Source organism: Dermacentor andersoni, chromosome 7 (assembly GCF_023375885.2).
Source record: "Dermacentor andersoni chromosome 7, qqDerAnde1_hic_scaffold, whole genome shotgun sequence".
Classification (NCBI taxonomy): Eukaryota; Metazoa; Arthropoda; class Arachnida; order Ixodida; family Ixodidae; genus Dermacentor; species Dermacentor andersoni.
Genome location: NC_092820.1, coordinates 71941026 through 72085204, shown reverse-complemented (window position 1 = coordinate 72085204; position 144179 = coordinate 71941026). Strand labels below are relative to the sequence as shown.

At 46.7% G+C, this 144179-nt stretch overlaps 1 protein-coding gene across 1 annotated transcript; it reads right to left on the bottom strand.

Annotated features, from left to right (window-relative positions):
* Positions 1-27828: 27828 nt before the first annotated feature.
* Positions 27829-124949, bottom strand: LOC129385852 (putative phospholipase B-like 2). Its single transcript, XM_055073011.2, has 10 exons — positions 124720-124949; positions 112142-112388; positions 99266-99363; positions 94989-95218; positions 80956-81047; positions 73238-73377; positions 69553-69603; positions 42576-42647; positions 41313-41465; positions 27829-28045 (listed from the first exon to the last, which is right to left on the bottom strand). Exons 1-10 carry the CDS (start codon positions 124947-124949, stop codon positions 27829-27831), a joined length of 1530 nt encoding a protein of 509 aa, XP_054928986.2.
* Between the last annotated feature and the right edge of the window lie 19230 nt (positions 124950-144179).

Sequence of the window (144179 nt, the reverse complement as noted above, 5' to 3'; positions counted from 1 at the left end):
CCTGTTTTTGAGCATTTCCAGATGTATCTCGATGGTAAACAAGTACTAGTTTTCTAGGGAGACTTCAATTCTGTTTGTCGTTCAGAAGACCATATAAAAGTTATGCCAGTGTGAGATCCGGAGCTCTTGAACGTAGTAGTTCAGGACCACTACTTAGCAGATATTGGAAGTATCACAAATAGTAGGCGTCCGCAATTCACACATTTTCAAGGGTATAGCGAAGCACGATTGGACAGGCTGTACGTATCGCTTGAACTTGTACCACTATGCACATCGTACGAGGTTAAACCGGTGTCCATCAATGACCACTCTGTAGTTATTGCAACCTGTGGTAAAATAAAAAAAACGACTTTCAGTAGGAACATTGCAAACTTAATGCGGAATTCATCGAGGATCAGGGTTTCGTTATAAAGGAGCTACCCGCAGTGCAATGTTTAAGTGTCGGTCTAGAGTGGGAGGATATTAAGCAGGTAGTAAAAACAAAGCCATAGACAGAAGTACAGTAAACTCTCAGTTGTACGAACGTCGGTTTAGCGAATATTTCAGAATAACGAACTTTTGAATATCCCCGGCAGTTTTATTATAGATTCTAAACAAAAATGTTTCACTTAAACGAATTTTGGAACAGTCAATATTTCAGTTTAACGAACTCGCTAGGAGGATCAAGGCTTATTTTTACGATCAGAACCGATGCCCGCCCTCATCAAACCGCCCCTCCAGCGGCAATGTAACGTCGCTGGCGCTACAGCGCCCCAGGGGCAAAGTGGCGGCGCGGAAAACCAACGGCAACGAGGCATGGCCTCCGAGATAGCCCGCACAAAACAAGCAAGCATGTAATCTCGGAGGCCATGAACAAAGTAACATCGCTGGCGCTTACAACGCCACCAGAGCAAAGCGGCGATCTGTCACACCACAAACCACGTGGTGTGTGTTTTTTTCCGACCGGCTAGTCGTGGCATGGTCGTTGTCTCTTTCTTTTGAAGAAGAGGTGAAGAAGACGAAGAAGAGGCGAAGAGGCAACTGCCGAGCCACTTTCAAGCCCTATAATCTAGCTGAGGTTGTAGGGTACATTGGAAAGTTGAGAGACTTTGTGTCTCAACAGCAAGCTGTGTCAGAATAAGTGTACAATAACATTGACTCTTTGGACAGTTTTGTTACTTCCTGTGCTTTAAAAGTACAAGTGCAGAAGAAGAGATTTTTTTTCTAAGTGAGAAAGGCAGCATTATAACTGTTATGAACCTTGTACTTGTTGACATGTACGAATTCTATTTTACACATTTCTAACACTATGGATGCCATGTATTTTGCTCCATGAATTGCACTTCAAACTTTTGACTCTGTATGCCATGTCTTATGTTGGTCTAGTGAATATTCAGTTTAGTGAACTTTCATTTAAGCGAACTATTTCCTTCGGTCCCTTGAAGTTCACTCAAGTGAGAGTTCACTGCAACACATTGCGGTATGAAGACAAATGAAACAAAACACTGCTTCGTGAGTAACTTGAATTTCTTACGGGTATAGAATGTTCCCAACCAGGAACTGACACCAATGAATTAGGAACCCTAAAAAGTCAGTTGGCGAAAATTGATGCAGAAAACTGCAGAGCGGTGGTTATTCGGGCACTGGACGAGAAGCTGTGGGGCAGTGAAAGGCCCACAAAGCATGCGTTATCGGGTGAAGATAGATACGCCAGCAATAAGGAAATACGGCAAATAAGAAGCCGGAATGACGTTACGGGGCAAGGCAAAGTTATCAAACGCGTCGTCGCTGATCATTTCAAATAATTGCTAGGTCAACCGCGCGCCGTTATAGGGGGCTTTAAAGCAGAATTTCCGTCGTTAGTGCCAAAGCTGGATGACGAAGAAAGAACACCTCTGGAACAGCCGATTTTCGTGAAAGAAATGTAGGATGCAATAGATGGACTACTTTTTTGGCTAGGCACCCGGCCTTGACGGCCTAGGAGTAGCATTTTATAAAACATTCAAACCAATTTTTGCACAGATTCTGCTCAACGTTATCGCCGAAATGTATCAGCAAAAAACATATACCACTGTCTTTCCCGACTTCGTACATGGTTTTCTTCACAAAAACTGAGGCACCTAAAAAACGTCAGCTGGTGGGGTCTTATCGCCCGATAAGTCTAACCATCGTCTACTATAATATATTTGTGAAGGTATTGGCGATACGATGGCAGGGTGTCATAACGAGGCTGGTTGATACGCGTCATCATCATCATTATCAGCCTGGTTACGCCCACTGCAGGGCAAAGGCCTCTCCCATACTTCTCCAACTACCCCGGTCATGTACTAATTGTGGCCATGTCGTCCCTGCAAACTTCTCAATCTAATCCGCCCACCTAATTTTATGCCGCCCCTTGCTACGCTTCCCTTCCCTTGGAATCAGGTCCGTAACCCTTAATGACCATCGGTTATCTTCCCTCCTCATTACATGTCCTGACCATGCCTATTTCATTTTCTTGATTTCAACTAAGGTGTCATTAACTCGCGTTTGTTCCCTCACCCAATCTGCACTTTTCTTATCCCTTAACGTTACACCCATCATTCTTTCCACAGCTCGTTGCGTCGTCCTCAATTTAAGTAGAACCCTTTTCGTAAGCCTCCAGGTTTCTGCCCCGTAGGTGAGTATTTGTAAGACACAGCTATTATACACTTTTCTCTTGAGGGATAATGGCAACCTGCTGTTCATGATCTGAGAATGCCTACCAAACGCACCCCAGCCCATTCTTACTTTTCTGATTATTTGCGTCTTATGGTCCCGCTCCGCGGTCACTACATGCCCTAAGTAGATGTATTCCCTTACCACTTCCAGTGCCTCGCTACCTATCGTAAACTGCTGTTCTGCTCCGAGGCTGTTAAACATTAGTTCTCTGCAGAATAATTTTTAGACCCACCCTTCTGCTTTGCCTCTCCAGGTCAGTGAGCACGCATTCCAATTGGTCTTCTGAGTTATTAAGCAAGGCGATATCATCAGCGAATGGTTAGTTACTAAGGTATTCTCCATTAACTCTTATCCCCAATTATTCCCAATTCAGGTCTCAGAATACCTCTTGTAAACACGCTGTGAGAATACCTCCTGTAAACACGCTGAGAATAGCATTGAAGAGATCGTATCTCCCGGCCTGACGCCCTTCTTTATTGGGATTTTGTTGCTTTCTTTATGGAGGACAGCACTGGCTGTGGAGCCACTATAGATATATTTCATTATGTTTACATACGGCTAGTCTACACCCTGATTCCGTAATGCCTCCATGATTGCTGAGGTTTTGACTGAATCAAACGCTTTCTCGTAAACAATGAAAGCTATATAGAAGGGTTGGTTATATTCCGCCCATTTCTCTATCACCTGATTGATAGTGTGAATATGGTCTATACCTGAGTAGCCTTTACCAAATTCTGCCGGGTATTCTGGTTGACAGAAGACTAAGGTGTCCTTTATTCTATTTGTAATTACCTTTGTAAATACTGTGTAGGCAATGGACAGTAAGCTGAGCGGTGTATAATTTTTAAAGTCATTGGCGTCCCCTTTCTTAAGGATCCAGATTATGTTGGCGTCCTTACAAGATTCCGGAACGCTCGAGGACATGAGGCATTGCGTATATAGGATAGCAAGTTTATCTAGAACAATCTGCCGACCATTGAAAAAATGTGCCGTTACCTGATCCTTCCCAGCTGCCTTCCCCCTTTGCCTAGCTCCGAAGGCTTTCTTTACTTCAGAAGGGCAGCGGATTGGGCGAGTTGATGTTGCATGGTAAGAATAAAATTCAAACAGCTCAGTTTGAAACAGCTCAGCTCAGTTTTAAACAGCTCAGAAATAAAATTCAATAAAATTCTTTTCTTCTTCCGGCGTTAGTTGTGGGGTGTCAAATGCCTCTAGACTATTTCCTCTTCCATTATCTTCCTGGGTGCCACTGGTTGTCTGTAAATCTCTATAGAACTGCTCAGCTACTTTAACTTCTTATGTATATTAGGAATGATATTGCCGGCTTTGTCTCCTAACGCATACATCTGATCCTTGCGTATTCTTTGCTTTTTCTTCACTGCTTTTAGGCTTCCTGCGTCCCTGAGAGAATGCTCAATTCTATCCACATTATACATCATTATGTCAGCTATCTTACGCTTGTAGGTCTAACGTATGTCAAACCGTGGAGCACGGGAGAGGTCGTCAAAAGGGTTAAATGAATGTCAGTACACTCGTCGGTAATTTTTTCCCTTTCACTGCACGCTAATCCATTATCAGTTAAAACATGCATACATAACAAAGGTATTTTTGTCCCGTGGTCCATTAACAGCTTCTTATGCAAGAAACTTGAAACGATAGAGCATGCGTTTCTAGATTGCTGGGATCCCATGTTTTTCTGTGATGTGCTACAAAGGACGTCAAAGAAACAGTTACCTTTAGATCCACATGGAATAATGTTCCTACCGGTAGCAACAGAGGATTTTCTGTATAACGCAATAATGCTCCTGGTCCTCAACTGTTTGTGGAATGCTAGAACGCAGTTTAACAATGCTGATGTCAATTCGCGACCTGCACGCGAGTACTTCATTGAAGCTGTAGTATGGTTTAGGGTTGTCCATCGGGCACTCCCTGAACAGCCAATATGGATTGACATGTCAGATAAATTGGCAGCATTGATAAAATTTTAATATGTCGTGCCAGCAAGATACTTGTTGACGTGTTTTATATTTATGTGTTGTTTGTGTATGTCAAAGGCGGCAATAAAGAAAAAAAAGCATCCTTGGCGAAATGGTTTGAATATGGGGCTTCTGTGCTAGAAGTCCTGTTTTCGAATGATGCCGCCGGACAATTTTCAATTATTTATTACGCAGTACATTGCTGAAAATTACAAGCTTAGAAAGTCACGAAGTGGCTTCAAGCCAGAAGGACGAAGTTTAGGCCAATCCATGTAGTTGCCTTAACTTCCACGCTGGCGCAACCGCTCCGACTGCAGCTTCCGTAGACACTAGTGCCAGAGTTTCTTCTAGTAATAAATATTTTATGAAAGCCTGTGATAAAAGTAGACGTACTGGACAACCTCACTCATCAGATTTTCGACGACCGTTGACTGTACTCGCCGCTATTGTTGTGCTATGAATTACCACTTGGTTTTGCGGGGAACATGTTCGCCCACTAAAGAGTTTGCTTTTATACACTGTGTTAGCTGCTGTGTTGGTCACCGTCGCTTCGACGCGACAATCTACATGCATATATATATATATATATATATATATATATATATATATATATATATATATATATATATATATATATATATATATATATATATATATATATGGTAAGCTTGTCTTATGTCCACTGCAGGATGAAGGCGTGTTCCTGCGATCCCCAAATACCCCTTTCCTGCACCTACCGATTCCAACAAGCGCTCGCGAATTTCCTAATTTCATCGCTCCACCTAGTCTTCTGCCATCCTCGACTGCGTTTCCCTTCTCTTGGTATCCATTCTGTAACACTAATGTTCCAACGTTTATCTAACCGGCGCATTACATGACCTGCCCAGCTCCATTTATTTCTGTTGATGTCGATTAGAATATCGTGTATACCCGTTTGCTCTGTGATCCAAACCACTCTCTTTATGTCTCTGAACGTTATGCCTAGAAATCTTCGTTCGATCGCTCCTTGCGCGCTTATATCCATATATGAATGAATGTATGCGAAGAAAGCAAACCAACGAGGGGCCCAAATATTACATCACAACAAGTTAACAAACATGACACGACGGACAGCGTCGAAGAAATTATTTGTAGTTCTGATTCGGAAAAAGAAACTGATAAGTAAATGGACATTAAATATGATGAAAAACAACTGGCCTTAAGTGGAATACGAACCCACGTCTTCGCGCTATGCGTGCAATGCTGTTACCAACCGAGCTTCAGCGGCGCACTTCAGGGGTATTCATGTTCATCTGCTAGAACTAACGCTGGGAGTTTAGCCCACGCCACCACTCACGGCTTTAGGGGCGGATCTGGAAGATTCACTCTGTCATAGGCGCCACGTCTGTTACAACAATACATTACGTGATACCTACTCACAATTAACGCTGTCATGTGTACTACGGACAGACTACTGTGTACTCGTACGTGTCGTGGTGACTCAACGAGCAAGGTGTTGCGCTACTGTTCACGAGGCCGCTGGAATTGCGCTCAGCAGTCTTTACCTGCACTAACTTACCGTGGAGAGAAGAATCGATAGGGTATATCAGGTGAAATAATTTCAAAGCGAAGGTTTCTTTGCCTACCATCCCAGGTTTGGCATGACTGCTGCGGCTGCGATCCGCTATTAGGCCGACAAAGTAGTACCAGTAAGCAAACCACTGTTCTACGTAGTAAAAAATAAGTTCGAGCACAAATCCGTTAGAATGCAATCAGCTGATGGGCGTCTTACAACACACCGAACTTTTAACTCCATTGGGGTGTATGTTGAACCTATTATTCATTTTGCCGAATTTTCTTTCAGTAAGTCATTCAGAATGATGCAGTGAGGCTTTGTCTGTTCTTGGCGAATCCTGCAAAATCGGCATGTGCCGCTGTAACACAGGAGGTAGAGAATCCTATAACGTAGCTTGTTACGTGTCGTACTGCCCTCTGAATATGGCTGTCATCGCCATTCTTTCATCTGCAAACATCATACATCGCCTTTCTTCACATGACATCACTGTGCACGTGACTCGTTTACAAAACAGGTGAAGCAGCGCGCTTGGAAAGAAGACATTCACACAAGCATGAATCATTTCGGCCTAACGGTAAACCATGTAGTGCTTCCCCGTGCAAATTCAATAAGAATATAGCTGGGACTTTTGTAGTGAATACATATATATTCAATAGGTTTGTACGGTGCACAGGGATGAAAATAAGCACAGCTGGATGCGTCGCGGTTAATTAGACACGATTGTAGTTACTCGCTCTCTTAACCTTTCGTTGACGTAGAGCCGAACAGGATCGCTGGGTATACACATGGTTTACCTTTTTATTCATAATTTCAATTAGCATATTATGGTTTACGGAAGAAGTCGTGTTCTTCGAAGATTTCCTCAGAAATATCGCACGGCATGTCCGATTGAGTACGTAGATCATGTCAATTAGCGATAACTGCTGTAACAAGTGGGATAGCTGCACGGACGTACTTTAAAAAAAATATCTGATCTAGGTTGCTTTGTACACGCCTTTGGTTTTTTTTTTTTTTGTTGACAGACAGTGTATGTTAGTACCATAAAAATAAATCATTTTTCATCTTCTTCAATCATTAATCACGGGCAAGTAATGCTGCATTCTTTAAGCGCTGATCAAATTATAAATGGTAGCAACATAACTACTAAGGTCTGTAAATTTGTACATGAAATTGAGAACCATTATTTTGTCCTGAAAACAACTTCCTTGCCCGTGCGGCGCTTCTATCGATTGACATCGTCTGAATTATATCTTGGCAAATTAGGTGTACTGCAGAATCACGGAGGAACATTGTGGGACTAAATCATGCTTTTAAAAGCGTTTGCGATGCGTTAAACAGGTGAACAGCCTTTAATAGATTGCTACTTCTTCAGCACTTGGCGTTGCAAAACGTTTGCGCCGTGCCACTGTTTGACGTCCCAGGAATTGACCGCGATGATCAGCTGTGCAGTAAAAGATGTATTTACAGAGTGAAGCCAGCTACCATAGGCGTTTCCAATACATGCGGAAAAAATTATCTTTATTACGCTGAATGTGGTTTTAAGTGCGACAAAATCCAGAAAGTCATAATACAAGCGCTCCACTCGCAAGTGAATTTTGAGAAGAATCGCTCATGCGTGGAATATTGGTAATCATAATCATAATATTGTTACGGAAAGATGAAAGAAGACAGAGGCAGAAGAAGATCGCGAGACGCTGGCTGCTGCGTGTTGTTGGTGGTCAGCCGTCTTGTCTACGCTTACTCATCCTGTATTAATATTGTAAATGCAGTCTTTATATGGGCCTAACATCTCCGTAACATATCGAATAAAAATAAAGATAAAAGCTGCATGAAAGGACATGTGAAAAAAAAATGCGCTTAGCAGAAAAATTACATTCGCTCACGTTATGTGACGCACCATGTACAGATGGTGACGATTCCATAATGCAAGAGCTTTAAGAAGAGATAACGCCGCCACATTTTAACCAAAAGAGCGGTAATTTGTCCTGAATATGCCACACCGGGGAGCTTAAAGAGTCCTTATTTAGCAACACGTAGGGACAGGTTGGTCAAAAACTGAATAGAAGACACGCCGTCATCTTTCAAGAGTGTGTTGTACAGTTAAAAAGTTTTTAGTATTGCTGCTAGATGTGTCGCGGAAATTCGTATTGCCATTAAAAACGTAACTTGTCTTGTAAAACATCACAAAGCAGTTTTAAAGGCCATCATGCTACTAGCAAAATGTCCTACATGCCAATTTGGCAGTCCTTACCCGGCCTTCATCACCACTCGAAGACGTTTTAGCACGTCCGGCAAAGTTATCACAAGACAGGCAGAATATGTGTTAGAAATATTGTGCAAAGAACTAGAAGGCGTCTGTTACATGTTATTAGGTAATGGCCAAGGTTTCTCGCACATCTTGTCAATGTATATTGTAGATGACAGCCAGACGATTGTGTGTTGAGTGGGTAATTCTGTGCCGGTATGCTCTTTGCTTCCGCTCCGACAGTTTTGAGATGCAATAGACGTTCGAATGCACAACATTTTCACAGAACACACAGAAGAGAAACAAACACAACGGAGCGCTCCTTGCAACTATCGATTTATTCCCTTATCAGAGGACGATATACATGAATATATTCAAAGGGGAAGAAAAAAAAACAAGAAACATTTTCATGCAAAGGACCATCCCCAAGTACCAAGCCGGCTCTGTCACTAATCCGTCTGCTGAGCTCGACAACCCAATAAGAACGCAAAACGAGGGTACCACATTTCATATTAGGGTGCAAGCAAATCAATTTATTTGCCACTGAGGGAAACAGACGGTAGGCTTACGCATATAATTCCCATGCGCGCAATTTCGGTGACATCGATAATGCTATACGAACACAATGCTATACCAACACTCGCAACCTTCAACCTTAGCAAGCTTACAATGAAAACAGGCTTTCAGCTGTCGAGTTTATACGTCATGGCAGGACCAGACTAATCGAACAACCCTTCTTTTGGGCTCAGTTTATCGAAGGCATTTCACTCGGGGTGCCTCTCGCAGGTGTCCACTTGTGCAGAATCGGTTTGAACTGCCATCTATCGGGATGACCAACGTGGCTCTCCGGCAGTCCGCTCGTACTCCACTGGAACGTCGGTACGTTTCCCCAGGTAGGTCCACTTATTGCGGCGTACTCTAATGACGCCACTAGCTCTTGGTTTGCAACCTGCGTGAACAAAAGCGGTAAGCTCAAACAAAATCCGCTTAAGAACTTGTGATAATGCAGGCTGGCACCGAGAAAGGCACACGCGGATGATAAAATGCACGCAGACGAACAGGGAGAGTGTAGTGGTGGAAGGGGGGAGGGGGGTCCTGTTCCTGAGAACCGTAAAGCGACGGGTGCTCACAATATCGGTAGGCGCTATGAAGAATAGAAAAAAAAAACATTAGAATGTCACACGAGCACTCTTTTTCAACCATCCGAGCAAGGTCGGCCTTTTTTTGGGAGCTCGAAAGCGGTCGAAAACGACCATCCAAAACTAACGCTACATTCCACATAAAATTGTCATTTTCCACTGAAGGGCGAAGCACTGACTGCGACAGCAAGGTTAACCCTTGCGCGCGAATTTTTCGGACGCTGTTCTAAGAATACGCGGGTCCCACTGACGCGAACGCGATCACATGAGTGCGCCAAACGGAAGCGAAGCTGACAACAAAACACGTCTCAGTGTAAACTATGGATACGTTGCTGCTCGAAACGAATCAGCGGTAAACATAGCGCTAGTTACAGGTGCAATAATCTTGCCAGCGTGATTCGAAATGGCATCCAACATTAAATTGAAGAGCTTTTCAACAAAGCCTACGCAATTGCTCTGAAGAGTTATAAGCACCTCTTCACATGTAGGATATACGAACTTCCTTTCAGAAAAAAAATTCAGCTTCGCCAAATCATGAACACTTTACTGGCCAGACGGTAACACTATGCCAAAAATAAGTATTATGGGAACTCCGGCATCGGATCCAGCAGTCGAAGAAGTGGAGGAGAAAGTGACTCGTGAGCACGTGCTGCGGTTCCACATTTGACTGGCCGCTTTCGGGCGCGGCCGGCCAGGACCGGGGCCTGCTACCATGGCCTGAGGGAAGCACCGTTCCCACATAGGCGCCAACGTGGAGCCCCGGCTTCCTTTTGGTGTGGACCACGATCGTCGGGAAGGCAGGCGGCGCCGTTTCCAGGGCCAGTAGCAACACCTGCCTGGCCTGGTGTGTGACGATCTTCGCGGTGCGAGCTGCAGCTCTGGCGTTCGCTGAAGAGCGATTCCGCCGGCTCCTCCTCTGTCAACGTCATCGGGTCTGGCATGGCACATGGGCCAGGAGCTGTCTTCAGCGCGCCGCCGAAACTCCCGGGGCCACTGTTGGAGGAGGGACCTACCGGCGTGGTTACTTCACGACCGCGATAAGTTCTCTTAGCATGGGGACCACACGGGGCTGCTCCAAATCCGGCGACAAGGCCGCGTCCAGCGACTCGGAGACGTGTGAGAGGGACGACGACTGCACTGTTGACGTTGAGGGAGGCTGCTAACGCACGCAAATGCAAGTTGTCGAAGAAAACAGCTCGGAAGAACTGCTCGTCGGATGGCGAAGCCGCGAACAAGAGTGGCGCGTCGTCCTCGTCCGATCTCGGGAGGGCGAAGTCAGGGACTCTGGCGGCGATTCCTCGGCGCAAGCCGACGGCAGCGGCAGCGAAAACGACAATGGCGGTGATTTCGAAGAAGTGGAGTTAAACTACGGCTACGACGACAAACTCATCTGCACTTGAGGTCAATTGCGAATGGTAGTGGAGTTGGCAGCGTTCGAGCGACGATCATCTGCGATCGCTGCCTCCTGTTGACTGCGTGGTGTGGTGCCATCTGGTCTTTGTGCGGCTGCTTCTTCCTGCGACCTGCTGCGTGCACTTCTAAGAACGAAGTCGAGGAAGAAGACCCGATCAGGTGTGTATCCGGGAATGGTTTACGGCCTTCCGGTTCCTGGAAGACCTCGAAGTTTCGGAGGCTCCACCACCTGGTCTGCCGCATCTTCGCAAAGCGCGCGTCCGGTAAGCAAGACAGGTTTAGGGTGTTCGGTTTGCTGGAAGACCTTGGCGACTCAGACCTTGCCTGCTCCACCTATCCTCGTTGGGTGCAGCAGTCTGCAAGGTTTGCCCGCCACCAGGATCGGTGCCGTCACTGCAAGCCGCTGTTGGCCAGTGCAGATGGAGGGGCAGTATGTGAACTCTGGCATCGGAGGCAGCAGTCGAAAAATTGGAGGACAAAGCGACTAGTTGGCACGTGCGGTGGTTCAAGGCCTTGCTGGGCGCTCTTGGACGCCGCCGGTCAGGACCGGGGCCTGTTGGCGTGGACTGAGAGACGAGCGGTTCCCACATCCCACATTATTTATATTCTGCATTTTTACGTGCAAAAACACTATATGATTACAAGGCATTCCATAGCTCGGGACATTGGAATAAATTGAACCACCTGAGTTTTGATGTAAAAGTATCGAATTGGCCATTATGCGAAAACAACCGGCGTCTGTAGCAGCTAAACGGCGCCTAAATTCCCAATTGGCTGCGAAGCCAGGTCACCTGTGCCTCTCGACGGAGCAGAGTGGGCGAGAAGGAATACGTCCTGCAGCACTTGAGAGCCAGGTGTTCCAGGGTAGGAGAGGGCACAGTTGCGACGCCAGGTCAACGTCGCTCTCCGAACCCTTTGTTATACTCACGTTTGTTGTCAGCGCGAGCTCACGCCTGTGTTATAACTACCCCTCGTTATACGCTATAAAGCATTGAATGTATAAACAACAGAATAAATTCGAAAGGATAACGTTGGCTGTTGTGAGCTTCGAACCTACGACCGTATGCTCAGAAGCAGATTGGTTTTACAGCGGCATACCGGTGCCTTCTTTATAGTAGGCCTATGTACTCTATTTTATGACGTCATCCTATCTGGGCCGAAATGGCTATCGTTAAGTACGGCGTGACGAAAGCGGTGAAGTCAAAATCACTGCGGCTTACTCGGGAGCGTCCCTGTTGACACACGTGTAGTCATCTGTGTTCTTTTGTTGTGTTTGTGTAGTTCTTTTGGTTATATCGTGAATTGAGATACTCTAGATGCTCAGGCATAAGAATGGAACGGCACTTCCCTCAGCCGATAGCTCCCTGGTACTCCGAGATTCTCCGAGGCGGGGCTGTGGGAAGCTGGGGAAGCGGACGGAGGCAGAACGACTCAGAGGAGATGGTGCCCAACGTCTGCTGCTCGAACGTGAAATTTGTGTCGCAACAGGGATCGCTCGACCGCACGGAGGAAAAAGGAAAGTGTTGCTGACAAACTTCAGCCAGGTGCTAAAGCACGTCAACAACGGCACGACGATCGCATACTTCGAGGAAATTCTGGAAAGCAGCAATGCGTTTATTCTCTCGGATTCTGCCGCATCTATCCCAACGCCCGTAGTTCCCGAACCAGGCTTCGACATAAGTCCAAGTCTTCCCATGTTTAAGCGGCAACAGCTCAAAAGTCTGCTCCGAAGATACGAAGACTGCTTTTCGACGTCATCGAGGATTCAACAAATACCAGTCGCAAATCATCGCATAATAACCGAAGAGTGCGCTCGACCACTCCACCAGAGCCCTTGCTTAGTTTCGACGCGAGAACGTGAAGCTATTAGGCAACAAGTCGACGAAATTCTTCGCGACAACATCATCCAGCAGTCGAAAAGCCCGTGGGCATCTCCTGTAGTTCTCGTGAAGAAAGAGGACGGAACCCTACGTGTCTGCATCGATTATCGTCGACTGAACAAGATCACGAAGAAGGACGTATACCCCCTTCTACGGACAGACGACGCATTGCATCGGCTCTGTAACGTTAAATACTTGTCTTCTATGGACCTCAAGTCTGGCTACTGGCAAATAGAAGTCTACGAGAGAGATCGCGAAAAGACCACATTCATAACGCCAGATGGCCTCTACGAGTCCAAGGGCATGCCGTTCGGACTGCGCTCGGCGCCTGCATCGTTCCAGCGCGTCATGTACACGGTGTTAGCAGGATTGAAGTGGTAGACCTGTCTTGTTTACTTGGATGACGTCGGCGTCTTCGCCGGAAATGTCGACGATCACCTTAGGGGGCTTGCGACAGTACTAAAGGCCATCGAGTCACCAGAGCTCACTCTGAAGCCGGATAAATGCCACTTCGTTTACGATGAGCTTCTGTTCCTGGGCCACGTCATCAGCAAATCTGGAGTCCGCCACGCGCCACAGAAGGCAGCCGCCATTGCAATGTTCCAGTAGCCCATCGACTACAGGCGCTTTGTCAAGGACATTTCACGCATCGCTGTGCCACTGACACATCTAACGAAATGTGATGTCGAGTTCAAGTGGGAAACGGCGCAGGCCGACGCCTTTCAAGAACTCAAACGACGCATGCAGTAGCCAGCGGTACTTGCGCACTTCGACGAGGACGCCGGTACAGAAATACGCACGGACGCCAGTTGCCTAGGCATCGGTTCCGTCCTAGTGCAGAGAAAAGACGGATGGCAATTATTGTACAACCGAAAAATAATGCCTCGTCATCGTTTGGGCTACAGCAAAGTTTAGCCCTTACCTATATGGCAGGCCATGGAAACTCGCCAGCGACCATCACGCGTTGTATTGAAGGGCATTTAAAGGACCATTAAGAACGGCTGCTGCGGTGGAGCCTAAGATTGCAAGATTGTGATATGACTGTAACCTACAAGTGCGGACGAAAATACCTTGATGACGGTTGCCTACCATGCGCCCCCACTGACTCGCCGCTGCAAGATGAAGAGGCTGACGACGCATTCCTTGGAATGTTAAGCGCGGAAGACTTCGCTGAACGGCAACGAGCAGACACGGAACTGAGAAGCCTTGTTGAGTACTTGGAAGCGCACACAGACGTTGTGCCTAGGGCATTTAAGCGAGGATTGTCTTCGTTCTCGCGTGAAAACAACCTACTCGTAAAGAAAAACTTCTCACCAATCCACGCCAACTACCTTCTTGTTGTTCCCTCGGCGTTGCGTCCGGAAGCACCGCACGCCCTCACGGCGACCAGTGCCAGCCCTTTGAATGCACTCTGGTGACTTCCGCTAGAAAGCTACATGACGATTCGAGCGATGGACACTTCGGAATCTCCTGGACACTATCGACGATGCAATAAAAGTATTACTTGCCGCGCCTGACCGCCGACTTCGCCCGTTACATCAAGACATGCCCAGACTGTCAGCTCCGCCAGACACCACCGACAAGGCCGGCGGGATTACTGCAGCCGATGCAGCCTCCTTGCCGACCATTTCAGCAGATCGGGATGGACTTGTTGGGACCCTTTCCGACGCCAACAACCGTAAATAAGTGGATCGTTGTGGCAACGGACTACTTCCCCCGTTTCACTGAAACGGAGCTCTGCCGAGCGGTAGCGCAGCCCAACTGGCGAAATTCTTCATCGGAAACATCCTGCTGTGGCATGGCGCACCGGAAGTCCTCATCGCCGACAGAGGAACGTCATTTACAGCGGAGCTCACCCAAGCCATTCGGCAGTACAGTCAGACAAGCCACAGGAGGACAACTGCCTACCAGCCACACACGAATGGTCTTACGGAGCGCCTGAATAAGACCCCCGCCGACATGCTAGCAATGTACGTCGACGTTGAACACAGGACCTGGGATGCCGTCCTGTCGTACGTAACCTTCGCTTACAACACTGCGGTGCAAGAAACAACACAGATCACGCCGTTTAAGCTGGTTTATGGCAGGAACCAACGACGACGCTCGACGCTATGCTGCCGCACCGCACTGACGAGGAGAATCATGACGTCGCTACCTATCTCCAGCGCGCCGAAGAGGCCTGACAGCTCGTCCGCCTGCGGATCAAAAACCAGCAGCGTACCGACAGCCGGCCCTACAACCGCCGACGACGCTACGTCGAGTACAAGCCCGGTGACCGTGTGTGGGTTTGGACCCCGATACGCTGACGACCACTCAGCGAGAAACTATTGGGACGCTATTTGGCCCCACATGATCATCCAACGTATTGGCGAACTGGACTATGAGGTCGTGTCAGATGGCATTTCGCATTTACAGTGGCACCGCGGACGATCTGAAGTGGTCCACGTGGTGCGCCTTAAGCCCTTTTACGCACGCTGACGAACTTCGTTATTTTGTTGTTTCTCTGCTGCGGGTGTTTTTTGTTTATGACTTCCGTTTGTTTGCCGCATTGGGTCGAGGATTTTTACGAGGGGGGTATTGAAACGTGTCCTTCTTTACCGGGCGACCACCTTTCACCGCCTAAGAAATGTTATCGCACAGCGCAACCCGCGCCTGCATGTATCGGAAGTTTGTGGAATGTTATAGATGGTTCTATCCGTTGTTGGTCACAGAACCTTGTGTAATCTGACATCATGTATGCGCGACGCGAATAGTATAGAACTTTGTGGAAGAGACGCGGGTCCCAGCGATTACTCTGGAACATTCGACGACTGATGTATAAAAGCCAACGCGCTTGACCCGCTGATCAGATTTCCGACCGTCGCTGACTGTATTCGCCGCTATCGTTGTGCTTTAAGTGTAACTTGCTTTGGAGGCACAAGTTCGCCCAATAACCATTTAGTTTCGGCATTTACAATTCTGCCGATGTATTATCTAACGTCACTACTACGTGAGATTATGTATTGCTACGCCGCAAGAAGCATGGATACGATGGTTTACATAGTAAACCATCGCAGCCAAGTGCCTTAGTGGCCTCATGGCGACCAGTGCCAGCACTGTAAATGCGCTCTGGTGACTTCCGCTAGAAAGCGTAAGTTTATCGTCTGCTAGGCCGCTGTTGACACACCTGGGTTTTCATTCATTTGCTCGTGCTCTAAACGCGTATTTGTGCAGCACCATGCTCTGCAGTTACTACCTATATTTTTATGTAACAGCATTGTATGCCCCAATAGGTGAAAATTCATCGTCGTGACGGAAAAACGGTACCAAAATGGCCAACGCCGTAAAGAGTAAAAGCACACGAGAAATGTTCTGGTTTACGTAAAATTTATCAGGAAGATTCGTGCTAACCAAGTAAGTGATTGGCTTCGAAAATAAAATTAGGTAAATTTCCGTATGGGTGGAAACCGAGCCTGGGCCTCCAGATTGTGAAACGAGAAGGCTTCTGTGACGCCACGGCGATTGCACGTTTCTGGTTTACTAAAGTTCTGCCTAGTGCGTCATTGCACAAGTCAAGTTTATGAAGTCCTCGCGGGCAAGCGAGCGCGAAGAGACGCTTAACGTATTTTCGTTAGGCTGTACCGAGGCGCACTTAGACTGCAAGCGAGAGCTTGCGCGAGCGGGGAAACACATTAAGAAAATATTATGTCGTTTTACGTGCTAAAACCATTACCTGGTTATGAGGCACCGCATAGTGGGGGACTCTTGAAAATTTAACCACGTGTGGTTCTTTAAGATGCACCTAAATTTAAGTACACGGGTGTTTGCGCATTTCGCCCCTGTCGAAATCAGGCCGCCGTGGCATCCCGCGACGTCGTGCTTAGCAGCCCAAGAACTTAGCCACTAAGCAACCACGACGAAAGGCACTACAACGCTTTCGAATTCCCACACGTGAGCTATCTTAAGCGGGTCTGACGAGTTCTTTTCCTTTACAACGAAGATGAATATGACAAGAATCGCGCGATTTTTTTCGTCTCCGCAGTCGAAAACGCAAACAATCGCAGCGGAAGGCACGGGCCATGTGCGTCGCTGGGTGCCTTGCAGCTTTACCAGATGGCGCTCGTCGCCGCGCATCCGCGGAAGCGGTGGCGCTGGATGTGCGGGGAGAAGAACAAACGACAGCAACCAGAAATCTCTAGCGTGCATAGCGTGCGCCGCAAGTGCCGCCTATTATGTATTACGAACGCGTAAGCTGCAGTAGCCGGGAAGCGGCAATTCTAGCATACGAAGCAGGGAGTGATGTCACTACCTTTTTGTTATGTAAAAGAACCCACCTATCAACTAATTCCGTTTTTGTTGTGATCGCGCCATGGAAAGGCCACGCATAGTTAGGACTGTAAAAGGGCAGCGCGAGCACGATAAGCGGCGACAGCAACAGCTACATCAATAAGGACAACGTCGTCGTGCTCAGGCTAGGCAGGACGCAGCGGTTCCTGCCCAAAGCAAGCCACGCAGTTAGGGAGCCTGAAAAGCAGTGCGAATACGATGAGCGACGAAAGGAACAGCAACGTTAATATGCATAACAAGATCGGGCTCAGGCTCGACAGAACGTTCTAGGTTACGTCAGGTTCATCTAGCGGAGGAGGTGTCAATTGCCACAGCTTAGCTGGCCAACCACTTTCGCAGCGTGGCATGGAGTTAATTGTTTTCTGCTGATGATTTCACCGAGGCAAAGATTAGAAAAACAAAACGCGATGCAGGATTATATCAATACTGCATACAGGGCGCCCCAGCTAAATGTAGCCAATGTTTTAGGAAATGCGTATTATGCTATGGGGCTGAAATCAACTCAGTGTTCAGAATCGGGCGGCGTAGTCTGCGGTATATTTTTCGTTTTGCAAAGTCAAATAATTAGGATAACTCAACACCTAACTTTTTTTAATGTTGGCTTCACCAATAAAATGCGATACGAATGTTGTAAATCACACTTAAATATGTCCGACTGTAGTGTTTCCAAGTAAGTGCCATTGATGGAGCTTGTTTATTGTTTTAAAAGAATAGCCGCAAAGTATAAAAACAAGAGCATAATGGCGCCACTATTTCATCACTGCCAGACGACCGATCAAGTACCAAAAGCCGCTTGTCTCTGCAGTGCTGTCCTGGACGGGCTTGGCGTAACCGGTGGCCAGCAACTCTGGCTAGTAAAATATGATCACGAACGAATTGAAATGCATGACAATTACATTTTCCTTCTCGATGAAACAGTTCTGCGGTCAAAGTTTACTCAAGCCCTAAGCTTTTTTTTTTTTGTTACATTCTGCGGTACTGTTTCAATCCACAAGTGGAGCGAATGATATCTTCATGCCACGTGACGTGAAAGCGCGAGACACCTTCAGCAGCGCTACTCGTTCTCTGCGCTCGATTGCGACGTGGCTCGCGAGTGAATCTCGAAACAAGGCATGCCAACAATAGATGGACCTATTGACACAATGGCATTTGTTCATTTTTTTTCTTTCCGAAGCGGGAAGAACTCCGCCTTGCAAATAATCGCAAGGTAACTGTGGTGCTGGCCTTGGAAGCGGCCAGCTGCAATCGGATAATGCCTCAAAGTTATGCAAGTCGTGGTGCTGGTGGAGGGCGACAACCTACATCAACTATAATGAAGACTTACCAAACACTAAGGCAGACGGGTACGTTCAAGAATACGAGGCACAGGACTTCGGCTATAATTGACTACATGGAGGTGGACACCCTGGAATTCATGGCTGCGGACCCACGGCCTTGGTTAGTGCTTCCGTACATAATCAATTGTCCGAGGAATCACGAAGAATGGGAAGCTTCATCTCTATCGTCTTCAACTCTGCCAGAATTTATAGAAGAATAATTTACAAAGCAGACTGGACTTTAGGAATTGGATTTCGATCTACAGCGACGAAGAACCTGTCGTTCTCAACAACGTTCTGTGGGCGGAAGAAGCAAACTTTTGCAAAAACGTTCACGTCTATTTGCACAATGCGCAATATTTGAGCGAGAAGAAGCCACACTGGTTGGCCCAATTCAAACACAAGTACCAGTGGTCGTTTAATTTCTGTTGTACAATTTTCGACGGTAGGATTATTGGTCCCGTATTCTAGAACCAATCGCTCAACGGACAGCGCTACATCGACGGAATTTTCAGTGGTCCAGCGGACAGTTACTGCAATTATCTTCCCATGAGGGTTCCTCAGGACGCATGGTTCCAGCATCATGGTGTGCTCCCCCTTCCCCCAGCAGTAGTCAAACTCGAGGCTGGCTGGACATGGCTTTTCTAAGACAGTGTATCGGGCGGCATGGACCAGTGCCATGACCTGCAAGGTCACTGGAGACGACTGCACTCGACTTCTTGCGGAGATACGTAAAATAACGCTTATCTCAAATCGAAACCAGCACACCAGATGCACTCAGAAAGTAGAGTTATCCAAGTTTGCAGTAAAACTCCTGAAGATGTCGTCAGGAGTGCCGAGGGAGACATTTTGAAGTGGTATCAGTGCTACGTCACTTCAGAGGGACACTTTTTGAGAACCGTCTTGTAATGCGGAAGACCGTAGGTGCCCGTGGGGCCTCATTTCGAAGAGCGTATACGCACACAGCGTGTGTCCTTCATGACGCGTGCTACGCTTCTGTCGTGAACTTGTTGCTCCAAGACAGCGGCGAACCCGTAAATTGGAATGCCGTTGCCCCTTCGGGTTTTGTTTTAGGCTAATTACGATAACGCATGGCTCGCATTTGATGTTTTATTTCATGTTACGTTTTGTAGCCTCATGTCTAGGCTGTTATCGTTGCAATCGAGAAATAAAGTCATGTTATTCTATTCTTTGCCCAAACAATTTAATCCTGGCCCGCATGGAGCATACTTCCACGAGAAATGTTTTTTTTTCTCTTTTTTTTGCAAAGGGGACCGCAGAGTTGTTGCGGAAAAAGGAGGCGTGGACAGGAAAGACGCTCACTTGCAACTAAGTATATATTCAGAGAGAAACCACCAGGAACGTTATTGCGCATGCGCCGCCATCGAGAATTGTAAACACACGATTGTCAACATTTTTTTATATTAAAATTAGCCGAGCAACGGGCCATGCATCACCGCACCAATAATGACAGCTATAGTGTAGGTGCCAGCAACGTAGGCACGTGCAAGTGGCCTGACAGAAATCACTACAAAAAAAAAAGCCTGCGGGGGGAGGGAGACAAAAAGTCATCTCAAACCAACTAGCCAAGCAGCTTACAGTTCTATTCCACGACAATGTCGCGCGGCGGTGACGCCCAAATGGTGCTGTCGTAGCCACTTCTCGCGCGTTCATCTTCCGCCAACGACGGTGCTATTGGGAGGCACGCTCACGCGGGTGCGATCCGAGGTGCGTTTCTGCGTGCAAGAAGGCTCCACGTGGGCCGGGCTTTGCCTCCTAAAGAAGCGGCCCCCGCTTGCTGTTCATGACACGTCAGCAATTGCTGGCTCATTCCTTGCGGCCACCGGAAACAGCAAGCCCGTCTCGGATAACGGTGCAGAGACAAGCGGATGCCGTTTTCTGATCGGTAGCCTCGGGGCGCTGAACTAGTGGCGCTATCACGCGGCTGTGTTTGTATTCCGCGGCATTTCATTAGTTGCAAACACTTCAGACAGGTATTTTTAAATGTAACCGACAACTTTCGTAGCGGTAGTTTCTTGCTGCAGCCTATATTTAAAAAGTTAGGCAAATATTTTCATACGAATTGACTTTGCAAAACGACAAAAAGAAATACTGCAGAGTAGGTTGCCCGATCCTCAACAACCATGAGTTCGTTTAAGACGACTGGTACACTGCGTCGTTTCAAACCTTCGTTACCTTTAGCTGGAACACCCTTTATATAAGCGCCACCTTTGCGATAAGGAACACAATCTCGTGTCTCCTCCAAGAAATGAAACTTCCAGTGTGTAATACCCTCGTCACACTGCAAATATATTGCCGTCTTCAACGAAAGAAATTGGATAGAAAGGTAATTTTCTACGACACGGGAAAATGTAACCATATTAGTCTCAAACTACCTTTTCAAACTAGTGAGTTTGCGAAACTCAATCCCATTAGTTGTTCGACTGAACGTGTATCCGCGTCTACTGGGGCCTACCGTTCAGCTTGGCAAAGAGGGTATGCTTCTTCACTGTTTAAACAGAAAATCGGCAGTTTTGTCCAGGCGTTTGAAGCCCATATCGCAGTAGAAAGATTTAGGTCGCACTTGTATATCTTGGGCAGTGTTCTAACTATACGCGGATCCAACCTAAGTACCTAAATAGGTTTTCTGTTCTCGTTTTCTGCACAAAAGCAGAAAAGAAACATCTAGGAATAAACTAAGACGAAGACGACGTACGCGGGTGCGCCAATATGTCTGCCACCCTTGAAAGGTTTAACAAGCCGTGAAGGGCCTGTAATTAGATGACACAGGCGGAAATACGCTGCCCGTAAAAAGCCACACCAAATAATAATAAATTTGTTTCAAGCGTTAGCAATCGGCTTACGCAAGAGGCCCTGTTTCTACCAGAATACTCGCCTTCGTGCATAGCGTTCGGCGCCAGCGTTTCCCGGTAAACATTCCGGCTACGTAAGCTGCCTAGCCGGGAAGCGTGAGAGGCAGCCAGGGAGGTTTTAATGCTATCGCTTTCCACCCTTAAAGGGACACTAAAGGTTACTATTAAGTCAACGTGGACTGTTGAAATACCATCCCAAAAACCTCGAAACGCTTGTTTCGTGCCAAGGAGAGACTTATTTTAAGAGAAAATGCGTTCTGAAGCGTCCGCGTACCTCTAGCGCAGTTGAAATCGCCCGCCCTCCGATCGAGGAGTACTGACATCATGGTCTCATAGTGACGTTGCGCCATCGGTGAGTAGAATGGCGTCCGCAGACGGCGCTACGGCCTTTCTGCGCAAAACGCAAACGCGCGGCCAGAAACAGAGCCAAGACAGAGCCGACAGCAGGGCGAAAGCGGGACTATGGTGGCTAGCGGAAGGAGAAACGCGCGACCATGAGCTGGTACTTCATTCTATGGCGCAAACTTCGACGCTCGTCGCAATGGACCCTGACAACGACAGATTGACTCGCGATGCTGCGCTCAACTTCAGCGATTTGAGCACCGACGAGCGCGACCTGCTGCTGAGGGCTCGCGCTGCCGGCGTCGTTGCGTACTACGACGGCGGCCTCGACACCGGCTCTCCGGAGCGGGAAAGCAACGAGGACTTCCCACGACATCACATGGACGTGACATTCTCGCTGCTTGTTCCAAATGAAAGTTTCGCGAGCCAGCAGAACCTGCACAGCATGACGCGATAACGAAACTATTGAAACTCCAAAGCGTGGGCGGCGCAGAGTCGACCGTGCAGTGTCGAGCGAAAACGAAACCTTTCGACCACCCATACAACTGAAGGGTAACGTCAAACTGTTATTTTTTCTTAGAATCGAATAGACGTAGACAAGTAGCATTTTCTTCCGTCTTATAATCGAATGAAATTATATTTTTAATACGAGTAGTTGAGTATTACTAACACAAATTATGAGGAGTGCTTTCGTCATCGGGCTAGTACCGGAATGTCGCTGGGGGGTCTCAAATCGTGTCATGCATTTACCTCAATTTCTCGTTTACTAAAGCTCTGTTCACGATTATATTGACGCCTTAGACGTTCTAGAACATTGCTCTACCACTTTAACTTGAATTTCTGGTAACCTTTAGTGTCCCTTTAAAGGCGAAGCTTAAGGGTTGTCCAATTTTGTCGCTTGGAAACGAAGCTCATTGCTATTTTTGATTGTCAATATTTTTTTATTTCATTAGCATCAGTAGACCGCACCTTCAAGTGAGCGGGAACCATTAGGAAAACATCACTTTGTAATGGTGCAACTAAAAATTTTCTGCAATAAAACAAAATAATAATGTACTACACTTTTGTTAGAGAATCTCGTCGTACCTAAAACATGTTGTTGGCCCTGTGTGCATCCTGTCTTTTGGCTTCGAAAGTCGAGGGCCCCAATTATGTATTACCCGTCACGAACCATGCAAACCCACACAGCTCAATTTTTGTCTTCGATTTAGATACGTGTGTAGCGCTTAGAGAAAAGAAATTATATTGAAAACAATTATATAAGTATGTTTGACGATGTTTGTCCAATCCTTGAATTACGTGATAGCACTAATTCACACCACTGGACGAATCTCGCCAGCGTCCTGTCACTGCTACATTGGGCAGGGGCAAAGAAAGGAGTGTCTGGCTATTCTGAGAAGACCAGCGCACACAGGCCTAGCTGAGTCAAGAAAGAAGTAATGTATAATCACTGTGCAGGTCAGCACTGCTGCACAAGACTAAACTTTCTTTATTATTCGCTTCGAGCTTTCTTTCTTTATTCGTTTATTGAAGACATAAACATGATGGGATGTGACATGATGTGACATGATCGCATGTGACAAAAGACAGTGAACGTGTCTTTCTGTCGCGCTAATTTTGTCCGCCCTTTTATAATATGTTCCAGAAATTTTATAACCGGCCTGAGCCTTAAACATAGAACCCATATCGGCTCTAAAACGTCAATTAACCGTTTGCTTGGCTAATGACCAGAAGCCTGTTTGATGTTTCTAAACCCCGGGGACGGGTGGTTGGCGGTAGGCAGACGAGAAGACTTCGGCAGACGAGTTTGGTAAATTTTATGATATTGTAACTAACACTACAAGTCCAGTGAAGTGATAACTTACTGACCTTCTGTATCAATTACTTTCGATAAACAATGGGGAAGCTTCCTATTGTAAATTGAAGTTGCGAGGGAGAGAGGGGAGTAAAAATAGAAAGGCAGATGTGTTACGTAGATATTTAATTAAATTCAGATTAATTTCTCGACTTCGATAAGAAGTGGTTCAGGGCCCATTTAAATGAAGAGAGCGCTTATACCGTACTTGTCGCGTCTACGTCCTCGTTGTACCTTCACGCTGTAGACTCACGATAAAAGAGACTGACGCACATTCATATTAAAAAACATGAGCTCATGTACTTCTGCACAAAATTGTACATCCCACGTCGATAAAAGCACCGGTGGATCTCGCGTAAGTTTTGAAAAGGCCAGCGTGGGCGCATTTTGGGTGCGAACGGAAACATGATCCTAGATACTCATGAATGTAGCGAGAGGCGACGAACAACCGTTTACGGCCGTTGCAAAAGTTGTTCCGGTCATCTCGTACCTAAAAATGACAATATGGACTGCTTGAACGTGCCGTTTGAAAAGAATGAGCGAGAGAGTACATCCAAGTTGGTGTGTTTAAGTCCACACCAACAGATAACGCGCATGTCGAAGACCTGTAACCGGAGAGACCAGTGGGCAAGGCACACAGATGTATCCTCCAAAGCTGATAGACAACATAGGGCGTGGTGGTAGATAAAGATGTCGAAGCAATGACCGTAAAGGTATGGTCGAATTTTTCAAGTGTATAAATTATAGCCAAGCACTCCTTTTCTGTGTCTGAGCAATTCTATTTGGCGTTGTTTAGTGCCCTGCTTGAGTTGGCGACTACGTATTTGTCATACCTATGTTTTCGCGGACCGCAGACTGCACCAAGTACTGCGCCGTTGTGGGCCGTGTGAACTTTTGTGACAGCCGCAACATAGATATGGCGCGCAGCAAGGTGGCAAAGCGAGGTGACGACGCAATCTTGCAAATGCATTGCCACAACTTGTGACCAGGTAGAATAGCCGAATCAACGGAGCAATAACATAAGCGAAATTCCAATAGTATGAGGAGAGTCCGATGGAGCTTCTGATTTCCTTCAGTGACATCGGTTTCGAAACTTCAGTGAATACGCAAGGTTTGGAACCGTCAGATAAAATGTGGACTTTCAATAGCACGCACCTTAGTGTTATTAGTTGCGTGGCTCCAAAGAGACATTTCTTCAGGTTGAGCTGGAGGCCTATGTTAGTTAAGCACCACAAGACGTGTTTAAAATGGGACAACTGTGTGGCGAAGCAAGTAGAAAAGACGACTACGCTGTCAAGGTAACATGAGCAAGTCTTCCTGTTCAGCCTATGGAGGAGATTTTCCATCATCCGTTAAAAAGTAGCACTAGCATTGCCAAGGCCTAGAAGGATCCTCTCTCTGGTATCACCAAAAGAGTTATTAGGTCATTATTAGGACATAGTTTCCTATAGCCCGATCATAAATCGATTGAAGAAAAGCACTATGGCCTTGCAAATAATCGATAGGATCGTCTATATGTGACGAGGGTAAATGTCGTTACGCGTTACCCGATTTCGATGGTGGGTGTTGACGCAAAACGGAATCAATCCATATTTGTTTTAAAGAATGCATATTGTGCTCAAGGAATGTAGCAGGATCGAATAAGGCCGCGCTGAAGCATATCACTTACTTCATCTTATAAAACACCGTTGTATGCCGTCGATACGGGATACGGCCTCAGGCACTCTGGATCGTAGGTGGCACTGTCCACCTCCTCTTGCACCAGCAAGGTGCGGCTCAAAGGGACTTCTTAACAATTAAACGTAGCAGAGTAGTTCTTAAGCAGGTAGCGGAACTCGTAACATTGCGTGCAGCTCTATAGCCTACGATGGAGCTGTCGAATAAGTTTGTTGAAGACCGGGAACTTCTAGCTAGACAACAGACTAACGTGTTGACCATGGAGCAGGTGCCATGAATGGTTGCGTCGAAGATGGTCACTGAGTCAGCCTGCTGAAGACGACCAAGGCCCTTTAACCGAGTCTGTCGACTGCTATTGTTACCATCAAACCTTGCGCGCCACTGCCGTTTTGGTGTTGCCCCCGATGCTCCAGCATTGCATCCATTGGAAAGGCATAAGCCTGTTCAGCGCAAGCATGATGGGTGTATAGGAGCGTTGTACGCGTTTACAAACTGCTTTAGTTGCTCTGTTAAATGTTATGTGGAAACCTGCCCTCCTCTTGTGGCTCGTCACGTTATTGATGAACAAATATTTTCGAATGGTGTAAAAGGCGCAGTGGCGTTGGCCACACCGTCGGAGCAGGCAGCCGCTATCACGGAAGAGTGCGCAGGTATAGTCGTGTTTATTGAAAATAATAGTTTGTCGCCGGAATTGCCAGCACTATCTCACACCGCATGTACAAGCGGAGAAGATTCGATATCTGTGCAAGAACAGACAATGGCGGCCTCATGATTAGAACAGAACTCCCGCCCCAACATGGTGTCAGGAAAATCTTTTTATGGTTATGCAATCAGTATGTCGCACTGTTAAGGTAATGTGATGTGTACTTGCTACATGGGGAGAAAGTGTAGTAGAGGCCGTGTTAACATTCCTCAAAGCGCGACACAGTGCTTCGCCAATTACTGGCATGGTAGCTCCTGTGGCGACTAGGGAAAATGTGACGATTCCGTCCACAGATGCTACGATTACGCTTCTCGGAGAAGAGCAAGGCGCTTTGCTCTTCGACAGAGATTGTTGTAGAAGAAGCCCACTGCAGAGTTCCTCATAACTATAACAAACGTTAGGAACTTAACGATGAATTGTGGGTTTTTCGAAAGGAGCAGTTTAAAATCATCGTCTTCATGACACGGCGGGTCTCATCGAATTAGGTCATTCATACGTTGCCTCGTTTACAAAATGTGACAACGTTTTCTATGCAATTGATAAAATTCTCGACAGGCTGTCGGGGAATCGATACACAAGCGTTCCTAGGCAAGAAGCTGCCGTTGTGGAGGGCAACCGAATACTTTACATAAAGCTAGTATTGAAGTCGGAACACGCGCGAAGGCCAGCTCCTTGGTTACAGAACTACACGTTGACGACACCAGTTAGTTGGAAGATGGCGTTGTTTAACTTCAGAGCATTGTCCTACTTCTTGCGGGCATTCACGAAATTGTTTGATGAGTTCTAATATTCAAAGGCGTTTTTGTCAAAGTCGCTAAAGAATGTAGAGTTCCGTTGACGCGTCAAACTAAAGGAAATGAAGCTATGCGAAGCCGGTGGCGCCGTTTGACTGGCGTCTTCAGGCAGGGTGGATGCCAGCTTCCCATTGTGGAGTTCCATGCTTAGTGAAAAGCCAACATCTCCGCGAGAAATGTAGAACTGTTTAATTACCCTACAAGAGTAATACGCAGCAGAGGCGTCGGTTCATCGAGCGTCTCGAACTGAGAGCGCAAGCTCTTTCAACAAGCAAGACAGTTTTGAATGTAGGGCTATATAATTGATGTAAGGCATCCCTGTGATAATGTTCACATCATTAAAGCAAATTCCACAGTAGCTTCACAAAAATATAGTTTAATTGACGCTATATCATTCACATAATGTGATTGTCCCAGCTTCAGCATTAGTATACTTACTACCCGACCCACTTGCAATGATGAAGAACAATACTTGGTAGTGGAATCGCTGTGCATAGCTAATGTGGAACCTTAGCAAACCCGCACTAAATTCAGTAAGCGTTATCGGCATTGTGGGCGGAGAGACAACACGAAGGGATAAAACAGACCACTGTATCTCTCGTACTATTGCGCTCTCTCTTGTTTCGCGAGCCAGCTGACAGTTCACCGCATTAGGCAATGCTTGAAAACGGCGCAGATTGTATTCTATCACCTGTTGTATCGCACACTGGTAGCACAAGTGCTCACAATATGCACGAAAAATGTATTCCATTGACAGGGACTCCATGAACTGAAAGCGAAGCGTGGTGTTTTTTAACAACGTCATTTTTTTTCATCATCTGCCGCTCGGGTATCTGGTATTGGTGATAATGGTTACGGGGCGGCATTTTAGCTATAAAATCGCACGAAAAAAATCAGGGAAGTCAACCATGACAAATTTGGGATCTGGGATAGCAGTGGAGCGAACACCGCATTATAGCTGCAGAACAAGAAAGAAATGCTGAAGGTATTTCTTTTTACAATATATTCCAGAAAACATCATTATTGTTATTATCATTATTATTACCTAGCATGGCTTAGGAGACTAGTGCGTATGCAGTCTCGTTACCCATGCGGAACACATTGCTAGATACCTTGACATCAATGCCGCCCATGCCGTGATGGTACATTCCTGGGAGATCGTATTTTCCGTATGGGCAGAGCAGGTCATAGCGGGCGGCTATCGCATAAGCCGGGTTTTGCGGCGGGGTGCAGTTGCAGCGGGAGAGCGGGTCGTTCTTGTAGTCGTTGTACCTGCAAGGAAGCGGTGATCCTTTCTCAGAAGAGACTGTGTAAACGACAATTCCCTGTAAATTTTATTTTCAGTAGGCTGCATGTTTCAAACTCTTCCATGGCACCAGTGAAGAAAGAACGACCATTTGTGCCGTCATTGCATGCTACGACAGCAGATGAGCTCAATGATTCAAATCGCCGACAGGGCATGGCGTGGGTCAGTGCCACAGTATCACAAAATATGGAACTCATGTCTATGCGTTTACGGGAAGCAATTCACAAAGCTTAAATAGGTTCATGGAAGTTACCTTTCGGTGTTTGTGGTGAGCATCAACATAATAATAAAAGAACCACAATGGTTTACCTGGGCATTGTTTAGACTTAGCGTTATGTCGATAGAAATGATGTATAAATTAGAGACCAAGTGCAAGTGGCCGTAGCCCTGGAAATACTCTAGGATAAGCGAAAGATAATATTCACCGACTCGAGACTGGCCATTGAAGCATTCGAGAGAGGAGTCGTCTCCGACTAGGCACTACGCGTTCTCCGTAGCGCTGATACGAGCACCCTCAAGCACCACACAGGTATCCGGTTTCCCGCCCACCTGGGTCGGATGCCGGGCGCCCCGCCCAACCTCAGCGAGACAGCCCACGACGCTCTTCGCGTGCTTACCGACCGCGCCGTCACCACCGGGCAACCGCGTCTCGACGAGTTGGAGGCGAACAGGGACGCCCCAGTAACGTAAAATGAAATCACTAAACATTTTTACTTGGGAAGACGTCTGTTTCCGCCCCCGCACCTCAAATTAAAGAGGCCGCAAGCGGTAGCACTACGTTTGTTACAAACACATCTCTAACCTCACCTAACCTATCCTATCCTAACCTAACCTATGCCAACCCCGCCACGTTACACAACATCTACCCGGACGTCTACCCCGACCTTGCGTGCCCCTGGTGCAGGGTCACGGTGACACCCACACACGTCCTCTGGGAGTGTAGAAACGCTCCGTCCAACTCTGCCTCGGACACGTGGGAGAAGACCCTACGAAGACCCTACGAAGCCTGTCCTACAAGACAAGCAATGGGCCGTCCAGCAGGCTCGCCCAGCTGCCGTTAGGTACTCCCTTTCGGTCTCTGGGTGGGCGACACCCTATACGCGCTGACGTGCGTCCTGCAGGACCTTTATTAAAGTTCGTCCAATCCAACCTAGTGCTGAATGCTAGCACCGGTTGCTGCGTGAAGTTAAACTGAACGACTTTATCGGCGATGAATGCGAATTGCTCGTCTAAAATAGAACTGACAGCGACAAAATAAAAGCCATTGCACAAGATCGTAGGTTTAACCACGACTTATTCATTCCAGTGAGCCACACATATTAGTAAATGTGATAATGCAAAGGAAGTGAGTAAGCACAATTGCAAAGTCGCATTTACCTCGAACAAATATTTTTATGTAACAAGAAATTCTTTGCGAGCATTGACATGGACGAACGTGAGGGAAATTTAACACTTCTTGCTAGTTTTACGAAACGTGTTTGTGATATACCTCGTTGCCAGGTGGCTGAGCGCATCAATGATGACTCTCAGCAAACACAGCTGCCCAGGCCTTCTTACTGTAGTGCGAACCTACTTGACAAACAAGGTTGCTATGTACTGACCTTATCTGTTTCCTCATACACACATACGACACACTCAGCCAAAGTTATGCAGGCACAAACCACTATAACAGATCAGAAACAGCGGCTTAGAAAATGTCCTGCAAAAGCTTGTTTTGCCCCGTAACTTGCCTTTTCTATAACAGGAAGTAGAACGTGGGACGCTAAGCTTGGCACCAGTACAGAATGCGCGTCGTCGCAAGCGCTTTACTGCGGTTTTGTAACGCTGTTCATTCTAAAATCAGCGCAACCAGAGTCGTGGGTGGGTCACCCCTGAAAACTTTATCGCATCACAGTCGCCCTGGTGTAGAAGCTGGGCCTAGCTTTCTTGAGTCTTGCTCCGAGTTTGGCGTCCGTGTTTCAACGAGCAGACGCAGCGTAGGTGTGGTCTTTTGGCATACTCCGTGTTGAGGCGAAATTGATAGGCTAACTCTCGCGTTGAAATATCTTCATAGATGGGGAACTTCGTACGTTCGTGTACTGTACTTTCGTTTGCTTTTCCTCTATATTTTTCTATTGTGGTTCAGAATCTGAAGGCTGTTAGTTTTTAAAGCATTGGATAATTTATACGCTGAAGGCGAAATAAAAATTCGCTTTCGTATCCACACATGTACGCAACGAATTGCGCGTATTTAGCTATTTATAATCAATTACGTTTTATTGCGAGAGCAATTATATGCACATTCCAGGTGCACTTTTGCCGTCGCTGTTATGCTCCGTATATAAAGTGCAAGGGCGATAATATCGTCCACACGCAGCGTTTGCTGTATGCGCGAGTGAAAGCGTGCGAGGGTGAGCTGACAATCGCGACTATATCTCCCGCGCGCAACGGAGGAAAGCAGAGAGGAAGCGCGCCGCCTTCCGTCTGGCGCAAGTAGCCAGGTAGAGAAGAGGTGGGGCGGTCGTTGTTCTTCGGCACCAACTTCAGAATGATGTCGTCTTGCAGGCTTTATCTTGAAAGCGATCTGCCTTGGGACCAGATTCCAGGTGGGCCGAAGGCTCGTAGCCTAGAGTGTGCTGTGTTCTCGCCTCTCAGTTTACGTTGAAGCGATTGACAGCACCAAGGTTTCTTCGCTCGCTTTTGCTGGCCTGCTTCCTCACGCCAGCGCTTCGACGCGAGTGACCACGGTTATTGAGTGTGCTGTGCCTGTATGCATGTTCGCGCTGACACCGTGGTTGGTAATTTAGTTAGTGAGCGAGTGTTTACAGGTTTGTAGGGCCGGTGAAATCATTCTCCTTACTTTTTATGGCTCTTGTTACATGTACCACTTGCTTTAATGGCGAGACAATATTTAGAGTAACGCAGCTGGAGAAATTTAATATCGCGAGAACTACAGTGAGAAGGGCCGGCCATGCAGCAGCGTGCGCACATCTAGACCGGCCAACCAGAACGCTCAGTATGCGTTTCTTCTTCTTATTCATCCAACCTATGCTGTTCCACGATTTCACCAGGTGCTGCTAGGGCTATGACCATTTCGGAAGGTGACCCCAGGAAATCCCCTATGGTCAAATTTCAGCGTTCTATAGGCCCTACGGGAAGCGCCTTGTCCAAGAAAAAGGCACAGGGCTCCGCGGCACACACAGCACAGTCACAACGTAAGCCGGAGGAACGGCTCTATAGGCGCTCCATTTCCGGCAGCATGTACTGGAGGGTTTTCGCGGTTATGTCTCTTTCCTTCGTTTTAACGAGAACGAGCTGAACGGTCCGTCCGCCGTTGACGGCGAGCTGCGGCTTGTACTACTCGCTGCACTGTGGTCTGCTCAGCCTCAAGCTGCCTGGTTGCAGCCGCGCGCGCGGCTCTATAATTCTACTTCGCGAGGAGGCGTCATCACGTATACGGAGGAGTAAACACAGGTACCGAGACCACGTGGCGCAGATGTAAGATCCCTTGAAACGTGAAACGATACGGTGAAACTTCTGCATGTCGTGACACCTGGTTTAATACAACGCAACTGCAAAGCAAAGTTTGCATCTATCCATGCTACCCGGTGCGTTTGATATCGCGTTACAAGTGCCACGAAACCATGCTGGTCCGGCGGCTGATGATGATGATTTATTGGCATCCCCTTTGAAACGGTATGGGGACAAAAAGTCACCTAGCCTGCTTGATTGAACGAAGTTGCAATATTTGTATTTGTTCTTTGTTTTTTCATATTACCATTCCAGTGTACATCCCCTAATCTTCTTCCTCAACACTACTCCATCTTGTACGGCTACCTATGCAACTGCCAGGTGGCATGCCACAGGCAAAATATTATGTAAATGCAATTCAACATCTGCAGGTCTCGATGCTACACGGTGCGGCGGCTGTGATATCGCGTGCCTCCTCGCGCGGTTAGACTCCTGCATAGGCCATGTTTCCACAGCTGCGATAAAGCACTGCGGAAATGTGCTGCGGCCACCTATGATTCTAATTAGTTACTTGAATCCCCTATGAAATGAGGCGGTGACAAAGAGTCACCTATCCTTCTTGATTTAATCAGGTTGCCATACTTTTTTATATTTTAGCATTTCCTTATACATCGTCTTAATCTTCTTCCGCAAAGCTTTTCTATCTACCTTGCACTGCTACCTATTGGACTGCCACATGGTGTGCCACCTGGCAGAATATTATTCAAGTGCAATGCAAAATGTGCACGCAATGACGCTACGCGGCGCGCATGTCACATCACGTGATTCCTCGCGCGCTTGGACGCCTGTATAGGGCAAGCTTACATTTCAGTTAGCAAGTGCTGTGGAAACGTCCTGCTGCTGCGGCTGCTGCCTATGATTATTTATTTGCATCCCCTTTGGAAAGGGGCGGTGACACATAGTTGCCTGGCCTTTTTGACTTATTCAGGTGTGTTATACATGATTTCATTCCAGCATTTGATACACATCTCCTTAATCTTCTGTTTCTGCTTCAAAACTTCTCAATCTGCCTTGTACAGCTTGCCTATTGAAGTACTACGTGGCATGCTACCTGGTACAATAATATGCAACTGCAATGCACACTGTGCACGTATCGACCTTACGCGGCAAGCATCCCACAACGCCTCACTCATCGAGCGCTAGCCCATCGGCTCACGGTCGAGAATGCCAGCGACCGTCAACTGCTGAGTTCGGTAATTATAAAGCCGTTCTACCTCGTCTACTAACTGGCAATACACTTCTCGGTTCAAATTTCCTGCCTGCTCACCTTGGTAGGCAGCCGTATCGGGCTCCGGACTGTAGCGATGCACTACGGTCAGTGCTAAACGCAACCGATATCCTCGGCGTTAGACAATACCAGTTGAGCCATTTGTGATTAGTGATATGCGTTAACAGCATCGCGAAACAGAAACTTGTCGATAAAGGGGAGTTGTTTGTGGATGGCCTCAGGTTGCTTGTCATAGACTCAAAATGCAAAACAATCAAGCTGAACCTTCTTTCGCTTCCATCACACTTCGAACAGCGATGCATTGTTGAAGCACTAGAACAATATGGCACACTACAGACTATCACGAGTGAGATCTGGCGTTGTGATGTTATGAACAGTTGGCGAATGACAAATCGTCACGTGGCGTTGGTATTGAAGGATGTAGTCAGCTGCCAGTAATCTACCTCACTTATTGAGCAAAATATGTGCACCAGTGACTCATCTTGGTTCCTGGCCGACCACCACTTTGTCTATGGTGTGACAGGCTCGGGACAACAAAGTTGGATACCACAGTGTTGAAACTGTCACCACTACGGGCACATTGCGGATACATGCATCTGAACTTGTGCTGATAAGCTACGTGAAACTATAACTGCTGAGGATGAAACCGTCATCGATCTTTTAATGGATGTGAGTGAGCTTGTTAATGCAAGTGATGAAACACTTACTGAGGCTCATCGACAGTAGGAGACAAAGCCTTCATCATCTGACAATAGCCTTAGCCCAAAGCCTGCCAGTCAGGATGACACTAAGTTGCCTGATAATGGATCAACTGTGCCATGGGTAGAATAGCGACCAGTTCTGGATTTCCCACCGTCAGTGGCATCTGGATCCATGTGCAACGCAGCTAAGAAGCGTACATCACCGTCTGACAACACATAGACCTCGAGAAAGGAGACCCGTGTTCCTAGAGTGTCAAATTTGATAAAAGTGCTCCGGAGAACGCATACTCCATCAGATGTAACTGGTCTTAAATCACCTCATCAAGAAGGGAGTGTGCTGCATCTATGGAGCAGCGTTTAAACGCTGCACCAAAGTAGGCCATCATGGCAGCGCTCTTCCCTTCTATTTTGGTACTTTACATGTCCATGGCTTACGCAGTAAGCGACGAGAAATACAGCTTCTCCTTGTGTTACGCAATCGGAAATTAGATATCGCTGATATTTAAGACACAGAGATTGAATCCGATAAAGGCACAATCTAGATCTAATTCCATTCCTACCTGACTAAAGCTGTATTAGCCACACAATAGGTATTATCGCTGGTTGTATGTTATTTATTAAAAAAAAACATTCACAATATGATGCGCTGCATTTCTTCACAAATAGGGAAGGACGGCTAGTATGGAGTGATATTGAGATCACTGTTGCGAGCTTTAGATCTACGTTTTTTTTTATGCCCGAAGAAGTTACACGCACGCGAATGTTTACTCTGATCTCTAGAACACTATTCCTTTACTGATTGCGAGTTGATACATTTTGAAGATTTGTTTTGTGTATGTGTCACGCCAAATTGTAGTGCATTGGAGCTCAAACGGAATTCAAGTGGTGATGTCCTGCAACGCCTGAGGTGGGATTATCAGCTTGTGGATATTGGGGAAAATAATAGCGGAATCTATGCTGCACTAGAGGACTCAATTTTCCCGGCCACTTTGTATCGTGCACCTTATTTATGCCAGCCTTATCGGTATGTACTTAGGCGGGTTCATAAAATGTGTAGACGCCCTGGCATTAAAACATTTTTCTTTGAATTGCACTACGAAACACTTCCTGTTAAACCTTGGTTAAATTCGAGGGGCTGCTTTGTGTCGCGGCCCACGAAATGTTGATTCCGTACATGAGCTCATAACGCAGACCACTGTTTCAAAGATAGTAGAGATGCGATATTTTTTGGACATTCTCTAGCGGACGTTTAGAAGGGACATTGATATCACGTCATACTCCATTACGTTTCTACGGTATAAGAATACTGGTGGCCCTCCTTATGAAATGTTCATAGCACTGCGTTTATGCTGTCTCTGTATATATATATATTATGAGTGCCATGCGGAAAGCCCGTGATCAGCAAGATCCTTCCATCATGAAAGGCAGCTTGTGTGAAAAGTCTGATAAGTGACGCTGAGCAGGAACCTCCGCCTGACTGGATGCACTTCTTGGACGCACGTATGTGTTTACCCAAGCTTTGGTTGTGTAGCAATGTTCTCTCTGTGATATATGTTCTGTTTTGTTTTCTACCTACACTGTAAAAAATTGCATTTCTTTTACGGCAGATATGCCGTAAAATATGCCAAAGCTATACCGTAAATTAGAAAGCAGCGCCACCGCCCTTAAAATGCTTCGAGAGCCTGGAGAGGGACGAAGAGAGAGGAGTTTAGAGACAAGAAGGACGAGCTGCGCGGATGCTCATTCGCGCGCCGGCCGTTCCCGGTGCGCGAAACGCGCATGCGCTAAGTTATTAGCGCGCGCTGTAGAAGTCAAGACGCACGCTACAGCAACTTCGGCCGTCTCGGCGCCACGGCTTTGGAGCCTCCAAGTGGAAATCGTACAAGTGCACACAAAGAAGAACGGTTGGTCGCCTCGTAAATGCAGGTAGGTCGAGTCATTATGCACGGGTCAATGGCGTTCTGCGAAGCGTATGCGATCTCGTTTGAGTGTTGAGCTAGCGGTTGAGCTTGCCAAGTCCGCGGTGTCGCCTGCGGAACGCTTCCGCGCCATTCTTCGGCTTCGCCATGTTTGCTTTCTCCCGCTTTTGATTTAAACGGGCTTGGCACATTCATTGACGAGCGCACGTGGTAGTGCTGTTGCGAACTGTTCGCTATCCAGTCTGAGCACTACGCGTGATGCAGTGCTCTTCGTCACTTTTGCATGCTTTCGTGCGCCCGCTGCCGCCTTTGTTTGTTGTGAGCGTTGTGGCCTTGTTCGCAGATCGCGGCGCGGCGGCGGCAGCGGGGGTGGCAGCGCCATTGGGGAAGCCGAGGTGGTTCACGTTGCGGCTTCCTCAACTATGTTTCTCTTCACCGCAGGAACTCAGCACGTTCTCTCTTTGGTGTGCTCGCATGCCACAGACTGTGTGCGACACATTTACAGCCATGTCTCATTGTAAAACAGGTTGATTTGATTTGAGGACACACCGCTTTCTCCCTGCATAATCGCAGCAGGTACGTGCATTCAAAGTATATTTGGCATCTCGTTGACTATAAATGGTGCCAAAAAGCTTCAATTTTTATTGGATAAGTACTTAAAGAAGTTGTAATATAGCAGCCGTATAGCTCAGAGTGTTTTGATGATTTACCTTAAGTAATTAGATGAGGCACTTGCAGTTATGGGCTGTCCTATTACACTGCCATGCTACAGAAAGCAGGCAGTAGTGATGATTGCATCGTTGTACAGGCCTCTTTTATTTACGAAACGGCACAGCATTAAAATTTGGTGTTTACAGTCTAATTATTGAGAAAAGAGGTCAATATAATGCGACATGAACGTTCAGACGGTGTAATAAGCTAAAATACGTAACTTTATTTCTCTGTGTTACACCAAGTATAGTGATCGGAGAATTGGGGCTAGTTATTGTTTTAGGGTGGCGCATTTTTGGAAGTATCTAACGCAAGCACCTAGTTCAAAATATTTGGCTGGAAATGTTGGTGCCAAGTACATTACCAGTCCATATGGTTCTACAACTGAGACCTCCATATGCAAGGGTTTACCAACCAATATGGAATGTTGGTATACTTGAAGCCGATATTTCAGGACAAGTGTTTTAAACCGCATGCTCTCTCTCTTCAATTTTACAAATATTGACTTGCAATAAACATTCACTGGCACCATTTCTATAATTTCCTCATAAGCCATGAAACCTGTGATTAAAAATACAACTAATGACTTCCTGTGAATATCCTATGCTGAAAGTATATTAGTGTCTCATTATGTTAACGACAGAGCTTACTACTCAACAGCGAAAATTAACATTTAGTACTCAGTTTTCTCAGGACAGTTCAGCAACAAAATGCACCAAATATGTGGTATTATTCTCTTTAAACTGTGATCTTCGTACGCACCATGTAGGGAAGTACGAGCATGCTATATAGTTAATTTGACTGAAAACAAGTGAAAGAGCATTTGATCGCTGAGCCTGTTGCTTTTGCAATATGCAAATTTTTTTTCCAGAATTGCAGTTTTAATGTTCTTCCATATATTTTCTATAGCAGTTCCATGGTTACGCAGTCTACCAACTACATGGACATATCCTTAATATTCAGTTCATTTTCTGGTTGCTTTCTGCTATTCAGTATGCTGCCAGAGAACCAGTATCTGTATTTTTATGGGCCAGCAGTAACTGCATAGCAATGGCTTGTAAACAGCTAACTGTATGAAAATGAGTCATAGTCAAGTTTAAAAGCACAGATATACAGGAATGGTTAAAAAAATCGGGTCAAGTTTGTCGCAAATTTATGTCTTTGAATGGGTATGCACATGGTACACGCTATTTTTGTTCGGAGGTGCCTATAGTTTCACTTCTATTTATTTAAATACTCTTCACAACTTTGCCCAAAATAGTTTTCAAAAGCCATTTATAGTTTCTTTGCTGCAACACTATTTTGTGGTTGAAAGAAAGCTAAAGACCTGTTGGTTTAGGAACAAGTGGCACACAACACTCAGTGAAAATTAGAAAGTGCCCTAGAACGTAACTTTTGGAATGCATATAGTTTGCATACGACTGGTACAGAACGGTTGATGCAGTAGTCAGCCCTATCATGTAAAAGTGACAAGTACTCTTTTCATTTTGTTTAGGTGATGACATCTGAATGCCTGAAGAGTACTTATTGCTTGTTGATGGCCATGTTGTGGCAGCAGCAAAGACGTTCAAGCAAGCATTCTGCATGCTGTTTGCAGCTTATTTCTGCTTCCACATTTGTTATGCAGAGAAGGCGTCATGCACACTTGAATTCATACAAAGGTATACTTTATTTTCTGTTTATGTTTGTATTTGTTTTGCATCATGCGCATTAATAGCACATATTATACTGGCCTTAAGAGAAAGAAACTGTATACAAGCACCTTTAACAGTGCTGTGGATGTTGTAAATTCAGTGTCCTAGCTTGATACCAGAAATTGACGGTAGTTGGCAACAGGAACCAGCAGACATTGCTTCTGTGTAATCAAAAATAACACTGGACGATTTGAAGCTTAGTCCACTTTTTCAGCTTCAGAGTACACGTCTGTAAAGCTGAAAAATGTTGAGGCCTAAGTTTAAAATTACAAAAAAGTAATGCGTTCCGGTTCCTGCTGCGAGCTACCATCAATTATTGGAGTTAATCGGAAGGTCAAGCTGCTCCCATATTTATAGCAGCGAGATTTATATTCAGTTTGCAAGCCCCCAAGGTAATAAGCAGGTTTAAAATATCCTTAGGTAAAATGTGTTCACATTAAAGAATAAAAGCACTTTAGAGATTTGTTGTATATAAAAGCAAAACCCATCTGTTGCTTTTTTCTATGATGAAAGTCAGTCAGACCTCCCACGTGCACTTTACACCAGATGCACCTGTATGACAAAAGTCAAAAGTCGCATCTCCTGGGTGTTAGGTGGAGAAACGGTGCACGAAAATCTGGGACAAGACGAGAAGTACACAGTAGGATTTGTCGGTTACTAAATTTTTTTTGCGCTGTTTGCTATTCAAGTTGCTCATAAAACAACTTTTCCAACTTTGAATCCTTTCGTAGGCTGGTGTTCTTTAAAACAAAAAAAAAACATCGTATTATTTGTATGTCATATTTGAAATCAGCATGATCTGTGGCATTGAAAAACATTCCAGATTATCCGAATCATTTCTTTAATGCCGTTATATATATGCTTTATTGCCATTATCCCTGCCTTCTCTTTATGAGGGGGGGGGGCATTTAGGGCATTTTTTGGCATAAACCCAGACCGTGAAAGGACGGGCAAAAAAGGAAATGTGGCGGTCAGCAAGAAAGTTCTTGCCTTGGTGCAGCGCATTACTGAGTGTGAATGGAACATCTAGGTAAGTCTGCCAGATTATTAGTCTGCCCCATATACCTGCCTTCTCTGTTTTGTGCTAACTTTTAAAATATGTTATAATTCATTCTACCTTTCATAAAATGCAAACCACTCTTTTGAAGAGCACTCACATTCTCTGTAAGCACCTCTTTATAGCATTTGGAAGCCAACTGAGTCATTCTATTTACTTTGCCCCACAGCATGAACTAGTTGACCACCCGCAGGGATACTTTTTCTTCTGCCAAGTAGCCCAGAACCTTGCAATGCAAACTACAGAAATGGTTCCCTTTCACCAAGTCATGTACACGAGAAATTATTTTTAAGCTACGTAAAGTGCAATAAAGTGTTTTGAAATATTTGTTGTTCATTATAAAACATCACTGGATGTTTTCCAGTGTAAAGTTTTCATTCTGTATCAGTGCTGTTTCAAAAAGTCAGCTGGTCATTACAATAACTTAAGCTGCTCGCTTACTTTATTTCTATTTGTTCCTTTGACAGCGCTGATATTTTGTAGCGATGCCTTTTCCGATTCTGTACTTTTTCAGACTTTTCGTGCTTGGCCAGTCGTAAGAGCGACGGTGTGCCCTCATTATCAATAGGATCAGACAGCCGTTTGTGGTGGATTATAAGAATAGCAAAGAATAAGGCATCGCTACAAAATAGTGGCCAGGATTATGGTGCCCCTAATTACCTGCAAATTACTGGCAGCTGTCTCAGTATATTGCATATTTTCTCTGATGCGGTATTTGCACTGCATTGGTGCTTAGTTGTGTTGCAGCCTATTTCAGCTTCAGTCAGTAAGTGCGACATATTTTGTTCCAGGAAAGGGAGAGTTCCGCATCCCGACTACCCTGACTAGAACATTCAGATTTGGAACAGTCAGACCGCGTGAAACAAGCGATCAAAAGTACAGTACGCAAATATATTGTTTTTAAGGGACAGTATGTTCAATATTGAAATTAAAGATGCAGTTGTGCAGTGTCTAGCTTCATTTTGATGCCGTGTTGATGCCGTAACGGTGGTATTTAATAGCAAAGTAAAACAACTGACGAGTTATTTTCAGGAGGAACTGTAAATTTTACTGACGGCACCCGTAAAAAAAATTACAGGTCTGCGTTATTTTTGCGGGAAAGGTGTGAATTTCACAAGCAAGACCTGTGATTAGGAATAACTGAGATCCGTAATTTTTACGGGAACAAGTTGGCAGCCAAAACTGACGGTCAAATTCCCGTAAAAACAATGGACGATTTCTTACAGTGTAAAATAGAGAAAAATAAAAACGCTGGCGTCGCGCAGTGGTAGGGTGGTCGACTACCACGCAAAGCTCCCGTGTTTGATCCAGGCGGGAACGGGGTGTTTATTTCTTTGTGATTCGTGGCGATGGCTGCGAGGGACAACCGGCGGCGGACAACATCGCCAATCGAAGTGGCTATTCAAATGAGCCCACAATAGCTTACAATGTCAAACAAAGCACTGCGCTTCGTAGAACAGGGCTTTGGCGTCTGGGAGTGTTCCAGACTAAATGCAGCTAGCGAGAGCCGATGGATATGTTGCTCCGATAAGCAGTGTGGCTAGTTTCATTTCTACGGGCGATAGCACACGCTCCCTTCATGATTGATGTAAGTTGTTGGCCGTTAGCTGCCGTGTGTGGAAATCTGCTATATGGCGAAATGTGTCATCCGCCGACAGCCCAAAGAATGATTACAAGTATTAAATTCGGGGGCTTTACGTGCCGAAATGACGATTTGATTACAAGGCACGCCCAGGTGGTTGGCTGCGCATTCACGTTGACCACCAGGCGATCTTTAGAGCGCCCCAAAAGCACCAGACGCGAGAATTAATGCATTTTGCCGCCATTTAAATGCGTGCGCCGGCCTGAATTTGAACCCACGACTTCGTGCTTCGCGGCGCAACATCATATCCGCTGAGCCAGTGCGGAGGTATTACAAGAAGGCTTCTACTCAAATAAGATGGTCTGAGATAAAAGGTGAGAAAACGGTATCACTTGCGAGCCCCACGCGATACTCACGAGTGCTGGATTTGGCTTAGATGTTCACAGTGGCGTATGCCATCTACGACCTGTGCTTTTTCCCCTAATTCGAAGGGTGGTTCGGGACTCCTTTAAGGTAGCCGTGATCGTATGTGGTTGAGAGCGTACCAGATAATGTAGGAAGAAGAAGGAAGACCAATGTAGTGCATATGCACGAAACAAACATCCTAACTCCAAAATTTGGTTTCAGCTCCTGGTTATTCTGCCCCATCTTTAGGATTTTCATTAGGCGTTCAGGTGTGCGTGGCTTGCGTGAATTATTCAATTATTTCAAGGCATACGGCAATCGACGGCCCGCAGTGTGACTGCTTTACGATGAACTGTAAGACGAAGGGCAATGCTAGGAACGTCGCGTATTCAGCTCGGCAGTTATCACGAGCTGTTTCGTACGTACCTCATGAAGGTCATAATGGAATCCATGTCACGAAGTTTTTCATGGTCTCGTTTAACCATCTTGGCACGAGGACAGTTCTCATAGGTGTAGTAGTCCCCGTATTTTGCAACTTTGGCGGGTTGTCCACTGATGCTGAAGATTTCGTCGAAATACCTGGTGGACGCGAACGACAATATGAGTATTAGTTTCGGCAGTCGGATTGTATGCAACACCGGGGAAGCATAGAATTCCATGACTGTAAAAAATCTGTGAATGCTAGCAACGTCCTCTTTTTATTTCATATTCTTGAAAACCACATCGATAAAACAAATGTATTTTTGTTAATTACTTTTAATACTGCTTACCTATATACTATGTAGGCGTACGTTTTTCTCACGGTCTCTCAACAGAAGGACGGTTGAAAGGGATTGAAAAAAAAAAAAAAAACGATGTCAATAGGGAAGTTGCATACGTTATCCGATATTAAGTAAAGTAGGAGACATTTGGCAATCTTTGAGAGGCACTGCTGCCTAGTTAAGGTCATTGGGAATTACTAGAGACGTTTGAGAGGCTTTTGTGGAATTGATAATTTAAAACTTCAGTTTAGTTCACAGCATTTTTAAGGATAGATAGCTTAAATCTGATGAAAGTCTTTGGATTTATACTATGCAAACCAAACTGCTCATGAAACCAAAATGACGCCATTTCGCTTTCGCCTCATCATCATCAGTCATATAATTGATTTGTGAATCTTCCTAATAAACAACCTGGGGCATTGCAATGTTACACACATGTAATCTCCCCCTCTTCCATATATCTACTTGACAAAGTCGAAGAGTGTGGTCACAGGCCTATAAACAAAGAAACTGTTCTATCTAGAAACACAGGTAGAATAAGCAGACTGATAATGCCAGATAAGAAAGTCTCATCAATCAGTAAGCTGTAACTCCTGAAAAGATGCTTTGGCCGTATTTCCGCATTGCGCGGGTGGCCGGCACCTTTTAGATGATGAGGGCTAAATGCTGCATGCTAGGATCTAGTGGTCTCTAATTTTATCCAAGGTAAGGCTGTCTGCTACGAAGGAATTACTACAGAGGTCCATCAGAAGTGCTGGCGACTAAACAGTTGCACTCGTCCAGATGTCTTGCTAGCTCTATTTTTTAAGCTTCGCGGGAATAGTCACACGTACCTAGACAACCTAGGCTGATCTTTTACTGGCATTCTCGTACACGTATTCCTTCACACAACGAGCATATGCGGAAATAACGAGATGCTTATACTTACGCCACATTGTAACTGGCCCAGTACTTGGACTCCCTTAGGCCATCGCTTATGTCTGCGGCCTTTGAATGTGTTCTGAAACATTCAGGCAAATGTAACTTGCATGCTTCACGCTGAACAAATGTTACGGAGCAATATTTGGCGGGAGAAGCATGAGTACCTTTGGAATCAATTAGCCAAGCTGAGAGAATCATTTCTATTTTACAAACTTGCGCAAAAGACGGTCGAAATGAATTGATTTCATGGGTTTTAAACGCCAGAACCGGTATTTGATTATAAGACACGCCGTAGTGGGAAAGTACAGTATAATTTTGACCACGAGGTGATCTGTAACATGCCCCAATGCACGGAACACGCGCGTTTTTGCATTTCAACCCGTCAAAATGATATGCGCCGCGGCCGGAACTTTGCCCCACGACCTCGTGCTTAGCGGCGCCATACCATAGCCTGTCAGGCCACCACAGGGAGTACATATCCAGCTTTTCTGGACACGTACCAACCAGCACCCCAAGCGGCCACGGAACGGAGCTAGCACGTTTTCAATTAAACGAGCAAGTTTTTCGCGAATTACAAAAAGCTGCCGGTCGATTATTTAAAAAGACAAGTGACAGGCATGTTCTGGAAGACAATCCACACGAGCCAAGTGCAGTTATCACGCTGTGGCAAGCAAGAGTTTGGTTCCCAGAGAGGATAAAGAGAGAGACAATAAACATTTTTATTAAGTGAATGCAGCTTTGGAGAGGCGTCCTCAATCGAGAATGCCTTGACCTCGGGCCGGGTCCTGGGCCCTCGTCATCAGCCGTTGCTGATCCTCGAGGTCTGAGCTGGCCAAGGCTTTCTATCAAACATCGTTGGTGTGGTAAGGGTTCGGAGGATTTAATGACGCCGATCTGCAACCCCCTACTATCTGCCTGAGGGATCCGGGCTCTTCGCAGGAGCGGCATTGCAGAGAGAATTATGTACGGGCTTTGAGGTGATTTCTGTTTGGATGGGGGAATGCATTAACCTGTAGAGCTCGCAGGAATCGCTCCTGCTCTCTAGGTAGTGGCTTGTGTGAGGGTGCATATTTTCCGCCGGTTAGCTTGTAGTGTTGTGTGATGTCTTGATACGAGACTAGAGGGTATATACTCTCGGATTCAGATTCCTCGCCCTCAGCTCCGTAGGTCAAATCTTGAGCCACATGGCTGGTGACCTCGTTGCCAGCAATGCCGTGATGAGCTGGCGCCCAGATGATCATGACTGATCTAGTTGGCGGCTTTTGATTGATAATCTGGAGCGTAGTGGTATGAATTCTGCCCCTAGCAAAATCGTGGCACGCCTGTTGGAAGTCGGTCACTATGACTTCAACCTCTGTTTAGGAGAGCGCGAGGGCTATGGCCGCTTCCTCCGCTTGGAGGGGATTGTTTCGTGTGAGCGAAATGCTGCTCCGATGTTCTTTGTTGACGACTGCGGTGGCTGTTGTGGCTGCGCGTCTGGGGTAAGACCCCGCGCCCGTGTAGGCTGTAGAGGGCAAACTCCCGTATCGCTTGTGTATGGCCAGAGCCCGGGCCTCCCTTCGCTCCGCGTGGTGCACTGGGTGCATGTTGCGAAGTAGAGGACGTACGGTGATGTTGTTACGGATGGCATGGGGTAAGCTCACCGTCTGAGGCGGCGGATGGCTTAGAGGGGCAGAGAGCCCCAGGCGTAAGAGGATGGACCTCCCTGCTTCCGTAACCGCCAGCCTCGTTCGCTGACTGGATAAATGCGCCTCGATCAGCTCTTCGGACGTGTTGTGCAGACCTAGTCGTAGTAAGCCTTTTGTGGACGTGCTGATCGGCAGACGCATCGCCTGCTTATATGCCTTTCTGATCATTGTGTTGATTTTCTTGAGTTCTGTCGCCTTAAGTAGTGCGTATGGAATAGCGTTAGTTAATCGAGGCACGACGACGGCTTGGACAAGCGGAAGCGTATCCGCCTCCCCCATGCCTCGTCTTGGTTGTTATTCGCCGGATCATGAGGGTAACTTGGGCTGTTGTATTCTTAAGCTTGTCAATTATTATTGAGTTGATGCGATCGGACTGGAGAACCATTCCCAATATCTACGCCCATAGAAGGAACGATGGTGTGCCCCTCCAGTTGTAAGTTGATAATGGGCGAGTCAGATGCGTGCTTTATTCGCAGTGAGACCAGGAGTAGCTCCAACTTTTGGGGGGTACAGCTGAGGCCGCGCGACTTAGCATAGTCGCTCACTACGTCTGCCACTTCCTGCAAGCGGCTCTCCATTGCGCCGATGGACCCTGTGGACGACCAGATGGTAATGTCGTCGACATATGTCGTCAACATCGATGATAATGTCGACATCCTGGGGAGGTTATCGAGGAGCGGCGGAAGGCCTGTTAGGGTGATATTGAAAAGAAGAGGGGATAACACTGCGTCCTGTGGTGTGCCGCGCCCGCCCAATAGGAAGGGGTTTGTGGCTTGGTCCCCGACCTTTAGGATGGCTTTTCTATCTGAGGGAATCTCTGATATAGGAGTACGTTTTGGCCTCATAGCCCATTGTGTTTATCGTCTGTAAGATTGCTGTATGCTTGACGTTAACGAGCGCCCCTTTAATATCTAAGGCAAGGATAGCCGTGGGGGCGTTACGTGTCGCTGGTACAATCACCTCCTCTTTCAGCTGAAGTAGGATGTCTTGAGTTGAGAGGTGTGGACGGAATCCTATCATCGTTGTTGGAAGTTTCCTCGAGTCCTCTAGGAATGGTTGTAGCCGGTTGATGACGATGTGCTCTAGGAGCTTTCCTACACACGAAGTGAGGGAGATCGGTCGTAGGTTGTCAATGTCTGGTGGCTTGCCTGGCTTTAGTATCAGACGAACATCGGCCATATTACAGTCCTTGGGAAGCTTTCCTTCCCTCCATACTTCGTTAAGACGAGCGGTACGCTCTAGTAGCGAGGGGCTGTCAAGATTTACAAGTGCCTTATTAGTAACTTGGTCCATTCCCGGGACTGTGTGGCGTCTCAAGCCCATTATCGCCGCGGGTACTTCATGTCGATGAATTGCCTCATATATATGCTCGTTAGGCGTGCCGGTGTAGGGTGGCAGACGCTCCAATGGCTGTGTGGGGAAGTAATGGGCTTTCAGAGTCAAAAGAAGGTCCGCCTCGTTTCCTGGAAATTGTTGGATTACTCGGGTGATATTGTGGTGGGATTCCATTTTGCTGCTGGCCGGGTTGATTAAATACCTCAATAACTTCCACGTCATAGAAGTGCTTAGTCTTCCTCTCAAGCTGTCGCAGAGGGATAGCCAATTCTCTCGGCATAGCGTGGTAGCGTATTCCGCAGCCTCTTCTGTGAGTAATGCGATTCGCGTCTTGAGCTTGCCATTTAATCTTTGCCTTTTCCAACGCTTCAGCAGGCTACGGTGGGCTTCCCACATGTGGAGCAAGCGAGCGTCGATGCTCGGAGTTTCAAGCGTTCGATGTTTCGAGCGTTTTGGTGTGCGCCTTCATATCCTGGTGAAGCTGAGTAATCCAGTCCTTAATTGACTGAAGCTGTTGGCTCTGTTGGTTTGTAGCTCTTTCTCCTCTTATCTTTCGCAGCTTGGTCCAATCCGTGAGGCGAGCAGTGCCTATCCTGGCTTTGTATTCGAGCCCATGGAGAGTGGTGGCTAGCAGCGCGTGGTCGCTGCCTAGGTACTCCTCCAGATTGGTTTAGCAAGCTGGGGGATACTTCTGGTGAGGGTTAAGTCGGGGTTCGTGTCTCTTTGAACACTTGTGCCGAGCCTCGTGCTATTCCTTGGATCGTTGACGAGTGTGAGATCCATGTCCTCAATAACTTTGTGAAGCAGGTTTCCCCTGGGTTTGGTGCCCGTATAACTCCAGAGGGAGAGCGCTGCATTAAAGTCGCCCACTATTAGTTAAAGATTCAGCAGCGGCGGCTATCGTTATATCCGCTGCAGCGTCTGTATTCCGGAGACACAGGTTTCAATTGATGCCTATCTCGACTCTCTACACATGGCGTAACACTGTTCCCTAAAGCAATTTTTGAAAGACAGTCGTGCACGTTCGCGTGGTATTTATAAAAACCCGAGCGTATTACTTGCGGAAGCGTTGGAAGGCATGGCCGAGACGTTTAATCGCTCGCACCTGTGGTTCCGCGTCATGCTGGCAGCGGTTCGGCGTCGTGCTTCGCGATACCGCTTTTTAGCGCCACGTGTGGCCGAGTCCACAATGTCCCACCAGATCGCCGGAAGACAAAACTCAAGATTTGTTTTGAGTTGGTTTTTCTCAGGAGAGCTCTTCAAATATTATATTTGCTACTTTTAGTTCCTAAAACGTAGCAATGGCCCGCCTACTTTTTATGTCATCGCTTTTATTATCACATTTTATTCCTTAGACAACATAACAACAAGCATGCGCACGTGTTTGTGTTAAGTTAAAAACAATATGTTGTGCCTTGTATCATCGACATACTCAGGAATTCTTGACATTGCACCTTCACCATGCTGTGGAACTTCACGGCAATGCACCAGCGTAACTGAATTGGCGAAATTTTAAACAATTTTATTTCTGTATAATAGCCGAGTGTGAACAAGTTTCAACTGTCTGCGCCAAGAGGGTAGCCCATTGCAACAACATATGCATTTATGGCACTTAGTTGGAACATTGGTGGTGCGTTAAAGCAGTATTTTGGTGGCGGATGGGCGGTTATGCCATACGACAGGAACAAATGGTCTTGCACCCTCTCAGCAGAGGGCAAATTGACTTGAATAAGTCAGAAATTTAAACCGTAAAGTGATTTATCGCAGCTAGAATTTGAACGACAACTGCAGAGCGAGAATCATTCAGTCTGCTTGCAGGCGCATGTTTCTTTGAGGCAACAGGGAAGGAGAGGGAGTGTATATGGGTGTGCACACCTTGAGCGTGCATGCCTGTCTTCTTGTATTTGCGTGGGCGTGCGCGTTTGTGTCTCAGCATTTGAATACGCGTGCGCACGAGTGCGTGTATGCGTGCGCGAGCATATGCGTGTTTGTGTGTGCGTACATGTTTGCGCTTGTGTGCAAGCGTGGGCGCGTGCATATGTGAATGCGGGCGAGCATGTGTCGTATCCCTCTGTGTGTGCGTTCGCGTGAGTGTGTGCGAATGTGTGTGCGTGCATGCGCGCACGCGCCTGCGTATGTGTGTGTTTGTGTGTGTGGGTGTGTCCGTTTAAGGGAGCGAGCAAGCAGAGCATTTCGCCGCTTACACCTATTCTTGGGGATGATATTGAGTTTTTTTAATCCTATATTTAAATCTATGAGACAAAAACAAATTACATTGCATTTATAGCATTACCTCTTTCAAAAAGCGAAATCAACGCAAAAAAGAAAGAAAACGCAGATCTCTTCCACTCTGTGAAGGAGTATGACCAGCGAAGCTGTGTATGTGGGCCCCTTAGTGGCGAACTGCACCACCGCCACGGGTCGGCCCAGTATTGCACTATCGTCGGGATCTGCACACGTAAGGGGTGTGTTTAACGCCTGCTTCATGTCCACCGCGCGTCGGCCCGACATTGCACTATCTTCGGGATTTCCTTCTACACGCGGACGTAATAGAGGGGAAAGTAGCCCTTAACGACTTCACTGTAAAAAAAAAAGAAGAAAAGAACACATACGCCTCAGTCGTCAATAGACAGCTTTAGTACGGCGCCATGACGATATGTAGGCAGCACGCAATCACTTTGCGGAACGTAGCAGCGGCTATCACGTCAGAGACTTTAGTACTGAGAAATGCCTACGTACGTAAGCCGGTGAGCGTCGTTAGTCGCCGGGCTGGTCGGCCGCGTCCGCCAGTGAGTTGAACCATCGGTCGAAGCAGAGACGCCGTTGTTTTCGCCAACGTTACGTAATGTGTGCGCGCAAACAGCACACACTGAACGCTTTCTCGAAAAACTAGTTCATATATTTTTATGTGGATTCCCGCCGTGCAGGATCCCGGAATGGGTCCTGCCCGTTAATTTGACCCAGCAAAGCCAAATCGTAGGCCATGGAAAAGTGTAGCCTTCCGCTAGTCGCCCTTGACGCCGCCATCTTGTGAAGCTCCTTTGCCAGGCGCTCTCCCGACCAAAGGACAACCACGAGAGCAGCACGCGAGGCTCTCCGCGCACGCACGCAAATAATGGGATGCGTGCTTAATCGGCGACCGGGTACGCATTGCGTAAAGTTAATGTTGCGTTCTGCACACGCGCACTTTGCAGAACGTATACGAATCTTACGTACGCAACGCACGCCGTACTAAAACTGTCTAATAACGGAGCCCCATATATAGTCACGATGGCATCGTCACGAAATGCACGGCTCCATGAGCAGCTACCAAGCTGTTCACTTTCACCATCTTCCTTTCCTCGGTGCCGATGCGAGCGACACGCTAAATATGCCCCATCATTGCGTAATGCATCGCTTCTGCAACTAAGTAAGCTTTCGGCGACACACGTGCACTGCTATATTGACACTAAAACTTTAAACTGCTTCAAAAAACAGCGTGAACAAAAATCGAAAGCGGATTGGCCACAAACAACATGCTCACGGGGCCATACTATTCGTGCAGCATCACAAAACGCTATGTGCAGTGAGGTTGACATAACAGGTTTGCAGGGATTGACTCATGGGCTAGTTGGTTGATTATCAGGGAAAGAACAGCGCTTTAAGTTGATAGTCAGGGCAGTGTGTGTGTTCCAGTGGTTCCTCCTTTGTGTCCGCTTTTAAAGCACTGTTCTTTCTTTGACTTTACAGATGTTCTTTTTCTGCCTGAGTTACGCATTCCAAGAGCGTTTAATTGGAAAATTTTGTTCGCATAGCTCTTACAGAAGCATGTTGAACCAAAATCTTTTCTCGGCTACATAATTTCGAGGACGGGTTCCAAACTGCTCATTTTCTTTAACCACCTATGATCAATTATTTAAAGCTTAATTACCGCGGCTTTGGTAATTACGCACACAACTTCTCAGCTCACTGCGCATCCACAGCTTTCCAATCTGAACACTAGAACGGTAAAATGATGTCACTAATATTACTATTGGTTTGATAGTTTCGTTTGGTGCAGTTAAAAGCAGCCGGCATACTGATGGTGCTGTAGGCTCCTTATAAAGCAAGTGTGAAAGCTTGGACAGGTTCTCTTGGCTCAAATCAAGTTCGTGAGCTTAACCACATTTGCCCAACCGTGCACTTCTGCCTTTACAATGGACTATTCTACATTATACAAGAAAGCACCTCAGCGCTACGGTGCATCATGCTCTGGCACAAGGTGTGCCAGAACATTGTGCGCGTTCGCGTTTAAATTTCTGAGCGTTGGTGGTATAAGGCTTGGTTTCCTGGCATCGTCAGGAATAAAAACAGCTGCCTGGGGGAAGCACTGCATACATATTCAGTTATTTGTAACTTATGCATCAGCGCGGACATCTACGTTAGAATGAAATGTACTGAAATATTAGGATGAGGGATCTGCTGCACGTATTTTGGCTGTGGAATGTTAAGATCTAAAGAAAAAAATGCTGTGATTTTGTGACAAATAATGCTGACATACGTACAGACACATGGAATATGAGCGCCGACACAGTACCAGTAGTGTAACTGGCCCCTGGACTACAGGCCTACATTGAACCACGATATGCGGGTTTGATAAATACCAGTAATTGGAACGCGTTTAGCCCTTGAATGCTTGATATGTCGTCGCCGTTATGCATTGTTGGGGGCTTACCACGAGCCCTATGTTTCAGCAAATATTCAAAGCAATTGTACGCCGTTCTTTTTTTCGGGGGTGAGCTTTCTTTAGCGTCTAACCACTGTTCCAATGTTATCGGTTAGCTCAAAATGCAGCTGTGTGTGTTTCTAATATCCAGTTTATGAAGTTGTCACGGATTCAATAGCGAAAGGGTGGTATCGAATCAGATTGCGCGTGTGAAGTGAATACAGGCGTACATTCATCGTTGGATTTGAGGTCCCGAGATTGTGCTGCAATGTAAGACCATTCTAATCTGTTGAACCGATGTCTTGATCCGTAGATAAGATTCTGAGGCAGCACTACATTGCGCGCAGCCATCGTTGTACTTTGACTGTTTTCCAGCGCAAGCTCGCCTGTTATAACGAGTTATATTCGTGACTGACTCGTTTCGAACTGTTTGTTCTTCAAATCACCATAACGTGACAATATAGACGTGCTGCATCTTCATTGAGTGAATACTAGAAAAGGGACTAGGACTTTTGTTGAGTGTGCGTTTACTCATTTAACGCAACAACTTATTTTTCATAACTGCTTAAGTTAGGAGGCTGTAGAAGACAGCAGCCTTATATTAGCAGCACGTCTTAATAATAAAGAAAATTTATATGCTTATTAGTCGGCTTTCAGCTCATGGTAAGGAATTTTCCTAAAGATATCCTCATGATTATTAAAAGCCTATCGGCTTGACGACGCTTCATCTGTGTTGCCCTTTGCAAACTGATACCGACCTGAAGGTGGCTGGTAACATGGGCCCTTGAGATACATCCAACAGTCAAACAAAGGGTTATTCCGACTGTTTCATTTCGGGAAGGCGTGTTACCCTCCTGCCCTTCACTCTGGTCCGCAAACACGCATAAGACGAAAGTGCTGCGTGAAGAGCGGATACCTGCATGTCTAAGCGGATACCTAGATTGTGAGCAGGGTCTAGCATCTTTAGCGCGCTCGCGGCGGCAGAGTTCTATACCACGGCACCATAATCTAATCGTGACCGAATCAGGCTCTTATAGAGATTCATTAAACACTTCCTGTCACTACCCCATTTAGTCTGGGATAGAAGTTTCATTAGGTTAATTGTTTTTAAAAATATTGCGTTAAGTTGTTTAATGTGTTGGACGACAGTGAGTCTATAGTCAAGGTCATGTCGTAGTCACGGTATCGTCTTTATTTGAGCTCCATCGTCCAACTCCCGCCCCTCATTCTCGCGTACTATCTTCTCCGAGCCCGCTGTCGCGTGCGTAAGAACATGCGTGTTTGTCTGCAGCGGAACACCAAATTGCGATTGCCTCCGCACGAACAGCGATTCAAAAGCAAGTTTTCCACCCAGTGCATGCCAACCGGCTCCTGACGCTCACAAAGAAGCTGTCCGATAACCGCAGCTTCATAGAAAAGTGCGCCAGCTGCGAGATTGGCTTCCTCATTGGTTTGCTTGACCAGCTCCGGGATAGCGAGGCATTGGGGTACTATCACTACATGTCGCGAACGAAGAGGAACGTTTTTGAAATGATCGAGCATCTAGGCAAGCCCACATTCTTTCTGACCCCAGCATGCCCGAGCTCTACAATGAGCGTCTGGCCGAGGTCATCGAGAGAGTCGGTAAGCCTGTCGAGACGCTCTGCACAGGGTGGTTGACATAGCCAGCTACTTGCAAAATGCTTCGCATAACTTCTATTTCGAAAGTAAGTGGCATCTGTGTTATTTTTTTACTGGGCGAGCCAGTGGACATAACAGTAAGCCACACTCGAAGCACAACGACGCTGGACAGCACAGTCAGCTATCATGGAAAATCTGATGTGCGGGTCAAGCGCATCGGCTTTTACACATGGCTCGTCGAAGGTTCCAGCTCGATTGCTGTTGTACGCCTACCTTCCACAGAATGCAACACTACTCGGGTCAGGCCTAAAATGTGATTATGCAAGGCTTAGCGAGAGCATACAGAAAATGCTGAAAGAACAGTAGCATTCGAGAAACTTCCAAATCATGTAGGTGCCTTTTGCGCTAAGCGATATCTTTAATTTGTTAATTGGTGAATTGCAGGCACCAGAAGAAAGAATAAATAAGAACACATATAATTATTATACAAGAAATGAATAAAATACTTGAGCACTCTCTCAGAACAATTGTTCCCTCGCCAGCGTAAGATTTTTCGTCAACGGAGATCAGCACGTATGTGCACAGGAATGATCAAGAGGCGGGTACGTACGTCACTTCATCTGAAATCCACAATGTCCCCTTGCTTAAAGGTGTTCCAGGTTTGAAGAGCTTGTAATCTAAAATAAGGGTCTCTCCATTGCCCCTGCAAAAGAAGGAAAACAAGACGTTGTTATTAGGCAAGTCACATTCATTAAGCACAAATATTAGTGCGTCGCCCACGTGATAAAGGTGTGCAAATTTATTAGTGAGCAAGTAGGATGTAAAAGAAGCGACAAAATAGAAATAAGGAAATCCCACAGAACAGTTCTCCAGCAGTAACCAATGAGCTTAGTCATAAAATTACGGCAATATCTATCTCACAATGACTGTTGACTGCAAAGAGATGAGCGGGTTCCAGTAATGTGGCGACACACCGCGTTGGTGAGTAAGATCTTGATGAGGGCTAGTTGGTTCATACTTAGAACTGAGGTGAAACAGCGCGAAAAAGACGAGGACACAAGGAAACAAATGCCACAGACAAGCGCTGACTGCCAACTGGAAGTTTATTTGAAGATCACCGGACATTTATACCTTCTTCAGCATAGGCATGCGCACATCAGTCGCAAAAACATCTGCAAATCATCATTTTAATCTTTCTTCCAAAAATGTGATTTCTTTTCCCGACAAGGCAAGAGAGGGAGTGCTTACACATTTATCGCCTTCCTTTCTTATATAAAAGGCCTCTACTATTTCCCTTTCCTTCTTACTTTTTCCTTTCGCTATGAATTTAGTCTTTTCAAATATGGGGGTGCATTGACACTTGTTACAGTGTCCAGCTAAATGACTCCCATAGCCATTCTTTAGGTTAGTGCTGTGCTGACGAGCTCTTTCATTGAAGCACTGTCCCGTTTGACCTATATAAGATTTCCCACAGCTTAGCGGTATTTGATAGATGACATTGCGCCTGCACTCAGTGAAACGAGTTTCTCACAATCTCACAACGAGTTCTCACAATCTGAAGAAAGTTTCCAATAGACATAATATTAATTTGGTTTTCAGTGCCCCGTGTAAGTTGTCCTCGATATGCAATCGCATGAACAAGCGCGAAAGGCACCTGTGCACCATTAATCATAAAACTCGTTTCACTGAGTGCAGGCGCAATGTCATCTATCAAATACCGCTAAGCTGTGGGAAATCTTATATAGGTCAAACGGGACAGTGCTTCAATGAAAGAGCTCGTCAGCACAGCACTAACCTAAAGAATGGCTATGGGAGTCATTTAGCTGGACACCGTAACAAGTGTCAATGCACCCCCATATTTGAAAAGACTAAATTCACAGGGAAAGGAAAGAGTAAGAAGGGCGACTTCAATGCCAAGGTAGGCAAGAAGCAGGCTGGAGACAAGGCAGTGGGGGAATATGGCATAGGCTCTAGGAATAGCAGGGGACAGTTGTTAGTAGAGTTTGCGGAACAAAATAATATGCGGATAATGAATACCTTCTTCCGCAAGCGAGATAGCCGTAAGTGGACGTGGAGAAGCCCGAACGGTGAGACTAGAAATGAAATAGACTTCATACTCTGCGCTAACCCTGGCATCATACAAGATGTGGACGTGCTCAGCAAGGTGCGCTGCAGTGACCATAGGATGTTAAGAACTCGAATTCGCCTAGACCTGAGGAGGGAACGGAAGCAACAGTTACATAAGAAGTCGATCAATGAGTTAGCGGAAAGAGGGAAAATAGAGGAATTCCAGATCACGCTACAGAACAGGTATTCGGCTTTAACTCAAGAAGAGGACCTTAGTGTTGAAGCAATGAACGGCAATCTTGTGGGCATCATTAAGGAGTGTGCAATAGAAGTCGGTGGTAACTCTGTTAGACAGGATACCAGTAAGCTATCGCAGAAGACGAAAGATCTGATCAAGAAGCGCCAATGTATGAAAGCCTCTAACCCTATAGCTAGAATAGAACTGGCAGAACTTTCGAAGTTAATCAACAAGCGTAAGACAGCTGACATAAGGAAGTATAATATGGATAGAACTGAACATGCTCTCAGGAACGGTGGAAGCCTAAAAGCAGTGAACAAGAAACTAGGAATTGGTAAGAATCAGATGTATGCGTTAAGAGACAAAGCCGGCAATATCATTACTAATATGGATGAGATAGTTCAAGTGGCTGAGGAGTTCTATAGAGATTTATACAGTACCAGTGGCACCCACGATGATAATGGAAGAGAGAATAGTCTAGAGGAATTCGAAATCCCACAGGTAACACCGGAAGAAGGAAAGAAAGCCTTGGGCTTTGCAAAGGGGGAAGGCAGCTGGGGAGGATCAGGTAACAGCAGATTTGTTGATGGATGGTGGGCAGATTGTTCTAGAGAAACTGGCCACCCTATATACGCAATGCCTCATGACTTCGAGCGTACCGGAATCTTGGAAAAACGCTAACATAATCCTAATTCATAAGAAAGGGGACGCCAAAGACTTGAAAAATTATAGACCGATCAGTTTACTGTCCGTTGCCTACAAAGTATTTACTAAGGTAATTGCAAATAGAATCAGGAACACCTTAGACTTCCGTCAACCAAAGGACCAGGCAGGATTCCGTAAAGGCTACTCAACAATAGACCATATTCACACTATCAATCAGCTGATAGAAAAATGTGCGGAATATAATCAACCTTTATATATAGCTCTCATTGATTACGAGAAAGCGTTTGATTCAGTCGAAACCTCGGCAGTCATGGAGGCATTGCGTAATCAGGGTGTAACGAGCCGTATGTAAAAAATACTGAAAGATATCTATAGCAGCCCCACAGCCACCGTAGTCCTCCATAAAGAAAGCAACAAAATCCCAATAAAGAAAGGCGTCAGGCAGGGAGATAAGATCTCTCCGATGCTATTCACAGCGTGTTTACTGGAGGTATTCAGAGACTTGGATTGCGAAGAATTGGGGATAAGAGTTAATGGAGAATACCTTAGTAACTTACGATTCGCTGATGATATTGCCTTGCTTAGTAACTCAGGGGACCAACTGCAATGCATGCTCACTGACCTGGAGAGGCAAAGCCGAATGGTGGGTCTAAAAATTAATCTGCAGAAAACTAAAGTAATGTTTAGCAGTCTCGGAAGGGAACAACAGTTTACAATAGGTAGTGAGGCACTGGAAGTGGTAAGGGAATACATCTACTTAGGACAGGTAGTGACTGCAGATGCGGATCACGATACTAAAATAATCAGAAGAATAATAATGGGCTGGGGTGCGTTCGGCAGGCATTCTCAGATCATGAACAGCAGGTTGCCATTATCCCTCAAGAGAAAAAGTTTATAACAGCTGTGTCTTACCAGCACACACGTACGGGGCAGAAACCTGGAGGCTTACGAAAAGGGTTCTACTTAAATTGAGGACGACGCAACGAGCTATGGAAAGAAGAATGATTGGTATAACGTTAAGGGACAAGAAAAGAGCAGATTGGGTGAGGGAACAAACGCGAGTTAATTATATCTTAGTTGAAATGAACAAAAGAAACGGGCATGGGCAGGACACGTAATGAGGAGGGAAGATAACCGATGGTCATTAAGAGTTACGGAACGGATTCCAAGGGAAGGAAAACCTAGCAGAGGGCGGCAGAAAGTTAGGTGGGCGGGTGAGATTAAGAAGTTTGCAGGGGCAACATGGCCACAATTAGTACATGACCGGGGTAGTTGGAGAAGTATAGGAGAGGCCTTCGCCCTGCAGTGGGCATAACCAGGCTAATGATGATGATGATGATGATGATGATGATGAAGGAAAGGGAAATAGTAGAGACCTTTCATATAAGAAAGGAAGGCGATAAATGTGTAAGCACTCCCTCTCTTTCCTTGTCGGGAAAAGAAATCACATTTTTGGAAGAAAGATTAAAATGATGATTTGCAGATGTTTTTGCGACTGATGTGCGCATGCCTATGCTGAAGAAGGTATAAATGTCCGGTGATTTTCAAATAAACTTCCAGTTGGCAGTCAGTGCTTGTCTGTGGTATTTGTTTCCTTGTGTCCTCGTCTTTTTCGCGCTGTTTCACCTCAGTTCTACGCGTTGGTGAAATCAGGTTTATTCTAAAATTTATGGCGGCCATTCAGAGATTTTGATTGCGCGAGCTATAAGCGGTATCCATCGGGCCCACCGTCAGGGCAGCTTGCCATTGCACTCGCAAGACAAGAACGCCCTTGAGCATGACGACTTGACGACGACTGTATGGCGATTGTACATTGTCGAAGATGAGAAAACGTTTTCCAGGACCCCTCTCCCGATGACAGTCAAAGGTAGTGCGTTTAGCTTTGAATCATAATAACGACACAACGTATTGCCACTGTCGAAACGATTTTTGTATGAGGCGTGTACTGCAGCAGGACTTGCTCTTTCCCAAGAACCTTCGGACGATTGAACGACCACGACAGTGTCGCGAGGACGGCATGACAAAAGTCGCATGACGAAGCTGGATACACGACGATGAAACAACCACAACCCATCACGATGTTGCCCCAGAGTGGGCGACGCAGCAGCGAAATGGGCAACATGCTCAGGAGCACTTTTTTCTACGTATTCCAGGTTTCGACTCTCCTGGCAAAGTTCGAGCTTTTGTTGGGCTGCCGCTCTGCAACTGCCTCGTGGAATCATAATATAGGACGGCTTCGCATCCCGTTATCGGATCCTGGTGACATGTGCCACGTCAACAAGATATCGAGCCCTGGCATCACAGCGTACACACGGGATCAGCCATGGATGACGTCGACTCACGTGACCCTGCAGGAGGACTTAAAAGTGAAGCCCGCACCGTGCTACTACAGTGGGCAACGTAGCAGCGAAATGGGCAACATGCTCAGGAGCACTTTTTCTACGTATTCCAGGTTGCGGCTCTCCTGGCAAAGTTCGAGCTTTTGTTGGGCTGCCGCTCTGCAACTGCCTCGTGGAATCACAATATAGGACGGCTTCGCATCCCGTTATCGGATCGTGGTGACATGTGCCACGTCAACAAGATATCGAGCCCTGGCATCACATCGTACACACGGGATCAGCCATGGATGACGTCGACTCAGGTTACCCTGCAGGAGGACTTAAAAGTGAAGCCCGCACCGTGCTACTCCAGTGGGCAATGCAGCAGCGAAATGGGCAACATGCTCAGGAGCACTTTTTTCTACGTATTCCAGGTCAGTAGATATTTGCCGACGGCCTGCTATCGTAGCGATAATAGGTTTTTACTGCTGCTGCCTTGCCCACTGTGTCTTGAATGCCTTCTTGCTCTACTTAAAAATAATCCGGTAAATATTTTGCTTTGTGGCGACGTTGAGGCCCCAACCCTGGCCCTACCGAGAAGGAAATATTGATGGAACTTCTTGCCGGTCAAAATTCATTGAAAACAGCTATACATTATGTACAGGCGTCTCAGAAAGAGATTGGCAAGGATGGTTTAGAGCGCCAACTGAGGAACCAAGTGTAGTTACTAAGCGGGGCGAGGATATGGAGACTGCGATGTCTACGGTTAGAACAGATCGAGCCTCCATTGTTGAAAAACTAGATGACCTAGAAAATCGTAGTCGCAGAAACTACTTAGTCATTTACGATCTTGACGGACCAAGCAAGAAATCTTCTCAGGATCTTGAAGAGAGAGTAAAAGATTTGTTTCACAGCAAACTTGGTATCTCTGTGGCGAATATAGAAAAATGTCATAGATTGGAAACAGAAATGCTGGCCATGCACGACCGGTCATGCTTAGGTTTTTCGACCATCGGGAAAAAATTTCAATTTTGAAGGCTGCATACAAATTGAAGGGTACAGCTGTTTTAATATCGCAAGATTCCTCACGTAGAGTTCGAGAAATTAGAAAGAAACTCTGGAACAGTTCTACTCTAGAAAGAAATAACGGCTCGAAAGTTAAACTTGTACACAATAAACTGAGCATAGACGGCGTAATCTTTGGCTGGGACGAAACAAAAAGGTACACGTGTTCAACAAAAGAAAAATCAAAATTGACGTTTTGTACAAAAGCCTCAGGAGCTTAATATACTTAGCGTCAACTGCCGGAGTGTGGTTAACAAAGTCACAGAACTTGAGGGAAACTTGGTGGCCCATAACCCTGAAATTATTATGCTCACGGAAACACGGTTAAATGATTCTATCAAAGATAACGAATTTGTTCCTCGTGGGTACAATGTGCACAGGTAAGATCAAGGGAGCAAAGGTGGGGGAGTGGCTTTGCTGTTCAAGGAGCGTTTTAGTATTTTGAGAAAGCCAGATATACCGAACATTGAGGCAATATTCTGTAAAGCCTATCATGGCGCAATTAGATATGTATTGGGAGCACTTTACCGACCACCTAATTCCTCTCCTGATTTCTTTGCTCATTTGCAAAGTTACCTGATTGCTCATGTGAAGCCTGGTGATCGAATAATTCTAGGCGGAGACTTCAATATGCCGAACGTGGATTGGTCAACCTTCACACTAAATGTTTCTAATGACAGGCTAAAAGAAGGGTTGTTTGATATAATTTTTTTCTTTTGATCTACGGGAAGTAGTTGGCAGTTTCACTAGAATACAATGTAACTGCTGCTCCATCCTTGATCTGTTTTTTTTTTTTTATGTGGATCTATTACGGGGCAAGCAAAGTTCGAAGTACTGCCTGAAATTTCCGATCACTCTGCTGTGTTGTTGGCCCTTTCGGGCTGCTTTGTGAAAAAATCTGTTGATGTCACTTCCTTGCTCAACTTCTCGCGCGCAGATGATGTCGCCATATTCGATATGCTTTCGTTGAGTTTTGACTTATTTCAAGGCAGCAGCGCAGACATTCATACACTGTGGAATCAATTTAAAGATCTTTTAAATAATTGCATCAAACGCTTTGTCCCTTGCATGCTAAAGAAAAGGAAAGGCAAATCTCCTTGGATTTCACGAGACACATTGCAATTAAGAAGACGATTAAAGCGCCTGAAGACAAAAAGACGTACCGCAAGAGACTTGGACGCTTTGCTTACTAAAATTTCCGAACTCTCCTCGGAGCTAAAAATGAAAGTTTCTTCAGATAAGCAACGCTACTTTGGGGAGAAACTTCCTAAATTTATTTCAACATCTCCTGAAATCTTATGGAGGCTAATTTCTCCCAGTAAGCAAATTAATGATGCTTTCATCGTAAATGATGTTTTGAGTAATGATAGCGCAGTAATAGCAGATGCATTTAACTTACATTTTAGATCTGTGTTTACGCAAGACAATGGTTCATTGCCATACTTTCATGCTTCATACCCCCCTGTGTCTGGCGTTACTAATAATGAGAATGGAATACATAACATGCTCCTTAACCTTCATATTAAGAAATCACCCGGTCCTGATGGTTTGCCAAATGAATTCTTAAAGCGTTAGGCGCCATGGGTCTCTAAATATCTGAGTGTGCTCTTTTCTAAATCACTAGATGTAGGCGAGATTCCAATCGACTGGAGAACGGCAGCAGTGAAACCTATCTTCAAAAATGGTAATAAGCAGCACGTCTTGAACTATCGTCCTATTTCTTTGATTTCAACATCATGCAAACTTCTGGAGAAAATATTACATAAACATCTTACTGAGTTCCTTTCAAAGAATAAAATATTATCAAGCCATCAGCATGGCTTCAGAAAGGGTTTCTCTACATGCACACAATTAGTAACTACTGTACACGATTTTGCTAAGGCAATAAATTCAGGTAAGCAGGTCGATGCAATCTTCATGGATTTTGCGAAAGCCTTTGACAAGGTTTCCCACAAAAAGCTACTCCACAAACTTGATGTTACTCTGGGTATTGCCAAATTGTTAGTTGGCTTTCTGCATATCTTTCAAACCGATATCAATACGTTTCATTCAAGAACCATGCCTCTCGGAAGCTTCCCGTTGAGTCTGGTGTTCCACAGGGTTCGGTGGTAGGACCACTGTTGTTTCTAGTTTTTATTAATGATATCGTTAATGGCATTCCCGTAAAAATTAGAATATATGCGGATGATTGTGTAATGTATTCAGAAATAGATAGCGTCAGTGACCAACTACGACTAAATGAAGCCTTTGAAAAAGTTGTAAAATGGTGTAGTGACGGGCAAATGGCTATCAATTTTGACAAAACTGTATTTATGAAAATTTCGTGCAAACTTAGAAATCTGCACTTCCAGTACTCGGCGTGTAATGTCTTGCTATCTGAGGTTGAACACATAAAATATCTTGGTATTTGGATTTCTAAACATCTTAGATGGAACAAACATATCAACACTGCATGCAATTCCGCCAATCAAAAGCTTTTCTTTCTCAGGAGGGCTTTGAGACTGACAACACTTGAAGTTCGCCTTCTTGCATTTAACGCAATTGTGCTGCCACTTTTAGATTACGGATCCATAATATGGTATCCTTTCACTAAAATGATATTAATAAAGTAGAAGGTATTCAAAAGCGGGCCGTTCGTTATGTATATAGCAGCTTTGGGCGCACGTCGATGACAGCCTTGCTAAGCAGAGCCAATCTGCCAACTCTAACCCAAAGGAATCGTGTTCTCAGATTAAAATTTTTGTTTCAGCTCATTAAGGGATACTACCGCATAGATATTTCTGAGATTATTTCCTTTTCAACAGGTTATGCTACAAGGTAGCGGCATGCACTAACAATTACCCCGTTCACTAGCCGCCAAAATTGCTTTAAATACTCATTTTTTCCTAGCGTCGTAACTGAATGGAATCAGCTGTCCAAGGATGTGGTGTTGCAGCCATCCCTAAATTTGTTTATGTCCCACATTGTGTAATTTTCTTATTTTTGCACTGTTACGTGAGCACTTGCAGTAGATGCATTGATTCAGTTGTACTCGTAGCGTATCTTTTATTTCATGATATCTCTGTTGTCTATTTACTAGTACATGTAGTTTTTCTTTTGTTTGCCCTGCTAATCATGTCATAATGATGTATTCCCATACTGCAAAAATCCCGTAACGGGATTGCAGTATTTGAAAATAAAATAAATAATTAAATAAATGACGTTATGACAACGAATGCATGCCGACATTATGACCACAACGGCATGACCACGAAGGCATTTCGACGAGGCCATGATGAGAATGAAATGAAAAATATGGAATGCAGTGATTTAACAACTACGACAGCATCACCGCCATAAGCACATCCGTAGTGGCGCAAGCTATTGCACAACTTCAAAAAAGAAAAATTTGGGGCTTTGCGTGCAATAACCGTGATATGATTGAGGCACGCTAGTGGGGAACCCAGAAAATTTTCTCCCCCTTAGGTTCGTATGGGCGCATCCAATGCAAGGTCCACCGACATTGCTTCACTTCGCCGCCACTGCCTGGATTCAATTCCGCGCCCTCGGGATTAGCAGTGAAATTTATGTCCACTACGCCGACGCGGCTGGTAAAACACAACCTTTGTCACTGTGTCGCCGTAAAAGGCGTGAAGACGGCGGCACGATGAGAGTAAAATGTTCATGAAGCTAGAATAGCGACAATAAAATGACCACGACGGCATCCCAATAATGAGCATGACAACAATGACGTGACTGCGAGTGTATGACGACGATGGCGCGAGGACAACACCATAACTGATCGAATGAGTAACCTAGAATGACGACGGTATGAGAACGAATGCAAACAGCGACGCAATGACTGATGTAACGTGACGACAATGGCATGGCGAGAGTCGGATGACGATTGTAGAGTGACGTTAGAACAGCCACAACCGCATCATGATGACGGCATGACAGCGAATGCATAATGGTTGTATGACGACGATGACATGATGAGGGTCGAATGACAAAGCTGGAATTACGAGGATGTAACGAATACGATGGTGTCACAACCGTAAACGCGTACTTAATGGTCCAAGCTAATAAACTACTTTGACCACTTGGTCAGCTTAGTAGGCTTGACAACGGCGCCTTAACGAGAGTCAAATCACAAAGTTCGATGGACGGCAGTAGAGAGACAATGCCGGCATCACGAACATGATCACATAACCAATCAGCCTAGTTGGAAGACGACTTGGGCTGCTGTGTTGGCGAAAGTAGCCATCCGGGCGGCCGGCAAGCCAGCCAGCCTCGAAACGCCGGAAGTAAGCAACTAATGCCAGCTGCGAGAAAAATACTATCGGTGGTCAAAGTTCATACAAGCGCACTACTACAACGTGTCTATTACCGTGGATGTGGGTTGGTGATGTTATGTGAGCATTGAGGCTCTCATGGTCCAGACGGGCAGTTGTTTGCCATTTCACAGTCCCCCAATGAGATTTACAACGTTTTTTTCTTTTTGAACAAGGAAGGAGAACACGAAGAAGAGAAAAGCCATATCAGGCCACACAAACGAAATAAAAGTGCAATGGAGAAATTTATTAGCTTGAATTGTGCATTGCATGTTTAACCTCACTTGTACAACAGCAAGCTGGCGAAATTCGAACGATATCTGTGCGGTAGGAGATTTTTATTTCATTTCTTATGTCGCAGTTGAACCATACAAGTCTGGGAACGCTGACAGGTGACGAAATAAATTTGCACTTCCAGAAATGGTTACGTCAGGTATCACAAGCCGATCTCGAAGGTCATCCTTTGTTTAGTCAGAACTCTGAAAATAATAGCTACAAATACAACATGACTGGCATGTGTCGTTTAGTGTTTCGTTGCGGATTTTGCTGGTCTCCTGCTGTTCTTTGGCATGCCAGGGAAATAATTGTTACCATACAACGGCAAAGTCCTTGCTGAGGTGTTAGGTGCCAGAGCATGCGGAGAGTATGCCACATCCGATTAGGCCTCGCACTGTCCAAAAAAAAAAAAAAAAAAAAGAGCGCATAGCGGTGGGCTCTCATTTTCTGACGTAACAAATCCATGCCGAAATCGCGCCCGTGGTTGGCGGAGGTGGTATATTGACAGCGATTTCAGTTAGAAATTTGGAGTTAGGATGTTCATTGATATCTGTTTATTTTTATTTTTTAAGTGGTCGTATAACCATTTAGTGCCCTCTGCTGTCAGTTACAATGATATAATGAGATTTGTCGGACAGCCATTGCCATGGCCCCTATAGGAATTAGTGTGGCATACATAACGTAATAATGCAAAGCAAAGAAAATTATAGGTTCAATCTAGAAATTTTGTTGAACAGCTAGCCTGTTGGGCTACCCAGCTTTACCTACAGGTTTGCGTGCTCAAATACTCCAAATGATACGCTATTTCATTGAGCAAGCGAGCGTGTCGAACCGCTTGGCCAATGCCTCCTGAATGGCACAAGGCCTGAGCTAACGCGCTCTAGCCTGCTACTCTGCACACGGGGAGGGGGAACGGGGACATAAAGATGTGATGCTACTTTGCCCGATTGTCACAGATTCAAATGGGGACGCTTCCGAGCCGGCCGCGGTGATATTGGCACCACCATCTACGTCATGCCGGGCTTGGAAATGGAAATTTGAGCCAAAGTAGCATGATGCCATAAGGCAGAGTGCGCAGGCCTGCTGCCACTGTGGCGCTGGTTTAGCCTAGTAGGTAAGACAGTCGGCTTTCGAGCGAGAGTGGTAGGTTTGAAACTGGCTATAGCCATCGAATGTATTCTGTTCATTTTTTACATTGAATTCCTTTATAGAGATTACTGAGGCGCTCTTATAAAGCAGGTGAGAGCTTGCATGACCAAGGAACGCGCGTATAACACAGGCTTTTGAGAATGAGGTTGACGTGGCGTCGCAGCTATGCCCGCTCCACTCAGGCAAGATCTGGTGCGCCAGCGCAGCCTCAGGTGTTCGTATTCGCCAGCTCTGTTCCGTCGGGATCCGCACGTGACCTACCATCACAGCCAATGGCACTTTAGGGGCCCTTTCGCTGCTACAGACGCCAGCTTTTCTCCTCAGTGAGCCACCTGATGCTTTCGCATAGAAAATGCGCTTACCCTAGAATTGCTCGTAAAAGCAGGTTGCAGCCAAACGTGATCAGGGGCATGATATCGCATGCGGATCGCGAATGGCAATCAGATCTCACAAATGAAACCCTTTGTGAATTTAGCCCGTTCAGCTAGGCAATCATGAAGGGCAATCATGAAGGTGACCGCCAAGTGGGCCTTGATTTTAAAAGAAGTGTCGAAAAGTAACGTTCCTTAACATTCTGGCTGTGAATTGGGTCTGCAGAGCACATTTCCGTCTTCATTTAGGGCGTGAGTAGCCCTCAGGGGCACGCTTTACTAAGAGGCTTAAGCGGAATATTCAGAAGGCTTGACGGAGTCAGCACAAAGAGCCATGTTACAGACGAAAATGAATTATATAAAGCCTTCTAGGTCATGGAGAAAACGGCTTTCTGTTGGAAAATATGCACGCAACATTCGAATAGACTTCTGTGTGTACCATTTTTAATGAGAAATAAGATAATTCTACACCAGGACGGGCCAACCTACTGCTGTAGCAACGAGCAATTCATTTGAAAGCATTTAGCACACTGTGTGCGCACTTTGTGCAAGGGACTGTCAGTGTTTTGACACTTCTGCAAGGTTTTAACAAAGGGAGCAAGAGATGGTCCCCGGTATCACTCGTACCTATGGTGCTGCTCGGGTTTTAAACCGCCACAAATTATCTGAACAGTCACCGCGTAATAGACATTGCATCTTGTACTCAAGAGGAGCCATTGATGGTACTGTGCGTCGCGTTGTTTGGGCGAGTATTGGGTTGTCATTGGAGAGAAGCTGTATGCCACAATAAGCGTGGCAAAACATGTCGTGCTTGTGTTCGCGTAAGAGTGGCAAACTATTAGGTTTTAAATCTATAATGTGCGCCGCAAAAATAGTTTGGCTGCCGCTGCGCAAGTAATAATGGAATTACTGATAATAGGTAAGGTTCAATATAAGCTAAGTTTCGATGAGTAGAGAGTGCATAGGCATGCATAATAGGGGCTACCGCTGTGAAAAAAACAGACCGACTGTCGTTTCCAACCATGAGCACCATAACTTAAAACTATCCCAGACTTTTCTATTCCAATTCTGCAATCCGCGATTGGTCAAATACATTTTTGGAACACCCCCCCTTCACCTGTCTATCACGCGACGTCGCGAAAACCGGCATAGCTCACCATCTGATATGACATGTACACACTATGAATGCTTTGACCGAAGCAATGATAAATAGTTATTTCTGATTCGACTCCTTTTCGCCGTCAGCCTTCGGCTATTGGTCAATACTTTTCGGGCTGCACCCACTTCACCTACCTGTCACGCGACGTCAGGAAACGGCAAAAACTCCCCGTGTCAAAGTGACGTGTTCGCGTTTAAGGCGCATTATTATGCAGAACGAAACTGCATTTTCTTCTGAATAGCCGCAGGCTGCCCGCTTCCGAAGGCATAAATGATGGCTGCCGCTGATCGCTCTGGCACTGGCTACTCGCACCTGCCGGAGAGCATTTGCGTAGAATAAAACTTGTTGCATGGCCGTGTAAAGTTTTCGAGCACTTTGGGCACGTTTACGATCTCCTTCTGCCAACTCTTCTTTGCTGGGGATCCGTTTTAGCACTATTCTTAGGCTTCCGTTGCATGCCGCTGCGATTTTTGACCGGTCACCGCAAGCTAAGTAAGGGAAAGCGGACCAATCGCAGACGCCGGCGCCGCCCTCTTTATCCGATTATCTATGTTCAGTGCGCTTGCTAGGCCCCATCGACACCCTGTCCCCTTTAGCGTGCTCCTCGCCTCCTGGCAGCCGATTACAGACGAAAAACGGCTCAATGTAGGCCATGTTATTCATTTTCAAAGCATAGTGACCTCCTATGAAGTAAGAGAGTGTTTGATTGGTCTGTTCAGACAAGCCTGCGGGTGACCGCCCGATGCTTCTGTAGGCGGTTACGCAAGTTTGACGTCGGGAGATTGGAATAAAAACATATTGGAATAGTTTTACGTTATAGGGCCCCATATTTGCACAAAGTAAATTGCGAACGTAATACGTAAGATTAAGCACAGGCTATTAACTTCATAACACTCAATCCTCGTTAACCTTGTGTATATTACTGATATATGTACTGCCTTCCCAGAGACAGCAGCAATAAAGTCCTTGAAACATACAGTGGTCACCATGCTTTCGTATAAAGTTATCAAAAAGGTTGGCTTGCTGCCTGAACGGGCCGCGCCATGGCGCTAAGGCCGATTGAAGCGCAGCCGAGCCTGGCAAATGCCGCGCGAACTAACGTAGCGGCACTCACGATGGAAGATGCTTTTTCGTTTGTCAGCCGTCGCAATCGTCGAAACGGCTTAAATTATCGGGCCACAGGAAATGATAGGCCACTGTGATGTCCGCAACGAACTCTGTTTCTGAGTGCGGACTCGCTATTACGTTTCTCATCAAATGCTATAAAACGAGGAAGGTGAAAGAGCGCTATACCTTGTTGATGCTTCTAATTGAACTCATCACTGAGCCGAGGGTGCTCACATCAATTCGACACCAGGGAAGTCGCTAATTTTCACGTGCACGCTGTAAACAAAGAAGATTTACCGCTGCAACTTGATCTCCCCGAAAGCGCTGCTGAAGCTGCTGCGGAACATTTGTGAGGCTTCCTGCCTACCTCTTGCTGCTGAAGCTATCTTGTCAGACTCTGTCTCAGAAGAATGAAATGTTGGGCTAGTTGGTACAACTATATTTTATAACAACAGCACTAAAAGACCAACACGTGTATAATATTTAAGCCTAAGGACCACAACACGGTAGTGATGATATCACTTTCTCAGGAACTGGCATACCTCGATAGCTCGTGGGAGGGGTTGGAGGCGGTGTTGAGTAGTGACCCATGCTTTTGCTTGTGCACATTTAAATGGTATTTATTTTATATTACGTGAACGTATATCACCTTTTTATGCATGAATTGAACTTAGGAGCCAACACTTGCCCGATGAACTTTTCAGTCACTGTCTCATGTTTTGCGCAGTTCTTAAAAACGATGTATCTAAGTCTCCCTCTTTAAACCCTTTATTTACCAACACTCATAAAATGCTATACAGTGGTCTTCGTCCAAGGATTATTAAAGAAATGTTCTTTTTTCATTTTCTCGAGAGAAATCCTTATGGGGGCTTTGAACGCACGCAGCAGTTATCGTTGTTTATTGAATTATGTTACCGCAGAAGGTTAAGCAATACAAATGCCGGCTATCCAATATATTAAAAATGAACTCCAATGACTAGGGAACACAGAAAAAGAAAGAAACATCACGCGGAAGCAGTAGTTGTACAGTTTCAGGAAAGTCAAGCGTGCCCTGTTATACAATATAGAGTATGAATAGTGGACTTGAGTAACTAGTATTGGGCAGATGTCAGTAGCAATCGGTCATTCGCGTTGTCACTAGGAGTCGTAAGAGACTGCAGGCCGGCCAAAGAAAAAAAATACTATTTTAAGAATGTGAGTCGCTTGATATCTAAAGACAAGTTCCATTTCGAGGCTACCAGCGCCGTATAACCAAAGGCGGCAGCCAGTACAACTTCCTGTGACATTGTGGAACACCTCCCCGTTTTTAGCGTTGAAGCCGAGCCGATTATGCGAGTGAGCCATTTTAGACAACATTGTTGACCTGAACACTGAGGCCATTGAAGCTATACAGGGCAGATACTTATAAACAACGGCATAAAATGTCGAGCCAATTTTGCAGCTAACACAGTAACGCTTAAGTTAACGCACATAGTCCTGGCGGTAATTGCAGTAAAAATGCGTGAAGCAGCAGCACTCTCGCAATTCCAATTTCCGCTAGTTCGGAACCACTCAGATAATCGTTCGGAAACTGAATATTGTGACTACTAGAACACTGCCGGCCAATGGGGCTACCCATTTCTCTGTACGCCAAAATTGGCCTATTTACGAGCTCTTCATATGGAACCAACGCCTGGCGCGGTATCCCTGTGGCTATGGCGCTGCGGTGTTGAGCCCGAGGTCACGGCAGCCGATTCCGATGGGGCCGGGACGCACATCCGCTCGTGTACAATGCATTCGGTACAGGTTAAAGAAGCTCAGGGGGGTCAAAATGATTCTTTTAGCAGCTTGCTATGCTGCGGCAAATGCGATGTCACATAAACGAGAATCCAAAAGCTTAAAAAAGGTGTACAGATCCTCCGTCGTTAGAGAATGCATGTTACGTGAAGCACTGGAGGCGCTTGGCTGTCTAGCACTGTCTGTGTTTGCACTAAGCGTTGCTAGTGGAACCAACGTATTTGCAAAAATTAGGCAGTTGGGGCTGCGGCTCTCGACTGTACGTGTGTGAACACGGCAGCAGGATAACTATCATGACAAAGACGATCGAATGGCAGCAAAGGCATGGTGTCTACGCCGACTTTTCGACGTGAACTTGCGACATGACGGTTGTTTGGCTCTACATGGGTACTACATAAGCCTAAGTGAGACAAACACGGATTGCGACATTATCAACAATCACGTGTTATGCAATTGCACGTGCCCAGGTGTATGTAATGTAGTGTGTGTTGAAAGCACGATGATACTTGCACTCCAGTAATGTTAGAACATGAGTACCTTGGGCGATCATGAAGTTTGCAGGACATCGCAATGTTTCTACGTTGCGTCAACTATTAAAAAGAAATTGCTGGCCAAAGTCGGCCGGTCCCCGAGATAGTGCAGTCTGACACGGTGCCTCAAAACACGAAGTGACCTGATTTGTACGTGCGTGCGTGTTGTAAAATATTGTCTGACAATTACGATACTCGTTAATGCGATACTTGAGCGCCACTCTACAGGTGTTTTCATTTCCCGATATGTTGGCTGGCGCGGGTAATCTCTCTCTCTCGCGGCACGTTGCAAACGGAGCGAAGTGTGGCACGGCTGCCTCATTAATCGGGAATTCGGGAGATGCAGCGTGAGGATGACGCGTCGGCGCAATTCATAGCAGCCGTCGCAGACAGATCTCCGCTCATGCAGCAGGGAACGAAGACGAAGTGCTTCGCCTGTGAAACACATCTCTCCCGTCTTTGTGGTTTTCGGGTACTTCTCACTGCACTTGTGCGGTCTACCGCCTCCTACACGGCTGTGATAGATGTACAACATCCCGAGGCCCCTCCCAGTTCCCGTTCACCCGCGGACATCCCTTCGAGGAAGCGAATAAATACATCGAGCGGTTGCAAGGACACAGACCTGCACTCCGCATGAGTTGACGGGTCTCTGTAAGGCAGCTTTGAACCTTTCCTGTACCACAAGGCCAAAAGAAGAATTATCAACGCATCTTCGGCGTCAAGTTCAACCACCGTGAGCAGCACTTCGCCTCTACGATGGCCTCACTCCATTCTGTTTGTGCCACAGAACGCTTCTCAGAACCTACGCATCCTCATCAGGCAAGTAATTATAGGGCTTTACGTGCCAAAACCACTTTCTGATTATGAGGCACGCCGTAGTGGAGGACTCCGGAAATTTCGACCACCTGGGGTTCTTTAACGTGCACCTAAATCTAAGTACACGGGTGTTTTCGCACTTCGCCCCCATCGAAATGCGGCTGCCGTGGCCGGGATTCGATCCCGCAACCTCGTGCTCAGCAGCCCAACACCATACCCACTGAGCAACCACGACGGCTTTCATCAGGCAAGTACTCTCCGTGTGTATAGAAAACACCATGTCGAACGAGATCGAGGATGTTAGGTTAAACACTAGGAGAAACATCCTGGCAATTGATGGGATGAACCCGAGCGCGCTGAACAGACTACAACATGTAAGATAGCTGGGTAACATCAATGTCCGATCCGTCGTGCCAGCGAATGGTGGCACAATAACAGGAGTCATCTATGACATTGACAACAAAATATCTAACACAGACCTCCCACCTATCATAAACCCAGCAAGTGAACACAACATCATTGTGTACGTCGGTCGCCACGGTAACACACTGTGGGAGCATAACGTCCAAAGGTGACCGTCTTCGCTCCTACGTGAAGGTTCATCACTTTTGCCACCAGGTTCCACCATTTATTCCAATACCAATGCAATGTTTCAACTGTGAGAAGGTTGGCCATGTGAAGGGTGTTTGCAGAAATTGCGCAGTGTGCCCTCGAAGCGCCGAGCCCCATTCAGAAGACAGCTGCAGCGCAACCATGTTCAAGTGTTCTAAATGTGAAGGTGATCCCTACGCCCCTTCGAAAGACTGTCCCGAGATCAAGATATCTCCGTTCTCAAATAAATGCTGAGAGATAGCTCTACCTTGTAATGAGGCTGCTGAGAAAGTGTGGCGAAGTCGACGTCACCATGGAAGGTCCTCACGACGAAAACATAAACTTTTCAAGAAAACTCGACTCGTCAAGCAGCACCATCAGTGGAAGTTTCCAGCACCCCAACACCGATGCTTGAATGAAAAAAAAAATACTGCCACATCTCTCTCCACAATGGAATTATCGCCACTTACACGTACACGACCGGCAGAAGCCGCACAGTAGAAGCCGCTCCAGTACAGCAAGTTGCTGCATCCGAGGAGTCGCGGAAAACAGATGGGCAAGTGATAGCTCTTCCATATGCCTTTATTGCATGCCTTTCGCGTGCTGCTAACCAACATGTACATACCGTCTGCCAGAAGCTTGGCCATGTGAAGGGTGTTTGCAGAAATTGGATTTGCCCAGCAAAGTGTCCATAGATATTTGTTGCAAAATTTCGATGAATAAAACCAAAATAAAGATTCTTTTTGCACCTTGCACTGCTTACAACCTTTTTTGCAGAATTGCAAAATTACGAGGACACCTAAGCAAAAATACGCTATGTCGTCATTTCAGCATTAACACATTTAATCTTAAACAGCATTAAACCATCGGAAGTTGTTAAAACATGCTGACCATGCAAATACTATAGGTAGCGGGTGAATTACCCCTATAGGAATTAGTAGGGTGGTTATACTGCACGAGAAATGTCACCAAGCTACTATCCCTCGACCTTGGTCACATGTTTTGCGTATTTTCGCCCTTCTTAACGCGTCCGGTGACATCAGCTTTATGGTTCACCGGTAACTGAATAAAACTACCAAGATGTCTTTCCTACGTTGAGAAATTTACAAGAACGCAATTGAACTGCCGGCCATTCCCGAAGTGAGAATGGGCTAAGTTTTTTTTTTCATTCTGAGCATTTGAAAGGAAGGGAATTGCAGCCAGTTCTAATTCCCCCGTAATGGAATTCGACTGGAATGGGGGCGCCCATTTCGATACACTGCGCGGCAGGAATACGCTCTTTTCACCCTTTCGTCATACCCTCTTCATCCGCTTTCCTCCTCGAGCTATCGTCGTTATCTCCAGCTTTCATCTCCCGCAGCTGCCCGCGTTCGCTCTTTCATGCTTCGCTGGGCTCATTGGCTCGGTTACGAGGAATGGCGACGCTCGCTGGAGGTAAGGGTGCAGCGCCTACGCGCTGCACTCTAAAAGTGGTCCTCGCAAAACGTAAGGACCACCGGGCTACTGTGCTTTACAGGAGAGGTTTGATTCCGCCCTGGGGAGACACAATATTTTTCTTCTGTTAAAGCGAAGCGACACACAAACCTACTTATCTACCTTTCTACCAACCGAAAAGTGCCCAGAAAGAGACAGTGTTTCGCATTGACATTAGGTTGACAGGTGTTACGTGGTAAACTGCGATATGATTATGAGGCACGCCTTAGTAAGGGTATCCAAAGTATTCATATTAGCAGGAATCCTTTATTATGCTCTTAAATAGAAAAGTATATTATATATAAATATAAAAATGTGCTTTTGAAGTCGCACCAATCGAACTCTGGCTGCTGCGATCGAAATCTGCACAAGACTTCTAGCGGAGCAAAGAAACGCCATAGCCAGTCAGCTACCGCGATGGCTTGCCGGGTTCCTTTGCCATCGCCATTGCCGTTTGCAATCATGTCGATAATTGTTCATGACATGCTTACTAAAATAACCATAAAAACTGTCCGACCCCAGGAAATGCATACATCAGGGTGTAGGAAGGACAAAGATGAAGGTGAGTTTAGATATTATCGACCATACTTGAGTCTTGTAGAAATTGATGACCGCAGTATGAGGCGTCATATTTTGAGGAGACCAGTGGAAAGGTGCCAGGCGTCCAAATCCTGCAGCCTCAGAGTTAGGGGTAGGGGGGCTTTCTCTCGCGGCGTGGCTGTCCATGGGGATCCCCTCGCCGCGATTCGCATCGCCTCGTGTATCGAGTGAACAGCACCATTGCAAGACTCCAACTGTGCGCATTCCTGTATCGGGGCATACGTGCGCCTTGATACACTACGCTATGGCTGAAGCTTCCTCACTGAGGACGGCGTTGGTGTAGGCAATATGGATGATGGGGAAGGGCGCCTTGCGTACGGAAACTGCGTGTCGGCGTGATCTGTATTCAAATTTCGGAGAATCGGTGAAAACACCTCCGTCAAGAGACAATCCCAAAGAGAATGAAAAGAGGGTAGAAGCGTTGAGGGGACTTGCAGAAGAAGCGAGAGGATGCTGCGACCGGACATCGTGGCTCTGAGTCGGTAGCTGATATGACTGCTTAGCAGCCTCGGCTATTATCTCGAAAGGATTCACCTGGGCATTTGGGCAAGGTCATGTAGGGGTGTGAAAAGCAGCAGGCCGGTGAAAAGCCTAATGACTTGGTTGAGTGATTCGAGTTTTCCTGGTTGCTTTTGAATCAGGCTGTAGAAGTTACAGCCTTCGGAAACGCATGCGATTCAGTCTATCTGCAACCCCACAGGCGTACTCTGAAGTCGTGGCCCGTCGTTCACCGGTCGCGCCTCTAGCGGCAGCATCGTTCCTTAAGGAAAATTTTGGCGGGAGTTTCATGATCAACAAAAACATTTAAGGATTTTTGCATTACTTACGTTGCCGTGGAAGGACCACTTGCGACGCTCAGCCATTCCTCCCCTGAGGTGGCAATGCGGGCGGTGGCAACAGATCCCGGGCTCCCGAAATGTCCTTCGGGAGTCACCTCCTTCCATAGGTCGTTGTTGTCGTTAAGAAGCTGCGTCAATAAAGAGGCCTGCGCGTCCGCAAATATGAAACACTGTTTGTATTACATGGAATAATAAAGGGGGTTAGCTCACATATAGAAACACTCAACTTAGCATCCTCTATTCTCGCGAGGTTTCGTCTACGTAACTCTTTCAGGGACACAAGACATCGGATCGTTTTTGGCTGAGGCATTACAACTGCGTTCTTGATCAGGTATTGGTAACAAACTGGTAAATCGTAAACCTGACAAGTATTTTTTTGCCGAATAAAAGACTTTGATGCATATATACGAGCGTTTTATGAAAGGAATAATCATACGTCCGTGTTTCCAGCTGCTACCTCATCACAGCTGTGGTTAAAACTATCAGCAGCAGCCTGTGTATTGTGGCTATGCACACGCTATGCAATCAGCATATGCATGCATTGTATATTTGCGTGATATTTACTGAGCTCATTTATACTAGCACCCTCTTTCATGGGCACACAGTAAAAAAATCAGAGAATAGATGCTCTAAGAAAATTCACGAAGGTTACGCATGTTTTATATGGAATTCTATGATGTGTACGGGAAAAGTCTAAAAGAATAATCAGTTATTGGTTGCTGTGGGTATGATAACTCGGTATGCCCAACATGATCAAAATAATGAAAGCTCATAGCTGTCACTCGAACGAACTTTGAAGTATTTCACGTACTCAAATATGGGTCCATTAGCAAGAAGTTCATTGAAGAGCGAAAGATACCCAGTGCATTTAGCGTTCAGCTCGCTAAAACCTAAGCGTGGGGACCCTTCCTTGAAATCCGGCGCATGTGTAGCGCATTTTCGGTGCAGTGGACTAAAACGTCGGGATGCTCTCTGGAAGGAACTCGTGTGTCGTGGGCTTGATCCTGTCCAGCAGCGGAGAAATTTAAAGCATCCCTTTTGTTATTGTAGAGCCGCACGTACCGAATGGAACATACATCAGAAAGCATCATTTAAAACCAGCTCGTCAGACAGCGTCAAAGAATTTCATCAAAGAGCGGTATGCAGTGATCTCTCACTTGAGTGAACTACAGGGACCCAGCGAAATAGTTCACTTAACTGAAAGTTCCCTAAACAGACTATTCACTTGAATATATAACCGCATAGGGGATAGCAGACATCGAGTCAAAAGTGTGAATTGCAGTCTATGGAGTTATGTACATCAATATATGCACAGTGCCCGGCAGATATGTTGCTGCTTATCTCATTAAATAAAAGCTAATTTTCACTTGCACTGGTGCTCTTAAAGCGCAACAAGAAGCAAAGCTGTCCAGAAGGTCTATGTTATTGTGCACTTCTGGCACAACCTCTTGCTGAGACACGAAATCTCGTAACTTTCCAAGACATCTGACAACCTCAGCTGTAATTACAGCATTTGAATCTGCCTCTGTCGTTGCATCTTCCTCATCGCACTCTTCTTCTTAAGGGTGAACACTGGAAACAACTTCCAGACCTCGTAGTTCAGCACAGGTAACCTGATCTTGTTGCACTGCAGATAAGCGCTGCTAGAGTGGTGATTTGGGGTTGGCGGGCATCCGCTATGCAAATGCTGCAGAGGACAAAACTTCCTTAAACTGATTTCAACAACGAGCCCGGGTCCATCGATCTATTTCGTTCAACCAAAATATTCGCTATTAAGAAATTCGTTTACCTGAAATATTTTTGCACTGAATGCATACAAAGAGTGCCGGGGATTTTAGAAAAGTTTGTTATTATGAAATGTGTGTTAAACCGACGTTGGTACAACTCATAGTTTACTGTAATACCCAGTCCGGCATTTCCCGTGACCTATGTGTGCGTGAAAGAGGTTCGTTGATGACCGGCATATATGTACACATGGCCGCATGGTGACATAAGTTGCTTTTGTAACCCGCTTCCATGGTTTTGAACCACTTCCAGCAGCCTGACGTGCTACCCACTGGACCATGGACTAAGCGGTGGTCTAGGGTTGCGAGAAAATGGTTAGAGACAAAGAAAGCTAGCCCCCAGAAAGTGTGTGAAATAGTCTAAATTTCTAACACATTAAAAATATTTGAAGACTAATATCCCTTGGAAACATACTAGCTGCAATTTGTCGATTACAACGTGTGCTGGAAAGTAATAATAAGAACGTAGTTAGTCACTTCCGCATATGATATCTGTAATGTCTGCCTCATCGAGTAATTTAGTAGGAGGGTTACAATTGCGCTGTCTGCCTCAGGCGATTTTAAAAACATGTTGTGCCGTTTAAGAAACCATGCCAGGCAATAATCTATTTTTGATTGACTAACAATCTAAATTCAGCTAATGACCTAATACAGCATTAGGGGGTTAATTTCATTGCTTCATGAAAACTTAGAATTTTTCATCATCCCGCCTATTTGCCCTAATTTCCACAGACTATTATTAGTCTAAAAACCAATCTGTCACTCTAATTTTCCGCAAAGTGCATTGACTTCTAAATTAACAATCTGCTCTCTTTTTAAAAGAGAAAGGGTAGTAAAATTGATGTGAATGCGTCAGTTAACCTGACAGGTCGTTACTAACCCTTTACTACCTATTTACGTTCCCGCGTTTGCCTAGAGGCTAAGTTGGTACATTTTACTACATTATCTTATTCTGGCGCATTATGCTGCGCTTTTGACAACGTTATCCAAAATTTCTAAAAATGTAGTTTTCTTCATTACGATGGATTAACAGCTATATGTTACGTCGTGACGTGTAGGTGTGCAAACAGTGAGCTACATGAATTTATGTCCATACCTCTTATTATTTTCCAAATACATATGTACTCACTGGTACAACCTGTGCTCGGTGAACGTACGGCTCCCTACTGACTACCCCAGCTAGGTTAGCCAAGGTGTTGAAGAAATGAAAGATTTCAAAACACGGTAAAAGACAGAGTATTAATACTTCGATGTTCGGTCATGAGGCTTCTCACGACCGAACACCGTAGGCCTTACAAACGCATCTGGGGCCTTTTCCTTTTCCTCAATTCGACGCTTTCGCAGTTATGAGTTCCCTTTGATATCGGTTCCCGTATTGGTTCCTGTTGTAGCTTCACGCTGCATGCGGGTGATGACAATGTTTCCTTTTTTGAACCTTTCTCCACTTTTCGGAGTTCAGCACAGTTGCTTTGTCGTACAATCTGAACATTGAAAATGAGTTGTGTCGTGTAGCAGCTTTGTTCGCCTGCTGTACATGTGTTCTTGTTTATAGTTAGTTGATGGTTTTATGTACAAGTTACCCGATTATATTTACCAACTTCACCTGGTAGTCAATCTTATTGCGTACATTTTACTACCTTCAATTACCATGAAAGTAGTTCTCTTTGTAACAAAAGAACTGTCAGTATTTGAGTAGTAAATGTTACTGAAACTTTTTACAGCGAAGCTGTTTATGCGGACCCTGTGCCGTCGTTGCAGACTTCGCTAAAACTATCATCATCAGCAATGGCTGGAACGTCGTCTTCTTCCACAACTGGCTCCGTTGGCGTTCGTCATTCCAGCGTAGAATTTCACTGCTGTCGTCGTAATGGGCAGGCCGCAATTAAGGAGGTATGAGCCATTCACTGTCTTACCTGATTCATTCATTCATTCACAAAACTTTATTAGAGTCCTGAAGCTCGGTCTTTTCAGACCAAGGCGGGCCGCGTCCACGTCGGCACTGCCAGGCCGGGCCTTATGGCGTCATCGTGGACCCTCTGGACAGCCCGTCGTTGATCTCGATATGAAGAGCTTGATATCATCTTGTGCCAGTGAAGCCATTTTTCTTCGGGGCCGGCGAGAGTCGCAGGATATCCCGCCAGCATGTCTCATGTCAGTGATGCCATCGCACACGTTAAAGTCTTTCCTTATTTCTCTTTGGGGGTGAATTTTATTTATGAAATACCGAGTGGCGTACGTCCCGGTTTGCAGTAGACATAGTGTGACTGCCTGAGCCCTGTTCAATTTTACGTGTGGCAATGGGAATTGCCTACGCCTCAAGTAGTATTTAGTGATGTCGTTGTAAGTTAGTAAGTGATCTATATGCTCCCCGGAATGGTAGTGGGCGTCGGTTCGGTTCTGACCGGCACGGCAAGCAAGTCCTCGTGCCAGGCCGTTCGTCACCTCGCTGAGGTTCGGCCGAGTCTCGTCCACTTGCCCCATATGTGCAGGAAACCATCGGATTTCAGTTTTGATAGTTTCGACCTTGTCGATAATTTTAGCCGCAGTCCCAGCGCATAGCCTTTGTCAAAGCTCTTAATTGCTGCTTTGGAATCGCTATAGGTGAAAGACCATTTACGGTTTCTTATGGCCAGTGCAATCGCGGCTTGCTCCGCCACCGTGGAATCCTTCGTGAAGATGGCGACGGCGTCCCGTACCTCACCCCGGCTGTCGGCCACCACGGCCGTGTAGGCCTCCTTGCCTTTGACCCAGGCAACATCTACAAGGGCCGCCTGTTTCTTTCATTTCTTTCAACAAAGCTTTCGCTCTCGCTTTTCTCCTGCTAACATTGTGTTCCGGGTGCATATTTCTCGGGAGGGAAGTGGTTCTGATCGCGTCTCTAACGTTTGCGCTCAATTCTACCTCGGATTCCCTCGGTTTCATCGATCTATTGGGGTCTGTCCCTATCGCTTTGAGTATAAGCCTGCCCGCTCGCGTTTTCGCCAGTCTTTCCTGCTGCGCCATCTATTGCGCTTCCGCCACCTCTGCTATCGTATCGTTCACCCCTAGGTTCATGAGCTTCACATTCGAGGTGCTGATGGGTATACCTAGGGTAGCCTTGACTAACTTTCTGATCATAGTGTTGAGCTTGTTCAGCGCGGCCTGCGACCATTTAAATAGACCTGCCACATAGGTGAAGTGACAGAGAGCGAAGGCGTGCACTAGCCTTAGAGCGCTGTCCTCACCGAGCCCTCTGTGTCTGTTGCTGATTCTTCTTAGTAACCTGATGACTTGGTCCTTCTTGTTTGAAATGTGTTGAATGAGATTGAGGTTGAGGTTGTACCTGCCGCTGCTATGTCGAAGCCTAAAACTGTAATCGTTTCCACTTGCTTGATCGCGGATCCGTCGTGACAGCGTAAGATAATCTTTGGTTCCTCCCGGGGACGTAGCCCCTGGGTCTGCAACCCCTGCGCCGATGTTTTAGGACCAAAAGCTCCGACTTTGCCGCCGAACAGTTGAGTCCCATCTCGCCTAGCGTGCTTTCCACGGCGTGCATGCTCTCCTGCACTCTGGTCTCCGTTTGGCCTACGTTACCGTTGGCGCTCCATATGGTTATGTCATCGGCGTATATTGCAAAGTGTATGCCTTCTATACTCTGCAGTCTCCGCGTGGCTCTGGTCATTGCTAGATTAAATAACATGGGTGAAAGTATGGCCCCTTGCGGGGCGCCCCTGTTTCCCAGGTTCATCACCTTCGATTTTAGTTCTCCTAGCGTGAGGCTCGCTTGCCTACCGCCCAGAAACGCCTTGACTACGCTGTATAGCCTCTCGCCTAACCCCAGCTCGGACAGGACCTCGAGGATGGCCTTGTGCTCTATGCGATCAAAAGCTTTTTTGACGTCTAGTCCCAGAATTGCTCTCGTGTGCACCGGGCTAACGTGTATGAGCTGGTGTTTGATCAGGAGCTTGGCGTCCTGAGTCGATAGTCCGGGGCGACAACCGATCACGTTATACGGGAGTATGTCATTTTGCTCGACGTATCTAGTGAATCTGTTGAGAAGAACGTGTTCCATAGCTTTACCTACGCACGATGTAAGCGAAATTGGACGTAGGTTATCCAGATGGAGCGGTTTACCCCGTTTTGGTATGAGGATGGTGTTGGCCATCTTTCATTCCTCCGTATAGTCTCCCTTTCTCCACAACTCGGTGAAATGATCCGTCAAGAAAGTGATCGACTCATCGTCTAGATTCATTAGGAGTTTATTGGTAATACCCTCGGGTCCGGCTGCCGATCTACTAGAGAGACCATGGAGGGCGGCCCGTACTTCACCCTCGGTGAAATCGCGGTCCATTTCCTCGCACGGTCCGCCCATTTACTCCACGCGTTCGTCCCTATCGCCCAGTTGTTTGAGCGGGAGATATTTGTCCGCGAGCTGTCTACTACCTCCTTAGTCGTATACTGGCTGACTTGATGTACCAGTTTTGTAATTGCCGTTCTCTTGTTTGACTTAGTGTCGCTCTCGTTCAATAGATGTTTGAGAATGTTCCAACTGCCTCCAAGTTTGATTCTGCCGTCTGCCAAGTGGCAAACTTCGTCCCACCGCTGTTTCACGAGCGTTCTCCAATGCTCCTCGATCTGTCTGTTTAGCAACGCTACCTTTTTCCTGAGCTTTCGGTTCAGTCTTTGCGTTTTCCATCGTTGCAGGATGAATTGTTTGACCGCGATCAGACGTGCGAGCCTACTGCCTATGCTGTCTATGTTTTCTTCGTTTTTAATTTCTTTAGTGGCCTCCCTGAGGTCCTCTTCGAGCTGGTTCCGATCGGTTACGATTCTAGTCTCTTTGCTCTAACTTTCCTAAAAAGGTTCCAGTCTGTGCACCGAAAGGTTCTAGTCTCTTGTTTCGGCATACCTATACCTATGTGTATGATATAGTGGTCGCTGCCTAGATCGGTGCGCGAGGTTTCCCAACTAGTTTTTTTCGAGTTGTTGACAAAAGTTAGGTCGGGTGTAGAGTTCCTGCACGTGGACGTGCCACAGCGGGTGGGGAAAGCGGCATAGGTGATCAGGCACAGTCCCAGGTCCGTAGCAAGGTCCCATAACCCCTCACCTGTCTTTGTATTCCAAGCGTATCCCCACGCTTGGTAGTGGGTATTAAGGTCCCCTGCGATGATGAGCGGGGAGCTCTTTGCGATTGCGAGTACCTTGTTGAAAAGTGCCCTAAAGCTTTGTTTCTTTTAGGTGGGACTGCTATAAATGTTTAAGCAGAAGATACTCTGCGTCCTGCCCCTGTGCTTTTTTAGTACGACTTCTACTAGGATATACTCGATTTTACTCAATCCGAGATGGATATCTGTTCGATAAAGGGTAGCTTTATGTCAACCAGGGTGGCAATCCCCTGATGTACCGAACCAATTTAATTTTAAATATTCGCAAGGGCAATGCCGGGGGGATGATGGTAGCCACGCCATTCAGCAAACTCCAGACATCGAACGCTAGCGACAACGGCGGACTGCGGTAATACGGTCACTGACGTCGTTCTCTCCCTCGCAGTCGAACCTGTGTGTAACCACACCAAGAAACACGACGACGTCAATCATCAAACTAATGCAACCAATCTTCAAAACGGTTGTGAGCGGGGAGAGGCCACAGCTGGCACCGTTCCAGGGTACGGACGGACGGATGGTCGGATGCCGCGATTATGAGCCATTAAAAGCTTTTGCCTTAATAGGAAGAGCGTGGGAACTGTGCACACACAGTAGGAAGCAGAGTGGGACTGCATTCAGTCAATGAGACGGCTTTTTTTCAACAAATGTAGTAACGCACGAGTAGCTTGGTACTGCAGCGACAAATGTGGCCACGGTTTAAGAGTTTGTTCAAGAGTGCAATGTTGTTAGTATAGACCCTGAGCTCTTTTGGATTACCTTATGACGAGGTTGTACTCACCATACCAGCAGACGTGAGGTAGAAGCCATCCCATGACACCAGCATTCCAGGGTAAGAAGGCGTCGTAATCGTGTGTCCTGGAATAACTTTTTCTGCAAAGGAAATATGCAGGCAAACGCACACCCGTAAATCAGGTTAGCACTGCTGACGTAGAGGATGCAAGTTCGTTGCCGTTCGGGATGGCCGCATTTCAATAGAGGCGAACTGCACAAACGCTCGTATAAATAAATTGAGGGGCACGTAAAACTACGGAATGTTAAGTTCACCTAATTTAATATTGGCCATAATACTGGCGTAGGAAAATATGTGCTGAATGGAAGAAATATCATCAGCGCGCCCATATTACAGCAGCCTATGCAAAGTAGGATGAAACCAGGGATGGCTCGTACGAGCATTTGGTAACGAAAATAATACCGGTTTTCATACCGTGTAACTAAAAGCTCCCTGGATCACTGCCTCTTTGGACCTAGACGACAGGCTATAAAAATACAGGTGGGGAAATTTCACTAGTGAAGACCACCTCATGATGCGGAGTACTGTAAATTTCCCCTGACAAGCTGTTTCGCTCTAACTCTTCTGGAGAATAAAAAACAGATAACGTTTTGCAGGATTTCAAACTTACCAGTTAAAATGCATTTGCGAAATTTTGAATAATCCTAAAGGCAGGTGTATTGACAAGTGGGTGAGCTTTAAGAGCGGGATTTATGACAAACGTTGACCAATAACGAGCAATAAGAACAGCGCTAAACAACAGGACGAGTGAAGGGACACACACAACAGCGCTGACTAACAACCAAAGTGGCTTTATTCTTTCAGTCAGCGTATATATATACTCCGCCGCTATCTCAAACCACAGAATCAACAAAATTGGGCATGCGCAGGGGGGGAGGGGGGGGGGGGAGGATTGCAATAAAAACGATAGAAAGGCAATCTCCTTCGGAAGAAGAGAAATAGAGGGAAGGATTACACATGCTTCGCCGCTAACATAAGTGTAAAAAGTCCTTTCACTCGTCCTGATGTTTAGCCCTGTTTTTTATTGCTCGTAATCATGAACCAACCAGCCCAAATGCGTACTCTTCTGCAGTTGACCGATAATTACGATAGCACCCAATGCGAAATCTACGGTGTGAAAACACCAAGCGTGCGCAGTTCTATAGGTATTTTCATATTGCGATATGTTGGCTGGCGCGGAGAGGCTATCTCGTGCTGAACACTGCTAACACAGTGAAGTGTGGCGCGGCTGCCTCGCTAAGTGGGAGATGGCGAGAGGCCGCGTGTGGTGGCGCGTCGGTGCGATTGAGAACAGCCACCGCAGGCAGACCTACGCTCATGCAGCGCTTTGTTTCCATATATGGTATCGGTGGACGCGCTCGCACCATGTTATCGGTGAACTAACGGAGGCGCGCTACTCTTGCGCTATCACATTGCGGTCGCTGCTGCAGAGCCCATCTTGCGCATCACCCCGCTTTTCATCTCACGTTTTCGCCACACCCTCCTCGGCTTTCTACCTCATGGTGCCGTTGAAGCTCTCTCCTTCGCCTTGCGCCTCACCCTCTCTTGGCTATCGCCGTCTTTCATGCCCCGCGGTACTGCGCCTTCACTTTTGAAGCGAAACTTTCTTTGCCTCTTTCTTCGACTTCGCCACTGGTACTGCTGCGGCTGTCGCGCACACTGCGTCGAGTGGTGGTTCAGAGCGTGTATATAGAAAACTCGTTTTCACCCCACCTCGTCATGTGTGTACGACGGCCTCTGGAGCTCGCTGGCCGTCGCCACATTAGCCGATTGACAGCTGTAATTATCCGTTACTTCTCTCACAAACATTGCAGAAACTGCAGCGCTTCCCTTTCTACGAACGTGCAAGGCCAGAGGGGATGCCGATAGAACTGTAGAGAGAAGAAGGAGAGGGAGAAGAGGCAGTTCCAATATAAGAGACGGGGAAGGTGAGATGAAAGGCAAGGAAACCCCACTACTATATGACAGCGCTTGCAGGGAAACAGGATAAGCTTAAGAGGAAGCTTTAGCTCGGGTGCTCCTATCTAAATACATGTAAAAGGAGAATTCGTTTTTCTCGGCAACCACTGCACCAAATTTGGCGAGGTTTGTTGCATTTAAAAGAAAAACTTAATATCTAGTTACTGTTGGTTTCGAATTTTTGAGTTAGGTCGTCAATTTTTTATTAAAAATTGGCAAAAATTGAAAATTTTCAAAAAACGAAACTATCAAGTTTACAACTCTGTAACTCAACCACTAAAAATGATAATACAATTCTGTGAATTGCATCTAGTAGTACATCTAAAGCGGACAAAATTGATATGTTACACATGAATATAAAAAAATTTAATCACAGGGAAATATAACTTTTTCAAAACTGTTGTAACCAACGTAACAAATTCACGCAAGATGTAAAATGACATATTGAATTTGTCCGCTTTGAATGATCTAATGGATGCCGTTTACAGAACCGCGATATCAGTTCTTGATGCAGAGCTATGAATTTGTAAACTTCGTGCTTCTATTTTTTTCAAACGGTGAAATATTTGAAAATCATTTTAACAAAAGTCAAGCCCTAAATCGAAATTCCGCTTCCAACAGTCACTAGAATTTAACTTTCTCTTTCAAATGCAACAAGTTTCATCAAAATCGGTCCAGGGGTTATCTCATAAAAACGTTTTTGCGTTTTACATGTATTTGAATAGGCCGCGTCGGAGTTGGGCCCGAGCTAAAGCTTCCTCTTAAGTTAAAGATACTGTACTCTACGTTGCTGCTATTTCTGAAAAATAAACTCCATGCATATATGTCAAGCGGGCAACCTAAGCAGGGCGTTCAGAAGCAAAGCCGCATTAATTAAAGGGCACTGCAGGGTCTAGGAGACACTACGGAAACGTTCAACCGTCAAAGCAACAATTATGTGGCCGCCACCTTAGGTTTGCGGCTATGGCATTTCTAGAGGTCGTGGATTTGATCCCAACCGCGGCAGCCGCATTTCGACGGGGGCGAAAAAGGAAAAGCTCGTGCACTTAGATTTCTGGACATGTTAAGGAACATCACGATGTCAAAATTAAACCGGAGTGCGCCACTACGGCTTGCCTCATAATCCGAGTGTGGTTTTGGAACGTACCGGCGCCATAATCCAATTGAAGTTTTATGCTTCTTCACAATACGATGTGCCATGTGAGGAAATGACAAGGCTCAATTCTCTCAGAAGTTATAAAATATGGTGCACAAGAGCGCCTCAGGCAAACACCTCTACGTGTGTGTATTGTGTCCTACGCAGCAGTGGTGTACGCGAGGTAACGTTTAACATCAACTAACCACTCTCGTGTTAGCTTAAAAGTTTAAAAAATTAAGCTTTAGCTGTCAACATCAGCGCTAATTATCATCAATCAAAGCACCCAGCAGAGAAATCTTCGCTTACATCAATTCCCACAGTGGGTGGGATCTGTATAATTTCGTGTTGCGTCCTTCGAGGTGCTCGTTCGCTCAGTTTCGGCTAGGGCCGATGCCAACGAACGAAGCCGAGGGACGCCGATGCTAAACGTAGCAACGGGGGCCTTCAAGCTGCGCTCTAAAACGTTGTTCTTGGCGGTGTACATGCGCCATTGCAACTTTTTCGACTAGTCAGAAAGCAGGAGTCTTGCTGAGGATAGGGTCAGTGGAAAACAGCTCGCTCTTGTAACATGGCCGCCAACTGCCGCCTCGGCACTCGTACGCTCCACTCACGCAAGCTTCGACAGCTTAATGTTTGCTAAAAGAAGCTTGGACGATTTTTTACGGCGTGTCCTGCTTCAGGAGCGATTATGAGGAACAAATGAGCTGTCCCATGCAGCACAGTCGTTGGCTTGCCAAAGCGGAGCGCACACGGGCAGGACACGCGTCGCAGTGTGCGGTCAGAACCTCATTGCGTGTAATGTGTGGCGGGACGCGTGTGCACGAAAATTGCAGTGGCATGTCGACACGTGTGCCAAACTGCTGTGATGGCGACGTGGAGAGTGCTTGAGCTAAAATCATCGCGAAAACGACGCAGCGTTTTTGCTAAAGCAATGAGTGCGCCCAATTCGTTGAAAGCTTAGAGTCCTTGTAGACTGCAAGTGGTTCAATTGTTCCTAATGATATAGCCAGCGCTAAACAGACACAGAACAGAAGGAGAATGGACAAGGACGAGCAGTTTGCTTACTTAGAGTCATCTGCACGTGTGGAGCCGCCTTATGCTTAGGTTTTTAGAAGCAACGCTTAGGCGCACGTTCGTGCGGTGAGCGTCGGTGTCGGCGCAACCAAGCGAACGAGCACAGCAAAAGGTGAAAGAGAACGCGGAGCGCAGCAGGGTATGAAAGACGCTAGGAGGAAAGCGGAGAGGAGGGTGCAGCGCAACCAGGAAGCGGAAAGCGGAGTGAGGTATGGCAAAAATGGTGAGAAGGAAAGCGGACTGCCTGCATCACCAGGCATGCCACCAGCGCGAGAACAAAGCACTGGTGTGGGCTTCGAACCCACTGGGCAAGCGCTACTTCACCTGCGGCGGCACCGCCGCTAGAGAATGCACTCCGCGCAAGCCGCGCGCTCCCATGTTCGCGGTTTTCTTTCTGAACAATGAGAAGCACAACCTGAAGACATGCTTCGCCTGCCGCTGCTGCAAAACGAGCTGTCCGAGCAGAGGTTCAGCGGCACCGGCGAGAGCACCTTTTCTTTCAGAATATGATTCTTTGTCATTTTATATCGGGAATTCAAATCACCTATACAGCGGTGCTCGCAATTCGCATGAGGGAGTATCGTAATTGTCGGCAAATTTTTTTTTCTTTGTGATTTGTAGGAGTCCTGATCACTTGAACAAATATTTGTGATTGTGGTTCACGTGCACGATGTTATACATTCGAGCAGCTTTTATTGTTGTCGCTTCCTCTTGTGTACCGTCAATATGTATGTATATGTATGTATGTCAATATGTATGTCAATATGGAAAACCGAGTAGCTTTGTTTCACACCTTTCTTGGGTTTGGGCATCTCTGTGTGTTTTCGCAGCCAATTTACGTGGTAATTGTGTCGGTGTGTCGTGGCCTGTGAGCACGACAAATGCAGCGATATTTCCATACGTGTGTCGAACTGCTATGACGGTGACGGCGATGGCCGCCTGCTCGCTGCGCGACCGCGTGCATGGCATCGATAAGCTAGCCCCAGTCTCGGACACACGTTTTGCTGAAACGCTTACTTGCAGATCAGCACGGTGCTCGTAAATATAGGGGCGGGGTTTATTGCGTAAGTGCGGCATGTTAGGGACGTTGAAGAATTCCTTAGGATGCGTGCAATATGCCTATTACGTTTGTTAAAATTAAAATGTAGGTTTTTACCAGCCAAAACCACGATTTGATTATGAGACGCGCCGTAGTGGGGGACTCGGGCAGTTTGGACGATCTGGGGTTCCTTTACGTGAACCTAAGTCTAAGTACAAGTGTGTTTTCGCCTTTCGGCCCCATCGGAATGCGGTCGCGATCCCTCGATCTCGTGCGTCACAGCCCTACACCAGAGCCACTAAGCAACCACGGCGGGTTTTACGTCTCTAATGTTCGTGTAAAAAATTTTCACCGTCGATTACGGTACTCCCTAAGCTAATTTCGAACACAGCTGTTTGGGTGTTTTGTATTCGCGGTATATTATGCCAAAGAATTTCATTCTGAAAGACAAGGTGTTTTCAGCGGCGCTGAGCCTCTGGTAATATAGAAACATACCTACATAAAGAGCCGTTTCGACCCTCAAGCCGTTTCGCGGCCGTACAAGTGAGGGTATGACCACCAGCCAGGCGGAGCAGCGATTTGAACTTCCACTTTCCCTCACATGTGTGCAGCTTAACATACATCTACGGGGTTACGTCCATGCATCCAGTTTCCATAGCAACTTTGATGCGGTGCCGGTCATGTGCCGCTTGTTACGTCCACCCCACCCCCTTTCCCACGCGCCGCGTAGCTCGTGCGTTAATGTGTTTCCTTGTCTCTGCCGAGTAAATTTTGCTGTTTCTTGCGTTAAGAACATTGTTAGCAAGACGTTTGTTATGCTGGGTATTTTAGACGTGTAGCATAGAATCTGAGCAGGGGCAATCTGAGCAGCCACCCGTTTGTTTTTGCACACATCCTTTCCCAACATTTGCATTACTTCCAATGCGTTATTTTCTAAAAGTGACTCGCATGACTATCGGTTTAAAGCACACAACTTGTATGTAGCTCCCCGTACCATCACACAAACGTTGTATTTGGCGCGGCTCGACCAGTGCAATGCGCATTTGGAATAGTTCTGTAAAGGATGTTTACCTCACTGCAGGCTGCATGCGGCGGGCCCGGTTCGCAAGTGCTATTTGACACGTTGCTTGTGATTGCTAAAACAATCTTCTTGAAGTTTGTGTATTTATCTAGTGTGTCATACAGCATTTCTTTCTGTCGAATTTCCTATGCAAAGAAGAAAAAAAATGAACTTTTTTGTATGGAACCACTGCTTCCTATTGTGTGCAACTGGGAAAAGCGGCTATGGAACGGTAAAATAATTGCAATATAGAGAGACCTGATCACATTATTTTTCCTGTCTGCATTAACTGATTCAGCATGGCTGGTTCTCCGAAAAACTTGACGGCTTTTCCAGTAAGGTATTTGCTATCTCCAAGATAATTACGCCCATTTGTACGGCATGCATCAAAGTGAAATATTAAAAGCTCCTGGGCTACAATAGAAACGACGTATTGAATATTTTTGCAGCCAAAGGTAAACCAGAATTTCAAGCATTTTTATCGTAGTCGAAACCAACACGGAGCTAAACCACGCGTCTAAAGCCTCGGAAGTCAAGATTAGCGGTCTGACCAGCCGCTCAGGGCGCTCGTGGCAGTGCAGTAGGTCGGCCACAGGGCCCTGGAGGAGTGTCCACTCTTTACCACTGTGTTTCTCTGTGCTCTGCTCGGGCAACTCGTTCAGCAGCAGCGGCAGACGAAGCATTTCCACCGGTTGCGCTGCTTGTTGTGAGCAAAAAAAAAAAGCGCGAACATAGGAACGCGTGGCGCGCGAGCAGCGCATTCTCTAGCGGCGGGGCCGCCGCAGCCGAAGTAGCGCATGCGACGTGGGTCCGAAGCCCAACCCAGCGCTTTGTTTCCGCGTTGGACGCATGCCTGGTCGTGCCGGCACTCCGCTTTCCTACTCACAGTTCTCGCCGTGCCGCCCTCCGCTTTCCGTCTCCCCGTCGCGCTGCACCCTCCGCTCCACTTTCCCCTCGCGTGTTTCATGCCACCGCACCGCTCCGCGTTCGCGTTCATCTTTCGTTGTGCTCGTTCGCTCAGTTATGCCGAGGCTGACAGCTGCGCTCTAAAAATTGCCTGGGCGCATTCATACGGCAGGTACTGCTACAATAAAAACGTTTATTCAATGGATTCCCGTGTGTGTCTTTTGCTGCGAAATGAATTTGGTAAAGCGAATACCGACATGATGTTCCATATGAGTGTCTGATATACAGCCCATTTTCTTCTAAACTGTACTCGCTCGTTCTTGGTCAAATTTCGAACAACGGAAGATTTCGTAGTCTACGCATGTATGTCACGTTTGAGCGCATTATTTCTTGTCTCATTCAGTATAAATCCTAATTCGCCTGGCGAACTTCGGTGCCTACCAGAAATCGTAGAATAATCGGGAACGGCTTCAGAGTGCCGTGCACCGTTGTGACGGCGAGCCCGTAGCCTACCGTTCCAACTTTACAGTATCGGACGGCGGCACTGTTCAATTACAGCAAATTGCAAGCTTTATGCTGGGCGCCAATGTAAGTGGGCACGTGCAGACAAGTAATACTTCGACAACGTGTCCACTAAGAAATATCAGTGTGAACGTGCAAACTAATAATCCTAACAGTCCTCAAAACCTCGAGCTCCGCCTGTATTTTGACCGAGATATATTTGCAACACTGGTCCACAAACTGACCGCCGAACTATGAACAGCTGTTTGAACTATGTGGGGGGCTCCCGGTGTGTGTACCCTAGGTGCGAAGTTGCAGCCTTTCAGAGAACATTCCATGCCTTGCATAAGAAACATCACCATATTTGTAAATGAATGTTCATAAAAAGCGGCCCAATTTCCAACCTAAGCTGTTCGTATGGCAGCACGATGGTAATTTCGAGCTCTTGTCACAGAGCTAGAATGTATATTTTCTAAACGTGGGCGCAGAGGAGTATTGTAAAGTTTTATTCATCTCGCATTTACCTAGATCAGTACGTGCATCTCGTGGTCCGTCAGAAATTTCTTAGGAACGAATCTTTTTTTTTTTAGTGTATGACTTGGTCTTTCTAAGATAATGTAGGGCAGAGAGACATAGCAATTACAGAAAGCCGTGAATTCAGTGACCCATAGCTGCGGTAGGAGTAAGTACCTGCGAAGGACGCAATAGTTAAATATGTAGTACACCGAATAAAATTTCTCCGTAACTTCTCAGGTAGAGTTGCTCCTGACTCACTGTTCTGACGGGCGGGGAATAACAATTTTACCTAGGTAATGCTAGCCAGAACGGGCACTTATAGTGAATTCATCCACTTGTAGGGACAGAATTTCATAACAGTGACTGCACAGTACATGCACTACTTGAAGGAGCCCTGGAGCAGTTTTATAAGTAACCATAAAATGACCTCAGTATTAAAGGACTTCGGCTCACAAATCTCAGGGCACAAATTTGATTTATTCTTTGAAGTATACGTGAAGTTATCGCGCCAATCCGCGGCTCTCTCTCTCTCTTTCCGGCTCCGCTAGCGTGATGGAAGCCACACAGGGGAGCTAAGCCCAGACCGAGAGCACCCGGTAGCGGTCGCGGTTGACTGCGCTACACAGCATGCCTTTTCTATCTCGAAGGCCACGAGCCGCAGATGCAGCTACGCGCAACTGTCGTGCGTAGACCGGTAGTGAAAATATGTAATAATTTTGCTGTATATTTTTGTTCGCAGATATACATGTTTTTCCTTTACTTCTCTGAAAATGAGCGATTATGTGTTTCTAAGAATATTCTTACAATTTTGAAATCAGCCAATAACTCTTGCTGGGGTGTGGCTGCTTGCGATGGAATGGCGACATTGCAGAGCGATAGCAAGCGATTTATCTCTACTTTCGACACGAGATTGTGAATTCTCTGCTGCATTCAGTGCTAGAGTATTTTGCTCCCATGTTCAGAGTAGCCTCGTGTACAGATCGTCGAAGTTTTCTCACTATGCTCAAAAAAGTCTCTGAGGGGCCCTTTAAGCGAGCATCGATCTTAAGCACTGTTTATGTAAGCATTTATTTGGGTTGGGACATCAGTTCGGAGGAATCCCTCAAGGAGGAAAAATGTTCACGAAATGGAAATTTGCAGACCATGACGAATTTTGATCAGCAGCGAAGCCCTCGTCAGAGGGCCGTCAGGTTTCAACTGATGATCCCCGAGTAGGCCTCGTAAGGGCCTACAGGGCCCTTACTCGTTACAGGGCCGAGTAGGCCCTGTAACGAGTACACCGTGCACACAAGTACACAAGTGCACCGTACACGTGTACACGAGTACACAACTGCACCGACACCCAGGACTTCGTTAAGATGGAAGCACTCTACTGCGTATGTGTATTTCACGTTTCTTGCCAAAATTGGATGTCACACCATGCTGTGCCAAAACAGGTGTTAATGATGTTAGCTCCGGGTATATTTCCATCGGCTTTGTCTAGCGTGTGCTAACATTTTGTTAATTCATCCCGTGAGCTCCAGGAATTTGAAAATGTGGTCGCCGAGAGATAACGAATTGTCACTGAAGTAGTTGAGCCGGGCGTGAGGATAGGAACTCCCAAAAATATTGTCAAAGTCTTGTTTTATTTTGCACACTTTTTTTACGTGACGCTAACACGTGAATAACACCTAAAAGGATCAATGCAATTTTCTTTCGACGTCTAGAGACCTCAGGAGCGGCAACCGTGAGTGTAGGGCCTCACTGCCGCTCTCTCTGCAGTGGCGTGGCACATTTTCCTGCGCACTGCAAGGCCTGCATGTGCAAACCACGGTTTTCTGAGATTAGGATTCTTGGCAGAAGTAGATTTCAAACAGCACGTGAGCTGATGGAAGCCTACTATATAAACAAGAAAGGTACAAATTGCATTAGTGATACATCTATCGTGCTCTATCAATCGGAAACTAGATTGTTTGACCGCTGGGTTACGTAGATCTGTGAACAGCCAGCGCATGCGTGTATGTATATACATATTCTTGGGTCACTGCCCAAAATAAATCAGTTGGAAGTGCCGCCCGTGTTGTCTTTATGTGTCTTCCTTTTGTGAGTGTTCAATTGCGGCAAAAAACATGTCTTTTACCGAAGGGAGGACAGAGGGAGGTTAATTTGAGTTAATGAGTCGTACTGGCAGATGTTTGCGACCCCTTTCGTGAGTCCCACATTATTATCTCCACTTCCCATGGTTTCTGGGCGCGCTCGCTGCGCGTGGTGTTGTGACACACTTAGCGCAAAGCAATTCGACCGTTTGATGCACTTAGTTTCACGTGTGCATAATCTTACTGGGACAAGTTCGTGGGACTTTCTCTGACCCCGAGAATTATTCTAATTAATTTCATTACTTTTTGGCATAATATTGAGGCACACTCGCCGTACCTGCCGTGATGCGGCGAAAAGTAGCTCGACTGTTATGACACATTTAGTTTGGCTTGTACTGAATCTTAGTGGGACAAGTTTGTGACATTTACTAAGACCCCGCAACGACGTATACGTTCTTTCGGTACTCACGCTTGTGGAAAACGCGACGAGCGATTGCCAAGAGTGGTAATGCTGGAGTGTTTTGCTTGCACCGCCAGAACTCCCAAAAGATAACGCCATGGAGCTCAAACACAAGGAATTTATAACTCGAAAATTCTGTCTTCTGAACGACTGAAAACAAGCTTTGCACTCATGCATTTGTCTTGAGTGCGAGTAGAAGGAATTCTGCGAGCGTATAGCATGGTCTGTTTGAGAGCCTCTGTTCTGGCCACCTCTATGCATACGTAGCCTACCATCCCTCCGGTCGAATTCAAATTCTTTTGGAAACGGGCAGTCGCGCGTGTATTCGTGCTCTTATGGTACAGAAAATAAGGCCTGGGAATGGGAGAATGCTTGGAAGTCGGGTGTATTCGTGATATACTCTGTACGCTATTGTTTAGGATCGGTCGGTTATCTTCTATTCTATGTATGTAAAAACTTATTGCTTTTGTTTGTAATGCCACTTATTCGCCATTCACACATGTCACTTCTACCACGTATTGTTCCTATAAGGTCTTAATGCCAAAATTACACATGCTTGTAAACTAATTTTGTTCCGCTGACATCGTCAGCTGGAGCTTCGTGCGGGAACTGCTGCTGTTTATCTGGTACCACGACGTTGAATGAACGCACAAAAAGTGTGGGAGGATGACCTATATAGAGTAAAATAAACATTTCCTTATTTCACAAGACGCATTGCCACATCTATATGAAATTTCACGCGGCGCATATTAGATGGAGGCCCCAAACATGTTTCGCGAACAGTTTTACTTAATATAAAACAATTCATTACTAAGACCGCGCGTACCTGCGCAGTAGAAGCAAAAAAAAAGGAATACCTCGCCGATCAGCGCTGCCGGCGTAACCCGTCCCAGCTAGAGTTGAAAACGCATGCGTCCAAAACTGAAACCGGATGTGTGGTTCAGGTATTAACGTTGGCGACTTGGAGCGCTGCAGTCAATTCGGCCGCTGTGTTCAAGGAGAGTGTCCGTTCTTGTTGAATTTCTTTCTATATAGCCGTATCTTGAGACCGACCGACCTGTGTTGGGGGCATCTAGGTGCGGCGACGGCTCGTAGCTTTGTGCGTGCTGTGGGCTCTCGGCGCTCAGTTTGCGTTGAAGCGATAGACAGCACGAAGCTCACTTCGCTTGCTGCTGCTGCCGCTCTTCCTCACGCCAACGTTTTGACAGTGAGTGGCGCTGTGGTGGAGTGTGACGTGTACACGTTTTCTGTGTGCGCTGTCACCATGCTTGTTTATTTAGTTAGCAAGCTCATGCTTGCAAGTTTGTACGGACGACAAAAGTACTATCCTTGCTTTGTATGTTTGATAATTTGCTATCGGAATGAATGCTTCACTTTTGGCAAAACTGCGACTTTTTCGTTACGTCGACAAATATTTCGTCTTGCTGGGCAGATACCCCTACAACAAAATGATTATTCATGTTTTAAAACTTTTCCGATAGGTCTTTTGGTCATAATATTCTCGATTTTTTGCATACTAATATTTTGTAACCCGCCGTGGTTGCTCAGTGGCTATGGTGTTGGGCTGCTGAGCACGAGGGCGCGGGATCGAATCCCAGCCATGGCGGCCGCATTTCGATGGAGGTGAAGTGCGAAAACACCCGTCTACTTAGATTTAGGTGCACGTTAAAGATCCCCAGGTGGTCGAAAATTCCGGAGTCCTCCACTACGGCGTGCCTCATAATCAGAAAGTGGTTTTGGCACGTAAAACCCCATAATTAAAAAAAAGAAGAATATTTTGTAAGCATGAGCACGTCTGTTGGCGCTACAACCCATGCGTTAGAAGCCTCTCACGGATATTACACCAAAGAATTCACAAGATATAAAAAAGGCATTGTTATTTTCTTGTTTGCACACCTCGTTGTTCATATCTTGTGGCCGCGAACTTGAAACCACCTTCCGCTATTAGGACATACGGAATCAGTCAGGTGCCTTAATCACATAGTAATGAGTTACATAAACGTTGTTCGTTGTTCATAATTGGGTTAGGGCGTGATCGCATCTTTTACGCATCATGTATAATTCTGTTCTGTACTTGCAGTGTATTACATGTTTTGTGTTTCGGCTGTTAAAAACATCTGACTTTATATATGCGTACGTGGACTGAACTAGTGCACAGAACTTTGCGACTCATGTACTGTATATTTTTTTATTGATCCGGTGTTCTACTGAGTGTTATATTTTGTGTCGCTATCCTTCCTTTGTACGCAAATTTGTTTCGTTTGCCAAGTGACAAGGAGTAGCCGGTGCCACCATAAAGGCGCCAACCTCTCCTAACATTCACTTCAATAAAAAAAAAATTACAGCGTGTAGAATAATCATTGCTGTTGATAAGAAACTGATATGCCGTATCCCTTACAGGCATAGGTAGCGGTACAAGGCAGATGGAGAAGTTTTGAGTAAGCGAAAACAGATTATAGAAATGCACAAAAGGATTCTAGAATTTAAAGCACGTATAAAAAACCGCAAGAGCTTAAGCTGGCTAAGTGACTATATGTCACCGCCCTATTTGAAAGACGATTCCCATAAATTGTCATCATCACCAAGTAATGCTCCTACAATAAAACTACCAGTTAAGAGTTTGCGGTCGTGTCTAGTCCTTTCTTTTTCGTGTTTCATGCGCAACACAAAGTATGAAATTGGATACCCTGTGGTGGCTTGGAATTTCTCATTATTATAAAAAAATCTTGCAACTTAGTTAGGGCACCCCCTTTTATCGGGGAGAGCAGAAAGTCTTGGGATAGAGACTGCCAGAGTTTACGCAATTTTCTACCAGAAACCCCATCATTACATGCAACGGCTTGAAACTATACAAGTCCGGGTCACCCCCGACGCATTATATTAAAACCAATTTTCTTTACTTGAGGGACTGCCAATCCTAGCCACGAGGAAAGTTTAAGCAGGGAAAAGAAAAGAGAGAATACAAATGCGAAATTCGACAGCAATGTTAAGAGGTAGAAGAGTCCAAGAAAGGACCACCACCAATTTCTTAAGAATGCGTCAGTCTTGTGGTGCCGGCTACGAGAAGCCAGGAAACATTTGTGCCTTCCCTAGGCAAATTTCCGTGCAAGGTTCAAGTTGTTGCCATCGGATCATCCACCAGTAACTCATTTTTGTACATTTGGCTAAGCCGTCACATCTATACGTTGAAAGATCGACGTCCGAAGTCTTTTCGCGTTTCTACATTGTATCAGAGTGCAACGAAGACCTCTACTGCAACCGCAACAGACTTTAGGTAGCTTTGCTTTCCATACCCACTGTAGTGTCCGACGCAGTAAGATGCCAGGGAAAAATGTATTTCTTCTGCACGCGCAACATTGCGCGGTAGAGGAACCACGTATCATGAGCGATGTACAAGTCATCGAAGTCGCCCACAATCTTCACGAGCGCCGTACAGGCCAAGATCTGGTCGATTGAGTTCAGATCTTTCGTCCTCCCAAGGGCTCTTTCCAAATCTTGGAGGTCGCCCACCAAGTTGAGTATGCTGAAAGAGGCCATAGAACGTCATAGAAATCATTACAGTAGATTGACTTGTAACAGGGTCTTAGGATTCCTTAGGTTAAAAAATACAGGGTCGCAGAACAAAACAAAAGTAGCACTTCATCCATTGTTTACAAACATTTACCAACGATTCGGTTACACCCTAGCCATAAATTTGAGCGCTGCTTTACACATGTTTTCCCTTCGCGATATATTGAGGCAATGAATTTGAGAGAGACATTTAGAACAATCGGCGATCTTCGACAATCTGATCTGCGGGTCAAGCGCGTCGGCTTTCGTACATGACACGTAAAAGGCTCTAGTGCAGTCGCTGGTGCCGCGTGGCTCCCAGAAAATACTACACCATTCGTGTCGCTCACACAATCAGATTACAAAACAGTCGCAAACCATGACAACTGAAAATAGCGCGAACGACATCAAATCAAGGAAACCAAAGCAACGTTAACGAGAGCTGAAGCGAGCAGACGATATTATGAAACGAGCGGTTGGGCGGGTTTGCATGACACTTGGGGCCGTATAATGTAAAACTGTTCCGATATGTTTTTATTCCGATCTCCTGACGCCAAATTTTCGTAACCATCGACGCAAGCATCGGGCGGTCACCCGCAGGGTTGTCTGAACAAACCAATCAAATGCTCCCCTCGTTCAAAGGAGGTCACTTTTGTTTGCTTAAATAACAAATAACATTGCCTGTATTGAGCGGCTTGTCTCATCTAATTGGCTTACAAGAGGTGGGGACCATGCTGAAGCGGAGAGGGCGTCGACGGGGTCGAGCCGTTGCACTGAATATCGATAACCGGATGAAGAGGGCGGTGCCGACGTCTGCAATTGGCCGCTTTCTCTTAGCTTTTAGTGGCTCGTCGAAAATCGTGGCGGCATGCAACAAAACCATAAAATTGCAGCTAAGATAGATCCTCATCAAAGAAGAATTGGCAGAGCAAGGTCTTAAACCTGCCGAAAGGGCTTGATAGCGTTACACTGGCACGCAAAATGTTTTATTGTACGCAAATGAACCCATGTTCTGGGGCAGGGGCGAGTAGCCAGTGCCTGAGCGATCGGCGGCAGCCATCTTTTATTCCTTTCGGAATAGGGCAGCCTGCGGCTATTCAGAAGAAAATTCAGTTTTGGTCGGCATATTGATGCATCTTAACGCGTACACGTCGCTTCGACGCGGTTAGTGATTGCGGTTTTGTGACGTCGCGGGACAGGCAGGTGAAATTGCTGCAGCCCAAAATATTTTTACCAATAGCCGAGGGCTAATGGCGAAAAGGCGTCGAATATGAAATTTGTATTCTTCTTTTGTGGGTTCAAACCATACACAATCAGTGTGTACACGTCATATTAGTGGGGAGCTATCGCAGTTTTCATGACATCGCGTGACAGACAGGTGAAGTGGGGGTGGTGCAAAAAAGTTTTTGACGAATCGCGGTGGGCTGATTGCAGAATTGAAATAGAAAAGTTTGGAACAGTTTTACGTTATAGCGCCCCTGTTTCCCTCGCGCATGTCACTGAAGGGGCCGCTCTCATTGGTCTGCGCCGTTCGCGGCTCGCTTCTTTCATTACATGCTACGCGCTCGCTCTTTCATCATTCGCTGTGCTTGTTCGCTCGGTTATGCTGCCGTCGACACCGACGCTCGCTGCAAGAATGGGGGCCTAAGAGCTGCGTTCTGAAAGAAGACATGACGTTTTTAGTAAACTAACATATCACTCGCCCAGGGTTATTATCACGTCCGTATACGGGGGTCTGCAATGCTTTCGCTAAATGTGCACACATATCGATGCCCCTTTCAGTTAAGTTGATATTGTGGCAATACCATGTACGGTTCCACAACATATCCAGTTATTATTAATGGTTTACCTGAAGTTTTGTTACGCAGTACTAGTCATATTGCTGAAACGTCAACCCTAAAACGCAACCGTAATAATTAAAGGGCCGCTCTTGTCAGAAGACATTGGCCTTGAGTGAAACCATCATTGGTGAATTTATTACAAAAGTAGCCAGTATGTATGATTCAGAATAATGTATCTTAAGTTTGTCGTTAACCAAGGAGAAGTGTTATGGCACAAACCATCCGTAAACAGTGCTCACTTTAGCACAATCTCACCACAAAATTGACGTCAACTTACGATGACACGCTAAAACTGTAAATCAGTTAAAAGAATGGCCAAGTATCTGTAAGCATATATGAAAATAGCTGATGATGTGGCGGTTTGAATTAGCCCATCTGTAAGCCAATCTCTATGGATAAAGGCAGAGGGTTAGCACGACAGAAAGCAAAAGACAATTTCCCTCGCTCAAATAGGTATTTTCATGATTAGCTCTCACAATTATAAGCTAAATGAGATCAGCGTTACGGATAGGTTGGTAATTTGTTACTCAAGTATTATTGCGCAACAAAAACGACACGGACGTAAGGGAAGAAGACACACCAAGCGCTTGGTGTGTCTTCTTCTCTTACGTGTGTGTCGTTTTTTGTTGCGCGATATTACTTGAGCATAAACTAAAAACTTCTTATCTACTGACACTTCAGTGTGTGAGGGGAGGGCAGGTGTACGTTTCCTTCAAGACTTCCAGATTCAATTTCGGTCTTTCAAGATAAGTTTTTGGTAGGATTCGGATACTATGTCAACTCCCTTTCAATGCCCATTGGCAGCTCTGATTATAACATGCTCTTGTATCGTCTCCATTTGACTTAGAAGTTGTTCAAATTCAGCAACACTCAAAGCAGTCCTATCACTAGTTGCCTCAATGCTACATCTAATTAGGGTATTATGGGTAGAGGGTCACTGAGGGATTCATATGAATGCAACAGCCGACATGTTATTGCCAGCGTCGGTGAATGCTCAAATAAGTTGCTTTATCCAAATACTGGAGTCCATCACAGTGATCGTATACGGGTAAATTTCTATACAGAGAGACTCCATCAAACTAATAGCTACATTGACAGGCTCACAATATCTTAAGTGAATTGGAAAAAGTTTGTAGTGCCAATTAAGATAATTACAGGTTATGTTTACCAGGTTACGTAGCTGTATTCCTCTCCTAAAGCTATATTTACACAGGTCTCGTATGGCAATAGCGCATTTATGCGAATTCTGTGAGCAAGTTCGAACTATTCTTTAGTTATTTTTACACTGTGACAAGGAGTGTGCAGTAGAAGTCGGTGGTAACTCCGTTAGACAGGACACCAGTAAGCTATCGCAGGAGACCAAAGATCTGATCAAGAAACGCCAGTGTATGGAAGCCTCTAACCCTACAGCTTTCTTTTGAACGAAATGTGTTCAAGCGACATAAGACTAACTATAATTATTCTGTTATTTACCTGCATGGTGATAAAGATCGTTGTATTTGTAGCTGAAAAGATGCACGCTCAGCGAAGAAAACGCACGCTGCTCATCCGCATTGAGAAGGAAACGCAAAACACCAAAGCTGGAGACATTTATTTTTTTACTAAGCGTGGACTTTCACGTTGTTTGTGCGCACTTGTGATGCGTTATGCGAGCCTCCGTTGCACAATGACAAATGACGGAACATTTGTGAGCATGTACTGCGAGTTTGGGTAAAGGCCACAAACAAATATCACTTGATCTTGGACTGTTCTCTTGATTATTCACAATGGGTCCAATCATTTCTGCATTGTAAGAAGTTGAATTGTACTAATAAAGCTAACTCGGTTCTAGTGTCACGAGGAGAATATAGGATGCTTACGGAAGGAAGAACAGTGATGACGGGTGTAGCCACGATGAAGTACTGTACATATCAAGCAACATTTAAAGATTCCGTACCACTTATTTTAAAGGAAAAGAAAGGTTCTATGTAAACTGAAACTGTGTGGTACAGCGATAAACGGAACACGGCACACGGGAAAACAGGAGGACAAGCGCTCTACTTTGTTTTCACGTGTCCTCTGTCGCGCTTGGCGCTGTAATAAAATATCTAAAATGGAAAACCAGCTAGCCCGAACCATCGCCTTTCTTTGTAAAGTATTCAAAGATAAGTAAAGTCAAAATTGGGAACCCAACTACTTACAATGCTCGCGTGACACCGGATATCTCATGCGTGAAGTCGAGCGTTTCGTTCTCCCAGGCATCGCTGAGGCCAGTAAGCTGCTTGGTATGAAGGTGGAGCTGCAATGGAAATGCGTGTAAAAATAGTTGCGCGTAAGGAAATTCGTGTGCAAGCACATTCGCGTAGTTTTTAGAGCGAAGCTTGTATTGGCTCACAGGTTTCGGTGGCGATATGGTGACGCAAAAAAACCCTGTTGTCACAGAGCAGATAAGTTGCGGGAAACGGCGGTTTGATGGGTTGACGGCTGCGTCGATGCCGGCGCGTGAGTCATTAGCAAGCATTCGGACTGCATACGTGCGCGCTCACGTAACGAGGGCAACAAATTCTTGCCGTTTCGCATCCGTCGGGGAGAGAAAGGGCAGGAATGACCCTGTTATTTTTGGCTCTGTTAAATTGCGAAGAGATTATATGCATACTTGTGTGTGTCTTTCTCTGCTTTGCTGTTGTTGGCCTGTAGAAGGGGGCTGTTGGCCTTTGTCAAGCTGCCGCTTACGAGGAGCTTTTACCCACAACCTCCTCCATCATCCCGATGGAAATAAAGATTATTATTATTATTATTATTATTAAATGGTATCGCTCGCGCACTGCCGCTGGCTTCGTTTCTCTTCATTCTTGGAAACCATGTGGAACTGTCAGCCATCGACCAGTCGCGTCGAGAACTCGCCCGTGAAACGACCCGCCGTCGGCGCGCCGATGCAGCCTTTAGAGCCACGCGACTCCAAGCAAGAAAAATTTTCTAACTATTAAAATATTGAGTCGCGTTTTTTAGGCAACGAGTCTCTGCCTGTCAGAACAATCTACCTGAAGCACAGTTGTTCTACATTGTCGGGGTGTTTTTCCAAGCGCTGTTATGGTAAAATAAAACGACGGATTTTTACTGATCATGTCATGAGAAGCAACAAACGCTGACACCATGGACAACATATGGCAAATTACTTGAACTTACTAATGCGATTAAAGAAATTAAAAATGAATGGCAGTGAAGGTGGATGAAAACACAACTTGCCGCAGATGGGGAACGATCCCACGCCTTCGCATTCTGCGGCCGATCCTATAACCAACTGAGCTACCACGGCGCCGTTCCCCCTAATGTGTAGGGCAAACAATAGGTGGACAATTACAGCTACAGAATACTGGCCAAGGCGAGTGAAGTGCAGTGGAGGGTGTCATAAAATTTGGTGGGGTGTTAAAATTCGTAAGTTTGCTTGCAAAAGATGAAATCAGCTAGCGCACGACAGGCATAATTGCAGATCGCGGCGAGAGGTCTTCGTCGTGCAGTGAACATAAAAACTAGGCTGAGGATATATATATATATATATATATTGCCCCAGCACTGCGCGACTGAGACAGACAAAGAAGAAGTAGAGAGGGTGCGCGTGATCTCGGGGTACTCTGCACCGGCTGGGCCTGGCCTGTAGCTTCCATCTCGGACCTCGTTTCACCCTGTAGATAAACATCATTCGTAACATCTTTGGTGGACGTGCGGGGTAAATATTGGACGATCCTGGACGACCCAGCTCTACCAACTGTCCGACGGAGTGGACGCTTGGCCGGTTTACGACCACAAGCAGCGGACGTGGCCGATTCTGGCGAAGCTAGTGACGACCCCACCTCCGGCGGACCAGACAGCAATCACGCAGGTCAGGCTGGCTACTGGACACCGTTGCGAGAGCCACCCACCTTTTCGGGGAAGGCGAACGAAGACGTCGACGACTGGCTTAAACACTACAGCAGAGTGAGTCGCCACAACCACAGGCGCACTACGAAGCAGCTCGATAACGCGGTTTTTTTTCTCGCTGGAACAGCGCTCCTCTGGTTTGAAAACCACGAGAGCGTTCTTACAAGCTGGGATAATTTTGTAGAAAAATTCATCAAGTGCTTCGGGGTACGCGATCTCTAAGAAAAAGAAGGCTGAGCAGACACTCTCCCGACGCGCTCAATTACCTGGCGAAACGTGTACAAACGTACATAGAGGCTGTTCTGAAATTACGCGGAATCGTCAGCGCTACCATGACAGACGAAGAGAAAGTAGGCCATCTCCTGAAAGGAATCGCTGAAGATGTTTATAATTTTCTTATAAGGAAGGAAGATCTTAGTACTCCATCTGATCTGAAGAAAGACTGCTGGGCGTTTGAAGCCCTGAAAATGAGAAGGATTGGGCCAAAGTTTGGACGCTTGGACAACGTTACTACTATTGCAAGTGTGTCCTTCCCAACCCACGACGACATCTCCTCGGTGATTCGGCAAGTGGTTAAAGAAGAGCTTGAACGCCTTAAAGTTGTTGATGACGCTCATGTGTGCCATCAGTGTACATTTGATCATCGCTTTCGTGTGCCACCGGCCACCTGGGCACCTCAGAGTTACCGAGAGCCTCGCAGGACCCATGCTGATCGTACGGAGAGCAGCAACTTGCCACCGCAACCGACAAGTCTGGGACGCCGACAAGATGCGCCACAACGATTTGTTCCGCGGGCTCTTCCCTCCTATAACCAGCCTGAGAGTACGTTTCCACCCATAACACCCATGTCACCGGTGTCACCCGCGACAAGCCGCGACTCCCTCATTCGCTACAGCTGCGGTGTGCCTGGACACATTGCTAGTTATTGCCACCGCCACCAGCAGCGTGCTCCACGGTTTAATTCCTACACACCCCGCGTGCCCGCTGACGAGCCCTGGCCGTATCCCAGTTCCTTCCAGCGGCTGCAGCAGGGACGCGCGAACCGCAGTGACTCCCCCGTTTCCGATCGCAGCCTCACACCACCACCGACCCGACAACGACGGCCTCCATCACCTCGTCGTCGCTCGTTATCACCGCCGCCGCTGGGAAACTAGCTGGTGTGACCGACGGGAGTGAGGCCACAATATGTTCATCTTCATCAAGCCTCCCTTGTGTAAAATTGTTTAAAAACAAAGTGGGCGTTTTAGTTGACAATGTGAGTGTTTTTGCTTTAGTTGACACCGGGGCGGCAGTTTCTGTTATGAACCTGTCCTTCAAAAATCGTCTTGGACATAAAGTTATGTTTTCTTGTGATCGGAACGCTACCTTTCATGGAGTTGGTGGGGAAATGTTACGCCCACTTGGGGTCTGTTCTGTTTCCGTTACGATAGGGGACCAGACATTTCGAAGTGAATTTACTGTGCTGGAACGTACAACGCATGACATTATCATAGGAATTGATTTCTTGCGTGAGTGGGGGGCAACTTTGGATTGTGAAAGTGGCGCGATTTCTCTTCGCCGCGACGCGCGAACTTCAATGACAGATAGCACCAGTGATGCCGCCGACGTTCTCTCTGTGTCACAAGATGTGTGTTTGCCATCTCAAACTGCAATGTTTGTAGCTGTATACACTTCTCGCCCTCGTACAAGCTCTTGTTGTGGTTTAGCCCAGCCCGATTATAACAATGCGCTCAAGAAAAATGCGATAGTCCCTCGCTCCCTCGTTGTCACCAATGATGGTTGTACTCGTTTGTGGACAGTGAACGTTTCACCCCAATCCATAACATTGCCGCTAGGACTTACACTGGCAAGTTTTGATGAAAAGCCTTTGTCTGCGTCGGAACGGTCGAAATGTCAACTGCCGAAAAACAATCCAACCCAATTCCAACCATGATAATTCTGCGGACTTTAAGCGCGTGATAATCGATTGACACGTGGTGATACCTTTCTGGAGTATGCGCAGATGAGTATTGTGTCTTCTTCTTTTTTTTCGCCTCAGTGCTTCCTTCAGCTGATAATTTAAAACGGCGTTCATGTTGGTCCACTTCTCTTCCCTTGTGTCCGTGTCTGCACGCCTTACCCCTTCTTTTCATTATGAATCCTCACCAACTACCTCAGCTTTAGGTCATTCTATAGTTCTGTCATATTTATCGGACTACCCATGTCACCATGATCAACTCGTTTGTATTGCGGTTGTGTCGCAGATTTAGGATCCCCTATGTATTTTTCTTCAAAGTAATCGAGTATATTATCATTCGTTCCTGAGTATTTGGGTAACAGTTTCTGTAAATTTTGTTGCTGTGTTGTCTTCGTGATGCTTCCGTTTAAGAGGTGCCTTAGAATTCTGTCGATTTTAGGTACGCTCGGCTCTCTGTTATATTGCAGGCCGTATACTATTCTTGATTAGTCAGTCGCGATGCATATTGTTCTGTCTCTTGGTTTAGTGACACTATTATTTGCGAAGCTTGCGCTTGAGCTTCTGCCTCTTATATGTTTTGTGAAGCCCATTCAATACTTCGAACGTATGCAGAAGTTTATTATCCACTTGTTGTAGACCAGCTACCTTAGGTACATCTGGGGTTGCTTCTTGAGTATTGTTCAAGAGCTCTGTTGTTCATTCTTCTAGGATGGACCCCGATCCGTCTGTAGACGTTCACTTTGCTTGGGTTGCTCTAAATGCGTCCGAGTTCATCATCGATAAAGGACGTCCTTCGTTTTATTGAAAAGGACCCACTTCGTTCTTAATTTTGATGTTGAAATGAGCGCTTCCGAGATTCCCTCCTGTGTTTACGCAGGGAGGGGTCAATGCGTTTGGCCTGCATGTTGAATGTTCAGGTTCTGTAAGCAAAGAGTAAGAATGTGCTTGATGTCCTCCCATAGTTGTCGTCCTTTTCGTCTATCATATGAGTAGCTCTACACAAGTGCCGGTGCATTGAAATCACTCACATCTAGCGACGGTTCTCTCTGGGAGAGTCGATCCGTTGCCGCCAAAACATTTTAAAAGTGGTGTTGTTGTCTGGGGCTGCTGTACAGATTTAGTACAAACAAACTAGATTTGAATTTCCTCCAGGTTGAAATAATTTCAAGAAGTAGGTATGGGCTACCTGGAAAAGGGTCATATGGTATGAACTTGATGTTTCCTTGAACGACTGTTGTGAGCATTTGTATTTATTGGATTGCCTACCTGGTAGGTGAAATCTGCATATCGCGCTACTTTTGCTTCAGTCATAGGCTCGTGTAGCCTAATGACGTCTGGTGCACCTTGCGTTGCAACTGCTTCTAAGCTTTTTGCATATTCCTAGCTTCTCTTTTGTACCCAAAAAAATTACACTGACAGACACGGTAGTTCTTTGACTTGTTACTTTGGGACGCTGGGCTCATTATCATTGTTTTTCTTCTCGACCGGGTTCGGGCAAGCCATAACATAGGCCTCCATGATTTTTTGTTCTCTAACCCGATCCGGTAGTTCTTATATTGCCGTCAACGGTTTTTCTATTTCATTCATGGTAGTGAATAACCTTTGTGCTTGTTCTGAGTGTGCTTGTACCTGTTCTGATTTAAATAATTGGGTTGAATTTACGAGGGCACATACTATGGCTCTGGAAATAATTTCCTGCGTTCCTCCTTCCACTGTTGATGAAGTTCTAGAATGGAGGCTATAGTGACTTCCATTGGACCTTACTTTTCTGATGCTTGCTTTTCCTTAGGCTTCTGCTTCGGCTAACTTTGCTATGGAGTACCCTTGCAGGGTAGTATGGCAACATCGCAATGAAGACGATGGAATGGCAAAAAAGGAATGAAGTCGAGCGACCGATAAAGACGAGATGACTACAATGGCCTTGCGAATCTTGAACTATTACAATAGTATAAATACTACAGCGTCACAACAATGGTATGAAGACAATGACATCATGGTGAGTGGACGGCGACAATTGCATAACAACTACTGTATGGCGATAACCGGATGGCAGAGGTTGAAAGGCGGTGATGACATGAGCATCATAGCCTGCCGACTATGGTTTGACACCAGATGAATGACAGTGACTTTCTGAGGACAATGCGACACGATGATGCGACGAAAACAGCGGCAAAATCACGAGTGACTCAGAACAACATGATTACCATAGAATGAAGCAGAAAGAATGACGCCATTTTCCGAAGATGGTGGTAGCATGACGACGGTACGACAGCAATAGGTAACGCTACTGGACAAATGGCAATCATAAAAAGACAGCCTGACTATGAAAGCATCACGACAATGATATGACAACTATGGAATGGGGATGGCATGATCATAGCAGCACGACGAGAGTGCGATGAAGAAATTAGAATGATGATAATAGAACGACCGCGACGGCATGACCCCGACTGTATGACAGTGACGCAATGGCTACAAGGGAGTGCCAATGGTATGAGGGCAATAGGATGAAGATGAGCGTATAACGACGACGGCGTTACGAGGACAGTATAACGAAGCCTGTATGATGACGACACCATAACGAGAGTCTGATGAGGAAGGTAGAGTGATGACAATAGGAAGATTAGCAGGACGATAATGGGACAACGAATGTATGACGACTGTATCACGATGATGGCAAGGTGACAGTCCGATAAAAAACCGGAATCTTGAGGCTGAAGCGACCTTGACATCCCGGCCGCGACATATACCTAGTGCCAAAGGTATAAGAAAACTTGGCCCAGTACGTCCCCATAGGAAACATGGTGATGGTGCGAAGACGATAATGGTTTGAATACGACAGTGTGACCACGATGGCGTGACCACGACGCACGATGAGACTGGGAGGAGAACAACCGCAATGACATCATGACGAATGTATGGCAACCAATACATGACGACGACTGTGATGGTGATGTAATGACGAGGAAAGTATGCCAATGATATAAGGACAACGGTAGGAAGACGATCCTCTGACGATGGCTGAGGGAGGGCGACAGTCTCGCCAAGACTCTGTGACGACGATGGTGTGACCAACATACCACGACTACAATGGGATGACAAAGGTCGAGTGACGTCAACAGAAAGACTATGATGACATAATCACGACTATGGCGTGACCACGAATGTATGAAAAATTTTGACGAGGATGGCATGACGAGAGTCAGATGACTAAACTGGATGGGCGACAAGGAAACAACCATGACGGCATTATGACCAGGACCATATACAGTGTCGCAAGCGGTAAGACCACTTGGGCGAGTGGGTTGTCATTCAATGCATGACAAGAAGGGGATTGCGACGAATGTGGCTCGACAATGGCCTGACCGCTACAGGATAATGAGCATGGAATGACTTGTGCTGTTCGACGGATGAGAGACAGAGAGAGAGAAATAGAACACAGGAAAGGCTTGGAAGTTAACCAGAGGCACGTCCGGTTTGCTACTCTGCATTGGGGAGAAGGGGTATGGGGATGAAGAGAGAGAGGATAGCGCACAGTTTCGCGCAGAGTGGAAGGTTCGCACCGAGTCTACACACGGTTCCCACGATCTGTCAACTTGACGTATTTCAAGAGCCCTTTCGTGGCCTTCTGCACCATCGATGCGAACGGCCAGGGTCCAAGGAACTTCATTAAGGAAAATGGTCTAGAGTCCAGCTGGTTCAGTGCTGTCCGGAGAACTTCGCGCGCGACGTAGGATCTGGTCAATCGTTCATGCGGTTCTGCGAGAGTCGCACATGGGCGTATCCCCCATTCCAATGCAGAGCGAGTAAACCTTCGTAAATGCCACCCCGAGCCAGAGGCGGCACAATACTGTCGCCTCAGAGCGGGAAATTTTTTATGCTACTTCTAGCTTTAAGGATAGATCCAGCCTATGAAGTTCAGACTTCGCGATGTTGGGAGAAGACCAGAGGCGCTATAACGTAAAACTATTCCTATATGGTTTTATGCCAATCGCCTGACCTCAGATTAACGTAACCACCGACGCAAGAATCGGGCGGTCATCCGCAGCGTTGCCTGAACAGACAAATCAAACGCTCCCCTCGTTCATAGAGGGTCATTCTGTTTGCTTGAAAAACGAATAACATTGCCTACACTGAGCGGCTTGTCTTATCTAATTGGCTCAAAAGAGGCAAGGAGCAAGTTCAAGTGGAGAGGGATTCGATAGGATGATAGGAGAATTGATAACCGAGAGGAATTGATAACCGGATGAAGAGGGTGGTGCCAGCGTCTGTGCTTGGTCCGTTTTTCCTTACTTACCTTACGGTGGCTCGTCGGCACTCACGGCGGCATGCAACGGAAGCTTAAGAATGACGCTAAAACGGATTCTCAGCAAAGAAAAGTTGGCAGAACGAGGTCGCGAATGTGCCCATAGTGGTCGAAAACGTTACACGGTCACGCAAAAACCTGCGGATATTCAGAAGAAAAATCAGTTTTGTTCGTCATAAATATGCATCTTTAACGCGTACACGTCACTATGCCGCGGTGAGTTTTTGGGGTTTTGTGACGTCGCGTGAGAGGCAGGTGAAGTGGGTGCCGCCCGAAAACTCTTGACCAATAGCCGAGGGCTAATGGCGAAAAGGCGTCGAATCAGATATAAGTATTTTTCTTTCGTTCAGTAAAATCACCATAATCAGTATGTGCACGTCTTATCAGATGTTGAGCTATCGCAGTTTTCGTGACGTCGCGTGACAAGCAGGTTTAGCGGGGGTGGTCCAAAAAGTTTTCGATCAATCGCGGAGGGCTGATTGCAGAATTGGAATAGAAAGATTTGTAATAGTTTTACGTTATAGCGCGCCAGTATTCGTGGGTAATAGCTTTAGCCACAATATGAAGCTTTCTTGCAGCGTCGGTTCTTGATAAGGGGATTGAAAGTGGCCGGGCTTCCAGATGGGCAGACCTGGCGGCTTCGCCAACGAGGTCATTACCAGGAATACCGGTTAGTCCAGGTAGCCGCGGGAACGTAATTTCAAGTTTTTTAGCGATAGCTTGATGGTGATCTCTTATTTCATATGGCAGCTGCTCATGAGTCATATGATATATGGCAAAATGCACTATGAAGCGCTGCCTTAGAGGCAAAGAATGACGCATTTCTGAGGTGTCTCTTGCCGGAGATATTTGACAGCAGCATGCAAGCCAGCACGCTCTGCCGCTGTTGTTGCTCTCATGTTGGACAGTATGAATTTTATTGTGGTTTTCGTAGCCGGAATGACAACAACACCTGAAGTGCTGGTTAGGTGAGACCGAACCATCAGTATACATGTGTATTCGGTCTCCGTATGCCTCTGATAAATAGCAGCGCCATCTCTTTAGGAGCTATTGCTGGGTGATTGGCCTTCTTCTTAACACCCGGAATACTTAGGCGCACCTGAGGCTGTTGGAGACACCACAGGGTAATGAAAGCCTTGCTGCTGGTATGTATCCTAATGGAAGACAATCTGTATGGGTGATTATAACTTCAGAAAACGTTGTACACGGTCTCTGCGATTGCAAGAACACCAAGTCATGATCAGGGACGCGGGGAAGATGGCGGATATGCGTCCTGAGACAATCCACAGCAACGGATATTTGGATGGAATGATCTTTGGCGAGCACGATTGTTGCAGCTGTTGATGCACTGCGAGGAAGTCCTAAATACATGCGCAATGCTTGACCCTGTAAGCTCTCCAATGAGCGAATATTTTACTTGCACGTACTGGACAACACTGAAAGGCTGTATTGTAAATAGCCTAGTAATAGAGCACTGTATATCTCAAGCATGGAGCGTACGGATCTACCCATGTTTTCCCTCACATGAATCTCAGTACCTGAGAAATCGACAACAGTTCTTTCTTCAGGCACGTGCAATGAGGGCTCCAGGAAACGATTTCGATCGATTATTACACCAAAGAATCGATGGGTCTTTCTATTAGGTGATAGAGTGTCCATAAATGGAAACTGGCTATGCTGTCATAGCTTTACGTGTGAATGTAATCAATGCACATTTCTCGGTCGATACACGCAAGCCTTGTGATTGAAGGTGCGCTGATGTCAAAGTTGCTGGCCGCGGCAATCGCGCGCGAACTTGAAGGCGAGTTACCGCAGACGTCCAAAGGCAGATATCATCTGCGTACGTGGAGAGGTAGATCGCTTTAGGTAAAACTTCAGCTAGTCCAATGAGTATCACATTGAACAACGTGGGGGTCAATACTTCTCCTTGAGGGGCGCCGCTGTAAATGTAATATTCAGCTGTGGGGCCAACTGCTGTTTGTACAAAAAACGTCCGGCAAAATATATAGTCATATAACCAGCGAAGCATGTGGCCGCCACTTCCAATAGTCTTCAGGGAGTTGACGGCATCATGTGCAGCGTAGTCATATGCGCGTTTCACGTCGACAAACAGCGCAACAGATGTGAGCTTACGGCTTCTCTCCTGTTGCACAAACGTTGTCAGGTCAATGCCGCTATCCATTGAGGAACGACCTCGACGAAAGCCTGCCATGGAAGCTGATTAGATATTCTAATGCTCGAAGTACTATTGTAGACGTGCAAGGACCATCCTTTCCAATACCTCATAATCGTGCATCATGGATGTAGTTTTTGCTTTGGGTATGGCGGTGGCCAATTTTCCTACTGTTCGGCAGCAGAGGGACAACGATGCATTGGGGAAAGCGAACGGCGCCGGGAGAAGGCGAGCGGCGATCATGAGCAGACGGATTTGCGGTGCGTGGAGAAGTCGCAGGGGATTGAGAAGTCGACAAGAAGAACGCAACTGGAGGGACGCTGGAGTGCGCTGACTAGTCAGCTCGGAGAAGCTGTGAGCGATGTCTGCATAAGCGTGCCATATGGCCAGGAATGAGACAGTAAAAACATATTTGGCGATTGTCGGGCATGCGCCATGGTCCACCAGTTATGGCTGGTAATATGGTGGGAAACGTGGGAGGAAGTTGACCTAGTGGTACAGCGGGCAGTGGTGGTGAGAACGTCGGGGGAAGGGTCCGCGATATAAATTTGGCTTAGGTTATAAGTCCAGGCACCGGTGGCCGCGAGGAGCGGACGGAATAGTCACACTTTCTCCTGTATTACTTGTCGCAGTCTTGAAGTCTATGATGGCGTAGGGCTTCGAAGGTCCGTAAGGAGAGGCGGCTGTAGAGCGACTTGACCTTGCAAAGCAGGAGGCCGTGGCCGCGAACTGCGGTTAAGATCCTTATAGTGGCATCATGAGTGAAAGGAAGCCGCGCTCAGGAGGCGTTGTCTGCAGAGTTCATCATAGCTCTGACGAAGGTCAGCGACTTCGACGATCATTTGAGGGTTTTTTGATAGGAGCATTTCAAACGTATTTTCTTCGATGCCCTTCAAGATATCACGGATCTTATAGGATTCTATTATTTCTGCATTGACGCGCTCGCAAAGGCCGATGACGTCTAATATGTAATTGGTAAAGTGCTGATCAACCTATTTGGAATGTTTGCAAAGGTGCTCCTCAGCGCGAAGCTTTCGCACGGGAGAGCGAAGGAAACCTTTCATGAAGCTTCTCCAAAGTCTGACCAGGTGCGAAGGTGAGATTCGAGGTTTTGGAACCACGCTTTTGCGATGCTCGCGAGGCCGCAGACCGCGTTCTTCAATTTGTGAGTAACGTCCCATTTGTTGTGAGCACCCACTAGTTTGTAGGATGATAGCGAATCTTCGACGTCATTTTCAGCGGAGCTCATGGAAATGACAGAATCCCGTTGATTCAGCGAGCCGGAACATAGAAGGCCGCGCAAGTCCGGCAGTCGTGTCTGGCTTTCGTCATCAGACATGATGAGCCGTCACTTCTGACTGCAGTGTTCCAAGGTTGGCGAAAGCCTGGCAACTTTCGCCAAATACGTAACACGGTTTAATCACGGAGACACAAGGACAAACAGGCAGGTGCGTCGGTCGAGCGTCAAACACCGAGCGAGCGATCTCTATCCTCGCGCGAGGCGTTGACGATGCGCATGTTTTCACTACGTAACCCTATCTATGTAAGCATACGGGGTCACCTCGGCAGTTTTTTTTTTTTTTTTTTAACTGTTGGATTATCTGTTGTATTGCTATTGCCTTGCAACTCGAACCCGACTGCTGCATTGAAACATGAATTTACTGCGCTCGTGCCAGCGGGAAGTTGCTTTTTGTCCACTTTCGTTTGCCTGTACACTTACAAACGAGAACAATACATAATTCTCCGTATGCATTCCATGCTTCATTAGCTGTTGGTTTCGTATTGTTGTGGCTAACAAAAATGGCGCCCATAGCTCGTACGCTCATACTTACTCTTTCACTTGTTGTTGAAAAGGTTTATGCTTAGGAATTTTTGCCATAAAATATCGGCGCATGTAGAAAATAGACATACAACATTTCGCATGCTGCTTGCCCCTTGTGCCCTGTGCTTTGAGCGCGGGGAGTCTAATGATTGCCAGCAGGATAATTCATTCTCCCAGCTCGAGGTCGCGCGTTCAATTTCTGGCCGCGGCAACCGCATTTTAATGGAAGCAAAATGAAAGAACGCCAGTGAAACTTAAGACCACGTTAAAGAACACCGTTTGCTCAAAGTAACCCGAAGTCCCCATTTGGCATATTCTCATACCAAACCCCAGTGCTCCTCTGTGATGTTAACTTTCTCGGAAGTTTAGGCTATGGCAGACGAAGATCTTTAATGTAATTTACAGGGCTGACGCCAGGACAATCATTTTATTATAAAAACAGTTCTGTAAAAGTGCGAATTCCAATTTACGCTTAAGTGAGAAGATCAGCTCAGTAAAGGATTCTGTAACTACCGCTGACGCAAAACATTTGCTGGAGGTCGTAGGGAAGCCTATGGCCTTCTACTCGGTGACGTTATATGAACGCTTACGGCAGCGGTTGTTTCGAAAACGCTACTGTTCGTAAGATTTCCCATGACAAATTGTCTTCGTTGTTTCGCAGCCGTTTTGTTCCCGCCTCGATAATAGAACTTTGCTGAAGCACTGGTCATAATTTTGATCACTGCTAACCGAACAAAGTTCTACTCACGAAATCCTTTTAGCATATAACGTAATGATGTATCTTGTCATTAAAACAAAAGTGATTGGACTGGAGGAATAGAGGGTGGATAGTAGTCCGTTGGCAGGCAAGATGCTGCGATACTGCTGAAATTCTAGCCAAGTTAAACAGAGAGCACTGTACCATATTCCAGAATGGGTCGCTGTCCCGGCGCTCATGCTGCTGTTTTCGTGTGTACTCGATGTTCTGCATGGAGAAATCTTCAAGCCTGCGGCAATACTCCGCTTGGTTGTCGCAGTAACCCGAGAAGAGATTCGTCCAGTGCTGTTCCATTCGTTCACGCGTAAGGTGAGCCTCCAACGTCCCGGCTGCATATGCTTGCAACTCGTCAGGCACACGCTCATTGCTCTCTACCTGGAGGTACGACCACCTGGAAGGTAAAAGGAAACGTGAATGTGTTCCCCTGGTAACACACCACAGATAGCTTAAAGCATTCATAGCTGAGTTCGTGTCTGCGTTTTTACATTAGTCACACATGTTCAAGTCAAGAAAGCTTTGCCATCTTTAAGTAATCATATTCTAATTATCCCAAAAGGAATACTGCTATATTGAACCTTATTAGCTCTGTGTGTCAGAGTAGTTTTTACGGTAAGGAGATTTACGTGGGGAAAATATCTCGACTCACCATTTTGGGTGCTGACAAAATTGCGCCCGAGTATTTCTGTCCGGATCAATTTTGACAACCTGTGCTTGTTTAACGTGCACGTAAATCTATGTCCACGGGGATATTTCTTTTTTTTTTTTCATTTCACCCCCATCGCTATGCTTCTACCGCGGCAGCGGTTCTAGCCTAGGTGGTGGTGTCCTCAAGAAAACTACTATATAGTAATCTAGACGCCGAGTACATGTGCTTTCTTTCGCAAATTTTGGTGACGAAAATGCATGATCGGGCATCTTATGGGGTCCCTGACTCACTACTTCCTAAGCCAAAATAAAAGAAATCCTCCTTATATACCAGCCCAAGGAACAACACCTTCAAACGTGGCTACACACGGTACCAAAGTAGGGATACAGCTTCGAGAAGATAAAGGCCCGATAAAGGCTTCGAGCGGAGGATGAGCTTCATCGCAACGAAGTGGAAAAGCATCTTGTCTCCAGGGGACGCAAGGGGCTAGGGTAACGTGGAAAGAGCGACAGGGCTCTCGCGGTTTTCGATTTATTGCGGGAAGATAAGCGAAGCGTGCACTCTTGTTGGAAGGTGATAGAGCTGAGTTCATACAAATGGTTGCTTGGAAAGCGAGAGCGCACCAGCAGTACAGCCTAATTATTATACACTGTGATCATTTTCAAGTTTTACGGAATATTCAAAAATAGCCTGTTGCAGATAACACAGCTCCCATCCTTTAGCTCCATTATCCAAAGAGACCGACATCACTTACAGGAGAAATGGGAAAAACATATTAAACTGATTAACAACAGTCTGCTAATTATCTTTTGAATCAATTACTTCACTGCGCATATTGGAATATACGAATTGCAGCCGGTGAGTTGATTAAGCCGCGTCCACTTTGAATGACTTTGCAAAATAACGCCAGCTTGGAGATATGCGCTATCTAACCTGCCGTAAGCATGCGCTATTGTTGCACTTACTTTTTTTAACAAAACCCTCTTTTATGCATTGCAGCGCAAAAGTAACAGGAATGCGCACGTATTTGCTTCCACACATTGGGAAATTATCCCTCAAAACTGGTATCATTCTCACACGTCTTCCAAGCTCACCGGCTACAATTCGTAGATTGCAATACGTGCCGCAATGTAATTATTAGGTTAATTAGGTGAATATGCGTTTTGGTTTCTCGTGCTAGTAATGTCCCCCTCTTTCAATAATCCAACACGAGGACCAGAATTATGTTATCTAGAGCCGGCCAACGAAAAAAAAAATTGATAAAAGCTTACCAATGATCGCGTCATATATATATATATATATATATATCTTGTAACGAAGAAGAGTAGCCGCCTGCGCCACAGCACCATCGCCACCGGCATGAGCTCGTGGTTGCTGTCTTTCGCCGAACGCTTGTGACAGCTACCCGTTCGCGCCCGTTGCTAATAAATCTCTTAGCAAGTGGTGGAGGTGCTGGGTTTCGACCACGCTGGAACTTCGGAGTCGCACTCTACCCCCCATCATGCCCAACGATGCACGCACTCCTCCAGCTCCTCCGACGGCGCCGGCCACCTTGGTTTGTGCCGGTGCCTTGCGTCAGCGAGATCCCCCTATCTTCTCCGGCACAGATGACAAAGACGTTGAAGATTGGATCTCGTCCTATGAGCGAGTGAGTGCCCATAACCAGTGGGACGACGTTACCAAGTTGAGAAACGTCGCATTTTATCTTACGGACGCTGCGAAACTATGGTTTCTAAACCATGAAGCCGACCTCACTTCGTGGTTGGTCTTCAAGACCAACTTTACCCAAGTTTTCGGTCGGCCTGCAGTAAGAAAGCTTCGTGCAGAACAACGTTTGCGCACATTATCCCAAGAGGCCGGAGAAAACTTCACGAGCTACATTGAGCACATTGTCGACCTGTGCAAACGGGTGAATGCGTCGATGTCAGAGGAGGAGAAGATAAAACATATAATGAAGGGTATTCAGGACGACGCATTTCAAATGTTATTATCGAAGAGTCCTCACACTGTCGCTGAAGTGATAGAATTGTGCCAGAGTTACGACGAGTTGCGCAGGCAACGGCTTCACACCCGACGTCCCACCCCACCCGCCGACTCTCTATCAAGCCTTGGAGTCGACGACAACCATGCTGCTCTCTTCGTAAAAATCCAGAAATTCGTTCGCGCAGAGGTCGCCCGCCAGCTATCTTTGATATCTTCTGTCCAGGAACCACCCCCTGCTTTGCATCCTACGATCCGCGACTTCATTCAAGAACAAGTCTCTCAAGCCGTTCCTCCAGCCGTTGAGCAGACACCAGTCACGGCTCCTCTCACTTACGCTGAAGCAGTTTCCCGATCTCGTCCACAAACGCCCCTGCCGCCCTCTATGCATCGACCACCGACATTTTTGCCGCCATCTATGCCGCTTCACGACCGCCGGCATTTTCCTCCTATGCCGCTTCCTGACCGACAGCATTTTGCGAATCCTCAACCGCGACTCGGACCTTACCCCCACCAGTGGCGCACCTTCGATGACCCCCCAATATGTTTTGCTTGCGGTAATGCTGGTCACGTGGCGCGCCATTGTCGTCGTGGCATGCTTCCTCTTCAGAACATCCGGCGAGCGCCACCTTTCCCCGCTCCGTTTTCCTCTTCGCCTTCCAGCCTTCCTACCTCTTCCTTTTCCCCTGACCGCCCAACCGCCTCTACTCGCCGCTCACCATCTCCCCGTCGTCGCTCGCTTTCTCCGATGCGGCGTCGTCCCGTGTCCACCGAGCAGGAAAACTGATGGCCGCAGTTCCCGAGGCACGAACTGCGTCCACGTCGCAATGCCCAAGTCCTCGTCCCTCTCCAGCCAACGTCATTGAAGTCTCTGTCGAAGGAATCGCCGTCCTGGCACTTGTAGATACAGGAGCCGCCGTATCCGTAATTTCCGCCGAACTCTGCCGCACACTACGAAAGGTTTTGACGCCTCTCTCCGACTTCTCCCTTCGAACCGCGAACGCTCAAAATATAACGCCTCTCGCTGCCTGTACTGCTCGCGTCTTCATTCAAGGTCTACTGTATACCGTCGAATTCGTCGTGCTGCCCACTTGTTCCCATGACATCATATTAGGCTGGGACTTCCTTGCAAATAATAACGCCGTTATTGACTGTTGTCACGCCGAACTCGAACTTTCTGCACTTCCCGACGTCGAGCCTATCGAAAACGACCCTTCCAGTGTTAAACTGTTTGTGTCCGAAGACAATTCCGTCCCTCCACGCTCTTCCCTGCTTGTGCCTGTGTCATGCGCCGCTATTTCTGATGCCACTGTTCTCTTTACGCCCTCTGAGCTGTTCATTCGCCGCCGATGTTCTCCACTGCCCTTTGCTCTCCTTACTCTTCGCAATGGCGTCACGAAAATGGTCGTCGACAATCCCACAGCCTGCCCTTTAGCTTTATCTCATGGTGAATGCCTAGGCCTTGTTCAACCGGTCGACACCTTTCGCATCTTTGACACTCCTGCCGTTTCTACTTCTGCGGGCCTTGGCGCACTTACTTGTGACTCTGCGATTGATCAGTCACTCCTCGACGCTTTCCACTGCTCCATCGACGATGGCACGTCATCTTCAGAACGAAGCCAGCTTATTGCTCTCCTGCAGAGGTTCAGCGCTTCTTTCGACAGCCATGCTTCCGGTTTGGGCCGCACATCGATCGTTTTTCACCAGATAGATACCGGCAGTCATGCACCTTTACGGCAGCGCCCTTACCGAGTATCCGCCTCTGAGCGCCGTGTCATTGACCACCAGGTTGCTGACATGCTCAAGCGTGGCGTTGTGCAGCCTTCCAACAGTCCCTGGGCATCACCGGTCGTCCTCGTTAAGAAAATGGATGACTCTATTCGATTCTGCGTCGACTACCGACGTCTGAACAAGATAACGCGCAAGGACGTTTACCCGTTACCGCGCATCGACGACGCCCTCGACTGTTTGCAGGGAGCTGAGTTCTTTTCTTCGATGGATTTACGTTCCGGATACTGGCAAGTCCCCTTGGCACCATCTGATCGACCTAAAACAGCATTTGTAACACCTGATGGATTGTACGAATTCATCGTAATGCCTTTCGGCCTGTGCAACGCCCCAGCCACTTTTGAGAGAATGATGGATAATATCTTACGCGGCCTCAAATGGAACGCATGTTTATGCTACCTGGATGACGTAGTTGTCTTTTCTGCTGATTTCCGAACCCATCTCAGCCGTCTCGAGCAAGTTCTCAAATGCCTCACTGACGCGGGACTTCAACTTAACTTAAAAAAATGTCGTTTCGGCGCCCGGAAGCTCACTATTCTTGGCCATGTTGTATCACGAGACGGCGTCCTTCCGGATCCAGCCAAGCTCCGCGCTGTCACCGACTTTCCGCAACCAAAGAAATTAAAGGAGCTTCAAAGTTTCCTTGGTTTATGCTCATACTTCCGACGTTTCATTCGAAATTTCGCTTCCATAAGTGCACCCCTGACAGCCCTTCTAAGTGGCGACAAAGAACTTTCCGCTTGGTCACCCGCCTGTGATGACGCCTTCACGAAATTACGCCACCTGCTAACCTCGCCACCTATCCACAATACTGCGACCCAAGCAACTACTGGTTTTTCCCCTTACTTTCTCCTTTACGGACGAGAACCTTCTACTACTCTCGATACCATTCTGTCATATACACCTGACGCCTCCGAAAGTACTCCGCTATCTGAAGCTGCTCGTCATGCCGAGGAATGCCGCCAGCTTGCCCGCTCTTTTTCCACCGAGGACCAGTGGCAGCAGCAATCCCGTCAACCTGCCGGCCGTTCTGCACCAACTTTTTTGCCTGGCTCTCTCGTATGGCTTCGGGTACTCGCTACTACACCCGGCCTCTCCTCAAAACTTGTCGCAAAGTACCTAGGACCCCACCGCGTTCTCGAGCAAACGTCCTCCGTCAATTACATCGTAGAGCCCCTCACGCCATCGACGGACCTACGCCATCGCGGCCGCGAACTTGTCCACGTCTCTCGCATTAAGCCGTACTACGACCCAATAGTAGTCTCTTCGCCTTAAGCTGCCAGGATGGCGCCTTTTTCTGCGGAGGGCGATTGTAACGAAGAAGAGTAGCCGCCTGCGCCACAGCACCATCGCCACTGGCATGAGCTCGTGGTTGCTGTCTTTCGCCGAACGCTTGTGACAGCTACCCGTTCGCGCCTGTTGCTAATAAATCTCTTAGCAAGATATATATATATATATATATATATATATATATATATATATATATAAGTGAAGCTTACAGTCACAGGCTCCGGTAGAGAAATAGTTCATGGAATAAAAGGACGTAGGATGGATACTGTGATTTTATGGACATATCGGCCGGGGTCCGGCATTCAGGAAGAATGATATATATATAAATATAGACATACATATATATAAATATTGTAAGGAAGATGAGGAACGTGCGCGCAGTCAGCAGCATCGGCAGCATCAAGCGCGCAGCAGAGGCTCGAGCTCGGGGACTGTGCTCGGTGCATCGTAGAACCGGCGGTCGCTACGAACCCCAATAAACCTCCTTTATAAGTGGTGGAGCCGTGCAGGGTAACGTTCCATTCTACCATCCTGGAACTCCGTTCTCGGACGCTACCCTCTGCCATGCCGGACGCCGACCAGCAGGCTCTCCCATCGCCACCCGTCCCTTGCGCTGGCACCGTTCGCCAGCGGGAGCCTCCCATCTTCAGCGGAACCGACGACAACGACGTTGAAGAGTGGCTGTCGTCCTACGAACGGGTGAGCGTTCACAACAAATGGATTGACTCGGACAAGCTGGCTTACGTGTCATTCTACCTCGCGGGCGTGGCCAGTCTCTGGTGCAGAAATCATGAAAGGGATATCCGAACGTGGTCGGCGCTCAAGACATCGATAACAGAAGTATTTGACCGACCCGCCGTCAGGAAACTCCGAGGCGAGCAGCGTTTGCGTACACGCGCACAGGACACGGGTGAGATATTCACCAGCTATATAGAAGACGTTCTCGATTTGTGCAGGCGCGTGAACGCTGCCATGACGGAAGCGGAAAAGATCAAGCACGTCATGAAGGGAATCGACGATGACGCGTTCCAAATGCTTCTGGCCAAGGACCCGCGCACTGTTGGCGACGTCACCAGCTTGTGCCAGAGCTATGATGAATTGTTTAAGCAGCGAGCTCTGACAAGGCGACATCCCACCTCAAATGCGGCATCACTCTGCAGCCTTACCACCGGCCCAGAACAAGCCTCCCTGATAACGCAAATCAAGGATTTCGTCCGCGAAGAAGTCGCACGACAGCTATCTCTAGTGTCCGTCACTCAGGAGTCTGCCAGCATTTTGCCGTCTCATATCCGTAACGTGATCCATGAAGAGGTCGCGGAAGCGCTGCCGGCTGTTCACCAGCAGGATGTCGTGGCTACACCAGTCACTTATGCGACGGTTGCTGCAATGGCCCCTCGCAGTGTGCCCGTGCGTCGCTTCCAGCAGCCTGTGCACCGCCTTCCACCTACCGTCCCCTGGACCACCACTGCCGTCGCTAACCCGTGGCGTACGCCGGACAATCGCCCTATATGCTTCGCACGTAGGTGTCCCGGTCATGTCGCAAGGTTCTGCCGCCGCCGCTCGCAGGCGTTCGATGACGATCGCCGAGCGCCCAATGTGCCGCCTGATTCAAATGCGCCTGACGGACCTTTCGACCCATCACCAGCTCGCTCCCAGACTGATCGCCGTCCTCGCTTCGAACGCCTCCGGTCACCCTCCCCACGTCGTCGATCGCTTTCCCCTATGCGTCGACGACCCGTCTCTAACGAAGAAGGCAACTAGACGACGCAGTTCCTGAGGCAAGAACTGCGCAAGTGTCGACATGCCGAAGTTCTCCTCCTTTACCTGCCAATGTCATTGATGTGCTTATCGAAGATGTCGCTACAGTCGCCTTAGTCGATACCGGTGCCGCTATTTCAGTTATGGATGCCAGGTTTTGCCGTTCGCTTCGTAAAGTGACGACGTCTCTGTCTGGATTGTCGCTCCGAACGGCGAGTGCTCAACCCATTCACCCTACCGCTGCTTGTACTGCCCGTGTGATCATACAGGACGTTTTGTACACGATTGAATTCATAGTTCTTTCATCGTGCTCACACGCCGTTATTCTAGGATGGGATTTTCTGTCACGCCACAATGCCATCATCAATTGCGCTCGGGCTTAGATTGAACTTTTCCACCTTGGTGACCTGGCCTCGGTCGATGCTCATCCTGCCGCTAAAATTGTCGTGAAAGAAGGCAGCTGTATCCCCCCGTGCTCGTCAGCATTCGTACCAGTCTTCTGTAGTACCCTATCCGATGGGACGGTCTTCTTCATGCCCTCTTATCACTTTCTTACCCGAAAAGCGCTTCCTTTGCCCTTTGCAGCTCTTGACCTTGCCGCCGGTGTGAGCACGATTGAGTGAGTGAGTGAATAAACTTTTATTTGGTTCAGCAAAGCGCGATAAAACGCGCACCCGGCTAATCCCACGACGGGACTGACAGATGTAGTCTGCCGGCCCGATCGCGGGCGCGCTGGACGGCCAGGATTTGATCCTCAAAGACAGGACTTCGCAGGAGCGCGTCCCACTCTTCCTTGGTGAACGTCGGGCCCAGCGACCCGAACACGATGCCCATTTACAATCATCTTTCATCGCCGCTATCACTGCTCCGCCGAGAATGCCTTGGTTACGTCGAGTCGGTCGATTCAACACGAATTGTCTCCGTCCTCGACGAAGTGTCTTCTACTGCCGCCCATGAACCGAGTGCCCTCTCCGTACCATACTCAACATCGACTGGTGTGTTCAGCCCATTCATCTCCGAAGATCTGACGCCTTCGCAGCGATCTCAACTTGTCGCAATCCTTCAGCACTTCCGCCTTTCTTTCGACAATGCCCAAACCTCTCTTGGCCGTGCATCGACAGTCAAGCATTACATCGACACTGGCACTCACTCACCACTGCGACAAAGACCATATCGCGTGTCCGCTACGGAACGTCGCGTCATTGCAGACCAGGTCGATGACATGCTCCGTCGAGGCGTCATTCAACTTTCCCAAAGCCCATGGGCCTCTGTGGTGGTCCTCGTCACAAAGAAAGACGGTTCCATCCGCTTCTGTGTTGACTTTCGGCGGTTAAACACGATCCCGCTGAAGGACGTCTACCCATTACCACGCATCGATGATGCTCTGGACTTTTTGCAGGGTGCCGAGTTCTTTTCTTCGCTGGATTTGCGGTCAGGCTACTGGCAGGTTCCGATGGCAGAGGCCGATCGCCCGAAAACTGCCTTTGTTACACCCGACGGCTTGTATGAATTCACCGTCATGCCTTTCGGACTTTGCATCGCACCTGCTACGTTCGAAAGAATGATGAATAATGTTCTGCGTGGCCTCAAATGGAAAATATGTCTTTGCTATCTTGACGACATTGTGGTGTTCGCCCCTGATTTCCCAACACACCTGCTCCGCCTCCAGCACGTACTCACTTGCTTGACCAACGCCGGGTTGCAACTTAACTTGAAGAAGTGTAGATTTGCTGTTCGTCAGCTAACAATTTTAGGCCATGTCGTGGCGCTAGAGATCTCTCATCATGGTCTCCAGAGTGTGACGATGCCTTCACAACCTTGCGCAGTCTTCTCGCGACGCCACCCATTCTTCGCCATTTTGACCCACAAGCGCCAACCGAAATCCATACCGATGCAAACGGTGTAGGCCTTGGCACTGTGTTGGCACAGCATCAACCTGGCCACCCAGAATACGTCGTCGCATACGCGAGTCGCATGTTAACCAAGGCGGAGACTAATTACAGCGTTACAGAAAAGGAGTGTTTGGCCATTGTGTGGGCGCATGGCAAGTTTCGCCCATATTTATACGGCCGATCTTTTGACGTAGTGACCGACCACCACGCACTATGTTGCCTGGCGACGCTCAAAGATCCATCGGGCCGCCTTGCCCGCTGGGCATTGCGAATCCAAGAATACGACATTCGCGTGATGTACCGTGCCGGGCGAAAGTACTCCGACGCTGACGCGCTATCCCGATCACAGAATCAGGCTATTAGGATAATTACATTTAGCCCATATAACAACAACGCCTCATATCTTTTACGAACTAATCACATTCTTAGTCACATAACTCGTTAAATATTGTCACGTGGTAGTGACGTTAAAGAATACAGTAGCAGTACTGTGAAAGACAAAACTAGCTTTTATTGGGCGAACCTCTGCCCACAAAACAGGCTACACTTAAAGCCCTACGATAGCGGCGAACACAGTCGGCGATCGTCGAAAATCTGATCAGCGGGTCAAGCGCGTCGGCTTTTAAACTGCAGTCGTCGAATGTTCCAGACTAATCGTTCGGACCCGCTTGCCTTCCACAAAGTTCTACACCATTAGCGTCACGCGATGAAATCAGATAACACAGGGTTCGGCGACAACAGACAGCCGGATAGAAGCATCGATAACTTTCCAGAAACTTCGGATACATACAGGCGCATCCCGCGCTGTGCGATTACATTTGTTAGGCGGCGAAACGTGGTCGCCCGATAAAGGTAAGTACACGCGTCTATATAGTCTAGGTACCTTTTTGTTCCGTGAAATCAATTACACACGATGCGACAGCTTGTTACCACAATCTTCTCTATTAAATACTAATGTTACCAGGTTTGCAATAAATAGGAACTTCATTTTACCTAAAATACATACTAATTATGGCAAACAGAGCGTCCATTTTTCATCTGTCGCATTCTGCAACACACTACCATTATACATAAAAACACTTAAAATTCACGAATTCAAGAAACAACTAAAAGATTACATTCTGTCGAATACTGATGCCTAGTCCATACTCGCAACCATTCTTTCAGGGTGCCTTCATTTCATTTTCAATGCCATACAGCTACATTTCTGTTTCCGCCTCACATATACATTCGAGTTAACTAATTCTACTGTGTTCGTAACGTCATCTACGCAGTTACTTTATCAGTTGTCAACGAGATTGTGTTACAGTGCTCTTTTTCATGACATTTATGCATATGTAATTCTTCAACCATGGTATTCATACTAAAACCTGTAATTTTTCTATGTTAACAATTTGTTGAAAACTGCTGCACTTTTGTTTCATTACGTTTACATTGTAAAGGAGGTCCCATTGCAGTCTTTGACTCCGGGACCTCCTCCTGAATATTAACAACTTGTAATTATTCTAATGATCTCAATAAAAACCGATTCTGATTCGGATTCTGTGGGCGCTTGGCAAGTTTCGCCCATATTTATACGGCCGATCTTTTGACGTAGTGACCGACCGCCACGCACTATGTTGGCTGTCGACGCTCAAAGATCCATCGGGCCGCCTTGCCCGCTGGGCATTGCGAATCCAAGAATACGACATCCGCGTTATGTACCGTGCCGGGCGAAAGTACTCCGACGCTGACGCGCTATCCCGATCACCGCTTCCCCCGAAGGCCAGTCACGACTCCCCCTGCGAGTGCACATTATCCTCTCTGGACGTTGACACTATCGCTTCTGCACAGCGTAATGATCCCTGGACTGCATCTCTGCTCGACCTTCTCTCGGATGCGTCGAAAGTTCCAGCGTCACGTACGCTTCGGCGCAAGTGCCTCATTTTGCGATTTGCGACCAGCTACTGTATCGACGCAACTATGCCCCAGAGGGGCGCACCTGGTTACTCGTCATTCCGAGAATCTTGCGAGCAGAGCTCTGCTCTTGTTCCACGTCGAACCTTAGTGTGGCCATGCGGGAGTCTTCAAGACCTACGAAAGACTTCGCCACCGCTATTACTGGCGGGGAATGTATAATTTCGTTCGAAAGTTCGTCCGCTCTTGTCATGAGTGCCAACGCCGGAAAGCGCCACCGCACAATACCGCCGGTGAACTCCAGCCTTTACAATGCCCATCCCGACCCTTTCATCGCGTGGGCATAGATCTCTACGGGCCGCTTCCGTTGACTCCTGCCGGGAACAGGTGGATAATCGTTGCGGTAGACCACTTAACCCGTTATTCGGAGACTGCTGCTCTACCAAATGCTACAGCGCAGGAGGTCGCCAATTTCCTACTTCGTCGTTGTCTCCTTCGTCATGGAGGTCCACGTGAACTTTTAAGCGATCGAGGCCGCGCCTTCTTATCTGAAGTCATCGAACAACTGCTTGCTGAATGCGCTATTGTTCATCGTAAATGCACTGCTTATCATCCACAGACTAACGGTACCACGGAACGCTTTAATCGAACTCTTGGTGACATGCTCGCCATGTATGTCTCACCTGATCACTCTAATTGGGACTTAGTTCTTCCGTTTGTTACCTACGCCTACAACACCGCGACTCAGGCCGCTACCGGATTCTCACCCTTTTACCTTCTTTCCGGCCGTCATCCTTCGCACACCATGGACAGCATTTTGCCCTACCGGCCGGACCCTTCTGAATGCCTGCCGATCTCGGAAGCCGCCAGACAAGCAGAGGAATGTCGCCAGCTTGCCCGCCGATTCACCTCGGACGACCAGAACCGCCAAAAAGCCGTTCACGATGCCCAGAACTCGACTCCCACTTTTCTCCCGGGCGCTATGGTCTGGTTGTTAGTGCCACACCACACGCCTGGGCTCGCTTCAAAACTCCTTCCGAAGTACTACGGTCCATACCGCATTCTCGAGAGAACATCACCCGTTAATTATCTGGTTGAGCCGCTAACGCCGCCGTCCGACATGCGACGTCGTAACCGCGAAGTCGTTCACGTTCAGCGTCTCAAGCCGTATCACAATTCTACCCTCCTTCCAGAAAAGTAATTCGCCAGAATGGCTCCTTTATTTCCGCGGGGCCATTGTAAGGAAGATGAGGAACGTGTGCGCAGTCAGCAGCATCGGCAGCATCAAGCGCGCAGCAGAGGCTCGAGCTCGGGGACTGTGCTCGGTGCATCGTAGAACCGGCGGTCGCTACGAACCCCAATAAACCTCCTATATAATATATATATATATATATATATTCTACTATAATGTAAGTTTCACGATTAATAGTCTGAAAAGTTAAGAAATACGGGAAAATAGCCCGAACACTCACCCGCTCTCCTTTATGTCGTCTCGAAAAGTCGCCCACGCGACCGGTACCCGCGATGGGTCGGCGCTAAAGTCGGCCGCCTGCAATTCGCCGTCATGTATGATAACTTTCTGGGTGTCCATTTCCAGTGTCGCCCAGGCCGATTTGGTGCGGGCGTCTTGCGTCACAGCCAGTGTAGACAGTGCGCATATCAACAGTTGAATGATGCTCCCGTGCTGAGAGCTTTGATACATCCTGAATCTGCATGGAACAGGTAACCATGTTGCCATAAAGCGAAGCCGGTAGTCTCTCGGTGGCCGGCATCATTTGTGTCCGTCGGTGAACACAATATTATTATCATAGCGAATGGCTCATAGCTCCCAAGTTAAGCAAAAATGGAGGGGTTCATTGGCCTCGTACGGTAGAGGCTACAAACACTCAGTAAAGTGAAGCGAACAGTGCATACACTCAGCGAAATGACGCTTACAACGTATAGAACAGCGTACGTTCCAAGAAAAGAACAAGCTCAAAGCAAGCACCTGTAATCAGCAACAATGGATCATAATGCGTAAGCCACGAAAAATGCAATGGTTCATGCCCTCGTAAGCAATGACTCATACCGTCGTAAGTAAGCAAATAATGCAATGACTCATTCCCGTAAGGCAGAGAGTACAAGTGCACAGCAATGTGAAGCGAACAGTGCATACATTCATTGAAATCAACCCTACAACCGAAAAAACAGCATATGGTTCAAGAAACACAAAACAATCTCGAAAAAAGCATTCAAATAACCAATAAAATATTGCATATCCCACTATGGAGTTTTAGTGGCGGTTTTGCAACGGCTTCGCTGGACATCCACTTTTGCAGGACCGCGTTGGCGAACCAATTATTTTGTTTACTCCTAACCAAACATAAAACGTCGCTAATTTCAGGACGTACAAAATGAACCAGACGGGATAGCGCCAAACCTATTTTATTGACTGAAATAGTTGTGCAAAGCATAACACCGAGCTCAAGGACTGACAGCAGAATTACTAGTATTGCAAATTTGGAGTGGTGCATGTGTTGGTGGACGCCTAGCCAACACATGGATTACGTTTGCGTTTTCCTGATTAATTTAGCATGTTTTCAATCTGCACATGCATGAAATTGCCTGTGCATGAAATGTAGGATCTACGGTGGGGAAAACAACTATTCAAGACAAGCTGTCCCCCTCTTTCAATGTAAAAATCTCATAGACGGCATGCACTATTCTTCTACAGAGCCTGTACTGTACTTACCGTCTGCGCAGTATGCTTTATCAGGTGGGTTATTGACCTACAGCACAAAATACGGATACCTCGCACGACTCTTAATAACCGTGCATGGTACGTTGGGGTCAGGCCTGGCTTCGAAGTGCTAGATGCGAGTGACTGGTAGAAAACGACCGCTTACCAGAGATACCGTTAGTCGCGTAACAATAAAAAAATCAGGTCGGAGAGAAGCACCGAACGTTTAACAGCTGCAAATGAGAGTCAGGGAACAGCTGTGATGCGGCGGGATGCTGTAGGGTAATATTGCCTGACGGCATGTGAAACGTCAGGGCAAGAGCATGACGAGCTTGGCCACTATAACGGTAGGCCGGAAATAGAAGGGGTTGAACGTGCTTTTGTGTGCGAAAATTGTATTTACCTTGCACTTACTTTCTTTCAAAGCCGTTCTATTACCTCGCTACTTGTCTATTTTCTTCCTTATTACGACAAACAGCCCCTTTCAAAGAGTTTAGGAAATTATTCTAACAGAGTACTCTGTTACCGTGTTACATATGAATATCTGGAAACCAAATTTTAAACACTTTATGCAGGACACAATAGGTCACATAACTTGCCCGAAACTAACACTAATTTAAGATTGAAAACATGTTAAGAGTGTCGTGTTGACACCAATGAAAAGAAAATGAAAATAAGAAATAAAGAAAACGATTCAACACGTGTTTCATACAGCCGATCAAATGTTCTATGTCATAACTTATGGAAGACGTGTGCTGCAAGAAGGGTCTTTCACCTATTGGGAACGGCTTCGCTTCCGGTTGATGAAAAAAAGAACTAATGTGTAAAAACGCATCCGCTTACTATGATAGCACGCAGCCAATCTCCACTTTATGCGGCACAGACGATGCAAATAGCTTACATATTCATCGTAAACAGTTACGTTTATCACGGCAAGCATCTCTACGACATATCAATGGAGGCAGGAAACTGCACAGCCGTCAAAAAGGTTAGTAAACGATGCACGCTGTGGAACAGCCGGCGACTTTCAGGGACGGTTCTCCGGATAGCCCCGATGGTCCGAAATAATGTTTTATAACGCGACATCGTCTTCAGACTCCCTGTTACTCAGCATCCAAAGATTCGTTGGGGGAGCAAGGGCATCGCGAGACTGATGTCGTCCACGCGAGGGCCTAGCTACTGGAGCGGCAGCCACCTTCTCGATCAAAAAGTAAATATATGTGCGTGCTTTTTGAATAGTGCTGCCACATCGTAAGGAAGGACACTACGGTGAAGTCAGAACATTACTCCTTAGGCAGGGTTGTAGTGGATAAAGCCTTGAAATCAGGCGCGGAGATAGTTAGTCGCCCGCCACATGTTCAATTGCATGGTAAGAAAAAAATTTAAGTATGTCATAGTCGGTATGGGAACCTGCGCCATAACTGGAGCGCACGTTAATCAGTGACGAGCAGTGTACTCGTCCTTTATTACGTTCCAAAAAGTGAGCCTTGTTTGGTGGTTTATCACTGAATTTTATTGATTGGACAATTATGATAACGAATACGTGCAATGTACAAAAAGCTAAACGATATGCTTTGCAAAGATATATACAGGAAAGGCACATGCAGATACTATAGTTTTACAAATGCAAGTGTTACAGCAATTGCACAGAAATTGTTTAAAGTTTTACAATGAAAAAATATGTGTAAATCGAAAAACAATACACTGACATCTTCCAAATGTTTCTACCTCAATTGCCTATAGCGTAAGAAAATTTTAAGCTTCGCGCTTGTTGGGAACGCGAGGTACAAAAAAAATGTTTTCGGCCTAATGGAAGCTGTCGCATTCCAGTAAGTCTCACAAATCGAGACATAAGAACACAATCTCCAGGGCTCGAATCAGCAAGTAACTACTATGTGCTTTAAAGACAATCTAAATGAGACCTACAACGTTGTGAACATATGTAGGACACCTTAGACACAACAAGAAATGAAGCCACACGTGGTCGTTTCACATTGGTGAGATAGCACCTAGGTGGGAGCACCTGCGCATGCAGGCAGGCAGGCAGGCAGGCAGGCAGGCATGCAGGCAGGCAGGCAGGCAGGCAGGCAGGCAGGCAGGCAGGCAGGCAGGCAGGCGCCCTCCGCGTGACTTGCTGGACGCTGGTAGTGTTTCGCTTTGTTGCAATGCTCGTGGTGTGCAAGTTCCCCTCATACAAGTTCTCCATCCTGCAAGTTCTCCCTCCTAATGCGCATCGTCCCGATGCGTAAGAAAACAACGTACAGTGTGCATGTTGTACGTGTTGTTGTTGCATGTTGTACGTGTGCATGTTGTACAAGATGAAGGTTGTACAGGTCTACGCTCCTACATCCAGTCATGATGACCAGGAAGTCGAAAGCTTCTATGAAGACGTGGAATCGGCGATGGGTAGAGTGAAAACAAAATACTCTATACTGATGGGCGATTTCAATGCCAAAGTAGGCAAGAAGCAGGCTGGAGACAAGGCAGTGGGGGAATACGGCATAGGCACTAGGAATAGCAGGGGAGAGTTATTAGTAGAGTTTGCGGAACAGAATAATATGCGGATAATGAATACCTTCTTCCGCAAGCGGGATAGCCGAAAGTGGACGTGGAGGAGCCCCAACGGCGAGACTAGAAATGAAATAGACTTCATACTCTGCGCTAACCCTGGCATCATACAAGATGTGGACGTGCTCGGTAAGGTGCGCTGCAGTGACCACAGGATGGTAAGAACTCGAATTAGCCTAGACTTGAGGAGGGAACGGAAGAAACTGGTACATAAGAAGCCGATCAATGAGTTAGCGGTAAGAGGGAAAATAGAGGAATTCCAGATCAAGCTACAGAACAGGTATTCGGCTTCAACTCAGGAAGAGGACCTTAGTGTTGAAGCAATGAACGACAATCTTGTGGGCATCATTAAGGAGTGTGGAATAGAAGTGGGCGGTAACTCTGTTAGACAGGATACCAGTAAGCTGTCGCAGGAGACGAAAGATCTGATCAAGAAACGCCAATGTATGAAAGCCTCTAACCCTACAGCCAGAATAGAACTGGCAGAACTTTCGAAGTTAATCAACAAGCGTAAGACAGCTGACATAAGGAAGTATAATATGGATAGAATTGAACAAGCTCCCAGGAACGGAGGAAGCCTAAAAGCAGAGAAGAAGAAACTAGGAATTGGCAAGAATCAGATGTATGCGTTAAGAGAAAAAGCCTGCAATATCATTACTAATATGGATGAGATAGTTCAGGTGGCTGAGGAGTTCTATAGAGATTTATACAGTACGAGTGGAACCCACGATGATAATGGAAGAGAGAATAGTCTAGAGGAACTCGAAATCCCACAAGTAACGCCGGAAGAAGTAAGGAAAACCTTGGGAGCTATGCAAAGGGGAAAGGCAGCTGGGGAGGATCAGGTAACAGCTGATTTGTTGAAGGACGGTGGGCAGATTGTTCTACAAAAACTGGCCACCCTGTATACACAATGCCTCATGACCTCGAGCGTACCGGAATCTTGGAAGAACGCTAACATAATCCTAATCCATAAGAAAGGGAACGCCAAAGACTTGAAAAATTATAGACCGATCAGCTTACTGTCCGTTGCCTACAAACTATTTACTAAGGTAATTGCAAATAGAATCAGGAACACCTTAGACTTCCGTCAACCAAAGGACCAGGCAGGATTCCGTAAAGGCTACTCAACAATAGATCATATTCACACTATCAATCAGGTGATAGAGAAATGTGCGGAATATAACCAACCATTATATGTAGCTTTCATTGATTATGAGAAAGCGTTTGATTCAGTCGAAACCTCAGCAGTCATGGAGGCATTGCGGAATCAGGGTGTAGACGAGCCGTACGTAAAAATACTGAAAGGTATCTATAGCGGCTCCACAGCCACTGTAGTCCTCCATAAAGAAAGCAACAAAATCCCTATAAACAAAGGCGTCAGGCAGGGAGATACGATCTCTCCAATGCTATTCACAGCATGTTTACAGGAGGTATTCAGAGACCTGGATTGGGAAGAATTGGGGATAAGAGTAAATGGAGAATACCTTAGTAACTTGCGCTTCGCTGATGATATTGCCTTGCTTAGTAACTCAGGGGACGAACTGCAATGCATGCTCACTGACCTGGAGAGGCAGAGCAGAAGGGTGGGACTAAAAATTAATCTGCAGAAAACTAAAGTAATGTTTAACAGTCTCGGAAGGGAACAGCAGTTTACGATAGGTAGCGAGGCACTGGAAGTGGTAAGGGAATACATCTACTTAGGACAGGTAGTGACTGCTGATCCGGATCATGAGAGTGAAATAACCAGAAGAATAAGAATGGGCTGGTGTGCATTTGGCAGGCATTCTGAGATCATGAACAGCAGGTTGCCATTATCCCTCAAGAGAAAAGTTTATAACAGCTGTGTCTTACCAGTACTCACGTACGGGGCAGAAACCTGGAGGCTTACGAAAAGGGTTCTACTTAAATTGAGAATGACGCAACGGGCTATGGAAAGAAGAATGATAGGTGTAACATTAAGGGATAAGAAAAGAGCAGATTGGGTGAGGGAACAAACGCGCGTTAATGACATCTTAGTTGAAATCAAGAAAAAGAAATGGGCATGGGCAGGACATGTAATGAGGAGGGAAGATAACCGATGGTCATTAAGGGTTACGGACTGGATTCCGAGGGAAGGGAAGCGTAGCAGGGGGCGACAGAAAGTTAGGTGGGCAGATGAGATTAGGAAGTTTGGAGGGTCAACATGGCCACAATTAGCACATGACCGGGGCAGTTGGAGAAGTATGGGAGAGGCCTTTGCCCTGCAGTGGGCGTAACCAGGCTGATGATGATGATGATGATGATGATGTGCATGTTGCTAATCAGATAATTTTTATCCTGAACGTCTTGCTGGGTGCTTTTTTCTATTTATCTGTCATAATAAGGTCTCATACGCACAACATGTACGCGCTCCGCGGGGTTGCATTGCTTTGAACGCTCGTGTCCAGCAGGCTTGTCTTGATATGTAAGCTCACATAGTCGGTGAACTACATTATAGGGAACAAATCATCAACAAAGAAGTTTTTCAGAGAATCCACGAGGACGTACAGGGGTCCATAGCCACAGTTTGTCACCTGGTTCGCATAGCGTTTCGCGATGTCGCTGGTTGTAGTGCCTTGCGCCTATGCGTGGTTGGCGACGTATTCAGTATCCTGCCAACTGGCGGGCTTCCTCGGCTCTTTGTAAGAACTCATCTAAATCCGGTGGGTAATCACCGTAATCTATCGGCAGCATAGCATCCAGTGTTGTGGTAACTGCATAGCCGTATACAAGCTGGAATGGTATGACTCTGGTTGTCTCTTGTGCGGCCGTGTTATAGGCAAAGGTGAAGTAGGGCAAGGTTTCATCCCACATCTTATGCTCAACATCGACAAACATAGAGATCATGTCCGCGAGAGTTATATTCTGGCGTTCAGTTAGACCATTGCTTTGAGTATGATAGGCGATAGTTGTCCTTTGGTCAGTGAGTTATTCTCATCATGCATCGCATCAGACGCACTGTGACGACCGTTCCACGATCAGTGATGACGACGGTTGGAGAGCCATGTCGGAGAACTATGTGGTTTACGACGAACTTGACAACTTCAGCCACGGTTCCTTGGTGCAAGGAGTCTGTTTCACCGTATCTGGTTAAGTAATCTGCAGTCACCCCAATCCACTTATTTCCCAAGTGAAGATGTAGCGAAGTGTCGAAGAAGGCCCAGTCCAACTTGTTGAAATGGTGCTTTCGGCGGATCTATAGGCTGTAGAAGGCCTGCCAATTTCATAGATGGCGATTTCGCTTTTGAAATTCGCGGCAAGTCTTCACAAATTGTTGCACTGAAGCTCACAATTCGGGCCAATAATATTTTAAAGTAATTCTGACATATGCTCAACTCACGCCCAAATGTCTGATGTGGGTTCATCGCGACGTGCTTGTAGAATTTCTTGGCGCATAGTTGTAGGCACTACAAGCAAAAACTTTTCGTAGGTTGGCTTGAAGTTTCTCTTGTATAGGACGTTTCCTTTGAGGCAGAACGCTGGCAGGCCCCTAGAAAAATTACGGGGCAATTGGATGTTGAATCCTTGGAGGTGTTTAAGAAGTACTAGTAATTCTTCGTCGGCACGTTGACGTTCCGCGATTTAATTTGTTTCGACAATGCCTAGGTCCAGAATGTCGCCTTTCTCTGTTTGCGCTGCGTCTACTGGTGCACGTGACAAGCAGCCGGCATCGGTGTGATTTTTTCGAGATGTGTATACCACCGTAATTTCATACCCCTCCTTGTATTTGGAGGCTCCATGTTCCTAGTCTTCCAGATGGGTCCTTGAGGTTCGCCAGTCAGCAAAGCGAATGGTGATCGCTTACTGCTTTGAGTGCTCTGCCATAAAAATACGGACGAAATATACTTACGCCCGAGATCACGGCGAAGCATTCTTTTTCGCTTGCTGAATAGTTCTCTGCTTTCGTTAAGGTCCGGCTAGCGTAGGCTACAACCTCTTCTTCGCCATTTTCCCACTGTACCAGGATTGCACCGAGACCCAAATTAACGGCGTCCTTGTGTATTTCTGGGTGAGCTGTGTCGTCAGAATGAGCAAGGATTGGAGGGGCTTGCAGTCGGTTTCTTAACTCATTAAACGCTCTTTGTTGCTCGCTTTGCCAGGCGAATAGTACATCTGCTGTTGCAAGTTTTCTTGAGGCTCTGCAATTTTTGAAAAAAAAAAAATATGACGAATCGTCTATAGTAAGCGCATAGACTCAAAAACGTCGTTCTGAATTTTTGTCTGCTGGGCGTCGAGAACTTTGCGGCGGCCACTGTCTTTTCTGGATATGGACCAAAACCTTGAGCGCTGATCACAAGTCCAAGGAATCGAAGTTGTTCAAATGCGAAGTGACGTTTCTCCGCTTCAATTGTTAGGTTCGCTGAAGGGATCGCCTCTAACACTAACCGCAGTCGCTCTATGTGTTGCTCGAACGTTACGGAAAAGGTGACCCCATCATCCAGGTATAATGAGCGAGACTGCCATTTTAAACCACAAACTACAGTATCCATCATGGGCTGACACGTTGCCGGCGCAGTACAGAGACCAAATGGGATAGCTTTAAATTGACAGAGTCCATCCACGGTTACAAATGATGTCTTCTCGCGGTCTCACTCTTCCTCTTCAATTTTCCAATAGCCGCTTTTCAAATCGAGGGAGGAGAAAAATTTTCCACACCTTAGCTGATCTAACGTGTCAGCGATTCGTGGCAGGGGCTATACATCCCGCTTAGTCACACTGTTCAATTTGCGGCAGTCTACACAGAGCCGCAGTGTGTTGTCTTTTCCCTTAATAAGCACTACGGGAGATGCCTACGGACTGTTACAAGGCTGAATGACATCGTGACATTTGCTAATGTCATTTGCATCGTGGTTCTTGATAATGTCTCTTTCCTTCGGCGAGGCTCGATACGGATGCTGGCATACCGGCCTGGTTGTTTCCGATGTTATAATCCTGTGCTTTGCAATAGTAGTGCGCCGCACGTTTGAAGAACTAGAGAAACACTAAGCAAAATCCTGTGTCAGGCTGTGTAACTATTGCTTTTGAAGCACTGAAAGATTCGGATTGAAAGTAATTACCTTGAGTACGTCGCGGGTCGTCGGCACAGCTGCTTGTGCTAGCTCTAGGCTGCCTAATTTTGGTCTTTCAGCAAGCTCATTGAAGAAGGCGATAGCTGTTCCCTTCGCGATGTGCTGATACACGTTCCCCAAATTCGTGAAGAGGATATCTGCACGCCCATTACAGAGGTGAATGAGTCCTCGTGCTGCACACACGCTCCAATTCAAAAAAAGTTTCGTGTTGCTATCCGCTGTACCTTGGTAGTCGCTGAATGTATCATTTTTGACGAGAGCTATTACATTGCTGCGTGGCGGTACAGTTACATCGTCATCAACGACTCGCAGTGGAGTGATATATGTTTCTCCTGATCTTTCCTAGGTTATAGCTTGTTCGGTCTAAAATAGTACGCTTGACTTCTTTAAGTAGATAACGGCGCCACTAGCCTTCAGAAAATATATTTCAAATATAACATCCCTCGAGCATTGAGAAAGCACTACGAAGTCACTAACGTATGTAAATCCTCCTATCTGAACTCTTGCGGTGCATCTGCCGAGAAGCATAATGAGGTGGCCACCTGCTGTCTGTATCTGAGGCCGATTCCACTCCGTCGAAACTTTTTCCGGTTCTTCGCTAGTTCATAGCTGATCACCGAATAATCCGCCCCCGTATCAATTAACACATTCGCCTCGTACCTATTAATATGCAAAGGGAAGTCTGAAGTTATTTTCTCATTACTGCAGTTCTTTACCTGGAACCAATCGCCAATGTGACCCTGGTACCGCGGTGGAGGATCTTCGCATGTCTGTTTGTCAGCGGCCTCGCCTCCACAGGTCGCTCGCTTCAGTTTGCCGAATTTGGGCAAGGCGAACGATGTTTAGCTGGGCTTGAAGAGGTACGTGAGCTGGGCGATCGGTAACGCATAGGGTATGGCGACCGCGGTTGGTGACGGCGAGGTGGGCTGATACTCTGACGCGCGTACATAAGTACTCTTCAATGTGCGATGGTCTTTCACGGTTTCGGGGGCATGGTGTATTCATAGCAAATCTTGTAAGACCGGCTTGACGGTACGCGCCAAATCGGTACAGATGACCAGCCTCTCCACAGTTAAAACACAGAGGCCTATGGTCGCTGTGATGCCACACGTCGATGTTCCAGGCCTTGCGTCAGCCATATGGGGCGCATTTGGGGCAATTGGCACGTACAAAGTTGGCCTCCCGATAGGTGCACTGTGAACGATGGACACATTGCGAACTATCTGTGCGCAGTGAACGGCGGATTGCATGTGCATGTCGGAGTAGGTTGGCGTCCATCGTGCTGCTGGTGGATCACACTGTGGTTCCCGTATTGTTTGCCCCACTCCGCGTCTAATGATATCGACGATAGACGGTCTCGGAGGAGCTTCGTGAGAGTGAATCTTGCGTAGCTCTTCCCTGACTACAGACCTGATGAGTTCCCGCAGTGTGTGCAGATTATTCTCAGTGGACACATAAAAGATATGTGCGGACACGCAGCTTAGGTCGCGGTTGTATTGCTGGGCTCCCTGCTGAAGCATCATTTCAATCGTTGTTGCTTCTGATCGAAACTCGGCAACAGTGCTTGGCGGATTGCGAATGAGACCACCGAAAAGCTCTTGCTTTACTCCATGCATGAGAAGGCGCACCTTTTTGTCTTAGCTCGTGTTGCGGCCAGCATGCTTCAAAAGGCGGGACACGTCCTCTATGTACATGGCCAAGCTTTCATTCGGGCGCTGATTCCGTGCCCGAAGAGCAATTTATGCCTTTCCCCAGTGTTCGTTACTGCCATACGTAGCCAGCAACTGCTGCCGAAACTCTTCCCAAGACGACAGAGAAGCCTCGTGGTTGTCGTACCACGTTCTTGCCGAGTCTTTTAAAGCAAAATACACAGTTTGCAGCTTGCGTTCTTCACTTCATTCGTTCGACCTTGCCACTCTCTCGAAATGGTCCAACCAGTCCTTGGCGTCTTCAAAAAAGCCGCTGTGGAAGGCTTGCGTAGTAACAGGTTGGCTCACGACCAGTTGCCCCGGTGGAAATTGGCTGGTCATAGTATCAGTTAAGTTGGTTCCTTTGTCGCGAACAGAAGATGTCCGAATTCTGGCGAATCTCCTCGAAGACGACTGCTGGTCCGTTGGTGCCCTGGCGTCAGTTCCACGGGTTCCAATCGCCGAGGATCAGGACTACGCTCTTTTCGGCTTGTGGGGCTCGGAATCATACTCCGCGCGTCCACCAGAAAAGCAGTAACTTTAGTGAACACACTCTTATAAATAATAACTATGTATTCCGTGGAAAACTTGTGCCCAGAGCTTAAGGAGATCACTCCGTCACCTGCGCAGCGAAGGCTAAAGCCCCTCAATCTTTCAAAAGTAGCGCCATTCTTAGATCTTTCCGCCACCCCGCTCACCCTGGCGCGTCCTCCTCCACGCCTCTGTCGCCCCAGCCTCCTCCGCTCCCCCATTGGCCAATCTGTGCCACGTGGAAGCGGGCGCCGCGCTTTTGTATATTTTTTTCTTTCCAGCGTGGAGCAGGTGCCGCGCTTTTGTATATTTTTTCTTTCCAGCGCGCGCCGACCTCCATTCTTGGGCCTGCGCGACGAAAGTACGGCAGGCGGACTGACGGAGTGCGTTAGCGTAATAGAATGTGCAGGGCCGAGAACTTAATTGCGAAGCCATGCTGCTGCACCTTCGGTTGCCGCAACAGACACAGCGAGGGCAAAAAGCTTTTTGCTTTGGCGTCCGGCGGCCGCAACGCAAAACGAAGTGTGGACTCGCAGGATCGGGCGGGCTGACTTCGAGGAAGTGGCAAAGAGCGCACGGCTTAGTGAAGTAAGGGCCACGGCTACTCACAACCTCTTATTTTGAGCCTAGTTCACGCCTTCCGCTTCGAAAAAGTGAGTGTTCATGCTCTGCGTGGTTTTTAGCGCGTTGTTTGACTTTTTTTTCGAATGTGCTCTCTTTGTTTCATGTAGTATCGTCTTGCGGTGAAATGCAGGCATCTGCAGCTGGCCTGTGACATAAAAGCGACTTTATTCAGGGTGTGTTTTCAGCTCCACCAGAAGTTAGCACATTCTCGACGTTTTTGCAAGGCTCACTATGACTTATCGATGCAGTCTTTTAGCTTCGAATTTACGTCCGCATGTATTGATTTGGTTTGTGGTGATTAACGTTTTTAACATTCCGAAGCGAATAAAGCTAGGATGGAGGTCGTAGTGGATGGCTCCGGATAACTTTATCTAGATCGCCTGGGGATGTTTAACGTGCACATAGATCGTAGAGTGGTACGTGGGCTGTTCAATTCCTTGTTGGCGTTTCATATTACTCGCGCGCTAGTGCTGCTTTAGAAGTTGGCGCCTCGGCGAGATTGTATTTCTTCAATAAATTTTATTTACTAGTGTAACAACTTGTCATTATTTCGTGTTATTGACGGCGTCGTCAGGGCACCAAAGCGGCAACGGCAACACCAAAGCTAGAACCAGCGCTGGATGAATTTTGTATGCGAACACTCCCTGCGACGTCTGCATTAGTGTAATGTTACCTGCTCTTCAGAGGCTTCCGTTAGCCATTACACGTGCCCTCCTGGAGCAGTACTCGCAAAAAAAAAAAAAAAAAAAAACAAGATATCGTCACGATTACCAAAGCACCCCGCAATGAAAAAACGGCCCTGTTGCCAGGCATTGCTGACCGCACACAGCCGGAATCTCTCACGCGCCGACCGAACAAAAGTGTCCTGCAGGTACGTGAATGAACCTACAAAACCACGTACACATACTTTCACGCTGTCAACACCTGAAACATTGGTAATTACGCGCGTGTTTGAGTACACCGCGTGCTTGCGTCGTGTTTCAGCAACACGAACTCTCAACGTCGCGCGCTTTACGCCTTAAATACGCCTTGAATAATGGTCATTTTCTCTATTTCCTCCGCAATTCTAACACGAAATTCTAAAGGCGAGTTACCGACTGACGAAGAAAGATCTCGATTGAAAAAACTGCTCCGCAGGGCTCGAACGAACTTTTCTGCGGATTTCCTCCCGTAGCGTGTTAGCTGTCGTCTGCTACGGCAGGCCCACCACCGGCGGCGCCACCGTCGAGGCCGCGCCGAGCGGAGGAGGAGGGAAGCGAATGGCGCTACTTTGGGAGATTGAGGGGCTTTAGCGAAGGCACACCAAAAACGCCCTCTGCCGTAAGCCACTGTCCTAGACCATCGCTTTCGGCCTCCCTTGATGAAAGCACACGTGGGCGATTTTCATTGGTGGCGTAGCACCTCGGTGGGAGATTGTGGGCACGCAAGCTGGCAGGCACGTGAACTATGCATGTCTTGGTAGACGCTGGTGGTGTTTCACTTTGTGGCAACGCTTACGGTGTCCAATGCGATCTGTGTAGCCTTTGAATGGACGTTACGTGGCAATATTATCAGAACGAATGCTTGAAAACAAAATAAAATAAGTCCATTCTACGCCACCTTAATAAGGTCGCAATACTAAGGTCGCATCTAAGTTTGAAATTGTTGATGTTGATAACGCCAACGTTATTTCCTCTTCGCACTGGTTCTTATATAGCAATGACCAAAAAGCTTACAAATGATAGACGCACATTTACTTCTTTGCAGAATACGTTTCCTTAAATGGAAGTGCATAAACACTCAGCAATGAGTACGGACGGCGTAAATCGTACCACTACCGCTAAAAGCACAGAAAGCAAACAGTTGCTGTTCTTTTAGGCAACGTATTTTATAAAAGAAAGAAGAGTAGCACATCGCACCATATCAATCGTTCACTTTGATTGCTGTAAAAGGTGGCCATTACTGGAGACAAAGGAAGGAATGGAGCAATTGAGAAATTTACAAACTTTCACTGATGAATTTGTAGTTAGTGTTTTACACCTAGGGCGCTATAACGTAAAACTATTCCAAACTTTTTCTATTCCAATTCTGCAACCAGCCCTTCGCGATTGGTCAAAAGCTCTTTAGGCCACCCCTCCTTCACCTGTCTGTCACGCAAAGTCACGAAAACTGCGATAGCTCCCCATCGAAGTTCATCGAAAATGTGAAAAACTTCCTGTTATTGTAACTATGTATTTTTATTCTTGCCACCCCTTATGTAACGCTCCATTTATTGGAGCATTTAAGGTAATAAAATGAAAGGTAATGAAATCTGATATGACGTGTACACACTGATTATGCATGATTTGATCGAACATAAGGAATATAGTTATTTCTGATCCGACGCCTTTTCGCCATTAGCCCTCAGCTATTCATCAGAAATTTTGGGGCTGCACCCACTTCACCTGCCTGTCACGCAACGTCACAAAACCGCAAGAGCTCATCGCGTCAAAGCGACGTGTACGCGTTATAGGTGTATTAATATGCCGAACGAAAGCGGATTTTTTTCCGAATAGCCACAGGCTGCCCCGTTCCGAAAGGAATAAAAGATGATTGCCGCCGATCGCTCTGGGTCTTGCTACTCGCACCTGCCGAGGAGCATGGGTTTATTTGCGTATAATAAAGCTTTTCGGGTTGCAGTGTAATGTTATCGAGCAATTTCGCCACGTTTACGACCTCGTTCTGCCAACTCTTCTTTGCTGAGGATCCGTTTTAGCGTCATCCTTGAGCTTCCGTTGCATGCCGCCGCGATTTTGACCAGCCATCGCGAGCTAAGTAAGAGGAAGCGGACCACTCACAGACGACGGCACCACCCTCTTCATTTGGTTATCAATTTTCAAGGTAGTGGCTTGGCCCCATTGAAACTCCTTCCACTTGACCGTGCTGCTCGCCCCCTTTTCAGCCCATTAGATAAGACAAGCCGCTTAGTGTACTCAATGTTATTCGTTTTTCAAGCAAACAAAAGGCACCTGCTATGAACGAAGAGAGAGTTTGATTGGTCTGTTCAGACAACCCTACGGGTGACCGCTGGATGGTTGCCTTGGCGGTTACACAAATTTCACGTCAGGAGATTGGAATAAAAACATGTCGGAAGAGTTTTACGTTGTAGCTCCCCTAGTCCAATTTACGAATGTGTTCGGCTTTGACCATGCATAACTTCTGCGAATGCGTGACATAAAGTTCCCTTGAAATTACAGCAATGTTCATTGGCCCTCTTCTTTTTCTCCGTTTATATCAGGTCAAAATGCACAAACAACTTTCCAGGACTGCCAAATGACTCACACTTAAAGCCAAGTTTTCTTTGCTGCCTGCGCTTTACAATTGACCATGGCTACTGCTGTCGTATCGAGTTGCTCACTAACAACAGTGGTACTTAAAAAAAAAAGCTTAGTGATGAATTTTTGTACAAGCCTGCTAGTGTGTTGGTGAGCACCACTGTTCTCTACGGAAGTAATAAATGAAAAAGAAAAATGATGAGTAAATATTCTTACTAAGCGATGTTAATGCCTTGAAGCACACACCTTAAGCGAAGCTATATGTGCCTAATTCACAAGTGTCTGGCGCACTTCCTCAGTCCGTTTCTGCCGAACTAAATTAGGTGTGTAACACTGCCCTGTGCCTATGCTGGAGAGGGAGTAATAAAGACAAGGCTGATCTCATGGAGACACTGTAGTGCTCGGCCGCATAGGTCACGCCAGGAGGCATGCAATCGCTCTGCTGCAAACGCGGTGTGGACGATGAAGGGCTTTACAGTATTTGTTTCACCGTTGCACGTGAGCTTAGGTTCATGGAAATTCCAACATGTGCAATAGATCTCGAAATGTTCTTGTTCGTTATTCAAATTGACGCGCTATCGTTATATGGTGAACTTTAATTGAGTTTCCATTAGGCGTCTTCTACTAAGACTTCAAACCTCCGGCATTGTATTGTATTTCTTTAAAATGCGTGCAAAGTGGTTCGTTGTTCTGGTTTGCCTGCAATGGCTTATCCACGTGTATTTCTAAGCACTTCCTTTTGTTTATAAGTGATAAATGATCCCCCAACCAAACACTGTCATCGCACGAACAAGGGTTTTTGAAAGTGCTCTGTTCTGCGCTTTGTTTTCTGTGAAGGTTGTTGTCAACAATGTGCCTACCTTTTTTTTTACTGTGTAGTACCACAAATTTATGGTCCATCCTATGGACGCATGCGGAAGGCCGCATTGAACTGCCGCAGAATTTTTTTTGCCGAGGATCATTCTCAGGTCTACTGATTCATTTCATATGATTTTCACTTAGAAACCGGCAACATAAAACACACCAAAGCGCAGCTCCTTACTAAGGCCGTACTAAATTTAATATATCATGTCAAACTTCCAGCGTTTCTTTTTCCAGAGCGTTGCTGAGGCACACTGGTTGCTTTCCATGAAGGTAGATCTGCGATATCAATACGTAGAAATATCATGTGTCAAAACAGTACCTTGAGGGCATTTCCACCTATAAGTGCGCTTTTCAGACCGTTCTGTAGAGGGACGTCAATGTACAGTTGGCTTAAAAAGTTTGCGAGCTGTGAAATTTGCAAAAAACGTAATTCTGTGCATATTGTTATCGAAGCCAGTAATGCCGCGTAATACTGCGATGTTCGAATACGCTACGACGAAACTGGAAATTCGGCTACCTTGGAGAAGGCTTAGGTTAGATGAAAATTGTACTTCTTTCTCCGATCCCGCCGTTCATAAACTTCTACCCGTAAACATCGTAAACACATACCCACTAGAACGCTATTCCTTCGAGTGTCCCTTTGTTCACTGCAAATGCGCATTTTTTTATGTGCTATACTTCAATGGCTTTGCTACGCCCAATAAAGACTTACCAGTTCACTGCATTGGTATGGTACGTAAAAACACAATCTGCCTCCAACGGTGCGACGACAGTGAATCCTAACACTTTAGTAGTTATAGACATTTTACCCACAGCTATGCGTGCATTATCATTGCCAAGAAGAGTGAACATTTGTGCGTAAAAGCGGTCATAACAGCATACATTTGTCTGCTTACCTTAGGTATTATTCTATAACGGATGTTGAGGCAGCAACAAAACGCATATGCGCAATGATGAGCACGATGCCCCATACGCAACTACAGCCTGTGCGCATCCGTTGGAATGGCAACAAGTGTGCCAAGCGGAGGCCCTATGCTTACGTTTTCTTTTTATAAAAGTGGTCACCTCTCGTTTGGAAGCCTTATAAGTGAGGAAGTACTACGACTTTAAGGCATGGGTTTGCAGGTGGTCACTTTCCCTCACCAAGTAAAACCCAACTAGTACGCATGCTATAACCTCATTGCTAGACAGACATGTTAATTAGGTGATCATTCAGTGCAGAAACGCACATACAGGTGGAAACGAACGTAAAGTACAAACCAGCTAAGCGGGACACTCAACCAGAGACGCAGAACTTAAAAGACGCAGACGGAGAACCAACGTTGACCCGACCCCCACAATAGGTCAGCGACTCGCGGCCAACTCGCATGCCAAGTGGCAAAGCCAGTAGTGTCAGTGGACCAAGTTTTCTCGGAGGTGGCGAAGATCAGCGCATACGGCAGCAAACTGGAAGTCAACGTCAGTGAACACATGCGCGTAAATAAAAGCGGGAAGAGCACCTCAGCCAGGTACTGAAACGGACCGTACAGGCAGCACCCTGGAGCTAACCAAGATGGTTCGGCGAACTAGGATAAAGCGGAAAGAAGGCTCGACTATTCTCCAGTGCAAGCGCCGTGGCTTCTGAAATAAGGCATGTGAGCTGCAGCAACACGTAGATTCACTTGAGAACAAACAAGACCTGATAGTATTACAAGAGATAAACAAACGACCCAGATTCGCTCTGTGTGTAGCGTATGTGGGTACGACGGAGGAATAGACGGCGGCATCGGCACGCAATTCTAAGCGGTAACCCAGCAACTGACAGCACAGAGGGGATGCGAACACGTACTCGTTTTTCTGCGCGCTCGAGGCATAGTAAACACGGAGAACTTTTTTATACTGAACATCTATTATAGGATGACCAAGGACGGAATACACATGGCGGGAACGATGCAGGATGCAGTGAGCAAAGCAGGCTTTCGGACGGTGCTTGTTCTGGGAGATTTCAACACGCCTCACACCACGCGAGGATACCGGTTGTGCTCGAACAGAGGGAGAGAACTAGCACAGTTGATAGAACAGCAATACTTGGCCCTACTCAATGAGCCTGACAGGCACGAGCACAGCCAGGGACACCACGCTGGACCACTCACTCCTGATGGGGACTGTGGATGCCTCACGGCAAAACGTGGGAACGAATCTGCGGTCGGACCGCGACATAATCAGGAATAGAATCAGTGGGCCCACCCTCAATGTCAAGATGGCCACAGCGACGATTGCCAATTGGGATAAGCTGACAAACAACAAAGACGGAAATTTGAATTGAATTAGGGGGTTCTACGGGCCAAAACTACGATCTCATTATGAGGCACGCCGTAGTGGAGGCTCCGAAAATTTGGACCACCTGGGGTTCTTTAACGTGAACCTAACTCAAAGTACACGGGAGAAATTAGCAAGATGGACCGGACGGAGAAGAAGGGACAGTAACAGGATCATACGAGACCTGTGATAATTAGCATGTCGGCATCGTGGAAAAAGCATGCACAAAAGATCCCCACCATTTACCGAACCCCCCAGCTAGACGCCAGACTGGTGCACCTATGGCAAGCGAGAAGCTCGCTAACCAAGCGTTGGAAAAGTTAGACACAAGTAGTTGTGCAAGAGGATATGGAAAATGGTGGCAGAGTACGCGGAGTGATCATCTAAAGAAAGCTCGCTCGATATGTGAGACGACCCGCAAGGAACCCTCTCCACTTGCGAAACGTGCAGCTCCACAGGCAGCTCATTGACCCGATGACAAGCAAGAGTGAGACAAACAAGTGCATGGCGTGGATCTTGGAAAATTACGAAGGGAACATGGAGAAATTAATGGCATACTTGAGAAAGAAATACACAAAGACGCAGAAGAGCAAAGATCGGCCGGACCGTACCTAGGCTCGCCTAATAAGGAATTGGACAAACTCTTTACGGTCTCGGAGGTAAGAATTTCTACAACAGAAAGCAACTGGTAGAGCGCTGCAGGGCCCGACACAACCACGTACAGAGTGACAGAGCGAGATAAGAGCTTCTCGGCCACTTGAATGAGGTCTGGGAGAGCGGCAAACTGTCAAGCAGCCGAAAGGAGGCATAAGTCAGATCCATGTCAAAGCCGTGAAAGCCCCCACCCATCGACAATCTGAGACCCCTCTTCTTTATGTCCTGTGTGGGCAACGTGATGGAAAAGATGGCGTTAAACGGACAAGGGAGACACTTGGACGAAAGCAGTTAAATCCCGCACACCAAGTTCGGTTTCTGAAAGCAGCTGAGCACGCAGGACATGCTCATACACGTCAAAGAAGAGGTCGTGAAAGAGGCTACGAGGAACTTGCTGGGCGTCATCCTGGCACTTGACCTCAAGGGGGCGTTTGAGAGCTCCCACTCTAGTATTCTGACCAACTTCCAGCGGGCTGGCTGCGGTGGACGCGTCTACAACTACGTGTGGGGCTTTCAAACGGTTCGAAAACCGAGAAACAAGGAAGGGGAGGAAGTATCCCCTCTCATTGTGCTGGGCAGTAGGGGGAAGCATCAAGGTTTGGT

Bases quoted from the DNA above. Each gene is read 5' to 3' on its own strand.
- LOC129385852 (XM_055073011.2), bottom strand. From the start codon at position 124,949: ATGTATCAAAGCTCTCAGCACGGGAGCATCATTCAACTGTTGATATGC. The intron at 81,048-94,988 runs GTATGGAAAGCA...TTTCCTTTGCAG, and splicing joins TGCGTCGGACACTACAGTGG to AAAAAGTTATTCCAGGACAC. The intron at 28,046-41,312 runs GTACGTACGAAA...GCTTCCTTGCAG, and splicing joins TCCATTATGACCTTCATGAG to GTACAACGACTACAAGAACG.